The sequence below is a fragment of the Hydra vulgaris genome, chromosome 03 (genome assembly GCF_038396675.1).
Source record: "Hydra vulgaris chromosome 03, alternate assembly HydraT2T_AEP".
Classification (NCBI taxonomy): Eukaryota; Metazoa; Cnidaria; class Hydrozoa; order Anthoathecata; family Hydridae; genus Hydra; species Hydra vulgaris.
The window spans coordinates 40,070,859-40,193,067 of NC_088922.1; the positions used below are offsets into that span (position 1 = coordinate 40,070,859).

The 122,209-nt window shown below is 28.7% G+C and overlaps 1 protein-coding gene and 1 long non-coding RNA gene across 5 annotated transcripts; both read left to right on the forward strand.

The window, feature by feature from the left end:
* The first annotated feature begins 6,966 nt into the window (after positions 1–6,966).
* On the forward strand, positions 6,967–9,365 carry LOC136078146 (uncharacterized). 2 transcript variants are annotated; one of them, XR_010637567.1, is made up of 4 exons: positions 6,967–7,572; positions 7,675–7,789; positions 7,894–8,099; positions 8,990–9,365. It is a non-coding gene; the product is annotated as an uncharacterized LOC136078146 (long non-coding RNA). The 2 variants fall into 2 exon arrangements; XR_010637566.1 differs by having other exon boundaries at positions 6,968–7,789.
* Positions 9,366–36,374: 27,009 nt separating this feature from the next.
* On the forward strand, positions 36,375–110,516 carry LOC136078147 (lysophosphatidic acid phosphatase type 6-like). Of its 3 annotated transcripts, none has more exons than XM_065793196.1 (10): positions 36,375–36,590; positions 66,856–67,062; positions 88,873–89,000; positions 92,581–92,663; positions 98,051–98,268; positions 104,784–104,884; positions 105,061–105,132; positions 105,313–105,442; positions 109,722–109,810; positions 110,046–110,516. In XM_065793196.1, the coding sequence occupies exons 1-10, from the start codon at positions 36,408–36,410 to the stop codon at positions 110,047–110,049; spliced, it is 1,215 nt and encodes a 404-aa protein (XP_065649268.1). In that variant the 5' UTR covers positions 36,375–36,407; the 3' UTR covers positions 110,050–110,516. The 3 variants fall into 3 exon arrangements, with proteins under 3 accessions (XP_065649268.1, XP_065649267.1, XP_065649266.1); XM_065793195.1 differs by having other exon boundaries at positions 110,146–110,516; XM_065793194.1 differs by having other exon boundaries at positions 109,722–109,805; positions 110,385–110,516.
* The last annotated feature ends 11,693 nt before the right edge of the window (positions 110,517–122,209 follow it).

A 122,209-nucleotide genomic window follows, 5' to 3' on the forward strand; every position in this document is an offset into this window, starting at 1 on the left:
TATATGAAAGCATACTGGCAAATTAACAGGTTTGAGGAATCGAATAAAGCTGGGTCTCAAGCTGTTTCTAAATCCTTAATGTAATATACTTGGTACCTTGATCCATTTTTATTCATTATAGCAACTGCAGATCAGAAGTTTAAAGAACGTGGAGACTTGGCTGAGAGACTATTTGGTCTAAAACGAGTCCCTATAGAGGAGTATTCCTTAGAAAAACAGGAGTTGGATAAAAAAAGCCTCCCAATTTAGTTCCACTAATTACAGAGAAGTCTTGTCTGGTATTTGACATGCTTGGTCATGGAAAAGCTGAAGTTCAATGGGTGAACCTTCCTCCAGAGTATTGGATTTTTCAATACTTTCTATAAAGATTTTGAAACAGCCATCATGAATCTTGATGTTGTTCAACAACTTGTTAAGAAAGTAAATTTAGAAGAAAAAAGGCAAGATACGTTTCTTTTTACTTATGTGTACAAGCGAAATCGAAATGATAGAAAAAAGTTAGATCATGCCAAAGTTTCACTTAATAGTATTTTTTAATATCTACTAATATATAATTTTTAATATTTATATATATATATACATATATAAATAAATATATATATATATATATATATATATATATATATATATATATATATATATATATATATATATGTGTGTGTGTGTGTGTGTGTGTGTATATATAATTAATAGTATAAGATGCAGTATTAAACTTATAAGGCAAGATGCAAATTAATAAAATAAAATAAATATAAAATATTTCAACAATAGATATTTTTTATTATATTGGAAGTTGAGCTAAAATAGTAAGGGATTTCTTACGTGTAGTTTACAAAAAGGTTTTAAACTCCTCAGCTAATCTTGGATTGATGCATTGTCATCAATAAAAATCACTCTATGTTCCTCATATAATACTTTAATTTGGCATCGTTCACAGGAGTTATATCCTGTATGACCTTGTATACATTTTTAGAAGGTGCATCACATATGAATGCTTTAAGTTTAACATTAATTTTTTAATTCTTATATTATAAACATTCACTAGATCTAAAATCTTTAATAAAATCATCAAGAAAATCATCTAAGTAGTTTCGTTTTCTGGATCGGAGAAAACTCACTAAATAAGATTGAAAATTGGAAAAATTAAAATAAAATTAGAGAAACCATCTTCACAGAAAATACAATTATAAAATTATAGTTTTCTATTAGGCCAAGTAACGACCATAGTTGAAGATTATAAGATTTAAAAATGGTAGCCTATCAAAATTGACAGTAATAGATAACTCAGTATATCTATTACTATAATTTTTTGGATTCAAAAAAAAATTCATCAGCAATGGTAAAATATGCATAAGTTTCGCCGCACTTCCTACCTACTGTAAAAACTTTTGAGGATTTTAAAAGGGTTCTTCCATTTTTGGCAACTCTGAACGGCCATGCCTTCTGAGAGTATTTAAAAGATCTTTAAAATACTTGAGAGATTTTGTTTTTTGACGACCACCTTGTCAAACCTTCTGATAATGTTTTTGTTGTCAATAATGTTGGCGCATTAAAACTTTCAAAACTACAACCAAAGATAAATTCTTTACTCCACATTCTTTAAAAATATTATTAGGGGCTTCACAAGGTCTTTCAGGCTCATAAGAAACATTAAGTTCAGGATTAACTCGGTACTAATATTAATAACTTCATTTTGTGCCATTATAAAATCCAATATTTGTTCAGGCGATAACGCTTTATTCAGTTTTCAGTTACCATGTTATCTATATAAAACTTTTTCCAAGAATAATGTTAAAAAAATATATATATGGCCAATTCCATAGTTCAGTGACGCATCATGCGGAGAGATTTTTTTTTATAGAAATTTTTCTATAACTCAAAAATAATTTTTTATTACTCTAAATCAATCTTGAATTAAAATTTTATAATATAAACTAAACACAATTGTATTAACATAACGCTGCTACATAGCAAAAATTAAACATGAGTTCAGTGACGCAACGCGGATAAAAGTGTTTTTTTATCAGCATACTTTTAAATGGAGTTTTCGCTGAAATTTTAATTCTTGCTTCACTTATTAGATTTTTTTGTTGTAATTTATTCATTTGGCAATAAGGTAGTCATAAAAAAAGCCACAAACAATAAAGTTTTCATATCGTTTTATTTTACAGAAAAAAAACTATCAGGTCAGTGATAGTTTGTCACGCTCAGTGACAAAACAAAAAGACGAAATTAAAATCATTTTAAAAAGTTTTGTTATTTTGTAATAAATTTTAATTATACTCAGGTGAAAATAGCATCGGAACAACGTTATCATTCTGAACATAAAAATAATGTGATTTTGATATACCTTTGATTTTTCTTGAATAACTTAAAATTGAACTGAATCCAAGTTCATTTTTTTGTTGTCTTGTATCGTTTTCTGACATGTGAATTACAGATATTTGCAAATCTTGTAATGCTAACGCAAAATCTGCTGCTGACCTGATTTCGTATTGACTAGTTTTAACTCTCAGGGCTGCGATTCGCTTAACAGTAGCTCCTATTCCGTCAACCACTCCTTTCCCGTGCATCGCTGCAAAGAAATGCCAAAAGAATTTTTTATGAAAACGTTTTTCAAACACAACCATTGCAGCCATAATGCTTTTGTTTTTGAACTGAGAAGTGGCATTATTGCTGAACATGTGTACTTCTTTGACTTGATCAGGAATAAAGTGAAGGATTTTGTCAACGTACGGTAAAACGGAAGACTTAGTATGATCAGTTGAATCTGAAACTATGGCAAATGTTTTTAACTCAATGTTCCAGACTGCTAGGGTCATGATAGAAACTTGATTTTGACCAAAATGAGCCGCTTGTGGCTCATTTTGATAGAAACACATAGCGTTTTCAGCCCAGTCAACTTGGATTACCGCAATTTCAGAATTAACACTCATTGAAACCTCCTTCAGTTTATTAAAAATTGTTGATTGGTTTTTCTTTACAAATGCGTGTTTAACGAACTTATCACGCATCGCTGATATGTGTTGGATGAGTTCTGTTACAGTAGACTTTTTTGAAATTTTTTCAATGTTTGCATATGTTTTAGTTTCAGGCTTTCTCCACTCGTCCCAGGATACTTCGAAACCAAATGTATTAACAGTTTGCAAGTGTTTATCGAACTGTTTCATACCTTTGCATGCAACGCATTTTTCATAGGCGCAATCGTATGTGAACGGTTCACAAACAAAGTTATTTATCATTTCAGATCCAACTTTGATTGAAGGCGCTTGAATTGATTTTGTTAATGAATTTAAGGCAAATTGCATATTTTCATGCAAACTACAAACACAAACATTATGCGGAAATTTTGTAACTGATTTTACATTCGCAAAATTTGCTGAGTCCAATTTTTATGTGCAGATGCTTTTCCTTGAATAACTCGAAAGCTTCTTTTAGCGTATAATATAAATGACGTATCTGAATACTGTTTGCTTTTCCGTCAGATAATTGAATTCGAGTGACATCTTTTTTGTTTGGTGATATTTGGGAAACTTCATCTTCATTATAAAAGTTTACAACTGCTAAAACATCGCTTTCAGAAAGACCATACAGCTTTGAACATGCTGGAGGTAGACCCGAATTATCTTTACAAGCAGAGCTATTTGAAAGATTAGAAAGAATTTCAGATTGTTTCTCCTTTGAAGTTGGTAGTGCTTTTAAAACTTTTTTCAATGCTTTTCCTCTTTGTTGAACGTTTTTAAAAGATGAGCTTGGTCTTTGATATTGATTTAAAAGTTTTCTTTTTAAAGCGCGACTTTTTAAAACTCTTAATTTTGCTTTAGCAGCATAAGCTGCTTTTTTATTAGCATCGGCTTTCAATATTTCTCGATATCTCTTAGATCTAACTCTGGACATTTCTTTCTTTTTATCAGCATTCCGAGAAACATAATTAGCTTGGTATTCTGTATAACGTTTTTTTTTTTACTTCTAATTTTGATTCCATTTCTTAAAAATTTACAACTTTATAAGAAAATGTTAACATAAATCTAAAAGTTTACTAATATTTACTAATAGCCCTTCACAATACTAAAATGCAAAAATTTATTCGAATTTGAAAAATTTGAAAACCCACAACGAAATCTGAACTTTTGGATGATAGTTTGACTTCCTTACCGCGCTATTTTTTATAACGCTAATTATCCCGTCGATGGGTTCAGTGACGCAACAGCTTTTAAACTATAACTATATGTTAATACAATGCTTTTAGACCAATTTTTTTTTTAGTAATGATTAAAAGTTTACATTAAAATATATAATTTCTAAAAAAACCTCGCCATAAAGCATAATTTCATTGCGATAATTAAACTTTTTTAGCTTTTAGTTCAGTGACGCAACGTAATTTTTGCAGATGTGTATGTGACAAAAAAACACTTAAATTATTTTTAAAGAGTAAAAGTTTTTTTACTCAAGACATACACAGCAAAATCCAAGATTCTAGATCAAGAATTTTTGTGCTTATTTTAAGAACTTTTGTTCTTATTTTAAGAACTTGATTCTTGTTTTAAGAACTTAATTCTTATTTTAAGAATTTGATTCTTATTTTAAGAATTTGATTCTTGTTTTAAGAACTTGATTCTTATTTTAAGAACTTGATTCTTATTTTAAGAACTTCATTCTTATTTAAGGATATTTCAATAAAAATACATTATTTGTAGTTTTATAATATCATAATGGTATTATAAAATTAGGAATAATAATAAGTCCTGTGCAATTAGGGTTGGGGAGGGGAAGGGGTGTGACACCCCTCTATCAATGATTTATTCGCTCATTTAGTAGGCAAATTTAACCATTTTTGACAAGTCAGTCGGCAAATGCAGACCTTTCAGACAAGTTAGTCGGTAAATTTAGACAGTCAGTCGGCAAGTGTCGATAAGGCAATAGGCAAATTCTAAAAAACAATGACATTATTTATTTATTTATTTTCATTTTTAGCCAGCAATATATATATATATATATATATATATATATATATATATATATATATATATATATATATATATATATATATATATATATATATATATATATATATATATATATATCAAAGGCCCTTCCTTTTTACAGAAATACTTAAAAAAATCATTAAATTTTGAATGGGACCCCTAAATTCAGTGATATTAAAGCCACTAAAATTCCCTTCCTGTTCCCCCTCCTCCACCATCTGATAGACTCTGCGTTCATGATTTTATGTAATCAAATAATCTAATCCATTTGATCGCCATTAAGACTAAAATACCAAGCAGAAGAAGTCATATAATACAAGAATTCTATAGAATTTGCATTCAATAAGTGCGATTTTCATATCTGTGAATCTGCATAAATCTAATCTAGTATAAATGTGAATCTTTGTAAGGGCGAATTAGTTGCAAAATAATATAAGTGTTAAGTGCAAGCATAAGTGCAAACATGCATAAGTGCAATTTGGTTTGAAGAGCTCCAAAACTGTGCACTTTTTTATAATAAATAAATAAAGCAAAAATGAATATACTGCCAAGCGACGTATCAAGGAGTTTTTGTAGGACAGTACGTGGCTAAAAGGTCTGTCCCTCCCCCAACCTATTAGGGCCCAAAAATCTCAAAAACTTTAAATTAGGCACGGTTGATGCGTTTATGCCATATGTTATGTGCGCTTATGCCAGAAAATTTTAGAAATATCAGAGATTTTAAAATGGCTGCGGTTCTTGACTACATAATCTTTTTTTATATGGCAACTGTTTTTTTAAGTTTATTTTTGTAAAAGTTTATGTTGCAACCATATTATTGATATGACTTAATAAATAAATGTCTTTTTTTTATTAGTAAATAAATAAAATTGAGGCTAAAGAAAGTGAACAATCCAAAATGTGGACTGTACATGTTTTTTTTTAATTTAATAGCATGGCATGTTATACATAAGCATGTTTTACATAAGCATGATACAAGATGTTTTACATAACCATGTTACATGCTTATGTAAAACATTTATATTTCTGGTAAATTTATTGCTTTTGGATGTTGTTGTTGTAATATTGAGGGATTTTTTTTATTTTTTTGAAATAAACTTTGAGAATTTTTCAACTGCACAAATTAAAAGTTTATTTTTTTCATTATTATCATTTTTTTATACTTGACTATTTTTTAGTTGTTGCTTAAATTTAATTTTGCTGTAAAAATGTATTTTTAAATTAGGTGTATAAAAATGTAATAAAGATCAAAATAGCTTTCTGTTTATATATATAAACAGAAAGCTATTTTGATCTTTATTTATTTATTTATTGAACCATATATATGGTTAGGTATTAATGGCTATTGTTATTTTTTTGATTTAAGAATACTTTTTAAACCCTTTTTTTTGGAGAAAGAATCAATATATAGTAAATAATTTGGTAAAGCTACAGTTAAGCGGCCTAAAATAATTTTATTTTTTCGCTTGTTGCGCTTTCGTGTGAAGACTTGCTCAAAGTAGTGACTTTTTAATATAAACAAAAGGAATATTTATTGGCTTCAGTACATACATCGACTATCTTATAGCCTGCTGCTACAAGGGAGTGCTGCTACATCGACTATCTTATAGCCTGCTGCTACAAGGGAGTGCTGCTACATCGACTATCTTATAGCCTGTTGCTATAAGGAAGTGCTGCTACATCGACTAAGGGTTTGGCATGGGGCAGCAACTTTTTTTATTATTATTTCACTTAATATTTCTAATGTTTAAAAAGCATCCTCTGACGAGAGCGCAACAAGCGAAAAAATAAAATTATTTTAGGCCGCTTAACTGTAGCTTTACCAATAATTTATTATACTCATTATAAATGGATTCGCCTCCTTGTTTGTAGTATGCCTTGTTGATTGTACCTTGCTTGTATTATTATATATATGTATATATATATATATATATATATATATATATATATATATATATATATATATATATATATATATATATATATAAATTCAGTGAAATACCCTATAAACTACTTATCAACTTATCCTTTACTTTCTATCCAAAATTATCAAAAAATTAAATTGTCTATTTGTCTGGAATCATACGCAAGTTACCATACCTCTCTCAATCTGTAATTTTTTTTACTTCTATAAAAAGTTCTCGTTAATATCTTCAATCTTTTAGTAACCTTAAATTATATATCCTAAATCATTGTTCAGTTAGTGCGACCATAAATCACAAACTAATGCTTAAAATCATGGAAAAATTTACCATATTTTATTCATGGAATAATTTTTTTTATATATTCAATTTAAATCACTAAACTATATTAAAACTTGTCTTTATGCCTTTTTTTGGAGAGGCTGTTTGTAAAATGTTGGGCTCATTATAGGTTATTATTATTGCTTATGATATGTAATATAAATATTATTATAGCATTTTTTTACGATTACTCATATCATTATTGCTTGTTGTTATTGTTTATAATTTTGCTATTTTAATATTGTTATTGCTATATTAATATTGTTTTTTTAAGATTAGTATTATTTCTAAATATTGATGTTTTCTTTTAGCAATCCCAAGTTTCCAAATATACACAATGTAAAGTAAGTAAAGGAAACATTACTTTTCAATTAGTAAATTTAATATTAATAATTAATTTTGTTTGTTTTTTACATTTTATAATATGATCTAATTAAATGCTCCAGAACAAAGTTATTAGAAATTGGATGCTAAATTTACTCAAAAAAAGACTTGGGTAAATAAATGTATAGTTGATAGAAATCGCAAGAGAGTTGATAGAAATCGTCAATTCTTTCTAAAGTGAGTAGTTATTTTTTCAAAACTGTCCTAATGGGTTATTCTATAAGTATCCTCTGCTTTTTAAAATTGTTTTTATGATTTTCTTTTATTATTGTTTAATTCAGATTGTTGGCGAGATAGCTTGTGTATTAAAGTCTTCTGTTACAGTTGACTCAGTGAGGGTAAGCTTGGCTTAAGAAATTGACACACTTACATTCTGGAATACTCAAGTTGGTAGTTAATTAAGAAATTAAGAAATTTTCAGAATTAAGAAAACTAAAGTGGACAATAAATTGCCGACCTTAAACTGTTGCAGATCGACATGCTTTAAGTATATACATATATATATATATATATATATATATATATATATATATATATATATATATATATATATATATAAATTTGCAATAACAATATTAAAATAGCAATATATATATATATGTTTATATATATATATACATACATATATATATATATATATATATATATATATATATATATATATATATATAGATATAGATATATAGATATAGATATATATACATATATAAATACACATATACATATATATACATATATATATATATATATATATATATATATATATATATATATATATATATATATATATATATATATATATATATATATATAAACACATATATATACACACACACACATACATATATATATATATATATATATATATATATATATATATATATATATATATATATATATATATATATATCAGCCCTCAGGATTAGGGTCAGCATTCAGCAGTGTCAACCTAACTGCTAACCTCAAAGGTGTTGGAGATTGCTGACCTCGTTTCTATGTTTTATGGTAGGATATTTGTATTAAATTTTTCTTGCCGACCTCTAAAAAATTGAGGTTGGCAAAATATTGCTGACCTCATTTTTCCTAATTTCGATGGTTGATATATCTACTATAGCATATTTATGTAAGCATTTGCTCACTTTTTTTGCTTATCTAAATCGATATGGCTTTTTTGGGGAAAAAAAGGAAAAAACAAAGAATAATGAATGAAAAGATTGCTGCCCCATGCCAAAACCTCAATCAATGTAGCAGCATTCCACTGCTTGTCAGGGTATTTGTCAGTCGATGTATGTACTAAAAAAAGATGTTAATATATATGTACTGAAAAAAGATGTTAATGTTAAATTTTAGATTTGAGTTTGTTAAATTTATTTTTAGATAAAATAAATCCTTATCATAACAGACGATGGAGACGAGGCAATCGTTATACATGGTAAAAAAATTATTTTACGAAGTATTTCATTTTCTGACGCCGTGATTGGGCTTATTGGAATACACTATGTAATGGACATGGATTATGACGCCCGTGTCATGACGGCATACACAATTTACATTATATTTTATTTAAAGATAAAAGCTCAACAGAAACTCGTTTGAGTCAGATGAGTAGCCTATGGGAGGAGTATTCTCGCTACAAGCATTACCAATAACTGGACATTCCAAAGAACAACAAGTTTTATTTCAACGATGAGATTTGTTTAAATGTATAAATACTTTTTGAATATTCTTATTTTATATCATCCTAATTTCAAAATGTTTCTTTTTTTCCATAGAAAAAATACTCTTGTAATATTGTTTTACCGTTCAAGGAAAATATTATTGAAACAAGATAATAGAATCTTATTTTAAGCAAAAATGTCCCTGAAATAAGAAAAAAATTCTTATTGATAAAAATAAATCTTAAAACAAGAAAAAAACATCTTTATTTGAGCAAAAATATTCTTGAACCAAGAAAAAAGATTCTTATTTTAAGAATATAAATACTTGAAACAAGAAAAAAATTCTTATTCTGACCAAAAATATCCTTGAAACAAGAAAAAAAATTCTTATTTTAAGAATAAAAATACTTGAAACAAGAACAAAAATTCTTATTTTAGGAATATAAATACTTGAAACAAGAAAAAAAATTCTTATTCTGAGCAAAAATATTCTTGAAACAAGAAAAAAAATTCTTGTTTTAAGAATAAAAGTTCTTGAAACAAGAAAAAAAGATATTCAAGAAAAAAAATTCTTAAAACAAGAAAAAAAGTTCTTATTTTAAGAATAAAAATTCTTAAAACAAGTAAAAAAGTTCTTACGTGGCGGACAAGTCTATTTTTTCTTGTTTTAAGACTTTTTTTGCTTAAAACAAGAATCGTGGATTTTGCTGTGTATATGTAATCTCAAAGATTCTTTCTAAACAAAAATATGGATATGTTTTGTTTAAAATATTGCAATAACTCGCCCTCAAATTTTACTCACTTTTTCGAATAATAAAAAGAACAAACAGTTGCTGACATTCATCAAATTTATCTACTTGGTTCAAACATTTTCTACTCAAAATTTATTTTAACAATAATTTTAAAGTATTTAAACTATAATTAAAGAAATAAAACCTTTTGAAAAAAGATATTTTTAAACACGAAATTTATCTCTTCCATCGTGGAAATAGCCATATATATAAGTTTAGAAAACAAACATAAGTCAAAGGAAACTTATAAACTTTATATGAAAACTTAATAACTTTATATATTTACATGCCAATACATTCTTTTTAAAGATGTCTTTAAGACGTTTTAAAGAGGGCTATTGAAAATATCGAAACCAAGTAAAAAATAGACATACTAATGTCGTCATACGAAGAAACGAAATATTTTACTGTCTTTCTAAAGACGTCTTTAAGACGTATAGAAAAGAGTTTAAATATGCGCAATAAAAATGGATTTAAAAAACTTGATATTAAACAACTTGAAGAAGTCATCCGAAAACAAGACCATTTAAAGACCTAAATAAAATGGTCTTGAAGACATCTTGTGTTTGCTGGGTTGTAATTATCATTAAAGATAATTAAATAAATAACATGTTTTCGTTATAAATAAAAGTTGAAATTTTTTAAATATATAACAGTTAAATGTATTTAAACAAATATGAAGTTAAATAAATTAAACAAATATGAACAGTTGAATGTTTTTAAACAAATAAGAACAACGAGCATTTTTTCAGAAAATAGCAATTACTAATTTATTAGCAATCAAATTAGGAAAGTGCAAAACAATGTGCAAACCAAATAAAAGTTAAATTTTTATTAAATTTTCCATATCTGTCTGCATATATTGTCCGCAATATCGTTTTTATTTTAGTTCAAAAGTTAATTAAAAATTAATTACCTAACCATAACTTAAAAATTACGTTGCTATCCAAATTGCATCTAATTGCTACTGCGTATTATTACTTTAACCTTTTGTTATGTTAATTTATTGTCTTCATTACAATGTAACAATGCATTTGGAATCTAGCAATGTTTGCTTTGAACATTAACAATGCAATAAATATGTTGGTATCAAATATAAAAGTTATATATTTAATGTCATTTGTAAACACGTATAGTTTAATATTTCAGACAAACTTAATAATGAAGAGCTTTATCTGATCATTATACAAAATAAATGATGCAAATGATGCTTATGCTAATGCTTAACATGATTAAACGTGGAACTGTGGAGGCTTGACATAAATGTTTTAGTATTACGCCTCTGTATAACTAAATTAAAATAAATCATCCAAAAGAATATCATATAGAACGAAGAGTGAACAGAAAAGAACAGCTGTTAATAAAATCACGCCATCAGCTTTGTCAACTGGCACTACAGTAAAAGACGAGATTGTTTTGGAAACTTCTAAGCAGACTTTAAAAGATGAAGTCTGCTTAGAAGTTATTATAAAGTCACAAAAAGTATGTGACTTTAAATATAACTTAAGTACGCATTAATGACTCTAGGTCTTAAACTATTTATCGTAAAATTGGGTTAATGATGGCCTTAGACATCCAGCCATTTACGTTAGTTAAAGATAACTTAATGCATCTTTTAGAAACCATATATTGCTTGCTAAGTAGAAAATATTTTTCTAAAACAATAATACCTCAATTTCACATGAAGTTGAGCAATAAAATTTTAATAAATTAATAAAATCAAATTATAGGTATATAAAGTCTACTTATAAGTTATTCTTCAGATAAATGGATATGCCGAAGTTCTCATGAATCATTTACTTCATTGTCAAGCCACTGCACTGATAAAGATTTTAACAGAATTGATGCGGTATTACTCAACGTATTCTCATTTTCCTGAAAACCATACTGGAATAAACATATCCGAAAAGTTAGAAAGTATGTGGAATAGCTGAAAAATTCAAGTTGAAAGACGACACCTTGTAAGAAACAGTGCGAGCAATATGGTAAGTGGGAGTAATCTAGCTGAAATTCCCTCAATCCATCGAGCCATTTATTTGCTTCAATTAGATGTTTCAGATTCAATCATGAGTGAAAATATTGTAATTGATGTTTATTCAAAATGTTGTCGACTTGTAACTCATTTCAACCATTCATCCGTAGTATGCAAATTTTAAGTGAATTCGGCAACACCAAAATCTTGACCCTCTTTGTCTTGTTCAAGATTTCCCAACAAGATGGAACAGCACTTATCTGATGCTTGAAAGTCCAGTTCAACTATACTTAGCAAAACGTTCTGATAAAATGACTTTTTTTCTGCATTTGAATGGAAATTAATATGAAACATTATTAAACTGTTAATGCTTTTTTTTCCTATTAACTTACAAAATCAGTTCAGAAATAACCACTTTGTCTATTGTAATTCCGAGTATGTGCTCATTAAAGAAACATATGTCAAATGTTAAGTTGGTTTAAGTATTCAAAGAACAAAGAATCAACTTACAATTTCTTTGAAAAACTGATTTTTTGCTGAAACAAATGATGTGAAGTCTTTGAACATTTTGAAAAATAGGTAATGTCATACTTTATGCTACTTTAATTAATCCAAAATATAAATTTTCTTTTTTTGAAGATGATATCAAAAAACAGGCTAAATACTGGTTAATAAATAAAATTTTATCCTTTGAAAAAACTCTTGTTCGTTCTGAAGAAGATAATTTTAGTGTAAATGAAGAATCATCACAATTAAAATTTTTAATTAATACTGAAAAAGAAGAAGACACTCTTCTTTTTTAGTATTAATTAAAAGCATTTTTCAAAGAAACTATAAATGCAACGTCTGAAAAAACATTACCTTGCATAAAACTAAAGTTGGAGAAAAAATCAAATGAGATTTTGAATAGAAAAGAAATAAATTTTTTTTTCGGAACCACTTTTAGAAAAAAAACTCTGTCCAGTGAAGTCCTAAATGCAAGAATAACGATTTCCACTTTTAAAAACAGTTGCTTCAAAACACTTATGCACTCCTGCATCATCCATGTTTTCTAATAGATTGTTCTCAGAATATGGTAATATCTTTAAAAAAGAGATTTAAGTTATTGCCTAAAACAAGGGAAACGCTTTCGTTTATTCACTATAATGGAAGGAAAAGAGAATGACTCTTTCCATTTATTCATTTGTTTAAAAATTATTTGTTTTGTTCTTTGATAGTATTATTGGCTTTCTAAGACTTTTTGTTTCACTGAATTTATTAATTTGAATTAAGGGGCATTCATAAATTATGTCTTCAATTATGGGGGAGACATTATCTAAAAGTGTACAAATATTATATAAAATTGTACAAGTGTGTATAAAGAGGTAAGGATAAGAAAATATGTAAAGTAGGGACAAGGGGTCCAGACACATATGTACATGGTTGGACCATATTTTTCATGATTTTTACTTAAAAGTTGGTTTTTATTTTAAACAAAAACAAGTAATTTATTGAGTTAAAAATTTATACAAAAATATCAACAAAAAACAAAACAAAAAAAAACAAACAAAAAAAAAAACAAAAATTTTAGATGTAATTTAAAAAAATATATATAAATTAAAAGCAAAAAAAATTAAACATTTAAAAAGAAATTTTTTTTTTTGTGATTATTTGGTAGAAAATTTTTGTGTTAAACAAATTCTTTCAATTTTTGTCATATTTTAAATCCTAAAAAAAAGGTGTTGAAAAGTTACGACCGTGTTAAGTTTTTACCCACCCATTTTTTTTTTAGCTTTTACCCTCCCAAAATTAAATTTTTACATAAAAAAAGTTCCCCACCCCAAACATTTTGATGCAAAATGTGTTCATTAAAAGATTCTCTATAGTTTTGCTTACTTTTTCTGCCCCTTTGAGCACGGGGAGTTTAAATTAAAGAAACATATATACTTGTAATTACAACAACAACCATTAAAACATTTTAGAGCAGTGTTAGCAGTTTTCGCTGGTTATTTAAAAATAAGTTCGTTATCAAATTTTTAATTGAAGAGTTGTTCAAACGCCAGTATTAACTTTATAAAAAAACAAAAACAGCAACCAAAAAAAGGCACCAAGTAATATCCGGTATATCCGGTTGGATAACGGATAGTAAATTATCCGGCATTTTCAGCCGGATACCTCTAGCTACAACCTAAAAGCGCATCCTCGTATCATAGTCATAAGAATAAATAGTCTGGAAAAAAAAGTCATTTCTATTGTTCTACCGTTTTATGTTGAAACTCGTATCAACGACCCACTGATGGTGCACAAAAAAATAAACAAAACTTTATATAACATTACTCTCCTTAAGAATTTGAACTAAAGATTGGTTTTGAGATTTAATGTGAATAGTTTTTAACGAATTTTTATATAAATTATTTTTCTAATCAGTTAAAAAAAGATTATTTAATTTCAAAACTTTATTTTACATAGCTAAAATAGTTATAAATAAGGTAATATTATACTGCAATATAATATTACCTTATTTATAACTACTTTAGCTATGTAATAAAATAAACTTTAAAAACTAAATAATCTTTTTTTAACAGATTAGAAAAATAATTTATATAAAAATTCGATATTCGATAAAAATACAATATTGTAAGTTAATATTATATTGTAAGATTATCCATTTCAATGACATGGGACAATTTAGTTCCGAATGATTTTGAATAAATCTTTGACGTTAAAAAAATCATTTTTTACGCATATCAATCCCTTAAGGAATTGCGATTTATAAAACTGCAACGAAGATCACTTGAAGTTTTGTTGTCCATATTTAATTTGAGTTTTAAAATATTTAAATTTCTGTTATACGATTTCTTGAATGAGTAATATAGGGGAAAAACGTTAATGAAAAAGATTTAAAGTTGAATGTCTAAAATGTGGTAGTATATAAAAGCTTATTATGTTTTCCATCCCAAACTTTAGAACGAGCGTGATTATATACTCTCGTTATAAGCTGAGCGAGCGTTGTTTATCGCGCCAAGAAGGTTTTAAAATACAGTTTACGGGCGTGTTTCACGAGCGAGGTGCAATCGCACCCGTTTCATCACAAGCCCTGTTATTTTATTTGATATTACTAGAACATTATCACGACAAGGATTAGCATTTCGAGGTGATGGTGATGAAAGTAGAGGAAGTATGCAATTTGTTTAATTACTCTCTAAGCATACTCCCTTAATAAAACGCTGGATGGAAGAGTCTTCTTTACGAACACATAAAGTCACTTACTTGGGTCCTCGATCTCAAAATGAATTTATTGAACTACTAGCTAAAGAAACACGTAACATAATAGTAAAAGAGATAAATGAAGTAAACATTTATTCAGTATCTGCTTATACTACTCCAGATATATCACATCAGGACCTTTTATCAGTATGTGTCCGATATGTTAATAGCCAAGGCGAATCTGTTAAGCGACTTTTAGAAATTGAAAAAGGAAACGATAAAACTGGTTCGGGTACAGCATCACAAATAGTCAACATTTTAGAAAGTAATTTATTAAATCCGGAGTTAATACCCTTTCAATCCTATGATTTTGCAAGTAATATGTCAGGAAAATTTAATGGAACCCATGTTAAACTTTCTGAACTTGTTGGTTACAAAATTATATTTGTGCCATACTAAGCCCATCGGTTGAACACGTTTTTAGAATATAGTTGTGATGCTAGTAGTATAATTGGAAGTACTATTGATATATTAGAAAATCTCTATGTCTTTTTTTCTTCAAGTAATAAAAGATATGGTTTGTTTAATGAGAAAATTTTCAAAATTGAAAATGCGTTACAATTAAGAAACTTGTCAAAAACCAGGTGGACAGCTCGTGCTGAAAGTGTTAAAGCTGTATGGAATTCATTAGAAGCTATTGTTGAAATCCTTGATGAAGTTCTATTATTAAACGAATGTTTTGATAAAAGAACAAGATCAAAAGCGCTTGCTATTTGAAAACAAATACTTTCTTTTGATTTTATTGTTTCTATATCTTTCATGAAAAACATTATGTACAAACTGAAGTATCTTACGGAAACTCTTGAGGCAAAAAATTTATCTATAATTGATGCAATAACTATAATTGACAGCACAATGAAAATTTTAGCATCAATCAATTTTGATGATTATGCAATGAGCAATTTCATCAATAGTGCTAAAGAGTTTGCCACCTTACTTGGAATAGACTCGGAAGCTGATTTTCGAAACCATCATCGTAGAAAATTAGCTCCTAAACGATTCAATTGTAAAAACAAATTTACAATGAATTTATTTTACAGAAAACAGTTTAAAATAGTTCTTGAAACCATTTTAAAACAAACAAAGGAAAATTTAAAATCTTTTATTTCTTCTGTTGAACCACTATATCTATTGTTTTCTCAACATTTAATAAACTTAATATTTCATTGGATAATGTACAAAAATCTATTTCAATATTTCCATCAGCCAGTCAAGGTGCAAATCTTCAAGATTATGACTTAGTTCAAACAGAACTAGAAATATTATTTAATATGTTAAAAGAAGAAGAAACATCATTTAATTCCTTAATGGAAAAATCAGAAGTAGTAAAGCATATTTTACCATGTGCTAACCAAATTTGCCGTTTAGCCTTGACTTCTCCAGTTACTGTTACAACAAATGAAAGAACATTCAGTTAACTAAAATTGATAAAAACACATCTTAGATCAACAATAGCTGACGAGAGATTGAATTCTTTAGTTTTATTGGGTGTTGAAAAAGATATTGTTGACCAGCTGGATATAAATAAAGTAGCACATCAATGGTCGATTTTAAAAAACTGGCAAATAAAAATGTAGTTACAAGTTAATACAATTTATTATACAATTTTATTGCTTACGAAATATAATTATAAATATAATTTTAATAATCTTCTTGTAATAAATAATATTACAGTATTAAAACTGTATTGTGATATCGTAAATAACTGTAAAATTCTGATATCGTAATATATGCCCATTTCATATATGACAGTTATTACTTCAATACTCAGTAGGCCAGAATATTTTTTCCGTGTTCGCAAGTCCCAAAAAAGTGAACTCTTCAATCAATTTTTCTTCTATTATTAAAACATAGATCCTTTACTCTACTCAAAAATGAATCCGTTTAATTACTAGATATAAAGTCAAGCTTGCTAGAACCATTCATAATGGTTTTAAAAATGTCAAATTTTCGCTAATTTTTTCAAAAAAACTTATCCTCAAAATCCACATAACTGTACATTAACACAACACTCTAAACATCGAATCTATGCATGTAATGACGATAAGTCAAGCGAATCCGTTGGACGGATCAGAGCTTTATCTAAGTTGTTCAATGATCTAGGAGAATCTAGAGGGTCAGAGACCCCAAAACCTAAAAAGTAGGTGTGTTTTTTTAAAAAAAAATTGAAAAATGGCTACGGCCCAGTATTTCCCTGTTTTCGAGCGTTAAAATTTTTTTTTGAGTTGGCACTTACAGGAATTTTACCCCCCCCCCCCCGCCCCCAATGATTTGGTTCGGCAAGGCCTTGGCTGTGCCATCAGTTTTTCGATTTTCTGCAAATACACAAAAGTCAAAAAGGATACTCCCAACAATACGAACACTACCAACAATTGATCCTTTGTCAAAAAAAAAAAAAAAAATGATGTCTATCCTGCTAAAAATGACACCGACAAAGAAAATTATTTACCACATAATTATCAGTCAGAAAACACAACTCATAGTGCTGACCAAACTAATCAATCTTCAACACTATCTGTAAGATCTACATCACCAACAAAAGAAAAATTAAAAAAAAAATTCAAAGCTTTACAGCAAAAGTTAAGAAGAAATGAAAAAAAATTTAGTTTTGTAAAAGACATGGTTTCGCATTTACAATCCTAAAATTATTTGACTACAGATGCTGCAACTGTTTTAAGCGAAAATTTTTCTGGACTCTCTTATAAAATCATTAAAAATCAATTTCTCAATCAAAATGTTAAACCAAAAGGGTCACAGATACAATGATGAAGTAAAATAATTTTCTTTAACTCTTCATTTTTATTCTCCACGTGCATATAACTTTCTGCAACCAATGTTGTGTCTTCCTGCTGCCAGTTCAATATCACATTGGATATCATCTGTAAATTGTGACCCTGATTTATTGCATGAAGCTTTTGCCTATCTTGGTGATAAACAAAAAACAGATGTAACCTTTAAATAATGTGCCCTCATTATTGATGCTATGGCAATCAGAAACAGTATAACTTATGACAAAAGTTCAGGTCACTATATTGGTTTTTGTGATTTCGGCAAGGATATTTTTATAAGCAAACCTGATATTCCAACTGCTGAGGCATTAGTTTTTATGTTAGTCGGCTTGCGAGGACATTGGAAAATACCCATTTGTTATGTTTTATCGATAAAGCAAGTGATTTAACATGCTTTATAGAAAGCATTTTGAATTTGGCTTTGACATATGAACTTTGTATCAAAAGTATTACATTTGACGGTACAATTGCCAATTTAAATTCTGTTATCCCCTTTGGATGCCAGTTTGGCAAAGACGTTGACAATATTGTCAGTACTTTTTCATATAACAACCAACTGATACCCATTTTCCTTGATCCATGTCATATGCTTAAATGAGCAAGAAATTTTCTTAATGATTTGGGTGTTTTATATAGAATTTCATAGACACCTAATGAATGTAAAAATAGTTTGCCAAATAGCTTGCTCTGTTGCGGATGTAATTGAATTTTAAATGGTATTTCAACATCCATCATTCTTGGGAGCAAATGGTACAACCTGTTTTATTTGAGTTATTGACAAATTATTTGACATGCTCAATTCAAGAAATACAAATATTAAAACTTTAAAAAACCTTTATATCTTCATCATCAACTTTATTGGAAAGATTTTTTAAATGATACAATTACTTAACTGAGCAAGTTGACTGATAAAAATTGCATTCCTTTACTTTTACATAGAAGGAAGACATTTTATTTAGGTTTAATTATGGCTGCTAAAAGCACTGAAAAGTTATCCACCGATCTTTTGACACTTTTTGAGAAACCATTTAAGTATGTTTTAACTTACAAGTATTCCCAAGATCATCTTGAACGACTATTTGCTTGCATTCGTGGCAAAAATAATTACAATAAAAATCCTGATGTAATACAGTTAAAGTCATTTTTAAAACGAATTCTGCTGAGAAATTCCATAGTTGGATCGAATCATGCAAACTCCCTAATGTTTGAACCCTATTCTAATAGTTCTATTTTTTCTCTTAATTGGAGCAAAAGGTCGTGTTCTGTTGATAATTTTGATCAGGACAATATTAACGTAAAAGAAGTTTCTTTGTACTGTGATGAACTTCAAATGACTAGCTACAAAGAAGCAATACTGGGATATATCTGGTTTTATAGTCAGAAAGTTGATAATTATGGTTTCTTGTAATATTTGTGGCCAATCATTAACTGATATTTTATTTTACGAACATTCCTATGTGAAATCTTATTCTTCGTTAAATAATGTGAAAAATTGTGATAGCTTGTTTTTGCCATCAAGGGATGTTATTTCTGTTGTTGAGTCATGTGAAAAAATATTTAACTTCTTCATTAGTGGTAAAGATTTAAAAAAACCAAAAACCACCTCCGACCGAAATATAAAGCAGAAAATGATTCATTGTGTTACCAAATAAATTATGATAAAAAAGTATTTAAAGGACTTGATAGCCATGACATAGAATATTGGAATGTTAATGAAGATTTGCATTCTAGCCAGCTAGTTAAAAAGATAAGTGAATATTACTTTAAAATTCGAATGTTCAGATATGCCCAGGATTGTACCACTAAAGTGCTAAGGAAGTCATTAATTGGATTAAGACAACAAACAAGTAAATTATTATTCAAGGGTTTTATAAATGTTTAATTTTAAAATATAAAAGATTAAAATACATTACGATGTTTTCGTTTAAAGTTCTAAATGCAAATATGTTTTTAAATATATGTTTTTTAATTTGTGGATATTAAAATAGCCGTTTGTTTTAGTTTGTAAGCCAATACAATCTCTTTGACCAACACAAATTTATATTAGCTGTAGGCTTATCACATTTATAATCTTTTAACTAATCATCTTTAATTCCAACTTTAATCCACTGAAAGCTTTTGGCCGATATAAACATGGCCTCCAACGTATTACGCAATATTAAATTGGCTTCAATAAAAACGGCGAAGTCCGACATCTAGGTAATATCTCTATATCATTGGCTTCCAGACTATATATTTCTTGTGACTATACTCGTATTAAGTTTTAAATGGGGAAGATAATAATTTAGGTGGAGGAAATACTTTAGCTAAGAAATGAAATGTGAAGAACATACTCTAAAATAACACACCCTTTCACTAATAATAAAAAAAGTTAGAGTTAGTCTAGGGTCACGAGGGTTATAGTCAAATTTAGAGTCGTGGGTAGTCAGAATATGGTCAAGGTATGAATCAAGTTATTCAGACATTGACTCTAAACCCTAGCCTTGTCAAGGTTAGGTTGTCTAGGTCCTTGATCATGAGTTGATGGGATTTTTAATGCTGAAGTGTGTTTTATATCAGACATATTAGAGATGTATTAACCCATATTTCATATGTGTTTGTGTCACATTTGAACATAAGTTCATCTGCAAAAAATCTTACACCACTTAACTGACTGATGCCATCTTTGTCGCAATGTTTTGATGTTCATGAGGACACAGATGGCTCCATTAAATGATAAAATATTTGCCTTAAGTGACCCTAAAAGCATGTCTAAGTTAAACTTGAATTTGAAATTATATTTTTAAATAAAAAACTAATTTCCATAAAAATTTTAAAACAAGAATAAAAATTTTTAAAGTGACTTAAAACTGCAAAGATTATTTGCATGTATAATAGTTATGTTTGATGATAGATGAATGTTGGAAAAGTGCTGCAAGAGACCGTCGCCGTTGACAATAATATTCTAGAGGCCGACGCCGTGTATAAAATCGTTTAGGATGTCGGTGGGGGTGATGGTGTATAAAATAGTTTCGGATGGTAGTATAAAAATTTATCGATAAAAATTTTATATTGTTTATGGTCGACGCCTTCGGTAATAAAACATAGATTTAGGTGTAAAACTTTTATTAATAAAAATAGTGTTACAATAAAAAAGTTATAATCTTTTGTCTTGTCTGAAAATAGGGTAGTTTTTTTTGACGAAATTTTCAAAAGTCATGTTTGGGACAAATTGTTTCCCGATGACGATATAGTGACGATAAATATCAACTTCTTCTAGGAATGTTTTGTTATATCGATCAGCCATCTCCAAGACAAAAAGTGCTTCTTCAGTTGACAAAACGATTGTGTTTTTTACTAGACAATCACAATTTCCCGACATTGTATTAGTTAGCTAAAAAATTATAATAAATATAAAAAAAATATAAAAAATATAATAATTTATTAATACTAAATTCTATTTTTACAAAGTCATTAATTGACATGTTTGGAGGTAATTTTTTTATAGAGTTATTGTTTATAAGTTTATTGTGTATATATTTTGTTTCATATTTTAAACATGTTTCAAAATCCATTCTTTTCATCGGTCTTTTTAATCTAGCATCTTTAATTGATATTTCATAAGGTTCTGCGTCGAGTTCGTTCTCCCAATCATCATTATTATTTAAATTATTCATTTTTATCTAAAAAAAGGATGAAAAAATTATAGTATAAAGTTATATAAAATAATACTTATAAAAAATGAAATAATATAAGATAAACAAAGCGAATTCAACAATCAAATCGATCAAAGAAATATAAGCGAATCATTAAGAATGATGAGAAATTTAAGAAAATTTCCTTTTCAAGACAACTCTCTTACTAGTACACCTCCCTCCTCTATTCAATCTACATTAAACACTTTACCGCGTTTTACTACTTTAAACATTATTCCAGCGAGTCATAAAAAAATTTATACTTTGACGCCTCTTAGTGAATTTTTAATTTTTTACAAAACACCCAATTCAACCGAAATTTTACAAGAGCTTTATAAAAACGAATCTGTAAAAAAAATCCCCAACTTGCCTAGACAACTCGTTGATATGTGTAAAAATCAAGTCAATTATCGATTTGGATCTCATCAAATTTCTTTACGCGTTTATAAACCGAGAAACGAAAAAGCAACTTTGAACATTTTAAAATTTATATTCTATATCAAGCCTATGTTGTAGATGTAGAAGAATCCATAGCGAGTATTATTAACAATGTGACAAACACTGCTTTTGAAAAAACAAACGATCCAAAACAATATTCCTTTTATGCTAACGAATTTTTAACTTTACTTACCTCTTCTCACTCTGTAGCTAACATGAGAATAGCAGCCGATTATTACCAAATAAGACAACTTACTTTTGCAAAATTGTGGAATTTTATTAGAAAATACAACATACCCTTTCGAAACGAAACTAAATTATCATCCGAAGGTGTTTATGCCGGCGCTCTATCTCGCGATCCTTACACTGTCATGACTTCTGGTTTTATAGAAAGCGAATCCATAAGCGATAAAAGTTTTGCTGGAAAAAGAGCTTTTGAAATATTATTAGAAGCAAAAGACATTATTCAACAAAGATGTATACAATATGGCGAAATGTTTCGAGGTTTCAAATTTGACATTTTGAGAGAATATATTCAAAACAACAGCTATTTATTATCTAATAAAAATATTTATGATCGAATGATAAATAACTATGACGAGAACGCGCTAGCCAGCAGAGCTATCGGTGAAAATATGCTCTATTTAACATTTAAAACTTTTTTCAATCATGTGCCTTCGTTACCTTTTAGAGATGTAACAGAGGTAGTCATTTTAAAAGAAGATGTAGAACAAACTTGCGCTAAAGGAGGCATGTTGGGTTTATTAGACAGTATTAAATCCTACTCGAATCAATTTTACGACACGGAAAACACAATCAAAGAAAAAAGTTTACTTGAAATGTTGATGATAATGGGTACAATGTATAATTCTCAACTCGCTCGTTTAAATTCGCTTTAAATATCTTATAAAAAATGTTTTGAAATCGATTCTAATAATATTGAAAATTTTGCTAACTCTTTAAAATTTCTTAAAATTACCAATTTAAAAAAAAAAAATTTATTCACTCATCCGTTAACAAGTTCTTCCTTATTGCATATTCCTACACCCAAAAAAGAACCACGAACACGAGCATCTGATCCCTATTTAACATCGATAGAAACTAAAAAAGAAGAACCTACTGAAACAGCTAAAACTGAACCTAGTGAACCACCTGAAACTTCTCCCGAATTATTAGGTGCTACTGCTTTACCTGAAACAGTTAGCACTTCTGAACCAACTGGGGCTAGTGCTTCAACTGAAACTACTGAAACTAGCATAACTACAAAGGAACGAGTAGGATTAAAAAGAAAACCGTTAGAAACGAGATCAATGAGAAAAAGGGCTGAGGATAAAGAACGAGGAAAAGCAATCTAACAAAATTTTTTTTTAAAGAAATGGACAACGGCTTGAGAGATGCTATTGACAACCTTGTAGAAGATCAACTGACCAAATTATCAAGTTGTTTGTTTGCTTTGACAGACGTACCCAAAATTAAAAAAGTTTTGCTTCAATTTGATACTTTAAAAAAAAATCCAACCGATTTAAAATTTTATGAACAATTAAGAACGCTTTTAGAAAGTTCCATCTATGCCAAATGGAACGGTCTAATAACAGCTTGGTCTCATGTCATTTTACTTTTTAAAAAAACAACTGACGTCAATGTTAAAAACAAGCACCTAGGAAACCTTTTATTTACGAAACTCATCAATATTCATACGATAGACCTCGACAATATTTTCAAGCGGATTTGGCCGACATGAACAATTTTAATTTTAATTTTGCTCCTCATCGTCCTGAATTTTGTTTAGTTGTGGTAGATGGAGTGTCTAAAAAAGATTATTTGAGAGTCACCAGTAAAAAAACTGCCGATAAAGTGCTTAGTAGTTTTCGTCATATTTTTGAAGATATTAAAAGAGACGATAAAACTTTTATCTACTTACAAACCGATCAAGGTTGAGAATTTTTTAATAACAAAATGGAAGAATGGTGTTATGAACAAAACATTTATCATTTTAGTTCTAAAAATTATGGAAAAGCTTACTTGGCCGAATCGACAATAGGACGATTAAAACAACTTTATCAAAAATTAAGAAAACAAGGCGAACTTCAAAAAAACAATTGGAGTTTTTATATCGAAGATATAGAACAAAAACTAAACGAAAAAGAAAGAGTAATGAGTGGAATAGCGCCTGAAAATTTGGATGCTGACGACGCTAAAGGTAAAGCTCTTCGTTTAGTCGATCAATACCGTGACGACAAAAGACGAGGCCGTTCATTTTTCTTCCAACATGTTACATCGTGTAGACAAAGAATACAAAAACGAAAAATTAAAAATATACAAACCTCTATCCGTTGGCACCGATTGTTATTTGAAAAAATATAAAATAGATCCCAAAGACACGTTTAGCAAATCAACTACTCGAAATCACGCGTATTGGGACACTAGCAAAAAGTAATTATTATCAAAGTCTCTAAACGCTCTAACCCTTCAATAGAAGGTTATTTACCCGTTTATAATTATAAAAAGGGAGTAGTAGGCAATTTAAATACGACATTTAAAGTAAAACGAGAAGATTTATTACCTATTAACGAAGAAGATAAAGACATTTACTATAAAAACTTTGGCGAATATGTTAATACTTTTTTAAAACCTTTGAAGAAAAGACTGTAAGAAAAAAAGAAAAAAAGGAAAAATGAACAATTTAACGTTTGACGAAGTTTTAGATGTAAATAAATACGTATTATTTTAGCGAAATAAAATAAAAATGAAGCTAGCGTGCATTATAATGTGTTGAACGATTTTAGTTTACCCTTGAGTCCTAATGATATCAACAAACCTACATTTAAAAATAATACCATCCTACATTTAGCGAGTATGGATGTACCTACCAATTTAACTCGAGTAGACGAAAACTTATCCTTCTCTGAAAATGTTTACGGTTTAAGAATGGAATCCAAACCTGCTATAAAAAAAAATGTTATCAGATATTCAAAGCGATATCATTAGTAATCCTACGAGACCCATAAAACATTTTTATCTTGTTACTAAAAATGTTGTGTTGTATGCAAATCATATACCCTTACCAGGTGACACTTTTCCTTGCTACGACATATTAGATATGGAAAACATGAACGCCGATCATTTTAGTTATATGTGGACCTTTTATGCAACAGATGGAGGTAAACTCTTTGGTGTTATGACACCCACCGGCTTTCAAGATGGTTTTTTCATTAGAAAGTTGGAACTTTATAATTCAAAATTAAATAGAGTTTTGACTTTTTCAGACTTTTTTTCAAGTTATTATAATAAAGATGGTAAAATTTCATCAACGAAATACTTTAATCCAAAATATTTATTTGATCCTTTAACTGAACTTCGATACAAAACGGCGGTAATCGATATGCCGATCATACTTATGCCGGACCAGATTTTAATATGTTTAGTAAATATCTTACAAATAAAACAAAAGGTGTTCCCTCTTGCATTCTCGAACCTATAGACGGAACTTCAAACTATTATACTTTTTTTTTCTTTACCGTCCTTCCAAAGAAAATTATTGCCGCCCATGAAAATTTTCACATTACTTATGAAAGGTTTATTAGGACTTCAAATGAACCACAATTCCTACTCAGATTATGATATAAATTATGTTTCGGGAGTCATTGGAACTCCCGAAATGAAAGGCACTCCTTTTCAAGTTTTACCTTCAAACTTACCTGATGACATTTATAAAATATGGACAACCGATAACTCTTTAATCACTAAATATAACGCAAAAACTTTTATTGAAGTTTTAATATATTGTGAACAAAGCAAACCCATTTTTTCAAATACCATCAAAGTACCTCTTCTTAGTACAACTAGTTTTGAAAGAGCTACTACACCGAGTCATAAAACATGGTTAAATAGTGTCAAAGCGATTTTACAAGTAATAAAAGAAATAATCCACAGAATTAGTATTTTATTGCACTTCGCTCAACGGACAATTTGTTTATCAAAAAAAGAGTGACGGTACTATTATACAAACTTGGACAGACAGTTTACCATTAAAAAATATCATTTTAAAAATGTATCAACCTATTGGAAACAATCCTATACCTTATACTTTACTTTTACAAAGAGATCAATACAGTTTATCTCAACAAATCAGTCCTTTTATTATGCAAGTGGATCAAAATATGACCAACGCCATGACTCTTGATTTTAAAATTCAAAAAAAAAGATTGGCTTTTTTAAGATGCACTCTCGTTCAAATTAGTAATTTTAATACCAACGTTTCCAATTTTCCTACTGCTACAGACGCTTACATTTTTATCAAATGCGATCAAGCTACCCAATGTGGATTGTACACGAATAAAACTTTTGTTCCCGGAATTATTGCTTTTTTTAACTTGTTAGACTACACGAATCCTACTCAAGTCACTACTAATATCAATTTTACAAAAAATCGTAATACTTCTATTCAAGGACAATTGACCACCTTTGATATGAACGATGTGGACGATTGGAAACAAACAAGATGGTCGTTTCTCAATTCCAAATCTGAACCGCTCACCTTTAGCAATCTTAATTCTACTGTTTTTTTTTAATCCTACATTAAAGATTAAAATGATTCCATTTTAAAATTAACTAGTTTGATTACTATAAAATAATGTATTTTATTTTTTATTGTTAATTAAAAAAATATAAAAAGAAAAAAAGTGTTTTTTTTCACCACCTCAATTTTTTTTATAAAAAATGAGTCTCTTTTGCGCCAAAGGAAGATATAATAAAAATTTAGTCAATTTAGAAGAAAAAATGATGGAAGATTCAAAAATAAATCCTGAAGATCAATTTAATCAAATTAAAAATTATATGCAACAATTACAAAATCAGCTTACTCAATATTCTACTCAATCTGATTTATTAAACATGAAAACAGAATTGAACGAAATAAAAAAAATGAAAAGTAAAAAAGAAGAAATACAATATGAAAAACCTCCCAAAAAAATAAAAAAAAATGTGCAAATCAAACCCAAATCTAAAAAACGAAAATATTCAGAGACTGAAAGCGAAAGTTCAGAAGAAGAAGAAATTGTTGAAAAAAAACCTAAAAATAAATCAACACCTTTACACATATGTTCACAATGCTTTCAAGAAGTAAATGCAGTTGACAAAATAAACGGATTATGTAGAAACTGTATTATTCATCAAAGAGCCATTTTATCAAGTCCACTCATGCAGAATAACAGTGAAAAAAAGAAAAAAAAATTAAATAAAAAAAGTTTAATTGAACTTGGTTACACTCGAGCTTTAAAAGACGCTAAAAACAAAAAAATACCATTAAAAAAAAACACTTCAGAATCAGAAGATGATTAAATAGAAAAAAATAATTTTTTCTTTTAAAAAAAAAATGGATTCATTAGCTAAATATATGAGAGTGGACGATGGTAATCGTTATACACCCAATACAAACGGTCATGTTACTATTGAAGATGTTTAGCACAAGCCGACCACAAATCGTTTATTGCAAGAAGCAACAAAATCGTTTATTGCAAGAAGCAACAAGTGGTAATATTAGCACCGAATATAAAGCTATTTTATATGAAAAATATCCTGGTTTTCAAACAGCTCAGTTTCAAGATGAAATCATTGCTGTTAATAATCAGAAATTTTGTTACGATCTTACTTCTGACATGTCTAATTTAATTACTTTTACCACTATACTTAACGAATGGACGTATCCACAAGATTGGTATTTGGATTTTGATTTATTTCTTTATAAAAATTGGAGCACACAAACAAGATTTACACCTACAATAGACGATGCTTTATTGGGAAGAGTGTGTCTAGTTGCAAATTTTATTCACGCTTTAATTAAGACTGTCAAATTTTATCCCAATTATCAAAAAAAACAATACTACTTGCTCAAACAATGCTGTAATTAATCGCTCTTATGATTGTTTTAGATCTCTACTGATTAAAAAAAGTTATATGAAAAGTTTTAAAGAATTGATGATTAATCCTAATTTAGGTTTAATAGAAGACAGTGAGAATACCACAAACCCTATTACCTATGATGAAACCAAAGCGCTTATACAAGCTGCAGACCCTAATAGACTCATTTGTCCTCTCAACTCAGCTGCAGCACCTTTTCCTCCATCTGCTTCTTATCAAACAGCGCTAGCAACCAGATATAATAATTTCTTGACTGGGGATAAAGGTTGTAAATTTAGAGTACCTTTGAATTTATTGTGTGAAGTTTTTCAAATGAAAGAATATTTTGGAAAAAATAAACAAATTAGATTGGAATTTTATATCGAAAATTATATGAATCAACTATTAGAATGGGTACGACCTATCGCCGACGCCGACGTAACAACGTTCGCCAATGTGGGGTTAGCTATTAAAAACCCAATGATTTATTGCAATACTTATAAACTCAAACCGAGTTTACCGTTAGAAAGATCTTTATATCTCAATAGTAAAAAAGACGAGATGTATACTTTACTACGTATCGCTCACTACGAACAAGTTGTAACTAATGTAGAAAATGTCGCAGAAGTCACTGTCAATTTAGGAAGTATAAAAACAGCCGATATTGTACCCCACAGCATTGTATTTTTCGTTAATTCAAAAAAAGAAAGTGATCATTTAAGCAAAAGTTGTTTTACACCTGTTGATATGGCTTGCAACATCATTAAAAAAGTCACTCTTTATAATTTCAGAAGAACATTTGTTAATTCAGCGGGTGATACTACCGAATACGATTTGACAAAGCAAGACGATCAATGGACAATTTGGAGAAGTTATGTTTCTTGGTGTAAAGGAAATACGCCCTCTACTTTTAATATTAACAATATAGCAGATTATTATAATAGTGACGATGACAGTTTTTTGAGACATTCTAAGTACTACTTTAGTACTACTAACACTACTGAATCTTTAGTCATCGACACCACTAGTGATTTCAATTTCATCAACGATAAACCTCCTGCTGTTATTGCTGGAAATAATTCTTTCAAATCAATGTTCAATTCACAGATCAATTTAAAGGAGTGCTTACTATGTATTTGCAATATCCAGCTGAACTTGTAGAAAGTGGAGTAGGAGATGATATGCAAGTAACCTATGTTCCTACCAAATTTAAATCGTCTTAATTTGTCATAAAAACATTTTTACTTTTTATTAAACGAACCCTATTTCTATTGTATTTTTTATAAGCAAACGAGTATTATTTCTAAAAAAAATCTTAAAAATCAAAAATCTTGTTATTTTTTTATTTCTTGTATTAATGGCTCGCAGGCGCACAAGAAGAAGCGGACATCGTCGTCATCACCGTCGTCATAGAGGTAGCGGACATCATCGACATCATAGAGGGAAAGGAAAATTTTTTACAAAAGTTAAAAATTTTGCTAAACGACTACTAAAATCAAACGTAGGAGGCTACGCACTCGATTATCTTCAAAAACAACGCAATGCGTAAAAAATTTTGTTGTACCGCTTGTAAAATAAAAAAGAGTTCATGTAGAAAAAGAGGAAGGGGAAGAATCTATTTAAGAAAACGAAAAAGACTTCGAGGAAGAGGCGTCATAAATTTTCTAAGAACAATTTTAAATCCGCTCGGTTAATTTGTCATAAAAACATTTGCAAAAAAGCTAAATTTGTACATGTTAAAAAATAACTATTTTTTACAATATAAAAACCTTATCTATTCTCAAAAAAAAGTCGGAATGCATAGAAAAAGAGGAAGAGGAAGAGTTTATTTACCTCCTTTAAAAGGCGCTGGTAGAAAACGTTTTAGAGGACACTTAAAAAGACGTATGAGAGGTAAATTTTTACCCTTGTTAGCAGCATTTTTAGCTCCATCTTTAATATCTGCTATTTTACCGCGTTAAAAAATGTATTAAAAAAAGTCATAAAAGACACTATAAAAAATCAAAACGTTTTCGTGGAAAAAATAAAAAAAGAAGAGGTTTTGGAGAACTTGTAAATGATATAGCTACCATTGCAGCCGTTAAATACATACAAAAACAAATAACCTCTTGGCAAAAATACGCTTTTGACTTTACACGTAATAAATTAGCCGAATTAAACATATGATATATATGAAAAAAACTTATCTAGAAATCTTTATAAACTATTAACATAGATCTTTATAGAAAATTTTGATACTTTTTTCTATTTCTTTATCCTTCTTCATAAAATGTGAAAAAAAAGTGGAAGAGAACAATATTTACTTCCCTTGAAAACAATTATGCACGGTAAAGGTAAAAAAAGAGGCTGCGGAAGAGTCTATTTACCTCCATTACAAGGAGCTGGAAAAAGAAGAGGGAAAGGAAGAGTTTATTTACCACCTCTAAAAGGTGCAGGAAGACGAAGAAGAAGACGCATGCGTGGAAAATTTATAGGACCCTTTTTAGCTACAGTGGGAAGTCGTCTAATACCTCTTTTACCTAAGATCGGAAAAGCTGTTTTAGGTGTTGCTATTTCTGGAGGAATTTCTTACGGAATTAGAAATATTAAACCCTAATAATTTATTTTAATATATAAAAAAAAATTTACAATGTGTTTTTTATTATTTTATTACAAATATATAATCCCATCATTGTTCCAAGTAATATGAAAACTACCAATAACGCTCCAAATAAATAACCTCCCACGAGAAGAATAATAAACACACTCGAAATCGCTAATATTGTCAATATTTTTCCTTTGTTAACGCACTTCAAAATATCGAATACAATTCCCATGCGAGTCGTGCGTACCACCATTATCTATTGGGGGATCAGGTTTATAAGGTTGAACTACTGCCACTGTCGATGGAGTTTGAAATTGTTGTAACGGTTTGTTTTTCGTTTCCATTAATTATGAACCTATTTTCATTTTTTACTCTTTATATACTTTTCATCACGCTTCATTAAACAAATTAAAATTCTCGAGGGTGACGGGGTGCATCGGCCTTAAGCAATATAAAATTTTTATCGATAAAATTTTACACCACTATTTTATACACCATCACACCACCGACATCCTAAACGATTTTATACACGTCGGCGTCGAGAATATTATTGTCAACGGCGACGGTCTCTTGCAGTACTTTTCCAACATTCATCTATCATCATATCTTATGCTTTATAAAAATATTCAAGACAATTCAATGTTTTCAAAAATGAATAAAAGATTTTTTGTGACTTATTAAATAATTATTTGTATCCAGGAAGCCTACTATAAGTAGGATTATGTTTTGTATTAATATTATTAGATGCAAAATTGATTATAATATATTCAATTTTGCATCTAAATATTCATATAATCATATAATAATGATATAATAAATAATCACATAATTTATATGATATAGAAGAATTATAAGAAAATAAAGTAAAAAAGTTTGTATAAGTTTTAACTGATTCTTATTATTATCCTTGTTGAGTTTTATTATGTGTAAACTAAAACTAACCTGTTCGTATATTCTAGTTTACATATTGTTATATGAAGAATAAAGCCCTATATGTTGGCTTATAATTAATTATAGACTATAAAGTTCACTACACTACAATTTGTTCTTCATATTTTAATTGCTAAATATCTAAGACTGGAACAATTTTACAGCAATCCAATTCTGCATCAGCTTATAAAGAATGGGTTGTATTGGTTTAGAACTTTTACAAACTTCATGAAAACTATACAAACAGACAATAAATTAGATGTCCTCATTAACTATTTATCTCCTTTTGTGTTTGACTATATTGCTAAGATCCTGGAAAACTTATTTGTAAAACCTAAAAATGAATTATAATCATTGTGAAGAATACATTCATGATTCATTTATAATTGGTCTAAGCTCTCATCATATTCACCAATGACTACTAAAAAACTTTACTCCTAAACTTACTGAGGCCTATAATCAAGCTCATTCATTGGAAAACGCTCAAAGAAATAAGGAAATGTATTCACACGCAGAGTATAGTAATGTTGCTACAATTAATAAACATTCTGAATGTACTACTGAGCTTGCTTCGGTTTCTACTAAGCCTAGTGGGCTTTGTTATTTCTATGGAAGTAAATGTCACCCTTGACAATCATGTCCTGCCAAAGATGCAGAATGTAACAGTTGTGTTAAGAAAGGACATTTCAAGAAAGTATGCAAATCATCAAAGAACTTTGCTTTCATGCCTGCTGCTGCTAACTTCCATGCACCAAGGTTAGCCTTGATTACTTGCTCTTCTACCAACTCACTCAATTCTATTGTTTATATCTCTATTGATAAAGCCAAGGTTAGAGTTCTTCTTGACACTGGAAGCTCTGACAGATTTATAAGCAAATTATTATATGACTCTTTAAAACTTAACATACTCCATTCTAATAAAAGAGTTTCTATGGGTGATCCTTCCTTATCTTGTCAAGTTATAGGTAAAGTTTTAACTAACTTCACTTTATTTGGTATGGAGTATTCTAATACATACTTTTTGGTTATACTCAATTCTTGCAAACAAATCATACTTGGTAGAGATTTTCTACAGTTGCACTAAAGTCTTTCTATCAATTATGATGGCGAAAAAGATTCTTTAAAAATCTGTTCTCTAACAAGTGCTACAATGAAAGCTAGTACTCTTTTTCCTTTTCTATCTCCAGAATGTAGGCCGATTGCTTCACCTTCTAAGCAATATAACTCAGAGGACAAAGCATTCATTGAACAATAAAAAACTTTTGGAACTAGATATAATTGAACCCAGTAACTCCTTAGCAATCCCAAATAGTTGTCACTAGGAATGAGAGATATAAGTTAGCATGTTCATTGATTACTCACAAACAATAAACTACTTTAAACTACTTTATGTTTATCCTTTACCTAACATCAATGAATTAGTTAACTCTGTTGCAAAATATTTATTGTTTTGCACATTTGATTTAAAAAGTGCTTATCATCAAATACCTCCCTAGAAAGTGACAAGTATTATTCTGCCTTTGAGCCCAATGGACATTTCTAATTTAAAGGAATTCCTTTTGGTCTTACTAATGCTGTCGCACAATTTTAAAGAATCATGGATAATTTTATTCAAGAAATTAAATTGGAAGACACTTTTTGTATCTAGATAACTTGCTTGTATGTGGTACTTCTAAAAATAAACATGATTTCAATTTAGAGAAATTTCTCGAAGCTTCTAAGAAAGCATTGTTTACGTTCAATGAAGAAAAGTCTATGTTGTCTACTTTGTGTATAAACTTCCTAGGTTTAATTATAAAAAGAGGCCATTAATTAAAATGCCTGCTCCCACTGATATTGCATCTCTCTATCGAGTCCTTGGTCTGTTCTCATACTATTCCCAATATGTCAAACATTCTTATTCCTTGGTATGTTCTCATACTATTCCCAATATATCAAACATTTTCTGACAAAATTCATCCTTTATTTCTAACTTCTATTTTTTATTATATATTTATTCTATTTTTCCACTGTCTGCTGAAGCTATTAAATATTTCAATGAAATGAAAAAATCTCTTAATCAGCTCTACAAGGGGTGAAAGTATCTCAATTGAGGTGAAAACAGATGACTTTAATTTTGCCATAGCTGCTTCCCTCAATGAGGCTGGAAGACCAGTTCCTTTCTTTTCTCTCAAACTTTCACCTGAAAAAAAAAAGATTCTAATAAAAATAATAATAATAAATAATAGCTGGGACAACTGTTATTAAAACAGTTGTGGAGTGCAATAACAGTAGATAATGCACTGTATCAGCTTTTAACTAAACAGGTGTTTACTGTTATGTTATTGTTTTAATATGTTTTTTGTTTTAATAAAAAGTTTTTGCAAATTTCTAAATTGTCTAGTTTATTTTTGAATAGATTTATTGACTCAGTTTCTATTATATCATTCGGCAGATTATTCCATGTGTGGGCTATACGATTTGCAAAAAAATTGTATCTATGAGAGTTTTTGCAGAATAGCTGTTTCAATTTAAATTTGTGTTGTCTCAGACAAAGGCCCTCTTGTGACTCGGTGTATTTGTACTGGGAAACCCAATTTATTTTATCGTAGCCATATTGAATTTTATATTGCAGGATTAAATCACCACGTATTTGATGCTCTTCTAGAGTTGTTAGTTGCATGACCTCTAATCTTCTTTCATATGGTAATTTCTTCAACGCCGGTGCTATCTTAGTGGCTCTTCTTTGGACTTTTTCAATTTTATCGATATCTTCTCTTAAGTGAAAACCAAATTCCAGTGGTGGGCGAATGAAAGTTGTATATAACTTTTTTACTATAATGTTATCAAAACATTTAAATGTCCGTTTTATAATGTCTAGAGTCATGTTTGCTTTACCAACAGCTAATTTAACTTGAGTTTGCCATTTTAGATCTGATTGTGTTAATATGCCTAGGTCTCTTTCATCTTCTGTACTAGATATGCTATGGTAGTTTCTGGTTTCAATATCATGCATTATATACACTCTACTTGGGTTATTTTTGCCCATATGTATAACCTTAGATTTTTCATAATTCAATTTTGTTAATCAAGTGGAGGACCATGCTATGATGTCTATATCTATCTTGTTATTGACCTGATCCGGTAGATCATTGATAAATATTAGGAACAGTAACAGTCCTAAAACTGATCCCTGTGGCACGCCACTGACAACTGGTAACCATTTTGATGTACAATCTCCGAGAACAACTCTGTTTTCTATTGCTTAAAAACTCTTCAATCTAATTCCGAACATTGCCAACGATACCATATGATTTTAATTTGTTGATCAAACATGATTGTGACACTTTATTAAAGGCTTTGACAAAATCCAGATACATCATATTGATTTAATAACCAGCTTCTAAAGCATTTGTTATGATATCTAAAGTTTCTAATAAGTTAGTTACACAGCTTTTAAATTTTTACGAAAATTTTACATGGGAGCGATATTAGTGAAATTGGTCGATAATTTGATGCATTGGTTTTATCACCCTTATTAAATAATGATGAGATATTTGCTGATTTCCATAAATCGGGTAGCTTTTGTTCCATCAATGATTTTTTGTATATCAGAAGCTCATATCAGAGGTTCACTAATAGTAGTATGGCATTTATTCAAGACGTGTGAACTAACTCTATCTTCACCAACCGGTTTATTGATATCTAATTGTTTTAATTTTTTCTCAATTGAATATTGCGTGATTACATTATCTAAATCTAATTGTAAAGTATTTATCACCAGTTATTTTATCAGTTGTTGATAAAATAACTGGTGTGTTAGCTTAATCTTCATGAATAAAAACTGAGTTGAAACTATTATTTAATATGTCAGCTATTGCTTCACCATTTGTATGCAGATTGCCTTGTTCATCAAAAATTGATGAACAAGGCAATCTGCATACAAATACCAGATTAATTTTTTTATTCTATATTCATTAATCCATTAAAGATTTTTAGATCTTCTTTTGATTTTTCGACAACCATTTTTTCGTATTCAATATGCTTATGTTTTACAGTATTTTCAATTAGTTTGCATTGTTGTTTATATACAATAGGGATGCTGGTTTGAAATTATTGTATATTAATTTTTTTCCACAAGTTGGTTTTTTCTTTTAATTTGGCTTTTAATCGATTGTCTATCCACAGTCTTATATTCCTTCTCTTGTTATTTCGTTCATAGCATTCATTGACACTTTTATTGTGAAAAATTTTGCCCAATCAGTGTTTTTGAATCCTTCATTCATTTCATTATAATTTCCTCTTATAAAATTGAGTATTGATTTGCACCTTATTGAGAACATTCTTCATTGAGAAGAAAGTCTATGCTATTGTTGAATCACTTCGAAAATGGAAACACTACCTTGTTAATCGGCATTTTACCCTAGTCATCGATCAGGTAACTTCATAGAACAATATGTAAACTATAATATACAAACAGGTTTGTATATTTTTAATTTACACATTATTATATGAAGAATAAAGCCTTCTATGTTGGCTTAAAATTAATTATAGACTATTAAATTCACTACACTACAAAGCTATAGGCGATAATTTTAGAATCATTTTGGAAGATAATATAAGTTATTCGATTATATCTTTATCTGTTGAGGATCAGTGATGTTATTAATATGTTTTAAGTCATGTTTATAAAACTAAAAACTATATTTATAAAAAATAGACTTAAAAACTTTTAACTTCATAAATACCTTTATATATAAGTTTATTTGTATTTAATAAATTATTTTTTCACTTTATAGCATAAAAAATTTTCTAATAAGAAAAATAATTTTTGAAATGCATCGCATAGCATTATCTGTTATACCTGCAGTGGCTTGCAGTTTAATTATTGAAAGACACCCTGTTACAGATGAAGCTTCTCGGCTTCAATGCCTGTATGATGTTGTAAACATTGCAAAAGCTTCTTTATGTAAACCAATAAGAGCTGCTGAACACCAAATGCAACTTCTACAAGTGCAAGTATGCTTTTAAATATTTTTTACTCATATTTTATTACTTACTACATAAGAAAGTTAAGTGACATGTTTAAGTTAAGTGACATGTTGGGTTTTATTTATTTGCTGTTTTGCATCAAAAAAAAATTTTTTTCTGTTGTTTGAAGTATTAACAATTGGTATTATTAAAATTAACTTATAATTCAGTAATTACTACTACTACTACTACTACTACTACTACTACTACTACTACTACTACTACTACTACTACTACTACTACTACTACTACTACTACTACTACTACTACTACTACTACTACTACTACTACTACTACTACTACTACTACTACTACTACTACTACTTCTACTACTACTACTACTACTGCTATAATTACTACTACTACTACTACTACTACTTCTACTACTACTACTACTACTACTACTACTACTACTACTACTACTACTACTACTACTACTACTACTACTACTACTACTACTATAAATGTGATAGCAGCATATTTTTATCCTCATGTTACCTTTATCAAAATTGCTAAACAATCAAGTCAACGTGACTTTATACCGGCAATATTGGTTTTTTTTTTTTTAATTTATCATATTCTAAGGGTAGTTAAGTTGTTTTAATTTGTTGGAACTGTTTCATCATGGTAAAAGCTAATTTATTTATCTTACAAATGTTGAAGCCATTATAGACAAGTAGCACTAGGGATCATTTACTGTTTCCTGATTCCCATTTGTACCCGATTAAAAAGCAACAGTTTCAACTTAAAAATTTTTCACCACTAACTTTCACTACTAGTCCCGTAAAAGAAATATTATTCAGTTTCAGAAATGTTCATGGTAAATATATGAATTTAACTACAGAAATATGTCAATTTTTTTCGTTTATTCAATATAACTACACAAAAAATTATTTTTGTAATACGTTGTAAGAAAAAAGTTTGTTATATTATTGTTCCATTACATTTAAAAGTTTGTTTTTAACATTAGTTTAACATTTTATGTACTTTTCAAAATTTATTACTTTTTACTAAAAAAAAGTATTTTGCCTATTAATAAATATAACAAAAGTTGTATACTCTGATAATAATAAATAAACTTCAATAAAAAAAAAAACCTGAATCGTAATCTAACTCCTTTGAGTGACTTGAAAAAATGATGTTAGGTGGAAAATTCAATTTAATAGCATCGACCAGAAATGCTTTGATAAAGACTGTCTGAATGATCCATTGGTTTTTTTAAATATTTCAAGAACCGCCTATTTGATTTTGATAATTGTTTTGATAATAATCTTATACTCCTCTTCTCTTCCCCCCCCCCCCTCTTCTCCTTATCCATATAATGGTAGTTTTAAAAGCGGATTATAAACAAGGAAAATGGGTTACAAGGAGATGTGAAAAAACTTATTTTAGATGTGAGGCATAAAGATTCTAAGGTAATAATTTGCTAACAAGTGAGTATAAAGTTCAAAAGAAAACTGCCAGTTGTATTATCATACTGTTAAATAAAGGTCGTGGATTGGAAAGAAAGTTAAGAAATTATAAAAAATGTCTGTCAATTTTAAACTTGATCAAAAAATGATTAGGAGGATTAATGCAAATCCTATGTAATTAGAAAGACAAATATGCGATAGAATTCAATGTCACATATCTCTTATATTTCGTTGAATTTTTAAACGACATTTTTGTAAAACTTTGTAATCTCAAATCCTTAAATCTGCCAAATTAGGGATGTGGCATTTTTGCAAGAAGTTTTTCAAAAATGCTTTTTGGTTTAAAACTAAGTTTTACAAAAACTTTGTACTGCCACACCATGTTTTCAGATTATAGACATTGGTCGCTTTTAAAAACATCATTGCACGTAAACTTGGGTTTATTTTTCCGTTGGTGGAAAATGTCTGAGTTTTGATAATACTTTCTGAGATAATACTTTCCAAAAAAATTTGGAATTTTAAGAAATTATTTGCTTAAGAGTAAAATTCCATGAACCACTATCATTCCTGATAGCAAGCATACAAAACTTCTTGTTGATATCATATAAAAAACTTATCTTGTCTTAGTCTTTTACATTTTATTTTGCCTGTGTTTTTTGATATCTTGAGCTCTTATTTCTTAAAACTGTCAATCATAAAGAAATGTACTGCAACAATAAGCAACAAGTACCATATTTTAGTCAAGTCTTAAAATGACGCAATGACATATGTCTTAATTTTATCAAAATAGTTGCTGTATTGCCTAATCACTTTTTTAGAGCGTTGTTTTTAGTCAGAACAAATGTGCAAAATTTTGGAGTATTTGCATAAGCTGTAACTCTTACACATAAAATCTGAAAAATTAGGTAACCTTTTAAAGAATTCAGTAAACTTTTACATAAATCTCGATATTTTTTAGTTTGTAAAGAAATTAGTAATAGGGTCAGATCATTATATTTCAACCAATTTCAAGAAAGCCTTACAAACACTCTCAGGTAGTCCCCCTCGGTTCCTCGAATGGTAAAAATAGACAACTTTAAGGCCTTATAACTTTTTTCTAACTTTCAGCAAGTGGCTCATTTTTTCTAGAACTATTTTCTAGATATTTCTGTCTTAAAATTTGTGATTTTCATTAGCTTGTATTATGTTAGAAAAAAACTACAGCCTCCTAAACTTTGGAAAAATTCTGAAAAATGCTAAATAAAGGCAAAATGAAGTTAACCGTAGTATTTTTCTATTCATCAACAAGTCCTTACATTTTAGTTTTCTAATTAGCTATAATGGTCTACAACAAATTGGCAAAATATAAGCAGCTTGTTACGTTTTAGAAATCAGTTTTATCTAAAAATATATAGTCCACTTTACTAAAAAGTCCCATTTTCAGCCATTTGGGGATGGCTCGTAAATTTTTCTAACACTTTGTATTGATCTGATATTAACAGCAAATAAGGCCATTAGATCTAACTATATAAAAATGTAAACATCACAAACTTGTCATGTTCACAACAAAAATGGCAGCATTTTTTATTAACCCTATTTTTCAATTATCAGGGCTGAATAGTGTTATTGGAAACCAGTGCCCCTCCAACCTGCTTTCTGGCCCATGTGAGGGATGTAGCCTATCATAAGTCATTTCTTAAAAAAAAAGAGATATGGTTGGTTACTTTCTCCCTGATCTGGACTTTATACCGGATAGGAGCACAACTAAAGAGGTAATAACTATATAGAGCCTGCATTATTTTTAAAAGGTGACACTCAAAAAAAAATTTAGTTAATCATAAAATTGCGATTTAATCTTTATTATGATGATTTTTTTATAGTTGATTGAATTGCTAATAATTCAAGGCAATAGTAGGACAGTGGGTTCATACATTACTGGCAATATGAAGTATAACAAGACTAATCAAGCCATTGCAATATTGATTTAATGTTTTGTTTAAATAAGTTTTTTAACAAAGTATGAGTTTCAATTTTATTAGTTAATTTTAACTATTTATCTAAAAATGCAATGATTCTATATAATATACCCTTTTGCAAATGTAAATATATAAGCATTTATAACTCAAAATAACTTACCTTGATATTTTTCTGTTCAATAAACTTTGCTATTGCAGTTTGTTTCCATTTTTTTCATTACATTATTTGTATGTGTTTTTAATTGTTGGATCTTATGTATGTATGTATGTATGTATGTATGTATGTATGTATGTATGTATGTATGTATGTATGTATGTATGTATGTATGTATGTATGTATGTATGTATGTATGTATGTATGTATGTATGTATGTATGTATGTATGTATACATATATACATACATACATACATACATACATACATACATACATACATACATACATACATACATACATACATACATACATACATACATACATGCATACATGCATACATGCATACATGCATACATGCATACATGCATACATGCATACATGCATACATGCATTCATGCATACATGCATACATGCATACATGCATACATGCATACATGCATACATGCATACATGCATACATACATACATACATACATACATACATACATACATACATACATACATACATACATACATACATACATACATACATACATACATACATACATATATATATATATATATATATATATATATATATATATATATATATATATATATATGTAATCAAATCATTATTGAACTTACTTCTCCTATATAACTTCATAGAAAATTATACATAAGAAGGTTCAATAATATTTCATCTTAATTAAATTTATTAGATAAACATGAATACTTGTTCTATTGGTATTGAACTAAAGTTAGATTGTCATAAAAATACATACTGCAGTCAGTCTGAAATTTCAGAAATAGTAAATGAAGATAAATACCTGCTGACCTTAAGAACTGGAATAAGAAATATTCATTTGCATACAATTTGCACTCACCATAGGTTACAATTTATTAATTACTATTCAACATACCATAAATCATGTTGTGACCCGTTCTCAATTCATTCAAAGATTGTTAAAGGAAACCTGACAACTGTCACTCTGGAGCATAATCAACTGGACTCTAATTTAATTCCTGGGAAAAAAATATGTTTTGGTTGTGTAAGAAAAATCAAGAATGTTGAAGAAGTTGACAAGAGACATGATCCAGATTACATATCACCTGATAACTCTGTCACACAAATTGATACTATAAATCCTTGTCTTGTTAAACTTGGTGTGTCTCCTATTAAAAGATCATCCAGCATGAGTATGCTACAAATAGACAATAAAATAAAAAAGAAAGTTAAGTTGCTAAATGAATCATTGAATGCATCTGAACGAGATGAGCTTCAAATTAGTATGCACAAAAGTTCCTCTTTAGATTTTATTGTAGAACAGCTTAAACAAAAGTTTCGTAATGAGATCAATATTTCACAAAAAATAAAATTGCTCACTTTAGCTCCAGTCCATTGGATTATTCAGGAAACAATAAATGAATTTAAAACAACACAATATATGGTGAAGCAAGCTAGAGCTTTGCGGGATGTTAAAGGAATCCTTGGTGAGAGATCAACAGACATAAGAAATCCTAAAAAATTGACTACTGAAGTTGTAAATCAAATTGTCAACTTTTATGAGGATGATAGTAACAGCAGGTTATTGCCAGGAGCAAAGGATTACATTAGCATAAAGACAGTTGATGGTAGACAGCACATTCAGAAACGACTCATACTATGCAATCTTTCAGAACTTTACCAGAAATGGTTAGAAGAATCAAAATCTAATGGTGTAGTAAAGGTGGGACTGACATCATTTGCTCTTTTAAGGCCACAACATTGTATTGTTGCAGGAAAATCTGGCACGCACACAGTCTGTGTTTGTATTGACCATCAAAATCCAAATCTTATGGTTAAATCATTAAAAAATGAAATAAAGTCAAAAGATCTGATGGCCTTAGCTGTATGTTCAATAGAAAATAAACCATGTATGTTTCATGAGTGTGAGAAGTGTCCTGGAAAAAAGAGAATTGAAAAAAAGTTAAATGAACTGTTAGGGGATTCAGCAAATAAAATAACTTATAAGCAATGGTTGAAGACTGATAGATGCTCCTTGGAAACTATAGTTAAAAGTCCTGATAAGTTTCTAGAAGAGTTAACAGACAAGTTATATAACCTCACAAAACATCATTATGTCAGCAAATCACAGACATTCTTTTTAAACCAGCTCAAAGAAAACATGAAGCCAAATGAATGTATTATGCAAATGGATTTTGCTGAAAATTTTTCATTTATTATACAAGATGAAGTTCAGTCATCCTATTTTTCCAAAAATCAAGCAACTCTCCATCCATTTGTCATATATGTGCAATCTTTAAATGGAAACCAATCACCAGAAAGCAAATGTTATTGTGTTATATCTGACAATCTAATTCACAATACTGAGGCAGTTTTCAGTTATGTTTCCAAAATCATACCAATTCTGAAAGAGGAATATCCACAAGTTCAGAAGATCAATTATTTCACTGATGGTGCAAGCAGCCAGTATAAAAATAGGTTAAATTTTTATATCACAATATTTTTAAAAAATTTTGATAACAATTACCTATTTTAGACAAACTGTTTTCAGCCCTTGAAATGATGTTTTTGAAATTGGATACAAAATTGATAATCTTTAACTGAATAGGTTTTTTTCTTATTGTATTTTTGGTTTAATTTGAAAAACCTGTGTTTTCATGAAAAAGACTATGGACTAAAAGCAGACTGGCATTTTTTTGGGACTGCACATGGAAAAAGTGCATGTGATGGAATAGGTGGTACAGTGAAAAGAGTTATTCATAACCTATCCCTTCAAAGGCCAATTGGCAATCAAATTTTGACACCGAGGGACATGTTCTTAGTTGCTAAAGAAAAAATTAAAAACATCAGGTATATATCATGCTATTGCCAAAGTGTATGTACATTTAGGTTATGATATTTTTTCAAATAATTGATGTCTAGTATCCTATATCATAATAGGCATTTAAACAAAAATAATAAAAATAACGTATGAATGTTTAGTTATAAAAAATCAAATAGTATAGAAAAGGATTCCTTAAAACAAGACCTTACTAAATACATATTTGGAAATAGAATTATGATTTATGTTAACTCTTTTTCAGATTTATCTACATTTCTGAAACCGAAACAGCTGCTATTACACATGTAGTGCTTGCTAAACGATTTGAGAATGTTCCTGCCATCAAAGGTACTCGCTCATACCATTATTTCTCACCTCAATCATGCTGTTTAAAAGCTTATGTAACATCAATGAGCAGTACATTTGACTCTTTTCACATGCTGGAAGATACTTGCATTAATACACAAAAATCGATGAATACTGATATCAATATTAATGATTGGGTATTAGTGAATTATTTTGGTGAATTCTTTCCTGGAAAGATAACTGATCTTAAAGGTGACACAGTTTGTATTAGCTGTTTACAAAAAGCAGGCAATTATTTCAAGTATCCAACAACCACAGATATCCATTGGTATCCAGTTAGTGACATTATTGCCACGTTACATGACCCTGAGCTCAAAAACACTAGAGGATTTTACTCTTATCTTATTAAAAAAAGGATGAAATGAATTATCATATATAATTGTTTTCAACTACATTATTATGTATTGCCATTATTAAGGGAGAATACAAGAATTTTGTAAAAAAGATAACTATGCTTTTCACATAAACAACAATGCTAGGCTAGAAATGGTTTTTATAGCAATTATATAAAATTTTGTAAAACAAATTACAGATAGTGGGTTACATCCCTCACATGGGCCAGAAAGCAGGTTCTTATTTGCTGTTAATATCAGATCAATACAAAGTGTTAGAAAAATTTACGAGCCATCCCCAAATGGCTGAAAATGGGACTTTTTAGTAAAGTGGACTATATATTTTTAGATAAAACTGATTTCTAAAATGTAACAAGCTGCTTATATTTTGCCAATTTGTTGTAGACCATTGTAGCTAATTAGAAAACTAAAATGTAAGGACTTGTTGATGAATAGAAAAATACTACGGTTAACTTCATTTTGCCTTTATTTAGCATTTTTCAGAATTTTTCCAAAGTTTTGGAGGCTGTAGTTTTTTTCTAACATAATACAAGCTAATGAAAATCACAAATTTTAAGACAGAAATATCTAGAAAATAGTTCTAGAAAAAATGAGCCACTTGCTGAAAGTTAGAAAAAAGTTATAAGGCCTTAAAGTTGTCTATTTTTACCATTCGAGGAAGCGAGGGGGACTACCTGAGAGTGTTTGTAAGGCTATAATTTCTAAACCGTTGTACTTGGAACTCTGAAATTGCACATTTAACCTATTTACATCATTTAGATAATGATATGTAAAAATCAGGAAAATCAGAGATGGTACCCCACAAGCCATTGGTTGAAATATAATGATTTGACCCAATAGTTAACTTCAATGTATACGCTAAAAAATTTTATTCAAAAAAGTTTAGTTCTTCAACAGATTGATACTCAAAAAAAAACAACACTGATACGCGCAAAAGAAATTTGGCTACTCAATGTACTTAAAGACAAATCTGTGAAATATGCAGGTTTTTAGGGCAATAAAAAATTAAAAAAAAATTTCTATTTTAAGAGGTTCTGAACCAAATATTCCAAGTTTTTCAACAAATCTTATCAAAATAGCTTTTCTTAAAATATTTTTCAATATTTGTTTTTGTAACTTATATTAAACATTAGAAACAACGGACATGTGAAAAAATATATTTGTTATGAATGTATCATAATTTTTATGATTTTTTTTCTTACAATTTTATGTGCATAACATCGTTATAAATCAAATTTAAACAGTTTATTTAAAAGTTTAAATGACATTATTTATAGTAAGCTGAAACTATTATTTTAACTCTATAACTTATTGAAAAAACATTTTTTTGTTTAAAATTGAGGTAGCGAAAAAAAATCTATAATACAGGATCTTTCATGACAATATTGTAAAAGGTTCTTGTAAAAAAGTTGATAAAATATTTTTTTTCGGCTAGGATTAATTACACATGTTTATACAAGTTTTAATATTTATTTCAATAGTTATTTTTTGATGTTTATAAACTAATAATAAATAAATTGTAGTAGAATTTTTAAAAACTGGCTCTTATTGGAGTAAGAAAAAAAAACTTACTTTTAGTTGTGTTTATGCAAGAAAATTGCAAGCTAACCAGCATTGTATCAAGTATAAATTAATTGAAATGCATGAAACATGATGGAACTTCAGATGCTAATGAGTGGATGCAACGAACAAAAATGATAGCTGAAATGCAGAACAAAAAGCTGGAGTTTCTTTTTTCGATTCTTCCTCAAAAACTGTTTATTCGGTTTAGAACGTATAAACTGTTGATACAAGTAAAGTCAGGCAAGTGCTGGCAACTCTCTCTATGGATGCTTACAGTGCAATGAGCTTTTTATTAAACTGAAATTATATGACTTATGAATTATAAGAAAAAGCTGATCTACTTTTAGCTGATTTTAAATGATTGGCGTATCTTGCTAAATTATCAGAAAATTCAAAAAAAAACAAAAATTTATTTAGTATATTACTGCAGAGGGTTGCTCCACATTGCGAAGAATTGTTTATACGCAAAAAAAGAGCGTAAACAATACTTAGCAATGTGGTGTAATAACATTGCAAATCGTAATCTCCGAACAGTTTTTCAATTATGGTGACAACGGACATGTGGATTTGAGATACCTAAAGATGCAGGGAAACATGTGCAGAAGCGAAGAATCTGCGCAACCTTGGTTTTAAACAACAGTGGAATTAGCGGATTATCTTTTATTCGTTTGAAAGGTAATGTTCTGGTGGCGACAGCGGTGTTGACAGCAATGAAGGCGGGATGTTCGAAGACAATTTTAAATAACAAGATTTTGTCTTTTAAACAAAATAAATGATAAAACCTTTCAAAGGTAGTGACTTTTGAAAGAAAGGTTCATCAATATATAGTATCCGCGACTGTGACTTTCGACCTTTATAATATTTAAATATGCCACGAAGTAATTTTTATAGATTTTTTACCATTTGGAGTTGATATGAATCTCGAAATGAGTTCCATTAAGTTGTTGAGAGAATTTTTATTTCTTCATCAGAAATAGGAATGTTTGGGGCTAGCTGATGCAGAATTTTTGTTAACTTTATTTTTTCAAACGAAGATAAAGTTAATAAAATCGATTTAATATTCAAATGTAAATGGAAAATTGGGACAAACACGAATGACTGTTTAATAAAGTTGCTCGATACAAGATACCAAAATAAACTAAAGCGGAATATAAAATTCAGGATTGTGTCAAGCGAAAATGGTTACTTGAGTATGATAAAAACATGATGGGTCTGCCCAAAAGAAAATTCTTTTAATGGCTGCGATCTGTTTTGCATTAGAGAGAAACTAACAATTTCATTAAAACATATACAAGAGATAATGATGTGTGCGTTGGTAAGTTGAGAGAATGGAGAAGAATGAGAAACAAACTAACAATCATGGATCTACTTTAGGTTTATCTCCATTTGAAAATTGAAGAATACCTTAGGCCGTTCCCACTGTGGTATTTCACAATAAAATGCGTTGTTAAAAACGACTTGGTTTTAGATTAAATGTTGCGCCAATGATTATGAAATTTGTTGTGAATGCCATTAATAACTAAGACGCGTTGGTGAAGAATGGAAAATCTTATTACGGCAATGACAAGTTTATTAATGAAAATGTGGTGATTCTCGATTATGTCTAGAGACTTCAAAAAAATATGGTTTAATGAGCAATGAAGGTGAACATATTGGCGATGATGGGGTTGCTGTGTTGGAATTATATTTGCAAAAAGTTGGTGAGGACGAACTCGAACGAATTGATAAGGTTTAGAAAATTGAGAAAATCCCAAAAAACTTAAGCAAGAAAGTAGTGTTTTCAGTCTGTGGACAGTTGGTGGGTCATTTACCAGCATGTTGTTGGTTAAGAGTTGTTGATTGTCTTTATCAAAAAATAGTTGTTAGTTTGACGAAGAGTTAGGACGATAAAGTTTGTGATAAGAACTTAAAATGTGTTTTTCAAGAAGCCTGTGCGGAGATTAAAAGTTGCAAGCCAAATTGTAGTTGTTGGGGCTGTGCATGGGATGGAGAGAAAGGTACGGGCTAATGCAACTTTTTTAGCAATGGGTGCTGTTATTCAAATTGGTAATGCAACTGTGGAAGATGCAACATAGCTTCAAAAAAAAGGTCTGAAATTCATTTAAACATGTCACGTTAGACGTGGTGAAGAGAGGAATAAAAAGGACATTAGTATATAAACTAGAGAAAGTAACAATTTTTAAAGATTTTGCAGCAGTGTTCCACTGGATTCATAACGCGCTAACTGGTAAATTAAAAAGTCAAAAGCAACTGGTGAAATATTAATGCAGAGAAGAATAAACGTGTTGTAATAACTAATTGAAGAATACGATATTAAAGTTGATGTATATCTTGTTCCTTTTAAAGATAACTTAGCTGACGCATTAACTTGAGTTTGTAGTTTAAATGGTCAAAAAAAGTTGCAAAATACATAAGTAGGTTTAGCGTCATTTCCGAGGACGAAATGTATTTTAAATGTTAATGAAATGTATTTTAAATGTTAAACTTTTGAACTCCGCAATCAAACATATATAATTGATTGTGGACTTCAAAAAATGCATTGTGGCAACAAATTTTAAGTTCATAAGGAAGTCTTGTCATAGTTTGAACTCCCCTTTTATTTTTGTAGTAGTAGTTTTTCAATTAGAGTTTTTATTGATTTATCCAAAGCTTTCTACACAGTAAATCATGAGATAATTTTAAAAAACCTAGAAAAATATGGTTTTTAAAACAAAATTTTACTTTGGTGTAAATCATATCTAACTAGCAGCAATACGCAATTTAACTTGTAAGGTACCCCTGAGTTCCATGGTTTCTATGGTTTTTCCCCTGAGTTTCTATGGTTCCTGGGTTTCTAAAAATAATAACGATGCTAAACATCGTTATTATTTTTACAAAAAAAACATGCATGCAGGATTATATTTGGCAAACAGGAATGCACATTGCAAACCTCTCTTACGTCAGCTTGGAGCTTTAAAAATTTATAAGATATAAATATAAGATATAATAAATATTATATTCATCAAGTAATGTTGTATTATAATATTATTTATGTATTATGACAAAATGTGGGTTATCTCCACTACCATTTCAATCTTACTTTAATGAAATCTTTCGTAAATATCCTACTAAATTTTCAGTAAACAATTTTGTCATTCCCATAAACTATCTTAAGTTACGCTCATACCAAATTCAATATCATGGACCTTTTATTTGGAACAGTTTTAATTATATTTTTAATGAAAAACAAGACATCCTTTTAAACTGCACTTCAGAAAGTTTTAAGACTGATTCAAAACGGCATTTACTAAACATGGACTTCGATATACAAGTTGCTCATAACCCCTCCTCCACTCCCGCCGGAGGGGAGGGGGCATTATTTATTTTAACTTATTTATAATAACATATATAAGTCTCATTTTTGCATAAGATATCATAACATTTACGTTCAGCGGTTGTAAAGTAGCTTTAATTATAATTTACATTATTACTATTATTATATTGCATTAAATCTAACAGCTGTATTTTTGTAAAATCAATGAACTTGATATAATCTTCTTTTAATTAATTATTTCATTTTCTATTTTATTTACATATTTTAAACTGTTTAAAACAACTAGAATGTTTAATTTTCTATAAATTTTTAACAGTAAAAAAAATTATTTAAAACTCTAACAAAACAATCTATAAATTTGAAACAGTTATAAAAAGCTATTAAAAATGACGAAAACATTATCGTGATAAAATGTTAAAACTTAACATTTTCACGAAAACCCGCACAATCACAAACAAGAATGATAATTAAATTCTTATTAAGTAAGTTTTCTTATCTAAGTAACCTTATCAAATTCCCATGGTATTTCTATCTATTGCTTTTTCATTCAATGTATTTTTTAATAAAAGTTAGCGTTCACTTTTTTTATTCAATAAAATAAAGCCAAAGAAAAAAATGTGCCTAAATAATAGAATCTTTTACGATCTAATACTTTTTTTGATTGCTAATAGAAAAAGTATTTGATCGTAATCGTAAATATTTTGATCGTTTTTCACTAGTTTAATGCTTAGAATTTTTTAGGATTTTTGATAACAAAAAATTATTTTCACTAAGCAAAAAATCATATGCCATTACAAGTTATTATTTAATATTTTAATTTTAAGGGGTTACAATGCGCTAAAATAAAATTAAAAATTGTCACAATTTTCTTCCTCGCTTTCACTTTCTTCCAAATCCGATATTGTAACTGTCGCTTGATCAATGTCTGTTTTTCCTGACTTTCTTTTTCTTTTTTCCGGATAACGATGAAAATTTGCTGACAATCGTCTAACTTTATCATTATACCATTCCTCCATAGCAGTATCAGGTTCAAATTTGTCAATCTCAGGACCTTCTTCACTTATCCGAAGTAGAGATTCTAAGAGATCTTGTCTAAGACAACTTCTCCAGTCATTTTTTACCTGATTCATACATGAAAACATTCGTTCTACTTTCGCATTTGTAAAATGACAAATTAAAAATAGTTCAAAAATATCAAGAATATTTCGGCATTCTTTGACCAAATTTGATTTGGAAAAAACAATTTCCCAAATTTTCAAATAATACTTATTTTGATTGTTACTTATGATGGGAAACATGTATGCTTTTAAAATGATCCACTCATGAAGTATATTATTCAAATCACATCCTACACCAATTAAAAATTCAGAAAAATGTTCAACAACTTCACCGATAGCTTTATCGCCAAAAGTTCCATCATTCACATTTAACGACCAGTTATAAACGTCAAGTAAAGCTACCAAATGTATAAACAATGGTGATTTTTGGAGAGATTGAAAACGGCCTTCCATACGTATGGTAATATTTGCAATTATTAGCTTGTACTGGTCAAGAACATGGCTATTAACTTCGGTATATTGAGAAAGTGCAATATTTTGATAACATTGCTTTGAATCAATTGTCTCAATATCTTTAGACAGTTTTTTATAATGGGTCATAACACTTGTATCATCACCAAATTGTCTAGCGAATTTTCTAGAAGCATTTGCAGCTTGGCCATTGTCCATGTAAATTCTTGAACTCTTCTTACAGCTTTTACTGGATCATGAGTATTGTTCTGAAAACTTAAACTCAGACGCCGAAGGGGAGTTAAAACATCAAGATATATTGATAAATGAATAGGCACAGAAGCATTTTTCCATCGCTTTAAAAAACCGTTTAACTCTGCTCTCTTTGCTCTCTTTGCTACCTGGGAGTCTGATATAGGCAATGATTCAATATGTGTCATAAACACACACCATAATTTTCTAAAGCAATTTTGATTGCTTTATACTTGTGATCAATCCACCGAGTTCTGCATGCTTTTGTTGGTTTCGGAACGCTATTACCCCAAGCTTCGGCTAATCCTTTTAGTTCTCGGTAGCGCTTTTGATACAGGTGATAAAGTTGTAAAAGTAGTTCGTCAACAGTTTTGAAGGCAGATAAATGCCAATGTAATCTGTAAGTATTGCAGCTGCACGGTCAGTGCCATAAGAATTTCCTAAATTTGTAACCTTATTCTTCTTTTCTAATGCAATCAAATAAGGATAATCTGTGAATGGACGCTCTTGTTTTGTCAAGTAATACGCAATATTAAACATTTTCCGTAACGAGTCAGCATCTTTTACAGCCATTTTACATAAACCACGCCCGATTGGAGTATTATGAATAACATGGTTAGATAATGAAACTGAACCTAATGTTGTTTGTTGATGAATTCGCGTGGGCTCTTTATGTTGCGCTCTGCTTAAGTGCGATGCCAGTGAATTTTTTTTTATTGATATTGTTCCTGGTTTGATCCAGTTCATGGAAAACAATTTTGTTTAACTTGTCAGTTTTTCAAATTGTTTACATAAACTGCATCTTAATCTTATAACTTCATTTCCATTTAAATCGTATTCTAACTCGCAATTAAAATGTTTTTCCCACTTTTTAATTGTAGATAATCTGCATCTGTGGTCCTTATTTGCATCAATTTGTTGCTAATAATTTAAAATTAGCAAGTGTACTAACAAACTTTTTTGTTTAATAACTATTTTTGTTAATAACTATTTAGAGTCTATATTGCCTTCCACTATTCTTTGCAAATTAAACTTATAAAAATATCATTAAATTTGTTCATAATGAATGAGCTAAATAGGAATAAAGCCCTTGAGAATTCGAGTTAAGAAAGTGACTTTTCAATCAATTAACTTTTATTTCTTTTTTCAATCAAAATCTTTTATTTCTTGATTCGAATAGGTATTTATTCGTTTGTTTTTTATAAATTTTTCCTTCCTTAAACAATCGGTCTTTTTCCTGCATTTGAACATTTTTGCTAATTGATTTTCTAAATCTTTTATTTTTCTTTCTTTTACTTTATGCTCCGCTTTAAAAAAAAAATTATCGTTACAGAAGTCACTGCAGTTTTATACTGTAAAAGAACACTAAATATTCACAAATAAAGTATCAATTTTCTAAAATAAAAAAAGAATAATCACGAAAAAAAGAAAGATTGTGAAAAAACAAATTTTAAGAAAAAACTAATCGCGAAGGTGCGAAAAGTAATCGGGATTCGGGATCGGGATACGCTTAATTCGAGCCCAGTACTATTACTTTAATATCTTCTTTGTAATTCTTAACAAACGGCAAAATAAAAAATGATATATTGGTACAATAATGACAAAAACGGGGTAAGTCTAATAATGAAATATATAGTTTTCATGTTTAAGTCTCTTTCATGTGAACTGCACGGCCAATAGGAACAGAATGAAGACAGTTTTCATTGTGCAGTAATACAGCTTTCAAGCTTAGCTTAGATGAGTCTATGAATAATCTCCATTCAGTTAGATCATAATTCAAATTAAGACAATACATTAATCCAAAGACATCAATGTAAGCAACAAGATTATTTTACTTTTCAAAAAAAGAAAGCATATTCTGCTGCCGTTTTCTGTTATGTGAAACCTTGACATCTAGTTGGAGAAGATTCCACTGCTTTAGTCTTGACCCTAGAAGTTCTATCTTTTCCTGTGACAAGTCCAGATCTTGAACAAGATCACTTAATTCTACTTGACTCAATCTGTTTTGACATCATCTGTTAACACAAAATCAGGATCATTTGATATGGAAGGCTTGTTCTCTTCTTTTTCTTCTATTTCTATTTCATTTCTGCTTTTATTTGCTGCTTCTAACTCACAACTTTGTGGTGGAGATTTTCTTCATTGACAAACCTGCCTTAATGGGTGGGATCAAGCAGAAATAGCAGTCATCTCTATGGTTTTTAGGCTCCCTCCATACCATAGGAACAGCAAAAGCCAAAGGTCTTTTTTTTGTTTTTCAACCATTCTCATAGTGTAAACAAGAGCTACAGCATATGTGGAGCCCATGACTTATCCTGGTCCCCTACCTTCATATTGAACTAATGCTGGTAAGCAGTCTTCACAAGAAGTGTCATAGTTCTTTTCTGTGCGGAAAATGTTATTTCACCACAAATGTAACAAAAATTGTCCACTAAATTTACACACTTCCTTCGCATGTTGGTTTGTCAAATTTTACACTAGTAAATGAAAAAAAAACTAATAATAGATTAGACCAGAAACTTTAGCAAACACACATAATTAATATAACAAGTTTTAAACATGAATAAAACATTATAAATAGTCAAAAACAAAAAACAAATTTTTTTTAAAAAAAAGAAAATTTATACCCTTGAGAAAACATTTTTGCTTTTTTTTTTTTAACTAGAGCTAAATGTCATTTTTGAATTCAGCAGTTGGAAATACATAATAAATAACTAATTTTGGTTCCGAAACTAAATCACTGTTGGACAGTGTTATAAAGCGCTACAAAATGCTTTATAATCATTGAAAATCACTGTGAAAGAGCGCCAGTTTTCTTCTGTCTATTTAAATGTTAAACTTTTGCCTGACATAATTTACAAACAGCCCCTCAGGCATAGTTATCTAATAATTTTTAACACTATTTCATAAAAAAAAGATGATTTAAGTTTATAAAACAGCAAATAATTGCTATAAATCAAAATTAAAGAGATATTGCTGCGATGCAGTTTTTAAGTGAAAATAAAACTGTAAAACTTGATATCAATTTAACATATAATTTAAAATTAAATAAACATTAAAAGTATTTTTTTTTTAAGTTCTGATTCACTTCCAATAAGGCTGCAAGCAACCACTATCAAGTTGGGAGTTACTAGAAAGAAAGATTAGAGTTATAGAGAAAGGAAATGGTTGACAGAAGACTTAAGAAGTTGAAGGTTGTATTTTCTAGGAGAACATGAAGATGGGAGAGAGTTCCAAAAGGTTAAAGTGTGGGGAAAAAAACTAGGTAAATAAAAGTTTTTAGAGCATGCAAGGACAGATACAGTAAAAGAATGAGACTTTGCTGATGAGTCAAGCGAGAATGAGTTTTAGTTGAATAAACTAGAGATGATAGCTTCTTTGTGCAGCGACCATGATAGTATTTGTAGAAAAGAGTAAGAGATACAAATTTACGACAATTGGAAATAGGCTCAAGCTTAGCATATAGAGCAAGTCCAACTGCATTTACAATGCTTTTTAGGACCTTGTCTAGAAATTAAAGAGCACCATTAAAAGAACCAGCCCAAATCTGGCAACAGTATTCCATACAAGGACAAATAAGAGATTTGTAGAGAATGGAATCAGGAGAGAAAATGGCGAGCACGAAAAAGGAGAAGCAACCTTAACAGATGCTAATTTAGCAACAGGTGCATATATGGATTCCATGAAAGATCAGTAGTAAACGATAATCCAAGAATACAGGAAAGAACTTAAAAAGAGTGTTGCTGTTCATTTACATAGGAATGTCAACAGCACTGCAGTAGTTGTTTGCAGTAAATAACTTTGTAAAGAGTTTTGTTGGAGTTAAAATTTACCAACAACTGTGAGCCCCAATCTGTTACAGAAGTGAGATCAGATTCAAGATTGGCTGTCTATTCTAAGCAATTAAAAAGAGAAGACTCTTTGTCAAGACAGGAGTATAAAATTGAGTCATCAGCAAAAAGAGCTACTTGAGATGTAAGATTGTCGGGTAGATCATTAATGTAGATAAGAAAGAAAACAGGACCAAAGATAGAACCTTGAGGTACCCCAGAAGTTACTGGAAATGAAGAATAGTGTTGGCCTTCGAGGATTACTTTTATAAAGCAGTTAGAAAGAAACGGTTTGATAATCTCAAAAACTTTCCTGGATACACCATATGAAACAAGGTTATGGAGGAGACTAGTATGCCAAACTTTGTTGAAAGCCTTAGATATGTTAAGAGCAATAGTCCTAACCTCTCCACCTCAATCTAACGCACAATAAAAGCGTTAAATTTCAACTGTTAGCAAATCAGTCATAAAGCAAAAGAATCAAAAACTGAATTGATTGTCTGACAGTAAGTTATTTGACTCAAGATGGGATGTAAGAAATTTGTTGATCAAAGGCTCAAAAACCTTAATAATAACAGAAAAAAAAAACTGATCAGATGATAATTGAAGGGATCAGAATGTTCACCGAAATTTTTGAAAATTGGTACAACAGATGCCATTTTCTAGCAGACAGGAAAATGAAACTCATTCAAGCATTTATTAAATTGTTTAGAGAGAATTGAAGTGAGTTCTGGAGAACAATTTTGTAAGACTGGATCCAGGAGGTTACATAGGAGGCGCATTTTTCAACTTAGAGGGAAAAGACATCAGATCAAGAACTGTCACAAAGAAAATCATGAAAAGAATCCCAGTCAGCTTTAGGGTAGTAGTAAGTAGTGCGATGATAGGGTGAGTCCGAAAAGGAAGTACGAGATAAAAGATTTAAAGAGATCGTTGCATGGTCAGAACCACCTAAAGGAAAAAAAGGAAAAACTAAACACAACCTAGATCAGAGACTCAACATAAATCAAGGAATGAAGGTGAATGATTAGAGTTGTCAGGAAAACGAATCACAAGGTTAACTATCTGAGTAAGAGATTGAGAAATGCAGAAATTATAGGCTTTAGTACCAGCAGGGTCAGTGGCTTTAGAGTCAAGCCATTCAGTGTGATGAGCATTATAGTCACCAATTATAACAAAAGACTGCACTCTAAAAGACTTTTCCAAGATTGCATTCGAAAAGAGTGCAGTCTTGGAAAGAAAGTGAATGATAAAAAACAAAAAGAAAGGTGATAGAGTGAAGAGGTGCTAAGAGGTGCTACCCCAAGCTAAGCATGTGACTATTAAAGTCACATGCTTGGCTTGGGTTATGCATGCAAAGCCATCTTTTGTACCTATTAGTTGCTATTTTGTTGCCTCTTTTAATGCTTTTTGATCCATTTTTATTTATATTAACCTTTAGGTCTTATCAAAATATTTTTAAAGACTTTAAATGCGACTAAACTGGTCAGCGTAAGTAAAATTTATCCAATCTTTTATAGGAAATTGTCAATCTGTGCGAATCAAAGGATAGTACACATTAACACTGAGATCAGAAGAAGGAATAGCAGAATTTAAATTAGTCTCATTATTAGCAAGCAAGTCTGGTGAATTTTGCAGGAGATAAGATTCAACAGATGGAAGGTTGTTTTGCAGACCATGAATATTAGTAAAAGATATATTAAAAAAGTAAGGTAGTAGGGATGGTTTTTTATGTTTAATATTTTGGGTTACTTTTAGCATGATTTAAGTTTAAAGAGAACTTGACTCATTCATAGATAAAGCATGGCCTCTTAAGCAATGAGCTATGCAACTTTCTTGTCCTGTTAATTAACCCTAAGTTGTAACATAGGGCTCCTTATGTGGCCTCGACAATGTGTACCAAAAGCATTAACAGAGATACTGACCATGTGCAACATGGTATTGTTAATACTCTGATATTTTGCAGCTGTTGATGGAATCAACCCCTCTGAGAGCTACCACACTGTTCAGGAAACCTTACTACCAGCTGACCTCAGAACCATTAAACTGAATTTTAGAGCTGTACCCTCATTAGGAGATAACAGGAAAAGGCACAAGCAAAAACCTATGAGAAGATTGAAGAAGATCCAGCATTCATCATCCTAGACAGGAAACAATGTAACAGGTTTACATCTATGCTAGTCTAATTGATGAAGCAGAGGTTTGAGGCTGGATAGCAGAATTATTCTGCTTACCCCTAAAGTCTTGGCTTAGGAGGCCTCCTACAAGATATTTGCTGGATACAGTTAATATCTGCCCAAGCTGAGTGTTTTTATTGAGACACCATCTCCAGCCTTCACTCAACCAAGTGCCCCAAGACAGGGGGTTTTTAAGTCGGAGTTTATTTCATTATTTTAAGCTTACATAAGTTAGATATTTGCATATACTTTCATTCATATTTTCTTATAAAAAAAGTGTTACAACTCTTTCTCGTTATTAACTCGGGTTTAATGACTGCCATAAATTCCGTGTCAAACATGCACAAATGAGTATCGGCAGCAGAGGTAGCATTATGTTTAATTTTAAAATATTATAAGATTACTATTATTAGTTTTAAAAATAAATATTTCTTTATTCAAATGATTATTTAATAATTAATTTATAAAAAATTAGAATAAATTTTAAATTTTGATATGCAATTTCAATTTTAAAGTAAATTTCATTTTAGAATTAAATATAATTTTACATTCAAGCATTTTTTTAAATTTTATTTATACTATTTTATTTTACAGGACCCTGATTAGTAGCATTTTTTATATATTTTTTGAAAATATCAGTTTTTTTAAATAAATTTTAAATTAAATAAATTCATTCTATAAGTATTTTTAAAATAAATTTTCTTATTGTTATAAGTATATTTGTATTGTTTTTAATTTTTCCAACATTTGAAAACAAATGTAAATAAAAGCTATATTTTTTGCAACCATAGGTTCACATGAGATTTAGTGGAATGCGAGGGGCTCTTAATATTGTTGATTGTGAGTGTATAAATTGTACTTTTGGTGAATACAAAAAAGTCAAAAAAAAAAAAAAAAAAGACTGAAATAAATTACCCCTTTTCAACATATATCTAAATGATAACATAAAAACGATAACAAATGTATAATATGTCTTATAAACTTGGGTTGTAATTAAGGTTTTTGTAATTCTCTCACAAGAACCTGGTCCTTTATAATTCCAAAACCTTAAGATTTTAGATAATTTTCAGTTTAAGAAACCTAAATATACAGAAGTATATTTATGCTTTTTAAATAATTGCATTTATATCAAACATTTTTAAAGTTAAATTTTTAAGAATAATCCCTTGTTTTATTTTCCTTTTTCAAAGTTTCTTCTCAATTTGCTGTAAACCAACACTTTCTAAAATGGTTTAAATCATTTAGTTTGAACCTATCAACCTTGTTTAAAATTAGGGGTGGGAGTTAAGGTTAGTTTTAGTCTAACTAAATTTAGTCGACTAACTTTTTAGTCTAACTAAAATTAGTCGACTAACTTTTTAGTCTAACTGAATTTAGTCGAGTAACTTTTTAGTCTAACTAAATTTAGTCGACTAACTTTTTAGTCTAACAAAATTTAGTCGACTAACTTTTAGTCTAACTAAATTCAGTCGACTAACTTTTTAGTCTAACTAAATTTAGTCGACTAACTTTTTAGTCTAACAAAATTTAGTCGACTAACTTTTTAGTCTAACTAAATTCAGTCGACTAACTTTTTAGTCTAACTAAATTTAGTCGACTAACTTTTTAGTCTAACAAAATTTAGTCGACTAACTTTTTAGTCTAACTAAATTTAGTCGACTAACTTTTTAGTCTAACAAAATTTAGTCGACTAACTTTTAGTCTAACTAAATTCAGTCGACTAACTTTTTAGCATAACTAAAATTAGTCGACTAACTTTTTAGCGTAACTAAAATTAGTAGACCAACATTTTAGCGTAAATAAATTAGCCGACTAACTTTTTAGTCTAACTAAGTTTAGTCGGCTAATTTTTTAGTCTTACTAAATTTAGTCGACTAACTTTTTAGTCTAACTAAATTTAGTCGACTAACTTTTTAGCGTAACTAAAATTAGTCAACTAACTTTTTAGTTTGACTAAATTTAGTCGACTAAGTTTTTAATTTGCGAAAAATATATTGTTACTTTTACCCAAAAAATACTTTTTTTTAAATCTTGTTATGTGTTAGTTGCGAAGTGGTTTGAGCGCCATTTTTTAAATAACAAATTGCTGTAAGTTACAATTTAGATCTCCATGGCATCTTTTTCAAAGTTGATTTTCAGATCAAAGTAAAAAAACTGTATCCAATTACTCCCCCCTTATTACTAAGTACTTGTTTTAACTTTCAATGAAAAGCAGTTTAAATCTGGATTTTTTCAATTTCTAATAGTTTATGGTTCAATTAAAATGAACCATAAACTATTAGAAAAAAAAATGGTGCCATATTTTTGAAATGTGTTGTATGCAGAAGCTTTTTCGGATTTCTTATATATAATACCAGCAATCATTTTTTGAGGTAATAATACCTAATTTATTTTGATCTACACTCATAAAACGCACAGTTTATAATTTTACAGTGAGGACAATATGATCGTAGTTGTTAGTAACAATTACACAATATAGAAATAATAAAAAACATTAATTGCATAACAATTTGTTACGCAATTAATGTTTTTTATTATTTCTATATTGTGTAATTGAATATATATCTTGTTCAACTCTCAATTTTTATTTTTTTTAAATTATTATTAAAATGCTAATAACTAATTATGTGTTCGGTATAAAATATCAGCTGTTTTTGGCGGAGTTGTTCTACTAACAAACCAATTTTTATTTAATTCAATGAAAGAAAATGTGGGGCAATACTAGGTACAAACAAAACATTTTTATTACCTAATTGTCACAAATTATATTACGTATTTTAAATTTCTTAAAAACAATAAATTTTAATAAATGTCTTTAAGTTGATTTATTTGTCTTAATTCATATTATGTTCATATAATTTCTCAACACAACAAAATTTAAGGAATGTCTTAACTGACACCTCAAAGTAATGGTTTCCCGCTATATTAGATAAACCGTTATTCTCAAATATATATTTAAATTTACTTTAAGAAATTGTATTTTTAAACTATGTCGAAAAATAATACGTTTTCTCCAATTGAATATGCTGCTCCAATATCTGATTTGATGAATCTGACAAAGAAAAGATTGGATAAAAGAAAGACTATAGATGAACAAAACCCTGCAGATCATAACGATAGCGAAACAAGTTCAAGTTTTTCATCCGGTCAAACAGAAATTGAAGTTGATGCTCAGTCCATTGAAGAAGCAGCTAAAACTACATACGAATATTACTCAATTGAGGAGGAAACATCAAAATGGATATGCGATCAATGTAATAGTAACAGACCTAAAAAGTACTCTTGTAAAACATCAAAGAGTATATTAGATTACCATCTTGAACATGATCACAAAATAATAACGCCGAAAAAAAAACGAACTATGAGTGGCTTGTCAAAAGAAGTTAGCGATAAGATTGATAGAGCTCTTTTAATTTTCATTATTGCCTGTTGTCTTCCATTTATGTTGGTAGAAAGTAGTACATTTAAAGAATTTGTTTTGTGTTTAAATCCAAAGTATAAAGTGCCTTGCCGAAAAAAGTTAAGATCTCTTTTAACTGATTTGTATCGAGAAAAAGTTGAACTTTTGAAATCAAAATTATTATCAATTAAAGTTTTATCTATTACTACTGACGGATGGACGTCCTGTCAAAACTATATTTATATATCTGCAACTGCACATTTCATTTCTGACAAAACAAATTTCATCAGTTTTTGTTTGGGCTTTGCAAACCTTAATGGCCGCCATGATGCAGATAATTTAAAAGAGGCTTTGCTAAAAATCGTAGAAAGTTTAAAGTAGATGATAAAATAATGAGTTTAGTATCAGACAACGCCAGTAACGTATGCAACTGTCTAAATTCTTTAAAAGTTTGTTTAAACATTCAACCAATAAGATGCATGGGACATGTTTTGCAATTAGTTGTTAAAAATGTCATAGATTTAGTTGAAGAAGGTGAAAAAGATAGTTCGTCTAAATTCTTTTTCATTGCAAGAACATTAACTAAGTGCAGGAAAATTGTTACATCTTTCAATCATTCTTCTCAACTTAATGATTTATTAGAGGAAAGTCAAACAGGACAAGGTGTCGAAAAAAATCACATACTTCATTTGATTCAAGATGTGAAAACTCGTTGGCACTCTACATTTCTCATGGCAGAGCGAATGCTTAAGCTTCACTCCTACGTAAAAGATATCTTTAATTCGAAACAACAATACAAAGATATGAGAAAATATTTACTCGATGAAGATGAAATGGTTAACTTAAAAGAAACGGTAAATGCTTTATTAAGCTTTAATCAAGTAAGTGTTTTACTATCTGGCGATAGGTATGCAACGTGTTCTTTAATTATTCCAAGTATAAAGTACCTTAAGAAGCAGCTGAGTAAGAATAAAAGTGAAACTCCTCCTTTAATTGTAATATTGAAATCACATTTGTTAGAATCTTTACAAACTTACAAAGATTCATATGAGTTAGAGAATAATTCCTTTTTATTGTGTGCCACTTTTTTGGATCCAAATTATAAAAGTTTTCAATTCTTTGAAAAGTACGAAAAAAAGAAATATTTAAAAATTGTGAAAGAATTTTTGTCAGATTTTTATCTCTCAAAAAGAGTTGGTGAAATAATTCCAATTAAAAAGGTGACAAAGGAATCAAAAAAATTTAAGTTGTCATTTGAGGATGAAGAAGATGATTCCGGAAGTGATAGTGACAAAAATGTAACCTTAAATTTAAAAAAAGAAATCAGTGAATATATTAGATTGTCAGTGCACGAACAAAATGTTTTAGAGTTTTGGCATCAAAATCAATATGTTTTTCCAATATTGTATTGCATTTCAACGATGATTTTATGTACACCTGCTACCAGTGCACCAAGTGAGCGCCTTTTTTCTGATGCATTAAACAATTTGTATGCTAAGCGAAACAGGATGACGGCTGAATGTTTTTAAATGTTGATGTTTTTGTACGAAAATTTGGAATTTTTTAATTTGGTTTAAAATTGGTGCAATTTAATTAATGTAATACGGAAATATCTTGTTGTAATAATTATTTTTGAATTTATTTTATTGTTCTTAAATAAAAACTCTTAAATTTAGAACTTGAACTGTTTCAAAAACAATCAAACAAGGTTGCAACATGTTTAAAAAATGATTTTATAAAGTTGTTGCTCTCATGTTTGGGACAGGATGGGACCCCAGAAACTTGAGGGCTTTTATGTTTCCAGGCTACAATTATCGCAATTTTTTGCAAAGTATCATTATCCGATTTTCAATTTTTTTTTTAGAAAAACCAATTGCTTAATTAGACTATAAAACTAAGTGCAAAATATGAACGTAGCAAGTCTTCCCGATTCTATGTTATTTAAATTTAAGTTTTTTTACATTTATAAATGTATTTTACATTTTCATGTATTAATTATGACCCACCCAAGTTTATATTTCATAATGAATGATTTCATTAACCTTACCTTTTCTTTATAATTCTACAAAAAATGGCGTCTTTAATGGGGTTCATTTAAGTTGATATTTCAAACTTACTTTTTAAATAAGATTGCTTCTAGTTAACTTTAGATCTTACTTTTCATGCTAAAACTCTTATTTTCTAACAAACTATCTACTCCAGCTTGAAGCAATTTAAAGCCAAAAATTGCTGCTGCCTAGTATACAGCCATATTTAATATAATTAAGTGAGTTTACATACGACTAAAAATTAAATTTTTGATACCAAAAAAAAAACATTATTTTGGTAAAAATATATCGTAACTTAATTTTTTTTTAACAAAAAGTGAAAATGTACTTTAAAATGATAGATATTCTGCATTTTTTAAGTAATTAAAAAGTGATAAGAAATTTTCTGGTTTGATAAAGCGACCGCTGCCATTTAACAGAATGTTTATCTTATTTTACAGTTTTACACGATTTAATTGCGGAGGTTGCATTTTTAAATGCGGACGAAGCCTCTTGGTAAATGCTATTAAATGTTTTGCATTTTAAAAACTCTATTAATACGTTTAACATTTGGTATGCATTTTAGAATAAATAAATTGCCGAAGCTTAAATGTACTTAAATTGTACAAACATAACCTAAATACGCCAACCAATTTAAGCGCAATTCCGTGCTTATTTGTCCGTACGTTGAAAAAATGAGAAAATGATAAAGTTTTAATTATGAATGTAATGATAACGTTGCATATATAAGCTTTCGCATTAAATGTCAAGCTTGTTGAGAAAAATGATGGAAGTTAGCGTTAATAAATTGGCACTTCTTATTGCTTATATGAAATTAAATATTTAGAGACTAAGTATATTCGCTAGTATACAGTAAGTTGAAAACTGCTGTAAGAATAATTGCCGATTAAAAATTATACTTGCTGAGTATAAGAATATATATATCGATTGCTGAGATTTGCTAATAATTATAATAACATCTTAATTTGCCGAATGATCAAACTAAATATCGGTAATAGCATGGCCTATAAGAGATGGACGTGCAACCTATTTTTTTTTTTTTTGCGAACCATGCTCATTGCGCATTGTTACAAATCTTTTGTTTTAAACAATAGAAATTAAATTATAAAGTCTGTCAGATTCGTCGAAAACTTTTGGTCTCGTCTAACCAGTTACATCAACTTCCTTTTAGTTATTCAAGATAACAGCAATAGATAGCGATTCCACGGCTCAACGAAAAACATTTGACGTTTGAAAAAAAACACGTAACTTTCATGAACTTTACTCTCTTATATCTTTTTGTATGCTTAAGCAAACACCTTAAGGTTTTTGGCATCAATTAGTGTTACTCAACCTCTTTCCAGTCATATATAGAAAGTACTATGGTTTATATGGCTTCATTTAAATTTTATCCATATCTTAAGACCACTTTTAAGAAATAGCTCGAAGCGGGAACATTTTTTTAAAACAAAGCTTTTAGAGGTTAGGATTCCTTAGTACCAAAACACATCCAATTTTTATAAAACTTTCCGTATACATTAAAAAAGGGATGACGAATCAAATGGAATGTGCACACTTTTTAACTTTTATACATAAATTTTTAGTTCTTAGCGTTTCAAAACTTCAAGGTTTATTTTTATAAAAAAAAAAAAGTGTTTTTTAAAATTGTCCAGGTGGAAATTGCAAGTTTACTCTTTCCTCTTTTTATAACAAGTATTTATTTATGTTTTCTTGAAGAATAGGTTCTAAGGATTTGTATATAGAAATTATGTATATATATATAACTATCTTCCTTCACATATTTTATGACGTTTTTTGTTTTGATTTTGCGTGACATAATGCAAATTTTTGGTGCCATAACAATGCAAATTTTTCATACTCAAGCCCTATACCTTTCGTCAAAAAATCATCAATTATTGCACTACAAAAAATTCAATAACTTTAGATCCGCTTAACTTCAAAGGCCGAATGACCCCTCATTTTTTAAGTCAAGTCAAGCTCTATACAATGATATAAGTTACATATGTTTATTTGAATAATAAAAAAATCGTCAAAAATGGCTACAATAGAATCAGATTTTAAGTTTAATTTTATATAGCTAGATATTCCTTTTATTTTAAGAAATAACACTGATAATAATATAGAAATTGAGATCATTTACTTAACTACTTTAGTACATGTATAACTAGAGATATAACAAATAATACAAAATATCAACTAGTTTTGTAGCTACTTAGAGAATATTGGTTTCATGTCCAGGGAACTATACTATCTACTATATTGCTGTAGACTTGAATATGAATATTATAGAATTTTCTATTTTTATGTTTAACAACAGAAATATATACAGTTAAGGATAAATAACTCATAGATAAAATGAATATAAATACAATAAAGAAAAAAATAATTTGTCACAGTTTTAAAGAATTTAGCAAAGCCAATTTATGGCAAACCGCAAGAATAACTAAGTATTTAATATTAACATAGCATGATTTACCAGCTATATATAAACTAATTTTTATTTGACAAAAACAAATGGGTTATTATGTGCCTTTTATGATAAATGAAATAGTATATGAAATATGAAATACGAAAACATGAAATATCTGGCTACATTTTGCAAGATGATTATAAACTTGAATAACTTTTTAAAAGGTTTTGCATTATCAAACGAGTTATAAAAAAGCCCATTAGAAAATACACCTACTAAAAAACAATGCTCAGTGGAATATATATTATGGAGCTTATAGAGTAGTTGAGGCAAAAAATGGCGACATATCGGAAATAATACTCAAAAAATACACAAAACTAAGGCTGGTGAATGAAGGACCAAGGAGTTGCATGAAACCAGACCTTGACTAAAAATTTTATTTAAGCATTTTTACTTTTCACTTTACTTTTTTTAGTCATTTTAAAATTATCTATACAGATCTATTTTATTATTGATGGAACTTTGTTTACACGAAAAAAGTTCCCAAATTTACAAATGTTTATTTGGAAAAATGATGAAAATCTGTTCGTGCCGACAACTGATTTCCTTTTCCTTGGTGTAATTTGTTTAGTAATTTGTCAACACGTGAAGTAGTTACTTATCCTGAACAGTCTTATTAAACAAATGCTATAAAATTTAAACTAATACCACGTGATCAGAGTTTCTGTTTAAAAACTAAGGGCTGCCATTTTAATAGATTTTTTTGTTGACGGGTGAAAATTTAGAGTTTGTCGGAAACTCGCATGGCTCGCTGATTTCTGCGGCCTCTTTGATGTAAAACAATAGGTTGCACGTCCATCTCTTATAGTTCCATGGTAATAGATAGTGAGAGTCATACCCCCAACACCACCTTCCCTTCTCGCTGGCTCCAATACTATATATCACTAATATGAAAATGAAAATTTATAGCCAATGTATAATAAAATCCAATTTTAGGAATGTTACTTATCTGGGATAATTTTTCCTATGTTGCTATTTTAAGCCTTTGAAATAGGGTTGTTAACCGAAAGGTTTCAAAGATTTCTGTAAAAAAATCTTTCAAAAGGGTATATACAATTAGTATTTATTTTTATTCGTAACGAATATATAGAAGCATTAAAATTTGTCAAAGTAACTTTCGCAAATAATACTTCTGAAAATTAGACTTTCGCAAGTTGCTATTTCAAATAATGCTCTTCCAAAACTTCCAAAAGTTTCACTTTCGGAAGTAGCACTTGAGAAATGAGCGCTTTTAATAACTACGTTTCGAAATCTATAAAGGAAGTTTATTCGCCTAACTGCAAGAAATGTGAAAATAAAATATCTGTATATATCAAACTGTTTGTAATGAAACTTTATCTTCAGTATAGCAACATATTAAATTTTTACTAGTTTGTTTTTTCAAATAATGATCAAAAAATTTATTTCGAAAGGAAAATTTTCGATAAATCCACTTGAAGAACAGTCACTTACGGAAGAAAACTTGAAATTCGTCATAAAAACAAGATTGAAATGTTCCATTTAAAAAAATCCGTTCAATGAACTAAGTAATCAAATGCTCATTACTCATAAGTGTCAATTATCGCGCATGCAAATTTTTATGAAGTAAAAAACTGATATTATTTTTTAACTGAATCCTTTCGGTAGGTTTCAAAAATCTTCTTTCGAAATGAATCGATTAGCAAGTTTCTTTTCGCTTGTGATTCTTGTGAAAATTTTATTTTTCGTATATTGTTTTACCGGCGGCGTGGGCAGGATTTTTTTGATGTTTCAGATATGACACTTTTAGGCATTGTGCGAACTCATAACTCAAGAATGTTGTTAAGTCAAATGAAAATGTTTCTCAAAAAAATTGCGGTGATTGGAGCGTGAGAACAAAAATACCCCCAACAAGTTTGCTTTCCCAACCCCGAATTAGACGTTAAATTAAACTGCAGAATGTTAATTAAACGTTCAAAGGGTGCCTTTTTTAGATTCCGTGCCCATTGGGTGTTTATAAACAGTTGCAACAACCGCATTGGTAGTTGTCTCAGAGCTGGGACAAAATTCTAATAATCAAAGTTGATTTAATACGTTACGAATTTGATTTGACGTGCCCCTATGAACCATATTTGGGACATTCAACCGCCACAATAATGTGCCATCGTGTGTGAAAATTTCATGGCTTTATAGGTTATTCAGTTTTTAGTACTGAAGCTTGTTTTAATCGACTAATTTTAGTTACGCCAAAAAGTTAGTCGACTAATTTATTTACGCTAAAAAGTTAGTCGACTAATTTTAGTTACGCTAAAAAGTTAGTTGACTAAATTTAGTTAGACTAAAAAGTTAGTCGACTAATTTTAGTTAGACTAAAAAGTTAGTTGGGTAATTTTAGTTACGGTTTTTTTAGTTAAGTTAGTTACAATTTTTAGTTTTGGTCACAACACTATTTAAAATCCATTGCAAAAAAAAGTTAAAATCAAATCAAAAGTAAAATTGCAAAGATATTTAAAGTTATTACAATTAGGATTAAAAAGTTATGCATTTATGAAATTTTTTAGTTTAAAAAAACCCATAGCTGTCAACCACAAAATGATTTCAAAATAGACAAAGAGGATTGTTTTACAATAATTTATTATGTTCACTTATACTATCAAATCTACTATTATTGCTTTTATTATTTAGGCAGTATTCCGGCATGGCGCTAGAACTCCTACGACTGATTCAAATTATAAAGATATTCCAAATGCAGAACCTTTTTTTTGGGATAAATCTCAACTTATGACAACATTACCTCATGTTGATATTGAATACAAAGTCCAACTCCCTGATGGCAAATGCAGACCTAATTCTTTATTTGAAGAATTTTATAGAAAATCTGGTACTCTAGAGGTACAAAAAAAATATTTTCTTAATTTTAATTTTTTAAATAGCTTATATACATACATACATACATACATACATACATACATACATACATACATACATACATACATACATACATACATACATACATGCATACTAGTAAATGCCTGGGCCCCGACTAAAAATGAGACTTTTTGCAAAGCTGGCCCCGACAAAATTATAAGATTTAGTAGGGGTTGATAGCCAGGGCTAGAAAAAAATTTATAATACTTAATGTTATAATTTTATGCTTACATTTAGTATTTATTAAATACTGGCATACATTTATATATTTTTAAACTCTTATTTATTTCCAACAAGATTGCAAAGAACCACTATTAAGTTATGAGTTACTTTAAAATGGAGAGTAAGTTAAAGTACTAGGAAATAGTTAACTGATGACTTAAAAAGTTCTAAGTTGTTTAAAAAAGGAAAACATGAAGATGGGTAAGAGTTATAAGGTTTTTTTGAAGTTCAAGGAAAAAAACTGGAATAATAAAAGTTTTTTTAGCATGAAGGAACAGATATAGTAAAAGAATGCAACTTGTTGAATAAAAAGCCAAGCACGAATGAGTTTTGGTTTATTGTAATAGAGATGATAGCTCATTTGAGCATTGATTATGATAGTATTTGTAGAAAAAAAAGTAAGAAATTCAACTTGACAACAAGGGGAGAGTGGCTCAAGTTTAGCAGATAAAGCAGGTCTAATTACATTTACAATGTGCTTTTAGACATTGTCTGAGAGTAAGAGGGTTGTTATTTGTCAATATAGGAATGCCAACAAGATTGCAATATTTTTTTGCAGTAAGTGAGTTTAGTTGTCTAACAAAAGTTGTGGATTTTAAGTCCAAAATTTAAATCCATAAGCCACTACAAGCCTTAGGCTGTTACAGATGAGAGATCAGATTTAAAATCGGCTGCTTGTTCTAAGCAGTTAAAAAGTTATGATTTCTAGTCAAGACAATAGTGATAATTTGAGTCATCAGCAAATAGAACCACTTTGGATTTCATGAAGATCGTTGTTGTAGATAAGAAACAATATAGGAGCAAACCTAGAACCTTGTGGTACCTTTAAAGTTACTTGAAATAAAGAAGAGGGTAGGCATTTAAGAATAACTTCACTACTGCAGTTAAAATGAAATAATTAGATAACCTTGAAACCTTTATATAAAGAAACTAATAATAGTGTGAAGACTAATCATACGATAGTTGGAGAGTGTTTTCTAGAGTTTAGAAAAATTGGAACCACTTATTTAGCACTTTTTAAAAGTTTAGCAATAGTTGAATAGAGTTCTAGAGAACACTTTTTTAAGACTATGATCGAAATCTATCCTAGAGTTCAAACTGTAAAAGTTTTTAATTGAGAATTAACTTTAGCGTTGAAAGTCAGAATTATTTCGATGTTTAACAATGGGGTAATCTGTCAGGAAGAGTATGGCCATTATATTCAAGAGTAATAACTCTGCTTTATTCTGGGGAGAAGTAAAAAGATCAGACCCATGAATTAGAGATTAAATGTTACACTTAGTTAATGACACTGTTGAAGACTAACCAAAAGTCTCTAGAACCTAACATCTGAGTTAAGATACAAGATTTAGTAAAATGAGAACAAGAGAGCTTAATATTAGACAGGGCTTTTTTACATTATGTTCTTGCAATTATAATATTATTATTTTATTATAATTATAATTATTATTATAAAATTATTTTATTATATATTTATTAATTATAATTGTTATTATAAAAGGGCATTTGTTCTAAAAAAAGAGATGTTCTTGTAAAAAAGATGAAAAAAATGATTAATGTTTAATAAAGCAACTGCTCAAGATGGTGAAAAATGTGGAGTAGAATGAGGCTTGACTTAAAATTGAAAAGAAGTAATAAAAGCTTCCAAACTTTTATTTCAGAAGGAATAAAAGCTTCCAAGATGCACTTTAGGCATACCTATTATGGATATAAACATATGTTTGCTATTTATTTAGATGCTGACATACAATATCCTTTCATTGTTATATAAACTTTAGTATTTGTATCGTGTAGTATTTGCGGAAAGAGAAGATTATCAGATGGATGTGTGGTGTGACTCAGATTAGAAAAAACGTTGTATTGAACAACATTTGTTAGAAAAGATTAAAGTAATTTAGGTATTAGCATTAGAGCTGTGGGAGATTAGGTTTTTTATCTTTGATTGAGTTCGATTGAGATTACAAAAAATTCGATCAAGTTCGAGATTATTAAACAAACTAGTGAAAGTGCATTCAATTCATTTATAAATGTCATCATCAACAAACCATATTTATCCTAATGCTAAAAGTCTACAAATTTTTATGAAAGGTAAGTTCTTCTACATGCTCTGATAGAAGACTGCAGCGTTTAATGGAAACAATGTTCCCAGGCATTGAGTTCAGATGCTCTGAATTGACACTGGTTGCTGTGATTGCCAGAAGTGACTGAGCAAGCTTAGCAAGACAACAAAATCAAATTTTATTTTGCCTCCACTATGTCAGTGGACAACCATTGTGCCCAATTGCCATATCTTTCAAGATATGGCAATTGGGCACTCGTACTTGAAACATTAGCATCAGCAATATTGTCATTGGTTGCAGTTGCTGTCATCATGTTATCGAGGGATTCCCACAAGCCTGTTGATTGTGTTTCTAGTGTAGACTCTGTCACTGAGTGCTGAGACTGGAATGGTTTTGGTCCTGAACCTGGTACTGTTGGGAGTTCTTTGAGTAATTTACGAAGCTTTGATAAGTTGGCCGCCAGCTTCTCAGGTTGCTTGCAGTAAAGTGACTTGTACCTGGGGTCTACCAAGTGCAAACTGCATCTGGCTGAACCTAATAAAATATTACAGAAACTGTCAAATAGTTCAAGGAATATAGGTAATTAGATATTAATATATTAGATAAGTATGACCATGGTCCATAATGCAATTGAAGTTAAAGAAAGCTTTATGTGGAAATAGGTAATTAAAAATTAGTGCGTAATTGATAATGACAGTGAATGTCGAAAAAAGATTGATAAAACACTGAAATAAACACTTATATACTGAGTCTCAGTATATAAATAATTATTTCTTACCTCGTCAAAAGAAGGAAACTTTCTTTCTAAAGATGCCACAAGTCTCCACGCCAGTGAAGTTCCACTATTTGCAATATCACTGATGAAACCTTGCAATTTCTGGTGTAATCCATGCAGAGCTGGTATTTTCATAGATAACATTGGGTAACTTTCACCACACAACTCTCTGGTAGCCTGTCCTGAAGCGTATGAGCAAAGCAAGGTAAGTCCATAAAGTTTTGGCACATGTTCATGGCTGCTCTCATATTACTACCATTGTCTTGAAGAACCTATATTGGTACTGCTCTTGGTAGCGACCAATCTTCAATTGAGTTCTCAAGAGATTCCAATATTGCTTCGCCCGTATGTAACACAACCACAAGCGGTTTATTCTTCAGTGTATATGATAGCATTTGAAAATCAGCAGTTTAATATATCAAACAAAATGATATATAGGAATCCAGTGCGCGAAAAGACCATATTTCTGTGGAAAAGCAATAGGATGCCAACAAACTCAGTAGTAATGCGATCAATCATTTCTCATTTCAAATTTTTATACATAGTTGGCACAATACTGCGAGAAAATGTGGTCCTGCTCAGAATATGATATTGAGGAACAACCAATTTCATAAGTGCCTGAAAACCTTGTCCTTCTAGGAGATTGTACGGCAGATAATCAGAAGCCAATATGCGCCCAAAAGCTCGTGCTATTTCTTTAGCTTTTTCGTGATCAGGCGTCCATGCTATTTTCTTAGCCCGCAGATCTGTGACAGTAACTGACAGTTGTTTTCCAGCTTTATTTTCTTCCTTTTTCATTCTTTTTGCTTCTTGTGCCTTTTTATCACACTCTGTTGATTCCTTCTTATGATAACTTCTCAAATGAGTAAATAAGCCAGTTGTAGATGAAGTAGAACAAGATTTTTTGACTGCATTTCCCAGTTGTTCAAAAACCAAAAATGGTATCATTAATTTTTTGTTATTTGGAATTATTTTGCCTATCAAAATAATTCCAAATAACACTCATTACTCTCTCATTCTCCATTTTGAAGCATTTTAATATAATTTTACAGCAACTTTTTAAAGCGTTTTAATACAATTTTACAGCAACTTTTTAAATATCGATCTTTAGGTTCGAAATTTGAATTATATTTGATTGACTAAACACATTCGATTCGAGTTCAATTGAATAAACTCGAACTTGAAACTTCGAGTTTCGCACACCTCTAATCAGCATGCAGAGAGGTAGCAGCTTCAGTAGAAAATGATAGTGGTAGAAGTAAGAAAACTTAAAGAGAGTGCCTTACATATTATATGAATGAGCTTTGGTTAAGAATATAAAATGCTCTAGATTGTTTATATTGGAGAAACAAAAAGAAAAAAATTACATCATCCTGACCATCATCATCAACAGCATAAAAGTAGAAGGCTAAAGCCTGATGATGATGATGATGATGATGATGATCATCATCATCATCATCATCATCATCATCATCATCACCATAATGATGATGATGGTGATCATCATCAGGCTCTAGTCTTACTCTTTTATGCTGTTGATGATGATGATGATGATATTAATGATGATTATGATGATCATGTTAATCATAGTGATGTTTATATATGCATATATACACAAAATATAACATGAATTTTGAATTAAAAAAAAATGCTTTAGAATGTATGAATGTTTATGCAGCCCCAGTCACAAACCCAGATCCGGCTATATTTTATCAAACCATCCCCAGTCCCAGTCAAATATCAACCCCGGTCACTTGCTAATACATACATACATACATACATACATACATACATACATACATACATACATATGCACATACATACATACATACATACTTACATACATATATACATACATATGCACATACATACAGGGGCGTGGTGGCTCTAAAAAGCCCATGCAGGATTTTTATTAAAAGGCCTATATATGCGGGATTTTACCATATATGCTTGATGTAAAGGCCCATACGAAAATATATATATATATGTGTATATATATATATATATATATATATATATATATATATATATATATATATATACATATATATAATAATTGACCTTATTCTAATAAATCATTAATACAAACCAACAAGTTGAGATAATACTATTTGTAATTAATAATATTGTTTGTAATACTTCAAAATAAAAAATGGTAACAATACCATGCAGCGACCACGTTTTTGTTTTGATTTTCTTAAAACACAACTTTACCGCAAGCAAATACGATTAGTATTTTATTGTTTGAAGAACATAGCCTAACACAAAATTAAAAATCAAAGATTTTAATTTTTCTATTACCATATAATGATATATATTTTAATATATAATAATATAAATTTTTTTAAATTTTATATAATTTTTTTTCTAAAATAAATATGGAAAATCTTGAAAAATAAGAAATTCTTTTTATTTTATGAGAAAATTCTTTTTAGTTTATGCTTTTGTTTAATTCGGTGTTTTAACTTTTTTTTAACATTTTCCATAAACCACTGATCTCAAAATATAACTGGATAGCGGATTCTATTGTTTTTTCCGAAAAAAGTTGAAGCCAAAATTGGCCTCCCAAGATGGCGGCAATTTTGGTTCCTAGCGGTGAAACCAATATACATTTTAAATGGCTTTATCAAACTACGAAAGAAAATAATTAAATAAGCTTATAAATTTCTTAAAAATAAAAGAAAACAAATGAATTTTATAAATATTAGAAAAAAAAGAAATTATTTTTTTGCATACTTGAATTTATTATTAAATGGCATTTACAATTTAGTTAAGTCTTAAGTATAATTTATGTACCTTTTAGTTCTTAGTTACCCAATGCTGTATGCTAGAAGGTTAATAACATAACAGCATGATAAACAGCAATCATTTCTACCTACAATTATATATTTTTTGTAGCAAGATGCCATTTTGTACAAATGCTACATGAATTGTTAACTGAGTGCTGTAAGTATACAAAAACTCAGGGGTTCCTTCTAAAATTATATTATACTTGAATTCTATTATTGTATAAACTATTTGAATAAAATATTCTAAAGTTTCACTTATACTGGTAAAATAAATCCAGGTCTGAATTATAGTTATTTATAACAACGTTTAAAACAAATAAAAAGTAACTAATAGTTTCTTATAGTTTGAAGGATAATCACTCAATACAATTGAAGAAACAAATGTATGTAAAAATCATTTGTTTGAAAAAAATGTATTTATATCTTTATATAGAAATGTTCAAAACATTACCTCCTCTTTGAAATATCTCCTTAACTTTAGTTAAATATCCTGCTTACCTGCTGTTAAGTATTATGGTTATATTTTACAGCTTCCTGAATTTTTTATATTAATGAACTGTAAATAGCTGTTAAATAATTTTATAAATATTTATTGAGTTTATTCGCATAATAGATTGATTATACGACATATTAAATTCAAGAAAACGATTTGCTAAAGAATACATATCATATCATTAGTCTTAAAGAGATTACTGATACACAAATGATTTTGTATAATCGAAAAACTGGTTTCATTGGATATTTGGCAGCAATTAAATCTGTTCAAGGTATTTCTTGACTGGGTTGAAAAAGAAGGTTCACCATTAAAATATTTATTAACATGTAAGCTTAGTCAAAACCATCTAGAGCTCTTTTTTGGTGCTGTGAGATCTGCAGAAATGTTTAACAGCAATATCAATTGCCAACAATTCACAGCCACATATAAATGACTTTTTATGCAAAGTACCATTCAATGTTCAAATGAAAACTGCAGCATTAGAGATAAAACTCATATATAATATGTTTTAGACGATTCTTTTGGTGATTCCAGTACTGAAATATCTTTGACTAAAATTGAATTAAGAAAATATGATTTGTTGGAGAGAACCAACTGTTAGTGATCACGATAATGCAGATATTCCAAACTGCAACAATCTATTTGAATACAAAAAAGCTTTGATCTCATATATTGCTAGATACATAGTTAAAATGACTTCAAATAAAAATATTCTCATTAAATGTCAGAATGCACTAGTACTCCCTTTTCATTTAAAACAAAATAGCTTTTTAAAATTCAAAGACATAGGAGGTTTGATTAAACTAACCATAAGTGTTATTATTATATGCAAAGAAACTGAAAGGTGTTTCCAAATTAATTGGTTGCTTTAATAGATTGCCACTTTCCAAATGAAATTAGGAATTCAAAATGCAATTGCAAGTGCTGCTTTGAGATCAGTCGATTTCTTGAAAATAATAATTGAACTAGCTCCTCATGTTTGACTCAACTATAAGTGATAACAATATATTTTCCTTGTTTCAGCTCATTTGGCAGTTTGGCTGCCAAGTTAACTAGAAAGGCAAATATGTATATATATACACATATTTGTTATATATATATATATATATATATATATATATATATATATATATATATATATATATATATATATATATATATATATATATATATATATATACATATATATATATATATATATATATATATATATATATATATATATATATATATATATATATATATATATATATATATATATATATATATATGTTTTGTGATTTTAATAAAGTACAACCAAATAAAATAAGACACAAATAACTATATAAAAAAATTCCAGAAGGAACCCCTGAATTGTGTGTACTCACAAAGCTCTGCTAATAGTTCATGCAGCATTTGTAAATTTGTGATATCTGTTTGAAAAAACTTATTTCATAATAGTTTATTTTAAAAAGATATTCAGCTGCCTACCATGCAGTTGTGTTATTAACCTTCTAGCACACAGCATTGGGTAGTTAAGAACTAAAAGGTACATAAATTGTATTATAAACAATATTAAACAAATAATAAATAGTAAAACTAAAATTAAAAGAAAGTAAATAAATGAAAAATAAACAAAATATGAATAAAATTATTTCAGTTTTTCAAACTTAAAATAATTATTCGAAAGTTGTTTGGAAATTGTAAACTTGGATAACTACTAGTTCCTTATTTGTTCTTTACTAATGTTAAATAAACTAATTCTTAATTAAAAAAACTGAAAATTTGTATCTTATTTAATAACATTTATTTATCTTTAAAAAAGCAAGATATTATACAAACTTATTGTTTAGAGTATATTTTGTTAAACAATACATAATTTAGAATTTTATGTAAATATGTAATATTCCTTTTTTTTTTAAATTATTGTTATGTAAAACCGAAAATTATATTTATATTTGAGGCATGTACATTTAAAAATATTTATATATATAAATGACATAAAAGTTCGTAACAAAAATTTCTTGATTGGTAATCAACCGAAACTGTCGTCATCTTGAGAGGCCAAAACTGGCTTCAAAAAATTTGCCATATACGCTATCCAGTTATATTTTGAGATCAGTGGCATAAACTCACAACAGCTAAAATGCCGCTCAAAAAATGGTGCCGTTATTGAAATAATTTAAACATATAAGTTTTTATAATATAGTTTCATTTAGCAGTTCATCATCCTTTTTTTAATCTGTCTGAGGACAGGATATTATGGAGTGATTTCTTTATTAACATACAATAATATAAACTGTATAAAAATAAAAAACTTTATTATTAAAGAAGTTTATATCTGTTTTGAAACGTTACAAAAATGCAAAACATGAGTTTGATCCTTATTTATATAAAACTTAACTTAAAATTTAACACTAAATCATTTTTCTTAAATGAATTAAAACGCAATACAATTACCATATATTAATTGTAATTTAAGTCCAACAATAATAATAGCTATTATTATTGTTGGGTCTGCCCCAGCACAAACACGTGTTTTTAGAATCTAAAATGTTAACACCTTTAGACGTCTAAATTCACATAACTATAAGACATCCAATTGTATTTATCTTTGAGACGACTAAAAATAGCTGTCTCAAGCCGTCTAAAAGATGACTACTAATAGATGTCTTATATTTATCTGAATTTAGACATCTAAAAGTGTTAACATTTTAGATGCGAAGAAAAACGTCTAATAGACGTGTTTGTGCCAGCTGGGGCGGACTTTCTTAAATTTATTTTGTCAACATTACGATTGTTAAAAACCGTTTATGGGTTCATTATTTTTCTCATGAAAAAAATATCATAATACGCCTCAAAACATCTACTTTGTTTTCAGAGCAATATTTTTATTATGCAAAATACTAATATAATTGCGCTCAAAGTTGAAGACTTTAAATCAAGTGATTAATAAAATTTAATTAGTGCTAACATAAATATTTTAAATGATTGTGGAATTTCTTTAGAATGTAGAAAAATTAAAATTTGCCAAAAAGCCCATATTTAGATGAAAAAGTGGAAAGTCCATGCGGGAATGAAATTTTTTTATTTTCTATTTTGGTATTGTTTTCTCAATGAAATTTCTTATTTTGGATGACTATTTATTCTCGTGCCACTCTTTTCAAGTTTAACATTTTTACATTTTTTGAGTTTTTAAGATCATTTTCAAACAATCGGCACAAAAAGAAATTTACAAATCATTAACTTTATAATAATTTCATTACAAGTAATGGAAGTTTTTTATCTATACAGATTGTGCTTATTTTTATTCCTATTATTTTTCTTAACTGGTGGTAGTTATGAAATTAAAAAAACGTGGTTTTTAAACACAAAAGCATTGAGGCCCAATACAGCAATTAGAAATTTGTTAGATTCTTTTGATCTCATAAAATTCACCCACTTCAATCCCTGGCTGTTTAAAAGGGGTTTGTACAAGATTAGCTAAGTTTCCTGGCGGACCATTATTTTTGTTAACCTCCTGACCATTAGATAAAAATATCAGACCATTAGGTGAAAATTAACAAATATGAAGCTGTTTCACACGCTTTGAATTTTATGAAGTTTAAGTTGCATTTTTCTAAAATCAGGCAGGTTTTTATTTTGATTAATAAAATACTCAAAGAGATCAATAGAATGGCTAGCTACATCTCTCTCTCTCCAAGGCATCACAGTTTTTAACCTGCAATTTTTCTGATTCTGCAATTTTTAAATTAAAACATAATTTCATAAGTTTTAATATTTTAGTCTTATTATTTAAGAATAATTTATGTCATAAAGTAACAAATTGTTTAAAAACAATGGTTTGCAAAATAGTTTAAAATCAGATGTAAAATACAAAGAAAATAAATCATGGTAAAACCATAGAGGTGTTTGGTGCTGGCATTAGCATCTTTTGACCAAGATCAAAATATAAAAATGGTAAAAAGTTCTGTATTCAAAAACAAAAGGAGGTCCAAAAATATGTAAAAATGGATAAAATCAAAGCTGAAATCCTTCTGAAAGCAGTTTTTGTTGATAAAGACCAGCCACTAGGTCTTGAGTTTTATATTTTACCAGACTACTAGTTAATTTTTGATATTATAGGTCATAGTTTAAAAAAATACCTGCGAGTGAGACTCCCTCAGACTTTTTGGATACAATGAGTTCCAAAACTTAAAATTTTTCAAATTTGCTAACAACTCATCGGAACTCACAGCAAAATTGTAAATCTGTTGACCATAGTTTAAGAAATTTATATCTTAAAATAAGAAATATATTTCTTGTTTTTAAAAATAAATTGCAGGGTGGGATATTTATTTCTTAAAACAAGAAACATATTTCTTGTTTTAAAAAAAGTATTTTGTAAAAAAAAGTCAGTTTTGCTGTGCTTACAATAAAATTTATTCAAGATAATGTAGAGCGTGTGATGAGCTTGGAGAAGCTTCAGAAGTTACTTCAAATAAGGAGTTCTTGTAAAAAACCATTAAAATAAAAGAGTGGATTCAAAGAGCTAGCTATGGCGACTGCTTTCTTGCTTTCTTGTTATTGAGTGGTTCTAATAATTTGAACTTTGATCTAATACCTAATTGCTAACTCTGAGCGTTAAAAGTACATTTAAAATTTATTTTTTTACATATTTTCTTGAGATATTTTTCTTAAGCTGAAAATTTATATGTATATAAATATTTAGTGTTTAGTGTTTAAACGCTGAGTTCGAAAGCAAATTTGCTTCAGAAACAAGAGATCTGTGGCAGCGATGGATCCGGCAATTTTTGGTGTTTGAGATAACATGAAGCAAAATCCAAACATTATATGTTTATACTTATTTCAAATAATGATGCTTTTTAAAAAGTTGCAATAATTGGAAGCTGGAAACAAAAAAGCCTTAAAATTTTAACCCTCCCCCTAGCCCAAACGTGAGAGCAACAAGTTGATGAAATAATTTTTTTTGCTATTTAATTAAATTTATACTCCTCAATAAATTTTGAGTATTGTTTTACAATCTCTTAGCATTCAAAAATTATTACCATATAAAATTTGAAACCCCCTCAAATTGAGGGAGGTTAAAACTTTATATGATCATAATTTATGAACACTGAAAGATAATACTATGAAAGTTTTCGATGAATATACTTAGTTAAGAATAGCAAAAAAATTATTTTGCCAATTTGTTGCTCTCACATTTGGGGCTTTTTTTTTTCCAGCCTCCAATCATCGCAATATCTTGCAAAGCATCATTTACCATAAGTATAAACATACAAATGTTTGGAGTTTGCGACATGTCTGTTATCTTAAACACCAAAAAATGCTGGATCTTTCACTGATCTGTGGTTCGATGCCTACTCTAGGTTATTTTTCGAAATGAAGCAACCATAATATTCCAAGTTAAATGCTCTTCTGCGGTGCTCTGTGATGCGACCATTAGGTCATCTTGGAGCACCTAAAATAACCACAGAAAAAATGTGTATATATATTTTTTAATTGCATTGATACGTTTTGATCTAATTTAGTTAACAACAAAAGATCGAAAGTCCTTTACCCAATCTGTTAAGAAAACCATTTTGTATTTGTATTTGTTTAATCAGTAGCAGTATTTTTAAAACATCATTTGATACCAAATGAGGTAAAAATCATAAAGTTTGTTGTGTGGCTGAAAAAAACCTCAACGATCAACAAAACATCACTTTACAGTAGCCAAAGTGTTAATTTATCTATCGCAATTAGTGAAAAATAGGTACAACATATTTCTTAAATTAATAATCACAGTGTTTTTTTTGGTACAGGAACACATTAAAAAAATATCATTAAACAAATTACTAGATTACACATCAAAATCAATTTGCGTTAATGCTTGGAAATTGCTCTAAATTTAGTAAAAAATCATAAAAAGTGCAATTTCAAGCAATCGGCGCGAATACTCCTATAAAGAAAAGAGAAAAAAAAAAAATTTTCATATAAATATGACACGCCACTCATTAGCCACTCTTCATAAAAATTGGTTGTTGAAAAAAAATTATGGGATTGGCTAATCACAGCTCATAAATTTAAGGTTTAAGTTTATGTATATGTGTATGTATATATATATATATATATATGTATGTATATATATATTTGTGTGTATGTGTATGGATATATGTGCATATACCTATGTGTGTATATATATGGGTATGTGCGTGTATGTGTATGGATGTATATGTATATATATATATAAGCGTGTGTGACACGTATGTGTATGTGTGTGTATGTGTGTATATATATATATATATATACGTATGTATGTATGTATGTATGTATGTATGTATGTATGTATGTATGTATGTATGTATGTATGTATGTATGTATGCATGTTAGGGATGTGACTCTTTGGTAATTTTTTGGTATCTCCAATTTCCAATATAAAAAACAGATGAACTTTGGTTTGAAAGTAACTGAAAATCATTGGTTTTATTTAATTTTTGAAAAAGTTCACCCACCATGACCCTTGATTACACACTGGCTTCCATATATCAGTGAATTTTTTTTTCTTCAAAAGTATATCAGCCTGGGTCTAAAATGAACCAGAATTTAATAATGATTTCAAAATTCATAATCTTTTCTACTAAAACATTATATCTATGTGTGTGTGTATCTATGTATGTATGTGTGCGTGTATAAGTATAGATATATTAAAATGTACCATTGTTATTATTATCATTGTTATTATTGTTATTACTTTAATTTTTATTAATATCATTATTTTAAATAATAGCATTATTTTTATTTATATTATTATTTTATTAATACCATTATTTTTATTGTTATCAATACCATTTTTATTATTATAGTTATTATTAATGTTATTATTATTGTTAATGTTGTGATTTTTAAAGTTGTTATTATTTATTATTAACATCATTATTAGGTGTTTACGCATCATTTGTAGTTATACTATTTGAAAACATCCTGGAATTGTCAGATCCTGGAATTCAGAATATAATGATTGATTGATATAATATCATCTGTAGATATATAGATGTTTGTATAATATTTTATAATCTATAATGATACCATATATTATAATCTGTAATATTAAATGATATAATATAATGCACAAATTATGTATATTTTTGTAAATTGTATGTATAAATTACAAGAAAAAAATTTAAATTTAGTGATTTGAATACTTCACTATTGCTTTTCTGAGAAAAGTTCTCAATTGTCTTATCTAAACTCTAAAGTTGAGAACCTGCTTAGAGTTTACTGATTAAGAATATTGCTCTGAATACTCCCAATAGGACCTTGGTTCTATTTAGGAACATGATAAGATGATGTTCAGTTATGTGACCTTTTCATTCCATAGGAAGATTGTGATTGGATGCAGTTTTCACATATTTTTGAGTTTCTTATATTAATATTAAAACTAAAATCCACCACTTAACATACAAAAAAAGTTATTTTGTTTTAGATATAAATATGTTTCTCTATTTGTTTAACTACCTTTAAATTACTTACATATGTTGCTATAGCATCAGCATAATCTCAATGGAGTCTCATTCTAAAGCACATGTTTACTATTAAATGTCAATTTAATGAAATTGCTTTAGATTCTTTTTTTTTTTCTTTAATGTCTTCGCTTCCAACAAGGCTGCAAGCAACCATTATTAGAGTTGAACATTACTGGAAGATAAAAGATGAAGTTTATAGAGCAAGATAATGATTGACAGAAAACTTAAAAGATTGCAAATTATATGATCCAGGAAAGTAAGATGAAAGAAACGAGCTCCAAAGATCTGATGTTCAAGAAAAAAAACTAGACTAATAAGAGATTTTGGAGCACTTAGGAACAGTCACAATTAAAGTATGAGACTTAACTGAATTGGCACAAGAGATGCTAGCTCTTTAGAGCATTGCCCATTATAGTATTTATAGAAAAGAGAAAGAGAAGCAACATTACAAGGATGTGATAATGGTTGGAGGTTAGCTGCAAGAGCAGGTCCAACTATATTTACAATGCATTTTTGCACCTTTTCTAAAAAAGAAAGGGCATAATTGGAAGATCCGTCCCAGATACAGCAACAGTATTCCATATAAGGATGGATTTGAGATTTATAGAGATAAAGAATAGAATACTGAGTAAGAAAGTAGCGAGCACGATAAAAAGATGCAACCTTAGCAGATGCTAATTTTGCAATTGATTTGATATATGGTTTCCAAGAAAGATCAGAGGTAAGAGTTAATCCTATAAGATGAAGGGTAGATGACTCATCGAGTACATTCAGTAAAAGTTTCATTTTTAATTTTACCTGCATTTCAATTTTACTTGCAGAAAACGATTTTAATAGCATAACAACTAGATTATAAGAATAAAAATGATTCAATATAAATTCTTCAAAACCAGGCAGTAGTTTCTGAGTTTTGCATTTCTGCCATCTAATCCATCTTTAATTTACCCATGTCAAACAATTCCATGTTTTTTTAACTAGGCAGTAATATCTTTACACAAGATACTTAAAATCTCTATGTTCCTTACATAAGACACTCGAAATCTCTGTTATAATCTTCATTAGTAAAAGAAGTTCTGGAGGAGGAATTACATCAAGCACATACATGTCTCTAATCTCAACCAGAAGACATGGATGTATAACACTCTTGTAGAGTTTCATAAGACATTTTTTGGATCCATTTTCAGCAAAGTTTTTATAAAAATTTTTTGGCATATTGAAGGTTCTCAGTTCTCCAAGATATATTATTATCACCTTCATAAAATAAACAGGAATAATTTCCCCAATGTCCTGACAATTCCACAACTATGTTAAGCAATTTAAGATCTGCTACCAAGTAGAACTTTAAATCGTTGAGCTTTGTTTTCTCTATAAGAATTTGAGGATTGATGTGGCTTCTACTAACAAGCCACATCAATCCTCAAATTTTGGCAAAAGCCAATATCAGAACATTGTTAACACCAGTATTCTGTTCCGTTATATCCTGTGGTGTTGTGCTAGCTCAGTGGCTGATTAGTGACTACAACCATATAACAGATCATTCACCTTAATTTCCAGTAATCCTTTAAAAAAATGTTTTCCCTAATAAATATTCAAAATGTTAGAATACTGCTTACAGAAGTAACTTTTTTAAACTACTTTAGATCAGGTCAAGTTTAGGATCATCATAATCACCCTGCTACTGATAACAAGTATCTAGTATAACCTGACCCATGTCCCAGTGCCTTGTGGGATTTACTTCTCTAGGCAAATCCTAGGAAAAGTAAACTCTGACTTACCCCTAAGTACCCTGTCTTGAAGTTCTTGGTTGATAAAAGACTAGAGATGGTGTCTCAATAAAAATACTCATCTTGGGCAGATATTAACTGTCTCCAGGTACTGACTTGTAGAAGGCCTTCTTGGCAAAAGGAGGCCTTTTACAAAATTTTTCTGCTTACCTTAATGGTAAGCAGAAAAATTCTGTTTACTATCCACGGTTCATTTTTTATATATTAGGCTGGTGTAGAGTAAACCTAGGTATTTCTCAATATTTAAATAATTAACTATGTGACTTGTTTTCCAAACAACTCTTACACTTACCTTCACTCCTTGATATATGTCTTGTCTTTGACCCTAGTTTGTGTTCAGTTTCTCCTTGTTCTCCTTTGTAGTTAGGACCATGCTATGATCTTTCTAAATCTTTTATCTTGTATAATATAATATTTCCTCAGACTTATAATATAATATTACCTCAGACTCCTATCATCCTACTACTTGGACTGATGACTTTTGTTTCTTTGCTAATAATTGGGTCTTCTACATAATCTCCTGGATTTAGGCTGTTATGGAACCTTTCATTCCTTTTTCTCTGTTTCAAGTCAAGTCTCATTTGTGTCTACCACCAAAGTCCTACCCAAGGCTTTGTTTTTAAGTGTTAAGCTACCAGCAATTTACATACGCAGCAATTTAAGTTGTGGTTTCCATCAAGCGACTTTTCATCATTTTTTAACTTTTAAAAGGAGTTATTAATTTTATAAATAACACTTTAACTTTCGAATGATGATTATGTAAAAAAATTTGTTACAAATTTTTGAATGACAATTATATTAGATATAACTATTTACTAATGGAAAAATTCAGATTAAGTTAAAAACTGCAAAACCTAATCTCTATTGAGCTAATTATTTTATAAAATATTTAGTCAAAGAAAACAAAATTGCTTGGTGCTAATGACAATTTTTTTTTGTATACAAAATTATTAAACAAAGTGTAAAAAAAAAACAACCATAAAAGAAATATATATAATAAAAACTTTTATTAATCATCTTGCAAGCACTAGAATATTTATACAACTTTTAATTGCAATAAAAAAAAATTTACTTAAGTTTTTATTTAATGATTATGAAAAAATTAATAATAATAAAAAAAAAGTTAAATTTTATTTAATATTATCTATATTTTATTTTTATTTTATTGTAATGATTGATTTTTTTGCTAGAAAAACACTAATACTTTAAGCTTGAAGCAAAGATCATAATAATATAATTTAATTCTGATAAAAATATATGATTTAATTTAAAACTAATTTAATAAAAATATATAATTTTATTCTGTTTTAAAAAAAGTATAACTTAATTCTGTTTAAAAAAATTTAATAAAAGTTTAATAAAATTAAAGTCTTTTGATTATTGCAAGAAATCAATGTTAAAAAAAATGTTAAATCTCAGATGTTAGGTTCTAGAGACTTTATGAAAATCGTCTCATTAACAAAGGTAAAGTCAAACATTAGATCTCTAAAACATGAGTCTGATTTTAATACTTTCTTATGGATAAGGCAGAATTGTTTGCAAAGAATTTTTCCTCTAACTCTACTCTTGAATCTAGTGACCACTCTTCCTGTTGTTCAAGAGAAACAGGCAAATTGATTGTTAAACATCCAAATCACTCCAGCTTCTATTGCTAAAGTTATTTCTCTCTTAAACTCATTGATTTTGGTCTAAATAACATTCCTGTCAAAGTCGTATAAATATGTTTCCCTTTTATATACTCTCTAAACTATTTAATAAGTGCTTAACTGAATCTTGTTTTCATCTAAAGTGGCTCTCTTTGTTGATGACACAACAATGTACTCCTGTCTTGATAAAAAGTCATCACTTTTCGATTGTTTAGAACAAGCAGTCTCAACATATTATTGTTGATATTTCTATATTGATGAATGACAATACTCTTTTACTTTATGTCTTCTCAGATTATTATTCACTACAGACCTCTCGTAGAAACCATGTATACAATCCACTGCAAAGTTAGCAGCTAATATTGCCTCTATTTATTTTGCTTGTTTTTCTCTTACTCCTAATTTCATTCTCTACAAATTGCTTTTTAGTTCCTGTATGGAATACTGTTGTCATATTCGGACTAGTTCTTCTAAAGAAGTAATTTCTATTCTCTAAGTCCAAAAACGTTTTGTAAATTTAGTTTGACCTGCTATTTCTGCAACACTTGAGCCACTATACCATCATGGCAAGGTTGTATCTTTTTCTCATTTCTACAACTACTATCATATCAATACATACATACATATTAGTTATGCACCAATTGTACATTTATGGCTGATGCCAATATCAATACTGATGGATAGAAAAAGGCTTATACCAATGGATAAACTGGTTGTTAAAATGGTCAAAAATATAAAACCATACACTTTTAAATTGCGTAAATTTTCTCAAAAATAAAAGTATATTTATATTAAAGTGTAGAGCTGTTAAATAATTGGTCATTACTGGAATTAGAACTGGTAAAAAAATACTTGGACCCAAATCTGATACAAACCCTTATTTTAAAAGATGTGAGAAAAACTTAAAGTAATAGATCAGTTTTTTTAACTATGAATAGAAAACATTCAACAAATAAATGCAACTTTAGATAATTGCTTTTCATTTCAAATCTAAAAAGAATGTTGTAAATTAGATAACCCTTAAAATTAACTTAGAATTTTAAAAACTCATTAAAAAGAAACAAAAAAAAACATAACCTGAAATATGTATTTTCTCAAATAAAATAAGATTTACTTTAAGATCAAATATCAAGAAATAATAACATTAGGTTTTTAAAGAAACACCAATAGCAGCTAAAGAATGTTTAGTATTCAAAATTGTGAATAGGAATATTGTAATGTGATAACATAAGCAATTCAGATAAGAATTATTATGTTAATTAAAGATAAGTATTAAATGTTAATTAGAGATAAGTGTTATATGTTAAGTGGATGTCCCCCTCTATACTATTTCTTATTTTCAACTGATGATTGTTACAACATTTAACATCTTACATTTATGCTTCTGTTGATATTTGCTAAAAATTAGGTTTAAGTTAAAACTAAAAAGTCAAAGATGCACTTTAAGGACATATTTTGCAATGTGCCTCTCCAAAGTGCATGTCAATGTGCTTACTTAAGAAAATCTAAACAAATCTTTTTCTACTGTCAATAAAAATTTACTGTCAATACGATAAAATATAAGTTCAGGATAGAAAAAATAAAATATGAAAAGTTTTTCTTAAATTATGTATAACAAGTATGACCAATGAAATATGGTCACACTTGCATAGACTAAATACACTTTGCATGTGATTAAATACACTTTGCATGTAACTAAATACACTTTGTATGTGGCTAAATATGCTTTGCATGTGACTAAATGCACTTTGCATGTGACAAATACGCTTAGCATGTGAATAAATACATTTTGTATGTATTATGTTTTTATCTTAAATACTTTTTACAATTACACTAACAATATAGTTGAAAAATTGTAAAAAGTATTACCATGCCTAACTTTTTAGCAGAGAAAGTAGCCTCTACAGCTTTATTGGTAACAGCAAATAGCGTACCAGGTATTATCTAAACAAAAAAAATACAATTTGTACAAACAAAAAGATTACTTAGAGACATGATTGATTTCACTTGGTTTAAACCAAGCGAAAAAATATCAATTTAAATCAAACTAATTTTTTGTTGAAAATATTAAAACCAATTGGAGTTGCTCTAGTTAAGTTGCAAAGAGATCAAAAAAAAATGTGACACTGTTGAAATTTTGTAAGAGCTGATAAACATGTTATAATTTTTATCAACTGAACAAAAAAATATTGGAAACTAGATATCTTCAGACTCTCAGTGATGCTCATTTCTTTGCAAACATGTTGGAGATTTCTAAAATCTTTGTACTGCAACATTATCATGAATATTGAAGATTTGGTATTAAAAGAATTTTTTCGACTTTTGGGCTTGAAAAAGAAAAAAAGTAAAAAAAGTGGCAAAAGTTTGTTTTAATATATAGAACTTTAAATAATAATGTATTAATAAATAATAATGTATTAATAAATAATAATGATAATAGTTAATAATAATGATGAATTGCAGCAGTAATGTTAATTTACTCAAGTAAAATAGCTAATGCTTTTTTTTAATTGAAAAAATGGACTACACAAAAACACACAAAAAAGCTTCTTTTTAAAATAAGGAGTTTAAACCAAAAAAACCCATGGTTTTTTTGTTTTTTTATAAAATCCTATGGTTTTTGGTGTTGTTTTTTTTTTTTTAAATGGTTTTTTTGCAACCCTGCTTAGAGAAACATTTTACAATAACTGTTTACAGAATAAAAACCAAGTAACAAAAAACTGAAAAAAGTAGTTGCAAATGTCTAAATTCATCATGCATTCTTCTTCTACTTCCTCTGCTATTTCAATGTCTAAAGAATCAAAGCTTCTGATAATTACTAATTATTATGATTTTTTAATATATTATAGTAATTGCACAATATAATAAGTTTTTAATCAAACCTCTTTATACATCACAACCTACTTCATACATCATAATTCTTCATACATCAAGCTCAACCTACTTCATACATCATAAATAAATGAATAATTAAAAGCTTATAATGACATATTTAACCTTCTCAATTAAGGTCAGCGACCTTCTCAATTAAGGTCATTCTGCAATGCTGATGTAACTGCCTAAAACTGCACAAAAAAAAATTTTTTCGAACAAAAACTTGTTTTTGTTATATATAGATCATTAATTGGTTTTTTTAAAACCAAGGTTTAAATACTTTTAAAAAGAAGTTTAACTAGTATATGTGACCTTGCAAGTAATTAAGGGTCATGGTGCATGATCTTTTGACCATTAAAAAAAAAAAAAAAATAATGAAAGAAAAGATTGCTGTCCCATGCCAAAACCTCAGTTAATGTAGCAGCATTCCTTTGCTGCAGCAGGCTATAAGATAGTTACATATGTACTTGAGCCCCCTGCAGCAGTCTATTTTAGTGTGATGTCACGGTGCTTATCTAAACATGCATTTATAGTTAATAATAAATAAATAGAGCATGAAACCAAAAATGAGAAACAGAAACTACTTTTAAACTTAATTACTAACACATTAAAAAAAAACACAATAATGTTTTAATCAAATAATGATAGTAGTTATCAAAAAACATCAAAAAAAGAAATTTAAATTTTTATTAAAATTTCAAAGTAGCAAATTGAAAATTAAAAAAAAATCTTGCATATTCATAAAGAAAATCAACCATGGAACTACAAAAGAATCACAAAAACTACTGGAGTTTCTACTGTTGGAAGGGTTATAAATAAATATAAGAAGACTTAATCTATCGAACAAGCTAAAAAAATAGGAAGAAAAAAATTTAAACAGTAAATCAGTGGGAAATAAGATTTGTTGTTTTTTTGAAAGACATTCAGGCCTGTCTAATAGAGAAAGAGCAAAAAAATACAAAGTTTTTGACTTTTTCTCTTTTTGGTAAGGAAAGTGAAGAAATACTACTATTACAAATCATTCTGAGCAAATAAATACCCAAACTGTTCTGAGAAACAAAATTATACACCCGAGTTTTGACAAAATTAAATGTCTGGATTTTGATTATAGAGATTACATGTGATTTTTTTCAACTATCGTGAGGACAAATATTATACTTCAATTATTCGTGACAGTGTAAGCAACAAGCATGAATACAGACTTGCTGTCAAATATGGCAAAAAAAATTGCTCTTATGGCAAAGCAATTTGTAGTTGCAAAAAAAAGTTTTATATTTACATATATATATATGTATATATAAAATTTGGTTTGCATGAACATAATAAATAACATAATACTGATATAAGAATATATGGGTCAATACATAATAAGTGCAAATTTTACATTTATGTATGCAGTTCTATTATGTTTTGTAAAGTCAATTACTGCCAAATATTGCTTACGCAAAATATTTACAATAGATCAACTCATATAATACATGAAAATTATGTACTTATTGTAAAAGTTTATAACTTCAGATATTTCTATTCAGATTTTTTGTTATCTTTTTCTTAGCTTTTATTTAAGTTACATGTTTTGAATCTTTAACTTATTTACATTTTTATAAAAAAAGTAGATTTGTAGTATGATTTTTGAATTTTTAGGGTGGTTGTTTCTCAGGTCAGCTGACAAAGGTCGGTCAACAAGATGCATATTTGCTAGGAAAGTGGCTTGAAGATGAATATATTAATAAGCATAAATTGTTCAGAATGTACAGTACAAAAGATGTTTAGTAGGTATATTTTTATTCAAAACTTTTGCTTGAAGTTATAAAGATATAAACCTTTTATTAAAAAAAAAAAATTATCTATCTTTTTACCTTCCAAAATCCAAAGATTGTTGAATAATTTTTTTTTTATGTGTGCTTGAAATCTCATCTTCTGTCAAGAGTATTTTTTGATACTATTATTCTGTTGTTGGAATCATCAATACTTTTCTATAATTTATATAATCAACTGTACTTTTTTATAGTTTTGAAATTTTTTAGCTTGCATTACTTATTACTCATTTTTTAGTGTTTTAATAAATAAAAAGATTTCGATCATTTGAGATCAAATGATCTCAAAATAAACACTTAAAATATTTAAACACTTTTAAATGTGTAAACTATTTCAATGTATGTAATTTTAATTGAGTTTGGTTCAAAACTAAATAGTAATCCAATTGTTTGCCTATTATTCTCAGATCACAAATTTTGTATTTTATCTTTATTCATTTCGAATATTGGTCTAGTTTTTTGTTTTTCCATAAAAATAGTACAATTGTAGTTCATTAAATTTGGAAAACAAATAATTTATTCTATTTTTAAACAATAAGTAAACCATGGATCCTAAGTTGGAGTCTATGAGTCTATATTTTTATTCAGACTCTCGCCTGTCATAAAAATTTTTGGGACTTGGAGATTTTTTAGTTTTATATCAGCATATGAATGTTTCCTAAGAAGCAAATCACAGTAAAAGAAAGCATTTTTCTAACGTTTTTTCCTAATGATATTGTTAAAACTAACAACTATGGTTTTACTGATAAATTAGTTAAATCAATTTACTGATAAATCAAATAATGTTTAATTGATAGACTTGTAAAATAATACTTTCTAACTGTGTTTAAAAAAGACTTTCAAAACTAATTTATCAGTAAAACCATAATTGTTAGTTTTAACAATATCATTAAGAAAAAATATTAGAAAAATGCTTTCTTTTACTTAACATTAGGGCAGGCGTTGAACCTCAGACTTCTTAGTTCTGAGTCAGAACTCTTACTACTGTACCGCAGCTGCATGAGATTTAAGTGTATAAATATTTGTGCCTGAGCTAAAGTTGTCCAGGTTTTTACTTAGGATAACGAAGCGCTAAACTAACTAAAATTCTGATTGCGTTCTCCTACAGAAAAATTGGGACAAAAACAACCATAGCCTAAGTATAATTCAGCAACAAGCTACCAGTGTACACCAAAGGTTTTATGTACCGCATATACTGTGATTTGCTTCTTAGGTAACAAAGTCTATTAAATGTGTCTGAGCACGTTATAAGAATAAAATTTATAATATTTTTTGTATTACTATAATTATTCATTTAAATTAAATAAAAACGCATTAAAGCATTTTGGTTTAAATAGACGCTTAGTTTACAAGTAATAATACCAATTTTAATAAATATTTTTTGTGGATTATTTAACTAATATGTCATTTTGGGCAAGGTATAAAATAACAGAAGGTTGATGCATGGAGAAACAAGTTGAGAGCAGTAAACAAACTTGGAATTTTTTGCTTATCAGGTAAGCAGTCTACCACTACACTATTATCACCATTACCACATGTACACTTAAAGTTAACTTAAGTTTTTTATATAAAGTATGTTAGTAAAAATACCTAAAAGAAATTATTTTTTGAGCAAAGAAATGAAACCAAAAATAAATTATAATTTTTTACAGCATAATTGAAACTTTATATCCTTGAAGTAAACAATTAAAGTTTGTACAACTTAAACAACAAAAATAAGTTTTAAGGCCAAGTATGTTGAGCCACAGTTTTTAGTTGTATGTTGATCCAATTTTTGATTAAAATGGTATAGTTTTTTGTTTTCCCATAACAATGTCACAATATCACCATTTTTTTGTGGTGACATTTTGTAGGTGGTGTCACAATGTCGCCATTTTTTTGTGGAGACATTCTGTAGGCGGTGTCACAATGTTGCCATTTTTTGTGGTGACATTCTGTAGGTGGTGTCACAACGTTGCCATTTTTTTGTGGTGACATTCTGTAGATGGTGTCAAAATGTCACCATTTTTTTGTGGTGACATTCTGTAGGTGGTATTGTAGCATAAATATGTATTCTGACATTGCAAGACTATTCAACATGCAAAAATGTGTTGTTAAAATTCTTTTTTTGCAAACTTACAAATTTTAGCTGAGTTTTGTTCACTTGTAAACTATATAGTTTCCAACATTTCCGTGTTGTCAGAAAGTTAAAACCATTAATTTAATTACAAATTAATCGTTTTTTTAAAAAACCGCAAAAACGCAAATTTAATTGACCAGAATGTTTTTAAAAACATTCTGAATGTTTTTAATAATATAAACAATGTTTTTATTTTTATTTTTTTTAATAAAATGTTTTTATTTTTATTTTTTTTACTGTAAATCATGCACGAAGTGTTGCTACATAGGCTTATAGCCTGACTCGCAACAGAGTGCTGCTACATCGACTGACAAATAGCCTGACTCGCAACGTAGTGCTGCTACATCAACTGACAAATAGCCTGACTCGGAACGGAAGTGTGCTACATTGACTATTTTATAGCTTGACTCGCAAGGGAGTGCTGCTACATCAACTGAGGGTTTGGTTGGGGCAGGCAGTCTATCAAGTAATTAAAAAAAAATTCCGGTCTCGCATTTTGATTTTTAATTTTTGTCAACAAAAAAATGGAAAAACTTTCTGAAAACCAGTTAGGAGTTATAATTTAGTTCAGTCGTGACAACCTTGGAATATTTTTAAGTAATTTGGTAACAGCCTTAAGTAATCTGTCTAATTCTAACATGAAAACTGTTGCAAATTACATTAGATGCTGTGTAGGAATTGCATTAGGTACTATGCATATGGATTTCTCCTCTCTACAATAAGCACATGGTAACATCATGCAAAGATTTCGGCGCATAGTATAAGATTGTAAGAATGTCCAGTCTTGACAATCTACAAGAATTATTAAATAATCTGCCTAATTTTAACACAAAAACTATTGCAAATTGCATTATCTGTTTGTAGGTAGTATATGGGTTTCTCCTCTCTACAGGAAGCACATGACAGTATCATGCAATGATCTCAACACATACTATAAGTTTATTAGAAAATATTAAATATTTGATAAATACTTGTGCTTATAGTATGGGAATGTACTCAAAGCAGAGTGGTGAGAGCGTTAATGGAAAATTACAAAAATACTCATAGGAAAATAAATAAAAATTTTTTGGTTCCTAAAGGTGTGTAGCTGATTCCCTAATTTTTGTCTTTTATAGTTTAAAACTTCCAGAAGGCCCAGGGAAAAGGATCAGAAAAGAATTTTGATCTTGGAGGGATATGATTATCATTATCATATTTCATTGTTACCAATGTTTTATTCCATTTTTACCATTGTTTTACTCTGATGTTACCATTATTATATTTCATTGTAACAATTGTTTTATTCTATTTTTACCATTGTTTTACTCTGATGTTACCATTATTATATTTCATTGTAACGATTGTTTTATTCCAATTTTACCATTATTTTATTCCATTTAACCATTGTTTTACAGTCGTTTTAAAAAAAAATTATAGTGTTAGAAGTTCAAACATTGATCGCACAATATTGTCAGCAAAGTGTGTTTTGGCTGGATTATTTTCTAAAGATGGTTTTAAAGGTTTTTATATTTTATTAAAATTAAAAGTTTATATATATATATATATATATATATATATATATATATATATATATATATATATATATATATTATATTTTATTAAAATTAAAAGTTTATATATATATATATATATATATATATGTATATGTATATGTATACACTAAGCAATATTTTATGTGTATATAACACACGAAATATTTTTAAGATAAAATTTTCAAACTACATATACATAAAAATTTTTTCATAAATATGTGAAATATACACTGCCGCTCACGGAAGTTAGGACAAAAAATATTTTTTCAAAAGAAATGTAATTACGTTATAAAATTATTTACTTATATTAGTAAAATTTATGTTTATATAAAAATAAATCAAGTTAAATAAAATTTGTATCAAAAAAATTTTAAATTAAGTTATTTTAATGTAAAAATATTAAAATAACTAACATTTAAAATAACATAAATTGTACTCACAAGTAAAAGTCTTATCATTTTAAATAAATAAACAGAGAACGCAAAAACATATTAAAGGTCACGTATGAACCTGTATTTTACATTATCAACTCAAATCTTTTAAGTTAGTCATTTAACAAGGGTTTCTATTGTTTATTGTGATTTTGCAGATATTTTGTGTATTTTGTGTTAGTGTTTTAAGAATTTCAAGTGCAGAAGTTCAAAGGTAAAATTAAAAATTATTTTTTTAGTGTAAATTCAAAATATTGAAAAAAATATGCCTAAAGGTAAGCCAATAAGTGTTGAAAAAAGGACAGCAATACTCACTTTGCTTCAAGAAGGCTATACAGTTAGAAAAATAGCTGAAAAATTAAATCTGAGTAAATCAACAGTTAGCTATACGATTCGTCGATATCGAGAATCTGGAAGTTTGGAAGACAGAGATCGTCCAGGTCCTTCTCGCATAACAACAAAAACTGATGACCGACGTATAAAAATCATCAGTAAGCGTAATCGAATGTTAACTGCTCCACAAATAACAGCTATTTTCAACTGTGATCGAGAAAAAAAAGTTTCTGTCAGTACAATCAAACGAAGATTGCAAAAAGCTAATTTGCATGGTCATGTTGCTATCCGAAAACCATATCTACGAAAAGTTAATCGACAGAAGAGATTCCGTTGGGCACAGCTCCACAAAAATTGGACGATGGATGAATGGAAACAAGTACTCTGGACCGATGAGTCAAAATTTGAAGTTTTCGGAAATAAGCGAAGAGTTTACGTTAGAAGATCTGCTGAGGAAAAAATGCTAACTCAATGTCTCGTTCCAACAGTAAAACATGGTGAAGGCTCTGTGATAGTTGGGGTTGTTTCTCTCTGGATGGAGTGGGATATTTGCATAAAATCGATGGTATAATGAGAGCAGAACATTATAGAGATATCCTGGAAACAAGTGCAATCCCTTCGGGACTTCGATTAATCGGAGATAATTTTCTTCTGATGCATGATAATGACCCTAAACATACTACATTATTATGTAGAAATTATTTAAAATCAAAAAAAGCTGAAAATGTATTACGTGTAATGACCTGGCCTCCCCAAAGCCCAGACCTCAACCCCATTGAGTTACTATGGGATGAACTGGATAGAAAAATTAGAACTGTATTTCCAAGATCAAAATCTCATTTATAGAACATTATAGAACAGGAATGGAATAATATTCAAAAAGAATTAATTAGAAAATTAATTGAAAGAATGCCGAGAATAGTTAAAGCAGTTATTAAATCAAAGGGTGGTTTTTTTGACGAAAAAAAAATTTAATTATTATAATGGTTTTTGTACATTTTTATTACATAAAACTGAATAATAATATATTTTATATTGAAAATGTATAAAAAATATAATTTTTATTAATTAAAAATTAAAAATTCTATAACGTAATTATATATTAATTTTGCTTTTTTGAAAAAATCTCCACTGTCCTAACTTCCGTGAGCGGCAGTGTATATATGTGTATTTATATATATATATATATATATATATATATATATATATATATATATATATATATATATATATATATATATATATATATATTAGGGGTGTTCAAAAAAATAAAATTTGAAAACGCGAATACACAACAAGCTAAATTTGGGGCAAATATAAAAAAAATACGATTACAAAAAAAAAATCAAAAATATTGAGATTTACCTTGTGCTCAAGCATCAAAACCCTAAAAATGCCCTAAATAGTACCCTCGTAGCAAGGCTTTGAGCTCAAAGTAAATCTTAATATTTTTAATTTTTTTTTTTTTAATGTACTCATAATAATCTATACTTTTTTTTTAAATTGATGTGTAGTTGTGATTTTTCTTAATAGTTCTTTAAATTGAAAACGATTTTATGCAAAAAAACGAAAATATGCGCATTTAACAAAAGAATGCGCAATAATGTCTTGTTATTTTATTTGTTTATATTTACATTGTTTGGTTTATTAATTATTAATGTTTCTTTTGTTATTTGATTTGTGTACTTTGTTTGCATTTTTCTTTTGTTCTCACTTAATAAACAATTTTATTACCTGTCTAAAAGTTGTAAAAAGAAAAAACTGACAATTGTAAATTAACATTAATGTATATTGCAAAATTCTGCAGTAAACATTTTAGTTTCATCTTATATTTTGAAATTAGTGAATGTCATTTCTTTTAAATTAGTTTTAAAAATTATAATTGACAATTTAATAGAAAACAAAGGAGAGTCACAAAAAATAAAAGTTTCAAGTGCAAATAAAAGTAAGGAACTATTAAAAAGTGGCAATGAAAAGCGAAATATAAAAACGTTATTGAGAAAGTGAAACCAGCAATACCAAGTAACGAATTTGTTTTGAGCTTTTTTTAATTTTAAATATCTAGTTTAGGATATAAGATTATAGTTTATAATGTGAAATCTTATGACTATAAGATTTCACGTTGTACAAGACCAAACTCAACCTGAATATTTTTGTTATTAACTTTAGTTGATCAACTGCCAACTGGATTAGATATTTTACAACACATAGCTTTTAATAACTCGACGCTTTCTAAAACATCAAAAAAGTCAATGATAATTGCATGCTTGGTAAAAAAAGACAGAAAATACGAGGGATGTGTTAAACTGCATTGTAGGTGAATTCTAAGCAAAATCAAGGGTCCCTGGCTTAAAGCTGGATTCCCTCTTCAATCAGATAATAATTTGATACAAAAGCTGAATAAGTTGAATAAAAAATATTTGAATTTGAAAAAAAACATGCACAGGAGGTCGCCTTTAGAATTAAAAAAGCAACAATACTTTAGAAAGGAGCTGGGAAAAATCTTTTGGGCAGGAATAACTGACTTACAATACTGGATAAAGAAGGACAAAAATAGATCAGACCTAGATAGGAAAGAGGACCTAGATTTTTTATACGATCAAGAACACAACAGAAAGTTATTTCTAGGAGCTGAAGACAAAAAATATAGTGAGAAGGTATTATATATTATAATATAAATCCACATTATAAACCTTTTTTCTGAATTTAAAAACTCTCCTCTCATTGCTCACTCTTCTCCAATTTTTCATTGGTTTTTATTTTGAGTACATTAATTTTTATTTTATAATGTATGCTGCTACAGAATCTCTTGAGTACTGTAGATTTTACTTGTTGAGAAATAATATTGTAAGGGAAGATAGAAAAGAACTTGCAGAGCTAGTGATCAGCTATCTTTCTCTTTCTATCATTAAAATTCAAAAAACTGGAGCAGTTCATCATGCAAGATTTCTTGGGAAATCTATATATTATTTAAAAATGCAAATTCTTTCAACTTAAATTGATTTTATTCAAAAAAATAGAGAACATATTAAGGTAATAACTGAATTTATAGCTTGTTTTTATGCAAAGTGGTACCTGCAATCAAATGATACAATCAAAGCTCCTTTTATGGATGTAACTGCTATTCATCTAATGCATCAGTATAAAGCAGTATGTGCAGAACCATTTGCTGTTGATGCTGTGTTGAATTCTTTATTTAAACATACATGGTATCTTGACTCAACTCTGATTCCTTTAGCCTTGCTGGATAATGGTGCTGCACTCGAAGAAAAGAAAAAAATTGCTGCTGCAATATTATCACTTCCAAAACCATGTTAAAAGTCATGTTACTTTAAAACTAAAAATAAGCAAAAAAAAAGATATAGAAAAATTGTTAAAAATTGAACTTAACATTCATCAGCAAATTCCTAGCTTCTTTGATTGATGAGTTCTCCTGGTTAATGTTTGATATGATTGTAATAAAAGATCAACGAATTGATGATTGGCTGACCTTCCCACCTCAGTATTGGCACACGCAATCAACATATAAATTATTTTTAAATTTTGCAAAAAGTATTGTTTGTGTAAACGACCACGCTGAAAGGGCAATTGGAATGATGCAACAATTTGTTCACCGCTACAGAGACAAGGAAGAAAAACAAAATAGGCCTATTGCTGTGGACAAAGTTCGCTCAATTTTTAAGGCATCAGACAGTGAATCTTTATTAACCAAGAAACAAAATAACAAAGTTATAAGCAAGAAAAGAATCGCAAAGTAACTACTTAGCTTACGCTCCAAAATTCAGAAGATAGCTTGAACTTTAGTATTTATATTAAAAAAAATATTTTTTAAAGATACAAGTTGCACGTAATTTAAGTTTGTATCATTCAATCAACCTATAAAAAAATGTTTTTCTAAAAAGATAAATACAAATAAAATGAAAACCAAACAATGTGAATATAACCAAATAAAATAACTACGAATTATTGCGCATATTTTCGTTTTTTTGCATAAAATCGTTTTCAATTTAAAGAACTATTAAGAAAAATAACGGATACACATCAATTAAAAAAAAAAGTATAGATTATTATGAGCACATTAAAAAAAAAATTAAAAATATTTAGATTTACCTTGTGCTCAAAGCCTTGCTACGATGGTACTATTTGGGGCATTTGACGCTTAAGCACAAGGTAAATTTCAATATTTTTGATTTTTTTTTTTTTTGTAATCGTATTTTTTTAATATTTGCCCCAAATTTAGCTTGTTGTGTATTCGGGTTTTCGAAATTTTATTTTTTTGAACACCCCTAATGTATATATGTATATATATATGTATATATATATATATATATATATATATATATATATATATATATATATATATATATATAATATATATTTATATATATATATATATATATATATATATATATATTTATATATATATATATATATATATATATATATATATATTTATATATATATATATATATATATATATATATATTTATATATATATATATATATATATATATATATATATATATATATATATATATATATATATATATATATATATATATATATATATATATATATATATATATTTAGAGGTACCTGTTATAATAACAAGTGAACATGATGATGAGATTCTATATCCGAACTATTCAGTCTGTGATTCGCTTAAAAAATGGTATACTTATATTCGAAGCAATGTAGCTTCTGTGCTTGACCATTCAAAAGACTATGAGCATATTAGTAGTATTTTGGGCAGAATGAATAAGACAATGAGTTTTTTAGCTTTATATGATTTTATCGTCACTAGAAAGGTTATTTTTAGTTTATAAATATATTCATTACATTCTGTTGTTCCATTCATTTATTTATATTTTTATTAAATATATTAAAATATTTGTGAAATAATTTTTTCAATTGAAAAAAACCTACTAAAAAGTAAGATATAGTCCAATGAATTGAGCAACTATCTGCACCTACTGCCTAATGATGATGATGATGATGATGATGATGATGATGATGTTGATCATGATCATGATCATGATGATGATGATGATCATCATCATGATGATGATGATGATCATCATGATGATGATCGTGATGATGATCATGATGATGATCATGATGATGATCATGATAATGATCATGATGATGATCATGATGATGATGATGATGATCATGATGATTATGATGATGATGATGATGATGATGATGATCATGATCATGATGATGATGATGACAGCAATGATAAAAACTATGACGATTATAATGATGACAACTAATGTTTAGGTCATATCAAATAAAAATCGGCACAATTTTTTTTTAAACTTGAAAATTATACAAAACTAGTTATAACAGTTTTAAACATTTTATTAAATAAAAGTTTATTTACTAACTCTTTAAACTCTGTATTTGAGTATTTGGTTAATACTTTTATTAGTCATTGAAAGTAATATGTGTAAATTTTAAAAATATTTTTATTAAACAATACCTGATCTTGGTTTTTCTTAGAAAATACCTGGGTGCAGATTCACAAAACTTTTGTAAATCTTGCGTAGCTTATGGAAACTGTACACGCGTTTGGGTAAAGTTAAAGTTGCGCGAAAGGTACTTTTAACTTACACAAGAAATCTATAGATTTTTTGCTTAAGTTAGAGTTAAATCATTTTTTTACATTTTTAATTAAAATAAACTAGTTAGTATTAATGTATCAATAAACTATTATATATACTCAACTACTTTAGCAATTTTTATTTTTTAAGTTTAAATCTAAGAACATTGGCTAATTAGTGAAAATAAGTTTAAGCTTGACAAAAAATTATGAAATTAAACTTAAACAATATTTTAGAGGATTATACATACATTTAAAATCTCTATGAAAATATTTGAGACTCAAGTTGACATTCTTTTGAATTTTTTTTTTTTTTGACAATGCTATGAACTTTACCCCAAATGCTGAGAAATGCTATCATAAATTGTATTGTTTGTTCAGCAACTGAAAATTTTTGTTGTTGTTGGCCTGTGCAACTATTAAAACCACTATTCTTAAGGAGTTATAAATTTAGAAATTAATTAAAATATTAGTTAGGGCATTTTATGATTTATAATCCAGTTGCATGAAAACTGCTATTAGAGAATTAATTACTACCTGTAGCAAATATTTAATAGCTACAATAAATTTAATAACAACTACAATAAATTAAGGTAGTCAAATTTTTAAAACGTTTATTTTCAACAAATATTATTGATTTTTTTATCAGATAATATTAAAAATTGCATTTTAAAAAAAAAAAATTTAAAAAAAAAATTCACATTTGGACCCTAGTTTTAAAAAGTCTAGTTTAAAAGTCAAGAGGTTCATCGATAGGTATTGAGATAATGGTAAATCCTATGAAAGCTTAAATTTTCAATGTTTACTTATAATATAACAAGATACTCATTGAAGCAAAATCATGAAATTAGTTTAAAGCATGAAGAGGAAATAGCATAAACAACTAATTGGCCATAACAGCTCACTATAAATTCCCATAGCTCTGCTCAAGAATAAAATTTAAAAAATATATTGCTTCAACAAGCTTATCATTTATTTTACAATGACTGTACAAAATTTCAAAGCACCATAATGAGTAGTTCTCAAGTTATTTATTGCATCATGCTAAAAAATGGCATTCTGAGAAAAAACCCAATTTAAGATAATATAATGAATAATAATATAATATAATTTAAAAAAATAAGTTGAAGTATTAAAACTAACTTCATCTAAAGATTTGTTATCACTCCTCAATGAAAGAGCAGTCGTCTAATTTTATAAAAGCAATAGTCTAAACTTATAAAAGTTTTTTATAAGCTTTAATTTAATTTTTATAAGTTCTATACAGAAATTAATATTCATGCTTAGCAAAACTGAAAAATTCTTAAATTAAAAATAAGTATTCTATAAAATGCAAAAGTTATGGTAACCTAATTTTAAATTTCAATAAAAGTATCTATTGGAAGATTGAGTTGAACCAAAATAAAAGCGTCATAAGTTATTCCATATCTTTCTTTATCTTGATCAATTTTTTATTTTGCTCTAATTGTTAGTTTAATTTATCACTCAATTTCTACAAAACTGCAGCTTTTGTAATGTCCTATTCTAATTTCACACATTGAAATAACTAAATATAGATTTATATCAAAAAATCATCAGAAGTTTTATTTGAAACTTTTTTACTGGTATAGAACTTCATATTCCATAAACACTCAGTGCAATCGAATTGCAACAAAGAAGTTAGACTTTTTTTTATTTTTATGATCATGTTAATAGACTTCATCTCATAATCAAGGCATGTTCAATGTTTTCAATTTATATATATATATGCAGTGATGGATCCAGAAAGGGGGATAAGGGTACGCATCCCCCCTCCCTCCACCAGAATCTGAAAGTCCTAAAATATCTTAGAAATTGAGGACTTTTTTTTTTAAGGAGATGCAAATGAGGTACAAAATACAAAAATATTTCATCATTTACCCCCCCAGATCCCCTGAAAATTCCTGGATCCGTCACTGTATATATATATATATATATATATATATATATATATATATATATATATATATATATATATATATATATATATATATATATATATATATATATATACATATACATATACATATATATATGTGAAGAGTTTATTTTCAAAACGCGGTAAGCGCCATTTTCAAAAAAATGTAGAAATTGTGTGGTTTATTTTTAGTTTATAAGGATCTAACAGACATTGTGTCCGAATATATACTAAGTGAAGTATAACCCTGTATTTTTCTACTTCTAAAAAACATTTATTTTTAAAACACTGTATGGAGTTTTTAATTTATTTTCAAAGAATGGTATTTAATTGTGACCAATCCGTGGCAAATGTATATTACTTCTGCACGAACGCAAACCTTGTAAAGTTGCGTTAATGAAATGGCGGATTGCGCTTAATGAAATGCGTTAATGAAATGGCGGATTGCGACTTAAAAATAGAGGCGGAAATAATAAATTAATGGCTAATGAAGATAAGGGAGATGTTTTAAAGAATTTGATGCATTTTCCAATGCATCAATTCTTTGTCTACTTTTATATGCCTGCTATGGACAAAGAAAGAAATAAGCATACTGTTGGTGCTTCGTTCTTTGAAAAAGCAATATTTTAAAAATCTGATCACCATTGTTACAACTACACTGCACTAAAAAAATATTATGGTTAATTGTCTCGTACTTAACTCTCCGAAATAAATTTAAATTCACAATCCCGAATTCTGAAACATAATAGTTTACATTACTTTAACAGAACATTGTTTACATTCACATTATCATTAAAATATAATTACAAACATTAAATACACAGAGTTATACAATATGTTAAATAAAATTAATCATTAAAAGTTATTTAAGTCTTTTAAAGTTTACAAACTTTCCAAATATCTTTATAAAATGGATATACCGCATTTTGCTAATAAGCTGTAATTGGATTTACAGTATTTTGAAAGTAAATGCAAATTTATAGACAAAAAATATATTTTTTTATTTACCAATATTTCAATTATTAACATTATCTAATATACTTTATGTATACATACATTAAGCAACAATAATTTTTCCAAATATACGAGACATGATGGCGTGGCGAAAAAAGTCTATTATCTCAATACCACAAAAATGGATATACTGCATTTTGAAAATACACTCTTCATATATATATATATATATATATATATATATATATATATATATATATATATATATATATATATATATATATATATATATATATATATATATATATATATATATATATATATATATATATATACATCCATATATCCATATATATATATATATATATATATATATATATATATATATATATATATATATATATATATATATATATACATGTATATATATATAAATAAAGAGAGAGAGATGATAGTGAGAGATACAGTGAATTATGTTCAAGTTAAATAAGTTTGAGCTGCACAAATATTTAAAAGTTATGCCAAAGTTAAGGTGGCGTCTACCTAAAGTAACTTTTCTTGCTTAAATCATTTAGTTGGTTAATATAATTAGCAGTAGCCATCCATGTAAACCTCTTATTTAAGTATGAAATAGGCAAAGCATCTGGCTCTCATGTAAACTTCTCATTCCCTGAAATAAGCAAAGCATCTGGCTCTCTTGCTAAACCAATCTCTTTTGGTACTAAGTGTATCTTTTGTGCTTATAACGTGTTTTGGTATAGTTTCTTGAATACAAATTAGGTCAAAACACATAATTATCATTGCTGTAATGTTTCTAAATGAATGGATCAATAGTAATTAGTCCCTTATGATTATACGCTTGTTAAAATATGCTTCTTTATTGACTGTTGATTATTCGGTCTAACATGGATTTTACTCAAAATTTTCGATAAAATAGAAAAACAAAATTATTTAACTTATATTTGGTTTTGTAGTAATGCTTGAAATTATCAGGTGTTGGAGTTCATTTGTATAATATGATCCATTACCAGTTTGGAGTGAATTGCTTGATGTAAAAATGCTTTTGTCGTTAACAGTAAAATTGGAATTCTTATACTATTTTGATGAGTTACAAGTTAAGAGTTACCACTCCTTGATGAGTTACAAAAAGCTGTACAAGCATTTTGTTTGGTCTTTTTGTTAATTTATACCATAAAATCTTTTCTCATAAAAACATGGTTTTGTGACTACGATTAAATTTGTTCGGCAAATTTTTTTTTTTTTGACTTTTTCTTATCTTTACTTTGTTTTTACAGTTTTCTTGATTCTCAGGACCAAATATACCTAAAAGCAGTTGATCTGGAGCAGCCTTTGGCCAAGAACTGATTTTTAACAAATGATTTATCTTTGTTGATGCCCTTATCATAAAATTTGTATTAAGTTGATTTTAAATTTTAATTAGTTCTATTATTCTTGTACTACTTTTCATATGCGTCTGCACCTACTTAACTGTTTAAATTTAATGTCAGTATTTACTGTTGTTTTACTGCCAATCTTTACTGTTATTTTACTGTCAGTCTTAACTATCTTAATGCGGTAGTGGTGTAGTGGTAGAGCGCTCGCTTCATAGTCAAAAGGTTTCAAGTTCGATCCCCACCACGTCCCTGGTAGTACCGCGTTCAACTTGTTTCTCTGTGCAGCGGCCTTGTTCGTCAAGGTTCGTGTTTCGGAGTTATAGAGTTGAAGGAGGGGTTATAACCACAATTAAGTAGCCTCCTTGGCTGTAGTGGCCTTCTAGGCCTTGGGGAGGTGAATTAACAAAAAAAAACTATCGTTTTACTGTCAGTCTTTACTGTTATTTTAGTTTCAGTCTTAACTATTGTTTTACTGTCAGTCTTTTCTGTTATTTTACTGTCAGTCTTAACTGTTGTTTTACTGTCAATCTTTATTGTTGTTTTACTGTCAGTCTTAACTGTTGTTTTACTGTCAATCTTTATTGTTGTTTTACTGTCAATATTTACTGTTATTTTAATTTTACTATCATTTACTCTGTACTCTAATTTTACTATCATTTACTCTGTATTTTAATTTTACTATCATTTACTCTGTGTTGTTATTAATCATAGTTTTATAAAAAATTCATTTTTTTTTGGTTTTGTTTATTGATCCTTTAAATTTACTTTTTGGAATGTTTGCTTTGTTAAAATTACTTTGACTTGGATGAATATAGCTATTGACATGGAAGAAGTTGGTGCAAAGAGTATTTTCTTATATGGTTTAGGGTGTATATTTTATGTGGTATAAGGTGTATGATTTTTGTGGTGTAAAGTGTACTGCTTCTGTGGTGTATGATGTATGGTTTATGTAGTTTAATGTGCATTGTTTGTATAATGTAACTATGGTGAGGCATAGTTTATATAGGGTAAGATATATTGCTTATATGGTGCAAGGTATGTTATAGAGGTTTATGTGAACTTTATTACATATGGTTTATCTCTATCAGGTTGTCATTTTATTTTTTACTTTTTTTTAGTTTACTTTTTTACAGGTCTTTAATTAAATAATTTTATTAACTTTTAATTATAAAAAATACAATAAAAAATGAAAAAATTACAAAAACATACCAAAAATTTAAAAAATAAATAATATATAAGATCCATAAAAACGAAAAAAATGACAACTTGACAGCCTGCTCTATACATAAATTACTTTAATTTATACTATATAATTAATTTTTTTATAATAAAAAAAAAAACAGAAAACAGGCTAAGAGAACTTTTAAATATATAATATTAAATTGTAATAAATAATTATGAAATTTTGAAATTAGATCCTTATATTATTATTAGGCTCATGGTGGATTTGTTCCAGTTGATTTGATGCAAGAAGAGTTTTTGATATCAAAAAGGGCAGCAGAATTTCAGGCATACATTATTACTGGTGATGATAGGTATTTTTTTAAACATTGCTATATAAGTCAGGCGTGTTAAGGTGTTGAATATTTAATTTTTTTTCAGTTTCTTAATAATTTATTAGAAATTTAACTGCAATAATAATATAGTATTTCAAGTTATGATCGCTATGTAGGAGTTATCACTATAAAAACTTATAAACTTTTCAATTTAGGCTTTTAGGATTGAGAAGAAGCATTGGTGCATTTATCAATGTATTATGTTCAAATATCACAGATTCAAACAAGTTTGTTCTATACTATGTTGTATATATATATATATATATATATATGTGTGTGTGTTTGATTGTGTTTGTGTGTGTGTGTGTGTGTGTGTGTGTGTGTGTGTGTGTGTGTGTGTGTGTGTGTGTGTGTGTGTGTGTGTGTGTGTGTGTGTTGTATTGATAATTTACTTTCTTTTATTTTAGAACAGAAAAGATGTATCTTTACTCTGCTCATGATACAACAATAATTGCTTTATTGATGGTATTAGATTTGTGGGAGGAGAAATGGCCAGCATTTTCTTCAAGCATTATCTTTGAATTGTACACTAATCAGGTTTTAGATGAAACTTTTGATTATCATGTTTGCTTTAAAGTAATTTTTGTAAAACTTTCATGTGAAAAACAATGTATTTGTAAAGTTCTGGAAAATTGTCAATACAAAAGGACTGTATACTGATATTCAATATAAAGATCCACATAGAGCAATATATCAACTTCAGGAGATGCTAGACTATCATTTTTACTTAGTCTTGCAACAATATATAGTATTCCACTATAATTCGATTTTTTTATTACTACTTTTTTGAAGGGCGTTGTTATGGGAGATAGATATCGAAATTGGGAATTGGTAGTATTATTAGTAGTAATTATTGATTGAGACTTGTGAGATTAATTATTAACAAGTGATCAAAAGTTAGACTGAAATATGATGATGAGCTAATTTTCAGAAAAAGAAGTCTAGGGTATAAACATACTGATATAAAGATACTAGTTGAACCAGCACATGCTAAAAGGGCCTCAGTCAAAAAAATACATAAATTAAGTTATTGATGAAAACCGCATCTTAAAAGATAGCTCCATTGCAGTGTGTTAAAAGGATCTCAGTCACATGAACTGGTAGCATAGATACTAGCCACTAAATTATTGAGAAAGTGCTAGAAGGGCCTCAGTCAGTTACTGAAGCCCTTCTAGCACGTAATTTGGCAACACTGCCGTCTGTCAACTATTGCACAGCATACACTCTCAGCTGTCTGCTACATCAGTTTATTGCTTATTCAATCAATGTCTTGCCATAACCTATAATTTGACTTCGGAAATGTGTTTTGTACTGTTGTGCATTTTGCAACGTTACTATAATATTGTTGATTGTATTGTTGTATAGTTGATTGATAAAAGTAATTGATGGAGAATAATGAGGACAACATCAGTAAAAAACAAAAAGAAAACAAAGATTTATGGAAAAGGAATGTCTTGAAAAAAGCAAGAGTAAAAGGTAATGAGTTAGTTGAGGCAAGAGGAAACATTGTTCCTTAAAAGGCAACAGGGACTGCATGCAGGTAAAATTACAGTACATAATATAAGGCTAGTTAGGCCAGCCAATTCAGCAAATGATTAGTCCTAAAAATGGCCAATACTGGATAAATTTACTTACTATAGGGCTATTATATTAAGGCCTATAATGTATTAATTTATTGATTCTAGCCTTTATAGCCATTGAGAGAAGTGACAAAAATAAGCAATAGTTAGACCTGCCAAGTTTGATAAACATCTTTAATTTTATTGTTTTAATTTGAGCCCTAAATAAATGTAGCTAAGAATGTAACCTTATTTTATCGTATTGTTTCAGTTGTAAGAGGAAGATCTGTGACAGAAGAAGAACAAGAAGACATCTTGAGACATTTTTGTGATTTGCCATCAAAAAACGAACAGGATTTGCGCCTGCAATACCTTATTGACGTTAAAGAAGTGATGCAGAGTCGTCCACAAAAGAGTGAAGAAGCAAGGATTAACAACAATTTTTTAAAATACCATGTGCTATTAGGTTTACAAAGATTAGAGGTATGTTTCAAAGCTTTTCTTTCTTTACACACTAATAAAATAAAAGAGTAAAAAGACTAAGAGCCCTCAAGTGTTTGGGGAAAAGTTCTATCAACAAATGAGGAATACACATTAAGGAGGCCCATTCTATTGAGGCTAGGCAGCTTTTAAGACAGCACATAAATAGTTTTCCTTACAAACAAAGTATGCATCAAAACCCTACAGGTATTTAGATGCTCGATTAAACAAAAAACTGTTGTATTCAATGTACAATGAAAAACACCCAAGCAACAAAGTAAGTCAGACATATTTTTCTACTTTTTTTGAGGAAAACTTTAACTTAAACTTTGGGAGACCGCAGAGTGATTGTTGCTGCACTTGCGAAGAACTTAAAAACAAACTTAAAAGTACGCATCTAAATGAAACAGCTAAACGAGCTGCAGCTGCTGAACTGGTGATACACAAAAGAAAGGCATCAAAATTTTACAAATGTCTTGATCAGGAAATGAAGGAAAAAGAACAGCCTCATGTTTTATCATTTTGTTTTGATTATATGCAAAATGACCAACTGCCTAGGATCCCTGTGCAAGAAACTTTTTACCTTAGGCAGTTGACTACTACAGTTTTTTGCATTCATGATATCAAGAAGAACAATTCAGTAATTTACCTGTACCATGAAGGGACTGCCAAAAAAGGTCCTTATGAGGTGTGTTCAATGGTTTATAACTACTTGAACAGTGTTCCATCTCACTATACAGAGCTTTGTGTGTTCTCAGACAATTATGGAGTACAAAATAAAAACCATGCATTGACCAGATTTCTTATAGCTTTGACAGACATGAAAAGATTTGAAGAAATTGAAAAATTTTTCCCTGTCAGAGGTCACTCTTTCTTACCTTGTGACTGTGATTTCGGTATAATAAAAAGAGCTCTAAAAAATCACAACAGGATTTACAGCCTCCATGAACTAACCAACATTGTTATCCAGTCAAGCAAAAAACACAAGTTCATTGTTAAAGAATTGGACACCAAGGAAGTACTCGAGTTCAAAACTTGGTTGCCAAAGTTTTATAAGAAAATGGTAATATCTGAGGAAACTAAGACCAGAACTGTACCATAAGACATAAGAATAAGTACGTTCATGCACTTCACATATGATTCAAAGTTCTCTTTTCAAGTTGTTGCAAGGCATTTCATAGACTCAATCGTGGCATTCACATTCAGGCTAAAACAACCGGGAATTAGTGAAGTAAATTTACCCACTGCAATTGCTTATCTACTTGATAAAGTCCCAATCAAAGATGAAAAAATCAAAGACATCCAAGAGTTGCTGTGATACATTTCAAAGGAATACCTCCAGTTCTACAACAAAATATTGGAATTGAACAGAAACCTTGAAGGACACGTTCAACACAACAGCGAAGAAGATGATAGAGAACTTTTTTTAACATTTTTATTTTCAATAAATTAGTCTTTAACAAACATACGTACTTGTATTGACAAAATACTTTTAATTCTTTCAAATAATATGAATAACAAAGTGTGTGTTATCAGTTAAATCTGTTTTTCACTGAAGTTCCTACAACATGCTAAAAGGGCCTCAGTCAAGCACTCTTACCATTATTTTTTCAAAGTAAAAAAAAAAATTTTAAACCTGGCTCCTCGGTTATAAATCAAACTATTTTAACATTTTTTACAAAAAGAAATGTTGAGTCATATTTGGGTTAAACAATTTTTTTGTTTTTCTCAAAACCAGCTGATGTGGACTAAGGCCCTTTTAGCATGTGTCGATTCAATTACCGAGCATAAGTCATTATGTTCGGCAATCAGTATGTTTATATCAATACAAAATATTTTATTAGTTTGGATATAACTTAAATAATAAATTTTTTATTTAATTTTTTCTTTTCATATAATTTATTTTTGATAACACAAGCAGCTCGTCAAATGTCAAATTTGATCCAGTAATGTTTGATGTGCATGACATTATGACATGATGAAATTTGGTGACATAATGACATGATGAAATTTGGTGATGATGATATGATGAAATTTGGTGAAATGATGACATGATGAAATTTGGTGATGATGATAATGATAAATGACAATTTTTAGTATTGTTTATTGATGATGATCAAAAAAATGCTCAGAGGCATCTAAAAAATAAATTTTTAGATGCATATTAACATTACAAATTGAAATCAAAAAATGAATAAATGATAATTGATCGTTTGTAAAAAAAAGGAGATATTTAGAACTTTTATATTTATAATATTTTTTTTATAATCATATCAGATAATAATGGAAGTGTATAGCCAAGCATATACCCTATCACTGATCAGAAGGCAACTAATACTGTTCAACATCGCCCACTAATATTAGAAAGAGCAAGTGTTAACACTGCGGAACATTGTAGTTATAATTTTTTCCCAACGTAAACTTTAAGAATTAAATTTCTAATTCTTGAAGGTATATAACTTAAAGTCACCATACTTATGTATGTATATAATTTAATTAATAATTATGGTAACTTATATATACACACTCATTTATTTTAATTTTTAAAAAGTAAATATAAAAATAATGAAATAAAACATAAATAGATGATATAGATATATATAGATGATATAGGTATAGAATGAAATATAAATAGATGATATAGATAGATAAATGAAATATAAATAGAAATATAATATAAATGAAATAAAATATATATAGAATTTTTAAGACAATTGAATTAGATTGCAGTAATGGACATTAATTTAAAATGACTTATGAAAAAAAATTTACTTTAGGTTGGTAACAAATTTGTAAGAGTCTTGTATAATGGGACAGCCATGAGCTTAAAAATTGATGGACATACTGAATATTATCCTTTAAATAAGTAAGTGAATAGCTGATATTAGCATAGCTTTTTCTATTTAATTTAATTTTTGACTATTTGATCCAAATTAAATGCGCGTTCAATAGAAAGATATAATTTATTATATTTTAAATTGTAAATATACAAAAGAAGTTTAAATTTCATTCTGTTTTATAATTGAATTACTTATTGTAATTTTAATACCATTTTGTCCCCTATTTGCGGTTTTGAGTTATGAATGCATTGTTTTGTCTAGATAGACTTAAAACTTATCCAAAAACTTATGCAAAAGACCACTAGTATAGTTATCTACTTGGAGCAGTTCTTTTGATTTTGTTAAACTTTTTTTTTGTTAGCATTAAAAGTGGCCGAGATAATCAGTTTTTATCCATCTCAAAAAAAGGTTGTGTGGACTTTTTCAAATAAGTGATTCGGATTAATTTTTTTTTGCCAAAGCAGATTTCTTTCATATGTAGATGCTACTAGGCAACACTCTGTACCCACAGCATGGTTTCAGTTCATATATATAACGCGACTATTATTGTTTCTTATGTTGTTGTTGTTTTTTACAGTTTTACATTTTTTATGTATATATAATAAGTTTTTAACATTGCTTGAGAATTTTCGAGTTGAAGATTGGCGTAAAGAATGTGGCGAGCAAACTCATTAAAACTTTTTTTCAAATTTATTTATTGCTGATTAAATCAAAAATGCTTTTTTAAAGATTTTTTTGCAAAGTTTTTAACTTTTGCTTTTTATTATATTATTAGCGCTTAAATGTTTGATAATCTTTGTGTCATATTTGTATCATGATCTCGTGCTTATGAATATATTTTCTAAAGACTACTTTTATATAACCTCTTTTGCTTGGATAAACAAGTTCAGCTATGTAGAGTAAATCATAAAGAAGAAAAATACGCGAAAATTATCTCAGCTATCCAATATAAATATAATTAAAATGTTGCTTTTATGTTTCTTTTTTGTTGTTGTTGTCTTTTATCATTATGAGATGAAACTTAATTTTCATGACCAACAAAAGACGTCCATGCCCTGAAGTTGGTTTTTTTTTATTAAATTTTTAAACTTTTTAACAAGGAATTGATTGTAATCAATTTTCATATCTTTTTTTAACCCTCTCTTTCCTCCCGGAGAAGAGTTTCTTTCCTCGGTCGTTCATTTTATGTTGATCATAAAGAATTAAATTCCTAAATATATATATATATATATATATATATATATATATATATATATATATATATATATATATATATATATATATATATATATATTCAATAATATATTTATTTTTAATCAAAATATATCCTAGATTCTGAATCTTTTGTTATTTTTTCTTGAAAATATTTTTTGAAATATAAGCACTTTAGTGTGGCTCGTTATGAACTTATAAAAAATCCAATATTTTAAATACTTCATTATAGCAATTAATTCTTTTCTCTGAAATTCAAACTCTAGGTAAATAGTATCGTGTGTGATAGGCCTAACGCTTTTTATATATATATATACCATACTGCTGTGTAAAATATATTTTGATTTTGTGTTAAAGATATTAAAATTATGCATTGAAGTTGCTATTCAGTATTAGAATATCAGTATATTCAAAATTTTATGGCACAACAGTAGTTAGGTGATATTGGTTGAAGTAATTTTGTCTGTTATAGCTAAAACGAACAAAATGATAGCAAAAAGAAAATTAACAGAACCAAACCAGTCGTTTAATGGAAATATAAAGGTGGTCGACCACAACTATTTACATTAACTCTAGAAGTTTAATTGCATTTAGTGAAATAAGTACAGGTATGGTTTTTTGGAATCATAAATACGATTCTACTGATGAGCCCAGTAGCTTTTTATTACACACAAGATGAAATTGCTAAGAATTAATTTGTTTAAAACTTATTTGAAAAGCTTCAAAAAAATGAAAGAAAAAAATTACTACTTAAACTTGCTTAATAAATAAAAGTACAACTCAAAACGTGTCTGGCAAGTCATGAAGGAGGTGTCTGAAAAACTTAAACCAAATGCAAATCCATTCCCAAATTTTATATAAACTGACAAATTAATAAATGACTCAAATGATATTGCATTTAAATCAAACAAGTTTTTCACCACTATTAAGACAAAATTAAGAAATAGTATTCCATACCTTAAAGATAATTCTGATTGTTTAAAACACCAATAAACTCTAATCTAAATTTTACTGAATCTACTTTTAATAAATTTGAAGTTGCTTTTAAGTCATTAAAACAAAATAAAGCAACTGGATATAACTAGAAATTGTCCTCCAGCCTTTTACGACCTATTTAGAGATCGTACCAAGGGGGAAACTCATAAAGAAATCCACTCTCGTATTAAAATCGGTCAGAGATGATTTGTTGTAACTGGCCATCAGATACTGAATAATAGTTGAGCAAACTGAGAGAGAAATACAAAATAACAAAACTTACCAAAATAAGATAATAATATAAAAAAACAAAAAATAATACAGCAACAACAACTCGAGGAGCGGAAGAAGGATCGGTTATTTAAACCATTGTAGATAAAACTAATAACTTAACGACTCTGTATCCAGCTCTTATCGAGTATAAAAAAGAAAATAAAATAATAATAAAACATAAGTATTGTGATTGATTCTTACGATATTACAAAAGAAATTCTTTATAAACTCTGCAGAGCATCTATTGCTCAATGTTCTTTTCCAGATCAACTAAAAATAGCAAAAATAACTGAGCAGCCGTTTTATGACATTGGTAAGGAAAAAGGCGTGAACTTCTTTTTAAATGCCTTTCCGCGATGCTCTGTTATAAGACTGTAGGGACCTCTTAGGGCAACTAAAACAAAATAGCACAATAGCGCAAACTTCAACCTTAAAGACAGGGGAGCTACAAATATAGCAAATTATTACCCTATTTCAGTTCTTCCAATTTTTTCAAAAAATTTTGGAAGGATTAATGTATAACCAAATCTACTTTTATCTTATTGAAAATGAAATATACGAAAACCAATTTGGTTTTGGAAAAAAATAACTGGTGGTACTACCCTGCAAATTTTATTTTCCAAAATAAGATCTTTTTCTTAAAATGATAAACTTTTTTCGGTAGTAATTAAAAAACTGAATATAAAAAACACCAATTTTTTACTTATTTGTCACCAAAAAATGCTGAGTCAGCAAAAAAAAGCGAAAATCATGCAGTCACAAGAACATAAATAACTTGAGTAATATTTGAGACAAAAGCTTTAAATTTTGCAAACATATAGCTAAATGGTTGGTGGAGGACCCTTAGTAGAATTTTTTAAAAAATACTGAGCCAAAGTAAAATGGCAGATATTGACCTGTAAAAATCATAAAAAATGGTCTGTGGGGTATGTAAAATTTTAAATTCTGATCAAAATAAAAAATATTTTTTGATTATTCTGCTACCAGCCCTTTCTACAACATCAATGAACAAACCGTGAAAATTTCAAAGAAAAAGAGTAAATAGTTTCTGAGATATTAATATTCTAGTTTAAAATTATTTGAAAAATATTATTCTGAGAAAACAGCTTTTAAAATAAAAAATATCATAAACTAAAAAAATCTCTAACTAAAAAACATCGAAACTGGCCAGAAAAATATGATTAACCACCTTTAATATTTTTTTCTGTGTCAAAATAAGCTTTTTACAATACCAATGGAAAACATGGTAAGGCTGTTGTGTTGCTAAGGCTGTTGTTAGGGTTTCAAAAATAACCTTGTTGCTTTTGAATACAAATTTTTGGACTTTCTGTTATTTTTTGAAGGAAAGTAAAGTGGTTCTTGTGATTTAGGATGTTCAAACTATTAGAATTTAAAGTAAAAAAAAAAAAATTTTTTTGCTGATTTTAACAGGGTAGTACCTTCTTTTTTAAGTATAACTTAACTGAGAAAGCCATTTTTAACTTAGACTCTTGTTTTAAACTAGGAGTGTTTATTGATGACCCAGACATTAGATACCCTCAATCGTCAAATCCTGTTCATAAAAACTAATGTCACATGGTATTAAAGATAAAACCCTGTTATGGTTCAAAAGTTATCTTACTAACCGTTAGCAGTTTGTTTACAATAAAGATTCTATATCTCATCTATCAGTGAATATAACATGTGGTATTCCACCAGGATCCATACTTGGTCCATTCATTTTTATGTTTTTTTATTTATTATCATTCAGTGATCAAAAAATAAACAAATAAAATAAATCTGTATACAGTTTGATAAAGAGGTGTTACACCAGGTCTCTCTATGCTGACGAAAAAAATACACAGAAGCTACAGACAAACAGCAATTGTATCTCTAAAAGTTACTTTGTTGTGCTGTCTTTGAAAGGATTGATTGATGGAGCGTTCACTGCTGCTTGGGAAAGCGCATTCCATGGGACAACAACTCTATTTGAAAAAAAGTTTTATCGTTCTTCGCAATTTCGTACAAGCTAGCGTTCTAGTTTTGGATTTTGTCCTCTCAAAATATACTTGGCTTTACTGTTTGAAAGTTTTTGCGGGACGAAAAAACAGACAAGTTTTAGTTGACGTGTGATTTTAAATTGCTCGATTAAGTCTGCTCTTTTACGGCGTTCTTCAAGTGTTGTTAGATCGAGCTGTTGGAGTTAATTTTCATAAGACAGTTGTTTAATGAATGATATTGTTGTTGTTGCTCGATGTTAGACTTACTCAAGGATAACGTTAAGGTCTTTGGAGACCGTCACACCAAGGCTCGTTTGACTAAAGTCTTTTCGAGTGGATAACGCGTGCCGTCAACGTTGGCCATTGAGTAATTGCGCGTCGACTTGTTACATGCGCGGCAAACATGCATTACTTATACTTATACATATACTTATACTTATACACATACAACACATACATAAATGATCTTCATAGATCATCAGCTTAACAACAATAAATTTTGCAGATAAAACAAATTTGTTTTTGTCTTAAAAAGATGTGCTTTTTACTAATATGACATAAAAGTTAAATAAAGTTTCTGTTTGGTTTAAACAAAATAGATCGAATCTATTTTGTTTAAACCAAACAGAAACTTCATTTAATTTATTTGTCATATTAGTGAAAACACATCTTTTTAAGACAAAAACAAATTTGTTTTATCTTCAAAATTTATTGTTGTTAAGTTGGTTATTTAGAGAAAATGTTTCTCTAAATATAGAAAAAACTAAATCGACACTCTTTTATCCTCCTTCAAAAAAAAAGATAATACTTTATAAAGCAAGAAATATATTAAGTAAACACCAGTTAGCACAATTATATTATTAATCTATACATTTTCATATAAACTAAAAAAATGTTATATGGGAAAGCACTCTTAAAACAAAGCTTAAATCTCTTTACGTTCATTAGAAACACGCAACTTGCGCAATTTTTTTAAAAACATTTTTCTCAATGAATGTTTTAAATGTATGTCAACTAAATGTTTTTAATATTTTATGTTTTATGTTTAAATGCAGAGAAAAATTGTTGCTAAATGTATTACAAAATCTTTATTGTCTGAAACTTTAAAACAAGTATAATCTTCGTAATAATAACAATGTTATTGCCCCTTTTTGCCCCAGTCTTTTGTTTCTTACTAAAGTCCTTATCTCTGGAACAAAATGCTCTTACCAAATTTTTATTTAACTACATAATTAACTTTTGTTTTCATTCAAACAGAAACTTAAACAAATAAAAATTTTAATTGAAAGTATCTTGTATATTGCTTCGTTTAGCAATTTATTTCCATAAAAGTGTATTATTATTTTACTACAGACATTGAATTTTTATCAAAAATTGACCATAAATTGTATAGGACTTCATGATAAGATCCTTATAATCTTCTCGTCCTACTGTTGTTTATGTAAAAAATTGTAAAATATATCTAATTATTAAATGTTTCTCATATCTTGTTGGACTTTGCAAATTTTTGGACTTTAGATAATTTTTTTTAACAGAGGTCTCAAACTTTTTGTAGAAATTTTAACTCTATTGTCACAGTTGAGAAGTATAGGAGCGTGTTTTATTTCCTGGTATGTTGAGGCGTAGTTAATTTCAAGCGATTATCTAACTTTACGTTCATCGTACTCTGATTTTATCGCTAGAGTTTTCGGACGTGGCCAATCAAACATACCATTACATTCTCTACCAATGCACCTCGTTAAAATTTTCTTTTTTGTTTCGCCAATGTATATATTGCCACAAGAGCATGTGAGTTTGTAGACACCGGGATTGCTATTGCGAATTAACTTTGACTTGTTGTTGCATAAGATGTTTTTTAACGTAGGTGGTGTAGTAAACATTATTCTGATGTTGTAAAGTTTAAGTTGTTTTCTAAGTTTTGGACTGTTTGACGTTGTAAGGTTTAAGTTATTTTCTCAGTTTTGGGAGCCATGGAAGCTTAACTGTATATTTACTTGTTTCTGTTTTATTTGTAATTTATTTTAGAAAGGTTGTTTGTTTTTTGAAGATAGTTCTTGGCAGTTGTTTCAAGCTTTAATCTATCATGCCCATTTTCTGCAAACATGTTTATTAAAAACTGTATTTCATCATTAAAATACTTTGTGGAAGAAACTTTAATGGCACGAGATACAAAACCTTTAAAAACACCCATAACTATTTTTGGATTAACTTTTGATGTGTGTGTTATTTGTATATAAGTGATATCCGACTTTCGATGGATTTTGAAGCCATATTATGAGTTATTAGTGTTAGTTACAGTTAGTTCCAAGAAGTTTAATTCTTTTTTATTGTTTTCTTTTTTTAAAGTATATTTTATTGCTGGATCTTGTTTATTTAATAACTCCAAAAACTTATCATGGTTTTGTATTGAGTCAAATCTTGCATTGCTATCATCTACATACCATCTGTAAGTCTTTGGCAAAGAATGACCAACCTTAGCAATAATAAGAGTTTTGTTTCCAAATGCTGCAAAAATGCTTCGGCAAGTACGACCATTAAGGACAGTCCAATAGGCCCCAAATTCGGTATAGATCTTATTCCGTTTTTGCACAAAAATAACATTGATTGAGGCAGAGTTTGATCATTTCATGTATATCGCTAAGAGTTAATTTGGTTCTTTTTTTAAGATTATCAATGTCGTTGTTTAAGATATCAATAATCACAGGAATTGCTCTGCCCATTGGAATGAAAGGATATAATGCCACCACATCAAAAGAGACTTAAATTTTACTAGAATCAATTAACCAAGATTTTCCTTCGTTGACAAATGAAGTACATGATTTATATATATTTTGCGTCATCGCGATGACGATACCGATGCATCGGTAAGGAAGGAGATATAAACTTTGTAGTTAAGGGGTTGTTCAAATAATACGTGATACGTTTTTTGTCGTTTTTTTAACACCTTATCCCCTATGTGACATTTTGTGGCATTTTGAAGAACCCTCAACCCCCCCCCCCCCCCCTGAGTGACGTGACAAAAAACTTTTTTCATAAGTTTATATTTTAATTGTAATAGTTTATTTTTATAAAAAAATACAATTGATGAGTATCTGTCTAAAACCTAAATTTGTTCCTAAATCGGACTTTGACCTTCAAGTATTGAAGTTCAATGTTCTTCAATAATTTTTGAAGGCCAGTTGAGGTGAGAGGTATCAACATCATCTTGATCATAACACTCAATTGTTTCTTTTTCCGAATTTAAAAAGACACACAAGAGTTCAGATAGACGTTGAGCAACTAAGCGTTGAGGTCTAACTTTTTGAATTTCATTCGAATATCCAATGCTTGAGTAAACTGTTTTGTGTTGTTTCATTGATTTGATAGTTGCAAAATATAAACTGCAATTGGTATAAATTCTTTTTGGTAAGGAATTTTGAATGCTTGGACATGAGTAGTCGTATGGCAATCCACTGGGATACTTTTTTGTAACTTTTTTCGTGGGCAAAATTGTTTTGCAAAATGATAAGTTTAAAAACAGAGATGCAAAGTTGTTCTTTGTATTATTGCATTCAAGACCGTCTTCTCCTTGGAACAAAGAAATTGGTGGTGGAAGAAAACCAGTTGGAATAAGATGAAATAGTGAGCTGCGACAATGACCACAGCATTTTTGATCATTATATTTTACAATTTGAAGGAAGTATTGACTTTCTCTGACATGTTTAGCATCCCACTCTGCTCCAAACTGTTTTAACTTTACACATTTTTCACTGTTTGGTTTTATGTACTCGGCTTTAGTTTCAAATCCATCAATGACTGTGCTAGACCAAATTTGTGCAAGAACTTCACCTGCTTTGACAAAGTTTGCCTTCTCTATAACTTTATCTGTTGTTTCTCCTCTTGAATTAAGATGGCTTTCAAAATGATCAAATGGAAGTATAATTCCTGCTAGGTCATGGCTTAGCGGAGCCATTCTTCTCTCTACCCTGTTAAAGGCACTTCTGCCAGGAGCATTAGTGGCCATAAACATTGCATCAAGATCATGCTCTTTGAAATAAGTCTTGGCACAATGAATTGTTTTTTTATATCTTGGATTTTCATCTGGTTCACCATCAACAGTTATAATCATGATTGGTTTGCTAACTCCATCTTCAGTAAATAAGCTGCTTTTAAATGCAGGAAGATGGTTTATTCTGTTCATGTCTTCTAAGTGATTAAGTGCTGTTGATGAGAGTATGTAACTGCTTGTTTTTCCATGCAATCCTTTTTAATTTTTATGGCTGAAATTACTGAAGGAATAAGTTTGTGTTGAGGAACAATTACAAAATCATGATCAGCTAAAGTTACCTTGTACTCAATATGCATCATCATTGGTGCTTGTTTGCTTGCAGCTGTCAATCCAATTGGCACCCTGACTTTATCATCCTGGGAGTGAAACGTCACTTCTTTAGGACCCAAGACTGCCGCAAGTTCTTTAAGGGCACTAAGGATGATTTGACAAATTTTGTGTCTGCATGATATATATGCTCAGAATTTTGTGCTCTTATTAACCGGACAGGTGCAGTTTTAACATGTCTTTTTCCTTCTGTGCTCAATGATCTGTTTGGAAGTAATCTTAAGTAAACTCCTGATCTCGAGAGATTGTAACCATGATTTTTCAATTCTTCAATCAAGTCATTTAATGTTTTACAGTTCGAACCATTTCAGTTCTTCTCCTATCATCAAACCTCAAATCCTATCATTAAACTGTCCTGATCACAGGCTAGCGGTCGACCTTTTGATACTGAATTTTTAATTCCACACAACTTTTTACTAATATCTGGATCTAATGCTTCTATAGCTTTTTTTCTTTTTAGTCTGGTTGCTGTTTGGCGTTTTGGCTTTTTGACGAAGTACAAGATCTCGGTTTTTTTCTACCAAAAGTTTTTGCTTTTGCCCTAGTATTTCGTAGTCTTCTTGTGACAACAAGTTGCAATTTCTTTTTTCAGTGAGATATGCAATATCTTTTTGTAAAAAAAAAATTCCATTTTTTAACTGATCTTGTTTCGGGGCTTGTTTTGTTAAAACTTTTGAGAAATTGGAATTTTCTTTTTCACACTCTTCACTTGTTGTAATTGATGGGGTCGCGTCAGTCACGCCATCAAAAGTGATTTTAGATTCAACCGCACGCTTTTTTGGTGTATTCGGTACTTGGTTCGGTAATTTTGTCCAGTAAGATAAAATACCAACTTTATTTCGGAGTTCAATTTGTTTTAGCTCTTTTAACTTTTTTTCAACTTCTACATTTAATTCGGATAACGTTTTGCTCTTTGTTTCAATCTCAGACCAGATTTTATTTGTTTCTTCTTGAGACTTTAGCTTTGTTTTGTTTGCAAATGCTTTCAAATATCCTTCATAAATAGATTTGTAAAGTTTTTCTTTTTCACTAGACATTCTTAATCTATAACAACATCAACAACAAGAAATTAATTTTCCTTACAACCATTACGTTAAATAAGTATATAGTAAAGATATTATTAATAATAACATTATTAATAATAACATTATTAATAGTACTACTACAAAAATAATAACATTATTAATAGTACTACTATTTAATAGTAGTACTAAAATTTTATATCATAGTAACTAAATAACTTAATATATAATAAAAAATGATAACGTAACTAAAGTAGTTCGACAAATTCATTAGAGTGACACAAAACATTAAAAGTAATAAAAACAATAACATTAAAAATTAAAGTATTGTAAAACTAAAATATTTATAGATCAGATGACGATCAAGAATAATATTTATGTTTAAAGATCAAATTTTAAACAACTATTAATACTAAAATTTTTACATACAAATATTCGTTAAAAAATAAAATTAGATTTTTAACGGTAACATAAACTGCTTTTAAATAATAGCCCACTATCTGGTTTTTCTTTGTTTGTAGAATCAAAATTTATTTTTATGTCTGCAATTACCACAAGTAACTTAAAAAAAAGCTAATTTAAATTTTTTATTTTTGTTTGTTATGACTCCGTTAAACAATAAACGCTAGCTACTTGTGAAGTTGTTGCATAGCATTTTTCTTGAAAATTTTCGTTTTGTATATAATTATCTCGGAGTTTGCAATTTTAAAAAATTATGCAGTTATTGAAATTTAATTTAAAAATTTATTTATCACGTCATACTGTAGCAAATGTGATATTTTGTGACACTTTCCAAAACCCCCTCCCCCCTCCCTCCTAAGACTGTCACGTATTATTTGAACAGCCCCTTAAATGCTCTTTCACGGTGCTCTGTGACAAGAATGTTAGGTCTCGGGACACCTAAAGCAAAAATATTAAAAAAATTTATAAGAATTTTTAAACTTAGTTATAATCAAAAAGCCAGACAGGTTAGTTTACTTAACTTAAGCGGAATCTTTAGGGTCTAACTATTGTTGGTTAATGGCTACAGAAAAAAAAAATGAACCGTTAAAAATGTTTTGGCTAGTTTGGGAGCAAGACAAAATTCTCCTCTATTTTGAATTATATTAATGACAAGTATTTGAAAGTTTAGCAGAAGCCAAAAAGATAAAACCTTCTAATTAATAAGTATAATGAAGCTCCCAGTGCCACAAAACCAAAATAAAATTGACTGTTGACTCATATCGATAATTTATCATCAGCTAAATTATGACTAATTATTTATTTTTGTTTGAAAAGCAGTTTATAAACTAAAGTAAATTTACATTTTTTATTTCGTAATACTTATGTTTTTTAATAAGAATGGAGTAATTTACGATTTCAAAAGCTTTAAACAAATCAATGAAAATATCGCATTTAAAACAGTCATGATTGAATGCGTTTTTGCATATTTGTTCAGTCATCAATAACTAATATTTACAAATTTATTGAATTTCTAAGAAATAAAAATAATTCACTATAAAAAATTGGTTTAAAAATAAAGACTTTAATTATTGACTACAAGAAGCAAATAAAGAACCCTCTTTTCTGACGATATTTGCAATTATTGCTGCCCCAGCCAAGTTTCAAAAGTTATTTGTGATATCTAATGGTAGTATATCATCATCAATAGATGTTCATCAGTTGTTTTATCGTGATTGTCTAACAATATACGTCAGTTTAGCCCTACTTGGTACATGGCGCTTTTCGACCAAGTTTTGGTTCAACGCAGTGTACTGAAAGACCTCTTTTTAAAAGCGTTTGTCGCTGATAATAGAAATATACGCTTCAAATTTCTAATTCTTAAGAAAATATTTTTTCAATTTCATTTTTTTTTCTATAAAATACAATAAGTAGCAGAATCAATAAAATAAAGGGCGTGTTTGAAGAACTTTCTAAGTACATCAAGAAAAGTCGCACTTATCTATGGGATATCTTCTTTACATCCTTGGATAAGTTTTCTAAAGTATCTTTTTTATATTTCACGCTGACTCAAATTCAAAGAATGTAATCAAAGATCTCAATACAATTTACAGCAATGAAATAAAAATTTATCTACCAATTAATGTTCAAAAGGAAATATCTCAGAGTTGATTTCCCTACTGTTAGTTAGAAAAAATCTGAAATTTTGCAGAAAATCCTTCTCTAACTCAAAAAAATAAAACAAAATAATAGGGATTGAAGAGACACATTAAAATGTTCAAAAATATCTTAATTGCAATTATTTGTTTATCTGGATTCAATGTTTGCTGTCAGCAAACATTAAATCTAGATTTTTTTTAAACTATACTGCAAACCAGTATATAGTCGATATTTATATCTGTATGGTTCCACAGTTGGTCAGAGTTTAGCAACAAGGTTTAAACGAAAGGTCGTATATTGACTTTTTCTATCATTTGTAATTAACATGTATACGTAAATAGTAAAAAACGTTTACTTTATAACGCACTTGATCAATTTTTTATACCCTTTAAGACGCCTCAAAGTGAAAAAGCTGTTAAAATGTTTGTGAAAAATGTGAAATACTTGTAAATATTGGCAATAAAGCAGTGACATTTAGAAATAATCTAT

Excerpts from the sequence above, each read along its gene's own strand:
- LOC136078147 (XM_065793195.1), top strand. The coding sequence starts at position 36,408 with ATGCATCGCATAGCATTATCTGTTATACCTGCAGTGGCTTGCAGTTTA. Across the intron at positions 104,885-105,060 it reads ATTATTACTGGTGATGATAG|GCTTTTAGGATTGAGAAGAA; the intron begins GTATTTTTTTAA and ends TTTTCAATTTAG. Across the intron at positions 105,133-105,312 it reads AATATCACAGATTCAAACAA|AACAGAAAAGATGTATCTTT; the intron begins GTTTGTTCTATA and ends CTTTTATTTTAG.